This window comes from Anolis sagrei, chromosome 4 (genome assembly GCF_037176765.1).
Source record: "Anolis sagrei isolate rAnoSag1 chromosome 4, rAnoSag1.mat, whole genome shotgun sequence".
Lineage (NCBI taxonomy): Eukaryota > Metazoa > Chordata > Lepidosauria > Squamata > Dactyloidae > Anolis > Anolis sagrei.
Window position 1 is genome coordinate 194,420,373 of NC_090024.1, and position 121,896 is coordinate 194,542,268.

Sequence of the window (121,896 nt, forward strand, 5' to 3'; positions counted from 1 at the left end):
GATGACTAGGGAGAAAAAAAATCAACAGGAAAGAAATGAGTTGCTGGATGAGAGTTACTATGGATTGCTGAAAAATGAATAGGTTTTAGAGCAACCCAAATCTGAAAATCTCCCTTGAGGTGAAAAACTAAACATAACTGTTGTACTCTGGGCATGTTATGAAATGGCACAACTCATGGATAAAATGGAGTTCAGTAGGAAAAGAAGGAAACCACCCCACACTTGTATTGATTCAATCAATTCAGTAAAAACACCTGAGCAGGACAGTTGATGCCCAAGACTCTCAGAGATCTTTCATTCACTGTAAGCCAAATCATCTTGACAAGTAACAAACCCACTATGTTCTAATGCAGTGGTTCTCAACCTATGAGTCCCCAGATGTTTTGGTCTTCAACTCCCAGAAACCTTAACAGCTGGTAAACCAGTTGGGATTTCTGGGAGTTGTAGGCCAAAACACCTGGGAACTCACAGGTTAAGAACCATTGTTCTAATGTAACATGGTTTCTACCCAGAGTCCTTGCAATGTAAGGAAAGGAATAGCAAAAGAAAATACCTCCCATTTCCAAAAATACAATAGGTCTGATTGACAATCAGCAGTAGCAAAAGGAAATGAGAGACAATGGTACAAAGAATAATTTACTGTGCCTTTTCTCCAACAATGTTCAATTTTGGTATTTTTTCTTAACACGTCCTGGAATTCTATCAGGATCCTTTGGTTCTTACTTGCCTTGCATCCTCCTTGTTCAAGTTAATCTCAACCACCACTTTAAAAAGTGGCAATTTCTACAGTATATAATGATTGGCTTTGTGGCCAACTAGCAGTTCCCATAAAAAGTCACAGAAGTTAAATCTGAATTCATAAATGGTGTGTAAAATTATATTTGCCAATTATTCTGGAATCTGTCTCATTTTGCAACCAGGCTATTATAAAGCATGTGTCCATCTAGCACGATTTTCTATCTCTTGAATAAGTCAATAACAGATGCTTCATGACCAATGCAAAGGAACATGACAAATATAAAATGAATCACTCTAACTCTTTAAACCCTGGTGGCTCTGTGTTTGTGCTCATTGTTTAATCATGCAAGCATGCAGCAACACATGAGCACATGAATACGAGAGTATGTGCACTCATATACAGATTCATGCAGGTCCCGTCCCCCCCCCCCCCAAAAAAAAAAAAGCTAAATAATTTGACTTCCTAACCAACCTGGTTAGTAACAGAGACCAGTGGCCAGTCAAGAAACTCAAAAGTAATATGTGCATTCAAAATCAGTAATTTATATCTAAATATTTCCCTTGCGCTCCTACTCACATATTCTCTCTTCTAGCAATAACACCCTGTTCTTCCAAATCATAGATCAGGAAAAAGAACTTTGATTATTTGATACAGAAGCAAAATATTCCATATTGTTGGCGTAAAAGGAGGCACTCAAATATTTATTGTACGTCAACATAATTATCTCTTCTCATTAAAATTATCCTCACACAAATAATTAACATCTACCTTCCCCTGAGGCCTTATTCATCAGTTAAACCCGAACATTCTCAACCTTTCTGTTTTTTATACTTTGACCGTATTTATATTCTTAAACTTCATACGCTCCCCTCATATCTGCAATTAATATCAAATGAATTATTAAAATTTCCATGGCAGCTAAAATGGAATATAGCATTTTTAAATACTGTACACCTTCACATATCAGCAGTGGATAAAGATGCTTGGTGTCACTTCCATATTTTGTTGAATTGAACAAGGAAGACTGGGCTTCCTCCAGTCGTGGGAGCATACTATCCTTGTCAGGATGCTCCCAAGTCAGGATCTGAGAGTCTTTGTCGTGTTTTGTCTCTGTTGTTTCACCCTACCATTCTACACCAGCTTGACTACTTGAATCTTCAGTTTGTAGGATCTTTCTGCTTTATATTGTCCAGGTGTCTTAACATTATAACAGATCAACTTTCCCACTGGCATCATATTCATTTTTAAAAACAGAGCATTAAATGTTGTTGTAAAAAAGCTTGAGCACTCACATTAGGATATATACGCATACATACAGACACATTGTTTTCTTGTGTGCCTTCAAATCATTTCCAACTTACGGTTACACTTCCAGGTGGAAGATGCTCCCGGTTGGTATTGCCTCCATTCATGCTTCTTCAAACTCTGCAGCACTGCTGGTCACAGCTGACCTCCAGCTGGAGCACTCAAGGGCCAGGGCTTCCCAGTTCTCAGTGTCTATGCCACAGTTTTAAAGGTTGGCTTTGAGGCCATCTTTAAATCTCTTTTCCTGTCCTCCAACATTCCGTTTTCCGTTCTTGAGTTCGGAGTAGAGCAACTGCTTTGGGAGGTGGTGGTCGGGCATCCGGACAACATGGCCGGTCCAGCGGAGTTGACGGCGGAGAACCATCGCTTCAATGCTGGTGGTCTTTGTTTCTTCCAGCACGCTGTTGTTTGTCCGTCTGTCTTCCCAAGAGATTTGCAGGATGTTTCAGAGGCAACACTGATGGGGCTGTGTATGACATCTGTAGACAGTCCATGTTTCGCAGGGTTGGAAGGACAATGCCTTTATAAACAAGCACCTTGGTATCCCTACGGATGTTCTGGTCCTCAAACATTCTCTGTTTCATTTGGAAGAATGCTGTGCTCACAGAGCTCAAGCGGTGCTGTGTGAAAGGGCCCTAAGAAAATCCAACAAATGACTGAGGGGGGGAAAGGCCTGGGACTGTTAGGAATTAGTTGATGTCCAAAAAACCTGGAGGGCCAAAGTTTGCCCATGCCTTGTGTAGATGCACCCTAATTCACTCTCAGCCCTTCCACACAGCTCTATATCCCAAAATATCAAAGCAGAAAATCCCACAATATCTGCTTTGAACTGGGTTATATGAGTCCACACTCAGATGTGTAATTTTCTGAACTGGGTTATCTGAGTTCACACTCAAATAATGTGGGATTTCCTGCCTTTGTATTCTGGGATACAGGGCTGTGTGGAAGGGCCCTGAGTGAGGACTCTGATAATCCAGTTCAAAGAAGATGTGGGACTTTCTGCCTTGATATTCTCAGATATAGGGCTGTGTGGAAGGGCTCCCACTAAGAAAATCCAACAAGTGACTGAGGGGGCAAAGGAAAGGGCCTGAGGCTGTTAGGAATTGTGGAAGCTGAAGTCCAAAACACCTGGAGGGCCAAAGTTTGCCCATGCCTGGTGTAGATGCACCCTAAGTCACTCTCAACTCTCACTTAAGGGCCCTTTCCACAGTCCTATATCCTAGAATATTAAGGCAGAAAAACCCACAATATCTGCTTTGAACTGGGTTATCTGAGTCCACTCAGATAATGTGAGGTTTCCTGCCTTGATATTCTGGGATATAGGGTTGTATGGAAGGGCCCTGAGTGAGGACTCTTCTAACCCAGTTCAAAGCAGATATTGTGGGATTTTCCGTCTTGAAATTCTGGGATATAGGGCTGTGTGGAAGGGCCCAGAGTGAGGACTCTGCTAACCCAGTTCAAAGCAGATAATGTGGGATTTTCTGCCTTGATATTTTCAGATATAGGGATGTGTGGAAGGGCTCCCACTAAGAAAATCCAACAAGTGACTGAGGGGGCAAAGGAAAGGGCCTGAGGCTGTTAGGAATTGTGGGAGGTGAAGTCCAAAACACCTGGAGGTCCAAAGTTTGCCCATGCACCCTTAGTCACTCTCAACTCTCACTTAAGGGCCTTTCCACATAGCCCTATATCCCAGAATATCAAGGCAGAAAATCCCACAGTATCTGCTTTGAACTGTCAAAGAATGTGGGATTTCCTGCCTTGATATTCTGGGATATAGGGCTGTGTGGAAGGGCCCTGGGTGAGGACTCTGCTAACCCAGTTCAAAGCAGATATTGTGGGATTTTCCGTCTTGAAATTCTGGGATATAGGGCTGTGTGGAAGGGCCATGAGTGAGGACTCTGCTAACCCAGTTCAAAGCAGATAATGTGGGATTTTCTGCCTTGATATTTTCAGATATAGGGATGTGTGGAAGGGCTCCCACTAAGAAAATCCAACAAGTGACTGAGGGGGCAAAGGAAAGGGCCTGAGGCTGTTAGGAATTGTGGGAGGTGAAGTCCAAAACACCTGGAGGTCCAAAGTTTGCCCATGCCTTGATATGCACCCTAAGTCACTCTCAACTCTTACTAAGGGCCCTTCCACACAGCCCTATATCCCAGAATATCAAGGCAGAAAATACCACAATATATGTTTGAACTGGGTTATCTGAGGCCACTCAGATAATGTGAGGGTTCCTGCCTTGATATTCTGGGAAATAGGGCTGTATGGAAGGGCCCTGAGTGAGGACTCTGCTTGTTGTTGTTCATTCGTTCAGTCATCTCCGACTCTTCGTGAGCTCATGGACCAGCCCACGCCAGAGCTCCCTGTCGGCCGTCACCACCCCCAGCTCCTTCAAAGTCAGTCCAGTCACTTCAAGGATGCCATCCATCCATCTTGCCCTTGGTCGGCCCCTCTTCCTTTTACCTTCCACTTTCCCCAGCATAATTGTCTTCTCTAGCTTTGCTGTCTCCTCATGATGTGGCCAAAGTACTTCAACTTTGTCTCTAGTATCCTTCCCTCCAATGAGCAGTCGGGCTTTATTTCCTGGAGGATGGACTGGTTGGATCTTCTCGCAGTCCAAGGCACTCTCAGCACTTTCCTCCAACACCACTACAGTTCAAAAGCATCTATCTTCCTTCGCTCAGCCTTCCCTAAGGTCCAGCTCTCACATCCGTAGGTTACTACAGGGAATACTATGGCTTTGACTAGGCGGATCTTTGTTGCCTGCTAACCCAGTTCAAAGCAGATATTGTGAGATTTCCTGCCTTGATATTCTGGGAGATAGGGCTGTGTGGAAGGGCCCTAACCAACTCAGAACCTACTTAGAGGAAAACCCATCCTCGAGAAAGAGGCAACAGAGCCCGCCACGCGCCGCGGGAGGCCCTCCAGTAGTGAGCTGAGGCTGCTCTGCGTGGCCCCGCCCCCTCTTAGAGGCCCCGCCCCCTCGCCTGCCTGCCTGCCTGCCTGCCTGCTTTCATGTTGTTGCTGGAAACCAGACCCTTCCAACCCACTTTCCCCGTTTGCTTTCTGCTTTGCACCGGCTCCAGAGAGAGAGAGCGCGCGCGAGCTGGAAGCCACAACCGGGAGGCGTGGAAGCGGGGCTTCACTTCTCCTCCTCCTCCTCCTCCTTTGCATAAGGGAGAGGAAAGGAGCCGGTAGGAGCCGGAACGAGCGCGGCTCCCCTTCTCCAGCCGCCGGGTAAGCCAGCCCCAAAGGCTCCTTCCTTCCTCGCCTCCTTTCCACCGCGTTGCAATGTAAACAGAGCAAAGGTACTTGGGCTCCGGGGAGGAGGAGGAAGAGAAGGCTGAGAGCAACCAAGCGCCCTGTGTCTTGGAAGGCCACCACGGGTGCAGCTCTACACTGGAGGGTGAATGCAGTTCGCCACCGCTTCAACTACCCTGGCTCAGTGCTAGGCAGTCATGGGAGAGAGTTGTAGCTTGGCCTTCTCTGGTGCCTCGCCAAACTGCAATTCCCAGGACTCTATAGCATTGAGCCCATGCAGTTCGAGTGGGGTCAAACTGCAATAATTCTGCAGTGTAGATGTAAGTAACGCTTTGTAAGGCTTCCCTTTAAACCAGCCTATGCACTTCCCTTCTTTCTAGACCGGGGTTGGGTTTTGCTGCCTTTGACAAGTAGAGAAAGTTGGGCGAATGGGGTTTAGGAGGAAAGTAGCAGAAGCTCTTGGTTTTCCATGTCAACTCAGGCCCCTTCCACACAAAATCCCACATTATTTGCTTTGAGCTGGGATATATGGCAGTGTGGACTCAGGTAAACCAGTTCAAAGCAGATATTGTGGGATATTCTGGGTTGTATAGCTGTGTGGAAGGCCCTATGTGTGAGCAACCTCATCTGTGAGAAGGAAAGCCCTTGTTGCTGAGGGTCCCAACAGGCTGAGCATCTCTTATTCAAAGTATTTGAGACCAGGTGTGTTTTGGGGTGTCTTTACACCTTGGAATGCAGTTTGGCACCACTTTAGTTCATCCTGAGAGTTGGAATCATGATGGACCACTCCTGCAGAAGCAACAAAGGGTGCCTCTACAACAGGCTGAGGGGGAAAAGAAAAGGGCCTGAAGCTGTTAGGAATGCTGGGAGTTGAAGTCCAAAACATCCGGAGGACCCAAGTTGACCCATGTCTGCTCTACAATCGTTGTGGAATTGATGCACTTCGACACCATTTTCAATGTGTTGGGATTCTGGAAGCTGTAGCTTGTTTTTAAATTGGCTAGTGTTAGCTGAGAGTGACTTGGGGCTCATCTACACTGTAGGATTCATGCAGTTTGACACTACTTGAACTGCTAAGGCTCAGTGCTGTGGAATCATGGGTCTTACAATGACGGTAGCCTTCTCTGCCAAATAGTGCTGGCTTCTCAACAAACTGCAACTCCCACGATCGATCCCATAGCACTGAGCCATGGCAGTCAAAGTGATAGGAAACTGTACTGTTGAAGGCTTTCATGGGCAGAATCACTGGGTTGTTGTAGGTTTTTTGGGCTATATGGCCATGTTCTAGAAGCATTCTCTCCTGACGTTTTGCCTGCATCTATGGCATGCATCCTCAGACCTCACAACCTCTGAGGATGCTTGCCATAGATGCAGGCAAAACGTCAGGAGAGAATGCTTCTAGAACATGGCCATATAGCCCAAAAAACCTACAACAACCCAGTGATAGGAAACTGCATTCATGCTGTAGTTCAAATACACCCTTGGAGTTTTTGGTCTTCAGAATATCTGTATTTGTATGTAAAGATCTTGGAAATGAAATCCTAGTCTAAGCAGGAAAGTAATGTCTGTGTCATATATGTGTGTGTGTACCATAAACATATAGCCTGGAAGTGATTTTATAAAATATTTTCATTGTTTTGTCCATGGAACAAAGTTTGTGGACATGGAAGCACTGAAGATCAAAGGTGTCACTCTCTCAGCCACCCATGTGGACAATTCTGGAATTTCGGATAATAGATACTCAGCCTGTAAGGTGCAAGTTCTCTGAAAAAGAAAGAGGAAAATGGAAGTGTTACAGAACTTATCTAAGGGCCCTTCCACACGGCCCTATATCCCAGAATATCAAGGCAGGAAATCCCACATTATCTGAGTCCACACTGCAGATAACCCAGTTCAAAGCAGATATTGTGAGGTTTTCTGCTTTGATATTCTGGAGTATAGGACTGTATGGAAGGGCCCTTATTCTGTCTTAATATTATTGGTTATATGTCTGTGTGAAAGGACCCTCAGGGCCCATCCACGCAGCCATATAACCCAGAATAACAAGGCAGAATAACACACAATGGGCTGTTCCACACAGCCCTATATCCCAGAATATCAAGGGAGAGAATCCCACAATATCTGCTTTGAACTGGGTTATCTGAGTCCAAATTGCCATATATTCCAGTTCAAAGCAAATAATGTGGGATTTTCTGCCTTGATATTCTGGAATATAAGGCTGTGTGGAAGGGCCCTGAGTCTGCTTTGTACTGGGTTAACTGAGGCCCTTTCCACACAGCTAAATAAAATCCCACTTTATCTGCTTTGAACTGGGATATATGGCAGTGTGAACTGAGATAACCCAGTTCAAAGCAGATATTGTGGGATTTTCTGCCTTGATGTTCTGGGTTATATGGCTGTGTGGAAGGGCCCTAAGTCCTCACTGCCATATATCCCAGTACAAAGCAGATAATGTAAGTTTTATTCAGCTGTGTGGAAGGGGCCTCAGGGCCCTTCCACACAGCCATATAACCCAGAACATCAAAGCGGAATAATCCACAATATCTGCTTTGAAGTGGAATACTGCCATATATCCCAGTTCAAAGCAGATAATGTGGAATTTTATTCATCTGTGTGGAAGAGACCTCAGATAATGAATCTGAACATTATGTAACACAGGTAGTCTTGAATTCTCACCTGGCAACGCTTCCATCCTTTGGATTTTTAAAAATTATAATTAGGACAGTACTTTCTTATTTTTAGGAGAAAGAAAGAAGGTGAAAAATACAGAAAAGGGATCTATTTAGGAAGTTGCAGTTGCTTTTAAAAAGTAAAAATTATTTGACTTTTGAGAGGCTGAACTGATGTGCCATTCAACTGCGAGAGATTCCTCTTGTTTTCTCTGTTACCTAATATGCCCAAACAGAGATTAATCTGCCACATACTGGAGCATTTGGGATTCCTCTGGTATCTTCACAGCTTAAAAAAACAACAACAGAAGATAACGAGACATTGTATTTGAAATGTTTAAGGCTGTCATTCTCTACAATTAAATCCTCTCAAAAAGATGAGTCTATGAATATCACTGTAATTTCCTCCCTTGCCAGACTAGATTTGTGCCATGTGTATTTCAAGGGGCTCTTCTCTCTAGGAAAACAAAAGGGAGAGTGAGTGCTGTAGATGGGTGAGCACAATAGTGGGATTAATTGTGAAAGGGAAGAGCCTCCAACCTCAGGCTTCTGGCACTGATTTTTAATTTTGTAGTTTCTGCCGGCCAAGTGAGTGTGTTGGAGGCCAGTGGTGCGTCACTTTAGAAAGGTGATGAAATGATTACTGGAAGGACAATGAGCTCTAACAAAATTGATGAGGGACGTATGTAGGAAGCCAAATTTGGCATAAAGAGGCTAGTGGGGGCACAAGGCATTCTTAGTAGCAGTGGGATAAAGCAATGTCTTAAAAAGCATTCATTGGGATCGTTGTCAGAGGATCTACTTTGATACAATCCTGTGGTGAGCACTAATTTTATATCTTAGCAATTTCAAGTCTATCTACTTGCATTATATTGCATAACTTTAGACTCAGAGGGGGCATATTTTCCCTCTTCTTGCTATTACGAGTTGTCTGGAACTAAATCTTGAGTTCAGTAGGACTTGTCTACTTCAAAATATGTATACTATTGTACTGTAAGGAGTTACTCTTCTGAAGTCCTTCAAACATTATAGTAACATCAGAAGTGGACTATAATTTGAATGAGCAGAGGCATACAGTACATAATTTTCTCAAGTATTTTGCTCAGATCTAACTGTCCTGTTACCTTGCTTTTCTCACAAGAATGCTTCTTGCACACTGTTTCAAATATATTTCTTGTGTCTTTAAATGCTGATTACTGTGAGTGGAAAACTGGTCAGTGATTTATAATTTTCCATGACTAGGTGCAGCTGTTGCACTTTGTATCTGCAAGAAAAATATTTGCAGGAAAGTCCTTTGAGGCTAACCAGACAAAAAAAAAACCCACAAAAAACTCAGAGCCAATGATATGTTGGGACACAAGTGGAGTGTTTTTAGTCAAGTCTTGTTGGTGCAATCAGGTACAAATAGTTTTTAGTTGTCCATGTGCTGTTATATAGAGCTAATGCTCCGGTTCACACAAACAGGCATACAACCTGGCTTTCTACTGCAATTTATTCACAGGCTACTCTGTTTTTCCATGGCACATTGAACTTTACCTGTTAGCACTAGCTAGTTTGATTACTCGATCATTGATGTGGGGTGCCACAGTGACTAATCCACTGGCAGCTTATAGTCCAAACTGGGAGGTGAGGGAGGCTAAACCTATAGTGGTGGAAGTGATATTTCCATAGCTCAGACCATAGGCTAGTGAACTAATCTCATAGGTCAAATGGATGATCTGTAGCTTTGGAGATACTGGACTCTTAACGGTTAAGCAGAATGAGTCATTGCCTCAGGTTGCAGATGCTGGGGGATTGGAAACACCTCTAAGGGCCCTTCCACACAATCCTATATCCCAGAATATCAAGGCAGAAAAACCCACATTATCTGAACGTGGATTCAGATAACCTAGTTCAAAGCAGATATATTGTGGGATTTTCTGCCTTGGTATTCTGGGATATAGGGCTGTGTGGAAGAGCCCTTAGATGTTGGAAAATGGAATTATCTAGATAGAGTCATAGGACCCATTATCTGCCTGTAAGTTGGGTTGTTGCTCTGAGTTGTGGAGAATACTGATCCATTATGTATGTAAAAATAACATTAAACTGCAAGTCCAGGCTGGGTTTTGTATGTGGAATGGAGCAGGAGTGGGCAAAGTATTATTCTTCACCTTGGGCAACAAGATGTCTTTTTCTCGGCTTTCATATTTAGATAGTGTGGTTCGTGGTTATGGATGTTCAAAAAAATCTGGAGGACCACAGGGTTCTTACATCTGCCATCGGCTATTGTTACTAATGTTCTCATAGGTATGCCATTGAATGTGCATCTCTGCATGGTGGATAAGGCCCTTGCTTTTTTGATATGAAATTCTCTATTTTTGTTTTGAAATGTGTGTTTTGTTAATTGGGGAGAAAAATGAATGAAGAATTATCAATGTAGCTATTTTTGGATACACTGAGATCAGCCTACTGGCTAGAGATGCAAATGATGTAGGTTAAAAGCTGTGAGGCAGTTTCTTTTATTTTTTTACAAGCCTAGAATGGAATCTCAATGCATAATATGTCCGCAAGATGCCACATTTAACATCTTCTATTTAGACAACATTGAAGGTTTACTATAGAGGCTACTGTTCTGTTTATCCCCAACATAGATAAAAGTACTTGCTCTGTACTAAAGAGCCTTGTAGCTGTACATTTTTAATGATTGGTTTTTAATACAGCAATTATTTCTGCTCCTAGAACTCATTTTGGCATCTTTATTGCTTAACTCTTCTGACATTTTAGGCATCTCAAATTTGATTGGTTTTTGCATTGTTGTGACAGAGTAGCAGGGTCCTTAATAAATTCAGGTTCCCACTATAGTAAGTGGTAAGGCAGCTCATATGTTTTACATGTACCAATACATATTTTAAATTAAGATTAATATAGTATCTAGATGCACAAAATTTTATCAAAGGATCTCAGTGGAGTTTTAGGGGACAATATCCTGTACTCAGTTATCTTCTCACTTCCTTGTCTTTGGCTTAGGATCTTAGATTCTTTTCCTGAAACAACAGTAAACATTTTGTATCTGCCACAAGAGAACACTTTAGCTCTTCTAGAACTTACTGAATTTAATATCTTACCTACGTATAGAGTCTGACTTTTCAGTTTTCACTGGCATGGTGCTCTTTACTGTACTACGTCCAAGTTGTAGATGATGCTTCTTGGTGAACCAGGAGTTAAACCACAAAACCCCTGAGAAATACAGGAAGACCTTTTTTTCAGGAAAGCCCAGACACAAACAATCTAAATACTTGGATTACAATAAATTCAATGTCTAATCCATCTGGCACCCTCACTATATTGATCAATGTAAGCATGTGATAAATTAAATAGTTTTTCATTTGCCAATCCATGTAGACAACCTATTGAATCTTCTCCTACAAACTCCTCAAATTAAAGTGTTGATTCCAATGAGTACAGGTTCTTGAATGTCGAATTCCAAGCTAGACTCCTTTTAAGACCCTTGTCCTGTCTTGTGTGTTTTCCATGGACTGCAACCCCAAAGTCACAAAGTCTTTGGGATGGTTGTGGGGGGAGGGTAGGCCTGCTTATTCTATAAACTCATTGGGCACAATTTCTTTTATACACAAAGAGCTTTGAACACCATGGAAGTGCTCTGGGGGACCTAGAAAATGCCTAGAGTTTTCTCTAGGCCTTCAGATCAATTCTATGGTCAAGCTCTGAAAGATGTGGAGCATAGACTTGGACTGGTTACCTAGAGATAATGCCTTTAGGTCCTCCTGAGTGATTTTGTGATATGCTTCAGTCAGAAGCCCAAGCCATTGTTAATTTCAGGTAAGAGAAATAAGGTTCCAGATTATGTGAAAATCATATTATGTAAAGGGTTCTGGAATGGATCCTTTGTATAATATGCAGACCAAGTTTCACCACTCTTGATCTCTGCAAAAATAAATGCTTCAGACATTTATTAGTAATTATATTTGGCAGTACCTCATGGTCGCCTAAATACAGCACTATCTTGGATCAATTTCTTAAATCTCTGTTGCCAAGTCTAGAAGTTGTGTGCTTAATCATTACCTGTGGTGTCAAAAATGTTCCCTTTACGTTATTTGTTAACTTCAAATTGTGACTGTGAATCAGATTTTTGAGATTATCCAGCACCTTCCAAGTGCTCTAATGTAGATAGAAAGACAGGTAGACAGAAAAATATAGCTGTAGATATCATTGGTAAGAATTGTAGGAAGAATTTTAGTCAAAGGTAATCCACCAAGAAATAAAAATAAATAATCAGCATGATTAGGGAAACTATAAAGTTTGGGAAAGTATACCAATAATGTTTAGGTAGAAAAAAAACCTAAATGGAGTTTTACAAAGTCCTCCACAATCACTTCGATGAGAACCAAACGTGCTCATAGGCCGATAATTTTAAGTGTCAATATGTGAAGGAAGGAACGAATTATTGGGGGCTGCACTTGCTTCAGTGCTGCGCATCCTGGAAAAGGACATGACTGTTACCCTGAATTGTATGTGCATGTTGTTGCAGTTCTACTTGTGAATTATAGCATAGGTTTACTTTATTTATTTATTTATTTATTTACCACATTTATATCCTGCCCTTCTCAACTCCGAAGGGGACTCAGGGTGATCTTACTAAGGCAACAATTCAATGCCATATATTAATACATCGGTAAATTAACAAAAACATTCAAACCTAACCCATTAAAACATCGCATTAAAACATCAATTAAAATCACACGATTTGTGTCAGTATTCAGCCTTAAACCATTTTAGCAAAGGTGTATCTAAAATTATAACAAACATGAATACCTCTGAACATATGAAGCAAAATTCAACACAGTTTTGATCCTTACATATTTACAGATTGGTGTATGATATGGTTCCAGAAAGTACTAAAGCCCATTCATTCAAATGTTTTGTTTTTTAAAAAACAAAAACAAAAGAAACTATAATTATGCCAATTTTCCTGCAAGAACAAGATCAGGCAGTACATTAAAATGGCATTGAGTGCTCACAAACATAGTACTGGGGAGTTTCTCCCACTCCTTCAGACAGATAAACAATTCCTCTTTAGCTGTGTCCTTGAACCTATTTTCTAAATCTCTACAAGTGTGTGGGAGAAGCTGGCATCACCAACTATTTTATCTCCCTAGCTTCTGGAGAGGCCAGAGGGCAGAAAATGTGTTCTTTATAAAAGTCTGAGGAATTGAGGGTAATGAAGGTCTTTCAAACAAAGAGGCAGTTGATGTGTGTCTCTGACACTTCCCACCCTTGCAATTGTTAATATTATGCAGATGATTTATACAATAATAAATAGTGTTTGAAACTGGCCCAGTGGAGGGAGAAAGACAAGGAAGGCCAAAGTTGTGATAGTTCTTTTTCAGATTAATGATGAGGCAGGGAGAGAATGGCAACAAGGAAGTTAACGAAACACACAAAGGCAAAGGGCTGTATGTGGTTTCTCAAGCTTCAGGCTCTCTTGTCGATATACCTTGATGCACTAAATGTGTTCCAAAACGAAAGAGAAGTAAACCTAAATGTGCCACAATAAAGTCAAAGGAAAGGAAAGACTTTGATCTAATCTCTTTCAATAAAGCAAAAGAAAAGGTGCATGGTTCTGTAAGACAGCAGCACATGAAAAGGTATCCACTGAAGACGCACAATAGAGAAGTGCTCTCATAAAACAGATGAGAGGTTAGATAAAAGAAGAAACGGGGAGAATGCTGAAAGGATACACAGAAAGAACCAGACTGAATCAATCTAACGGTTCTGTTCAAATTGTCAGTTGCCAGAGTAATGCCTGGTATAATTGAAAGGAATCCAGATAAGGATAAAATGGGACTTGACAGGGCAAATATGTTTGTTGTTCATGTTTCTGCCCTGTTCTTTTGTAAAGTATGTGGGATCTAATTTTAACAGTCACAGTGACAGATGAATGACAGATGAATCTCTGCTACCCAGTTCTCTCTCTCTTTTGTATTGAATGATCTACACTGAGAAGAAAAATGCCTTTTGTGTTATAGAATGGAGGAAGTTCAACATCCCTTCAGTTGTGTGCCAATAAGTCTGCATCTGCCTGAGATGTTTGTGGGTGGTTATTTCTTTTATTTTCTTTCATTTGTGTATTATATTTGGTCCTAAAATGCTTTTTGCTAGAACCTGTGCAAGAGGACTTGTTGCTCAAATTTGTGTATCTAGTTGTTCCCAAAAAAGTAAGGAATTCCATGTCAAGTGTAGAGCTATATGCCATAGACATTGTCATTATTGTACCTCCCTACAAATTTTCACCTGCTCTGCACACACTTCAGTATCAAGGGTATAAAGAAGCTATCTTGATAACCATGTCCTACCCCTGCAGACATATGTGCTGGGGAATAATAAAGGGATTTCCAAATAGGGTGATAAAAATAAAAAGAGGGTTCAGTGCTAAAGCACATTATGGATATAGAGAACTCTTGTTCATGGCCTTATCGGGGTGAATTAGTGTGCAATGCAAAAAAGCTCTGACTAATACTAATGGGGGCCAGAGTTGGCAGCAACAGAGCCTGAAGGATATGGAGGAATAATTTTGGTCTCCCATAATACTTTAACTATCATGGCCAGGGGATTCTGGGAAATGCCACCTAAAAAGTACTTTTCCGAGCTCTCGAATAAAGCACCGCCCTCTACGGACCATGTAGGACCTTAAGGTTATCCGAGGAGGTCCTGCTCTCAGTCCCACCACCATTGCAGTCGTGTTTGTTGGGTATGAGAGACAGGGCTTTCTCCATGAGGGCCCCTCGGCTGTGGAACTCCCTCCACAATGAAGTGAGATCTGCCCCCTCCCTCCTGACTTTCCAGAAGAAACTTAAATTCTAGTTATGGGATCAAGCGTTCACATAATAGTTTGTTTTACTGGGGAAGACAAAATTTTATTGGACCGTACTTGGACTGATTTGGACCACTATTTTAATCTGGTGATTTTAATCTGGCAAACTGGCTCTAATGCATATTTATAACTTTTTTAATGTATATGAATATATTTATTATGTATTTTATATTTTGTTTGGCCTCGAATTGTTGCCTGTTGAAAGCTGTTCTGAGTCCCTCCTAGGAGGTCGAGAAGGACAAGGTATAAATGTTTAAAATAAATAAATAAATGATATGAGCTGGTTTTAGGCAGATTGCTATATGTTCTCATTTTATCTCTATAGTCTTCAGTGTAAGTTTATATACAGGTATTTTGTTTAATATATGTAACTGATCTTCAATAATTGTAACTTTGAGGCAAAATTTGGGCAGCTCTTTCTAATGCACTATTTGCATACTCTTGCCCATGTGGGTCCTTGGTGTACCTTCTCATCACATCAGGTTGTATATGGAGCACTGGTATCCTAATCCTAGCCATTTTTTAAACATCTTTTTCCTTCTATGGTCATCTTTACCCAGCTTGCTGTTGTTTTGCTTCATCTTCTTATACAGATAAACTGCACTGTGTATCTGGCTCCCCATGTAATGAGGACCTTAATAAAATTATGTTTCCCTACAGCTGTTTTTATACATTTTAAAAAAAGATGCAGATAAGGGTCAAATTGGACCTGCAGTGTCCAAAGCTTTTATTGTGCAACATTCACCCTATTTCAGATATGGAATATTACAGGAGACCATGAGGACATTATCTCCTGTTTGTTTCCTCCTCTATTTTATCTCTGTAACTTTGATCTTCCTTGCATACAGGCCTGTAGCGAGGGGGGGGGTTAGGGGTTCAACCCCCCCCCCCGAAATTTTTCAAGTTAAAAAAAATAAACCTGGTTTACTCATGAATTTTAACTGGTTAACCAAATCCCCATGCTAAGTCTATGAGACGCAAAAAATTAAGAGTCCCTCCAGAACTGCAAGCACTATTTCAAGCAAATATTAACAATTTATTCACACTGTCATTACTTGCAGCAATAGCCGATGTAGCGAAGCAACCAAGTTGGGGGGGGGGGGGGTTCAATGCTCTCATTAAGGAGGCCAGACTTGGTGGAGGTGGTTTACAGGGGTGGAGCTGCAGGCTATTGAAGGCTACTCTGGCCCCCTGCTGTGCTCTTTCTTCAGCGTGAGCTAGGAGGCAGGTTTCAACCCCTCCCCTGAAATTTTCAACCTCCCCCCAAAAAAATGTTCAACCCTCCCCGAAATTTTTTTCTGGCTACAGCTCTGCTTGCATAGTACAAAATCCATCTATAAGGAGAAGTATATGCAGGTCCTTTGGATCAGTGAAACATCTTTGTTGACAGCAAAACCATTTACCTAAGTATGGTTCTATTTCAGTTGCATATGAGAAGCATGCATAAGAGTGGGTGTATGTTTAGGTTCTGATTTCTACAATCTGTATGCTTAAAGAAAAACCTACAGCTCTCTTGCCCCTATCCATTTTCCTGAAGTTTGTCTCTCACTTCCCCTCAACTGTGTGTGTGTGTGTGTGTGTGTGTATCTGTTTGCTTATGGGCCTTAGATGATTGGAGGAAAAAGACACTTGGAGAAAAAGTCTAAAGAAAGGGTTAGGTTCTCGTATCCCGGTGTGTTTTTTGTTCTGAAAACCAGACCCATGATCGGAATGGATCAGACTTTAAACTAAAAGAACTAGCAAAGCCAACATAACCTGGTTTGGTTCTTGGTCATGAAGATTAGCAAGGACTCTTCGGTTTTATCTATTATGCAGCAAAGAGGTTGCCAGAGCTATTTGAAGTAATTATTTTTTTAAAGGAAAGGACCAAAAACAGTAGCAGTGGAACTCTTTGTTGCTTATTATGACAAATCATGGTGGAAAGAACTTCTATATTTCTCAACTAGATGTCACAGTTAGCATGGTATCTCAGGACATGCCCGATATCCCATCTAAGGACCTGGTCAGGTTTCTTGGGATCCATCTCAGTTGATGGAAATGAGTTGCCTGAATCATTCCATCTCACCACATGTAATCTTGACCATTGCTTATATTGGTCGATAAGTTCCAGAACAGATGTATTGATGTGTTGGGATTAGCAGGTGACAAAGGCATCATTATGTCAGGGAGAAATAATTGCCACTTCTCCTGGAAGAGGATGTCTTTGGACCCTGAAATATGTTAGAACTACCATCCAGTAGTTCTAACTGGATGGAGCATGTGGTAACTGTTTTTTGGAGGAAGTGGGTCAACTGGATCTATTTCAGTTTGGTTTCATGTCAGAATACAGTACTGAAACAGCCTTACTTGCCCAAAGTAATGACTGCTTTGGATGAAAAACAAACAGGATGCTGCTCTAATGTTCCAATTGGATCTCTCGGTAACTTTGGATCCCATCAACCATCGTATTCTACTGGCCTGTTCTGTTAGATGGGAGTATAAGACATTGTGTTACCGTAGTTCTGCTCTCATCTACAAAACTGGTTTCAGAGAGTGGTATGAGAGCATTTCTGTTAATTCCCATTAAATCCCTATCTGTTTTTGTCTTTGCTATCTGCACTGAGCTGCTGAGTGAGAACCTTAGGAAATTTAGATTGTGGTGTCATCAGTGTGCTGATGACATTCAGCTTTACTTGTCACCAGATTCAGCTAGGGCTGTAAGTGATGGATCAGTGTTTGGATGCTCTAACAGGCTAGATGAGTTGTCAAAAAACAGAAAGTATACCAAGTTGTCTCAGAAGCTACGAAATTTGAATCTCTTTATTTCCTAATCTACTACATTATACAAAACACCCTGACAATAGAAGAAGATAAATGAAGGAAGAACTTTGTGGATTCATAATGCTTAGAGATGGAGTTAGAGTTTATGTGAAAATCAAGAACAGAATTAGGGCTCAGTAGAAAAAAGAGTCTTCTGAAATGTTCATTGATTGAAAAAAGATTGGAAATCGCTGATCTGTATTAACAAAACAGTTCAAGCAGTTTTCATCTCTGCAAGGAGCTGATCTTTTGTACCACTAGTAGTCCTTAATCATCTACACAAGACCAATCTACCCCCAGTTATTTGCCCTATAAGAAGAATATCTCAAATCAATATATTGTTGCTGAGAAAATCCTTCCTTCCACAGGTACTCTGCGGATTGCAGTTATGGTAAGAAGAAATAGGAAAGCCTCCAGCAGGCCCGTAGCGAGGGGGGGGGGGTTAGGGGTTCAACCCCCCCCCCCCCCGAAATGTTTCAGATTTTTTTTAAAAGCCTGGTTTACTCATGAATTTTAACTGGTTAACCAAATCCCCATGCTAAGTCTATGAGATGCAAAAAATCAAGAATCCCTCCAGAACTGCAAGCACTATCTCAAGCAAATATTAGCAATTTATTCACAGTGTCATTACTTGCAGCAATAGCCGATGTAGTTGTTCTGGTACAGCTGTACCAGGAGCTCCAACTTTATTTGCTTTGTGTTAAATGTTTGCTTGCAGTCCTAGGTTTCAGAGACTCTGCAGATAGGTGGCTTCTTTGGTTGCAGTCATAGGGCAAGTCACCTGTCCATCATTGTTAAGTTTTGGTCCCGCCCCTTGCTCAGGGCAATTGGGAAGGGAAGGGAGCCATTTTTAGTTAGTCCCAGCAAGGTAAGCTTATTTATAGGACGTGTGCAAGCTTCCCCTGTACAAAAGCTTCAACCCTTAAGACCTTCCAGGGGAGAAAGGTCTTAAGAGTCTCCAAAGAATTTCCAGGAAAACAGGCCTAAAGACCAAAGAACTCCAGCTGGAGAACATCTATGCCTTGCTGGTAGGTCCACTCAGCGTTCAAGATGCAGTTCGACCCGGTAGCGGAGCCCACATCAGTAAGGGTTAGATTACAGTCAGCCTGGGAGAAGTTAAAACTGGGATTTTCCTTTAAAGAAGAAGTTATTGAAGACAGTTGCCTGTCCTTCGTGGACAAGATTGGGAATTCACCAGTTGCCTAAAAGCTTGGAATCATTTGCTTAACTTTACTGAAGACAAGAGAAGTTTCTGTTTGATTGTTCATTATTAAAATACCTTGTTGTATTTCTCAAGCCATCTAAAGACTGTTTGTGATGAAAACCTCTGAGAACTTCTCTTTAGGCCCCTTGGCTTCCCGCTGGGCAAAGGTTGCACATCCTGTTCTAAAGACAATTATTTACAGGCCCAGCGCTCGACAGAACAGTAGTGAAGCAACCAAGTTGGGGGGGGGGGATGTTGAATTCTCTCATTAAGGAGGCCAGACTTGGTGGAGGTGGTTGACAAGGGCGGAGCTGCAGGCTATTGAAGGCTGCTCTGCCCCCTGCTGTGCTCTTGGCTTCAGCGTGAGCTAGGAGGCAGGTTTCAACCCCCCCCCTCGCGAAATTTTCAACCTACCCCTCCGAAAATTTCAACCCCTCCCGAAATTTTTTTCTGGCTACGGCCATGGCCTCCAGGGTTGGGAGTTGACATTGTAATGGAAAGGACCCAGTGCTCACATCTTGACAGTGCTATAACACTGGAAAGAGAGTTGAGGAGAATTAGGGGCTGGATGGGTTGTGTTTGGAGGCGACTTCAACGCTTGTAGTACTTGCTTCCGTTCTTACCCATAACTATTGGTATGCTCAGTCAGGATATCTGTAACTTGCAGATAATTGTGTGGCAGCTTCCTACCCATGAACATCTACCACAAAGTCATAACATAAGTATCTTTCAAGAAAACAAACAATTACTTTTTTCCTGAACTTTGGTTGAAATAGTAGAATATATATATTTTTAGTATTTGTTATGCAAAATGTATTGTTTTGCTACTATTAAATTTTGTTGCAGCAGAATGTATTGATTTTTGCTTTATGATTATTACCCAGCACAGCTTTAAGGCTACTCATAGCTTTACACAATTATAATTGTTAAAGCAACTGTATTGAATGTTATGGGGTGTTTTTTTTTTCATTTCTTAAAGATGTCCAATTGAAATAATAAATTTAAAAGATTGGGACTATGAATTCTAATGTGGTCAAAGACCACCTTGTCAATAGTTTCTCTTATCATGAACATAAATAATTTCTGAAAAGATTCAACACTGAGCCTCTTTGATGGCATATTAACTTTACATCCATCACTGTACACTTTCCACACTTTTTTCTGGTCAAGATAAATAGCATCAGTCATGTGGCTTTGCTCCTGCTGGGAAGTCTGTCAAGAACAGTACTTACACATTCCAAAATTAATGTTGTCTTTGTTACGGCTAAGTTCATGTGTAGTACACATTGATGATATATACCCTTTATGAATTTATTTTTCTACTATGTATCTCTCATTGTGTAAAAATCATATCTGTTTTTTATTATTATTTTTGGTTGTGGGCCATGTAATTGCACTTTAGGGATTGGTGGTAAGCCCAGAATAAAAGCAGAATGTGTATAACTTTTGTGCATTAAAAGAAATGTGCTGCTCAAAGTTGTGGTTCATATTGGTTGCCAGTTTCCAATAAGTTTCCAAGAAGGAGACTGTTGTGGCTAATGGACATAAATATGTTAGTAGACTGTGATAAAAACATCTGCTAATTCCCCGCATCAATTATCTTAAGAAGGAATATTCTCCACCATAATTTCTATAAATTGGGGAAAAGATCTTTACATTTGATTGACAGTACTGTATAAGAAGAGAGGCTTCAGTTTATGTATCTTGTTTAGTAAATGATCAAAGATTGCTGTGTTGGACTGAAGAATTATCAAAGGCAAGTGTATAGCTGAACATGTCAGAAGTATCTCTCTCTTACCTTATGATGTGCCAGAAACTGCCTATATATCCTTTATACATCCTAGTTTATACCGTAAATTTCTCCTAGAGTTTACAGACAGTACTCTTAAGATTTATCAAACCACTTAGATGGAATAGTCCTACTTACTTTAGCAGAACTGTTTTATAGTGCTTCAAAGCCTTGAGTATAGCAATCATACAATTTTTGTAATGGTAGTTGTGCTATTTTGTGTGTTTGTCTTGTGTATGGGAAAATGTGGGTAAAGTTGGGGAATTCAGCTATTATTTTGTAATGGAACAATTGTGCATGTGTAAAACAGTTTTGGTTTTGTGGTCATTACATTGGAGGAGGGGTGGGATATTGAACTAACCACAAGGCAACATGAGCTCTTGCATTTCCCAACTTGGGTTTTAAAGATATATGTCAGAATTCAGCCAAAACATGACCAAATAGATTTCATCATTGTATTGACAGAAATGTCATTTACAAAATCTTGTTGTTTTTACTCTTTTACAGTCATATTCACACCTCAACTTAATTTTTAAAAAATATGACGATAGCAAAACATCAGAATTTAAAATAAATGTCATTAAAGAAATCATTAATGAAGCAGTAGTTATTGAGGATTTATGTCCAAAATAATAATAATAAAGCTTTCATGGCCCGAATCACTGGGTTGTTGTAGGTTTTTTTGGGCTGTGTGGCCATGTTCCAGAAGAATTTTCTCCTGACGTTTCACCTGCATCTGTGGCAAGCATCCTCAGAGGTTGTGAGGTCACAACCTCTGAGGATGCTTGCCACAGATGCAGGTGAAACATCAAGAGAAAATTCTTCTAGAACATGGCCACACAGCCTGAAAAAGCTACAACTCACATGTTTTTGTTCACATTGTTGTGCTTGGAGATATGTCTCCTCTTTCCCCACTGTGGATAGCATCTTATTCCAATTGTCTCCCTCAATCTGATGGAGTCTCGCTGGTGACTGAAAAGCTTTCTGTAAGTTTCCGCTTTTTAATTCCTCTTTGGTGGTTATTTTCTTGGAAAATAATGATCGTGGAGGAGATCTCACAGATGATATTCAGCTACTGTGAGAGTTGGGTTTTGTTTTTTGTTTGTTTTTTTTTTGTTTGTTTTTTTTTGTACAGTGGAAAAGAAGCTATCATTTATGTGTCATGTAATATATTGTCTATATTACATGGGTAATAGGGAAAGGCCTTGATAGAAAAGAAGGCCTTATTCCACTAGGAATAAAGTATAACGAGTCATTGGTTGAAACCAGTGAAGTATAACCAGTCATTGTTTGCTTGAGATAAAAAATATGATAGAGTAAAAGAGAATGTACATTTCCAGATTCTTATTCAGCTGTGAAGTTTGCTAACTGATGTTAGACTAGACACTCTCAGCATGCCCTACCTACAGGGTAGCGAGGGAGGGATGAACCATATGCAGTCCCTATGGTAGAATATAAAAACAGAATAAAGAGGGGGGAGCCAAAACCTCCCCGAGCCCTAAGGCACATAGATGACATTTCCTAATCTAATTGGGGTGGAAAAAGCTCACCAAGCTTGTCTGGATTGCTGTGCACAAGCAAAATCCAGACTGTTCTTTGTTGTGTGCTTTCAAGTTGTTTCCGATCTACTTCAACCCTAAGGCAAACCTATCATGGGGTTTTCTTTGCAAGGTTTATTAAGTTGGGGGTTGCTGTTGCCTTCCATTTTGGCTGGGTTTCCTGGTGAGCAGGGATTCAAACCCTAGGTTTCCAAAGTTGTAGTCTAACGCTCAGATCACTTCAACATGCTGACTACACCCAGGCTACTCTTTATGTAAATAAAACCAGTGTCCCAGTAACCTATGTTAATCCCTGTCTCTGGAGGCGATGACAGCAGGACAAAAACATGACAGGCTATCAATGAAAACTGCAGAGGTTGTCTTAATCTTGGGTTTTTCAGCCAAAGGGGAGGTGCAAAGTCTCAGCAAATGTAAGGCTGTCAGACTGGAAAGTTGAGTTTGGAGAGTTCCTTTGGAGGGCAAATACTTCCTTTTTGGTGAGTGAGGCCAAACTGTTTATTCTGCTGAGCACTAAGTCTCACCTGGATGAGAAGGGCCTCTTCATGTGCACTCTAAAAGCAACTGTGCATGTGTGCATGTATGTATAGAAAAGTAAGTGTAAGTAAGGTCACTTGTGGCATTTATGAAAAATAACTCTATTAGCAAGCTGCACTTTTTCCAACATGAAGATAAAGCCTGACTCATAAATCTCTACCTTAATTCCCTTCCTGATGCCATTCGGATCTCCCTCTCTCTCTGTATCAATACATCTCTTTGGGCCTCTGGGCAAAAACAATAGCAGAACTTTTCTCTGCTGGAGTGCAGATTCCTAGTTTTGCACCGCCTTTATTGTTACTGAGTTTCTGGAGAACTATGGTTACTTTGTGACTCTAAAGTGCTGACTGTTTAAGAAAGCACCGTCTCCACCCCAGTTGGATTGGGCAAGGCTTTATTGAAGGTGACTGGAAAAAAAGACAGAAAGGTATTACTACTAAGGTATTAAAATTTTTAAACTTGATGGACTTCCAGAAAGAAAGGAAATGCAATTTGGAAAACGACACTGAAAGCAGCATGAATTACGTTTTAAACTCTAAATCTGGCATAGTCTCCTATTAAGATTGGCTAATTTATACAATTAGTAGTGTTGTGATAATGAGCTAATAGCTTCTTTGTTGCCATTGCCATGTGACAGAAGCTAATTGTGCATTGCACTGTTCCCAAAGGTTTTCCTACAAGAGAAGAGTGACTTCTAGAGATTACAGAAGCAGGAATTATACTATGTTTTGTGGATTATTTGGCTATTGAGACAGTACACATACCCTCAATTGTGCACATTCAGAGCCCACCCCCCTAGTTTGATATAATTGTTACTGTCAATATTTTTCAGATTACCATTAGGATGGTTACTTGTAGAGCCACTATTTGTATGGTGGTTTGAGTGTTGGACACGTTTATGGGCGACCTGGGTTCGAATGCCTTCTCAGCCATGGAAGCCCACTCTCTCAGCCTCAGAAAGGTAAGGGCAACCCCCTCAGAAAAGAAATCTTGCTAAGAAAATGATCAAAATAGCAAAAGTGTTTTAGCCAATGATGAAGCTATAAACCTCCTGTGCCAGTTTCCTAGATCCTTCTGAATGAATATTCTGGGAAAGATGCCAAGAACCAATGTTTCCATTAGTCTTTTTTTTAAAAAAAATATTATTATTATTATTGTATTATTTTTTATTATTATTATTGTATAATACATAGAAACATACCATCTTTATGGTATGGTTTCCATTAGTCTTATGATCCTCAGCATACTACTTTGTCCTTTTCTGTAAGCACTATATTGTCTTGCTTAGCACAGTGGTTCTCAAGCTTTCTAATGCTGTGACCCCTTAATACAGTTCCTTATGTTGTGGTTACCCCCGATCATAAAGTTATTTTCCTTGCTACTTCACAGCTGTAATTTTGCTACAATTAGGAAGGCAGAAAATCCCACAATATCTGTTTTGAATTGGGATATCTGAGTCCACACAGCCATATATTCCAGTTCAAAGCAGATAGTGGAATTTTATACAGTTGTGTGGAAGGGCCTCAGACATACAACATAGGCCTTCTAGAACTTTGTCAAAAAGAACTCTCGTGTTATTTCAGCTCCAGGATGTTTTCTTGGTTTGGAATTGGAATGTTTTGGAGCACTTTGATCAAAATAAGTGCTATTAATTACTATGCTTTCTATTCAGTATCTATTATAGTATTTTATCTCCTGCCACAATAACTTCTCTACAATAATCTTATATTTAAGATTTGTTGTGTGCCTCCATATAATTTCTAACTTATGGCAATCTAAGGTGACCTCATCACAGGGTTTTCTTGTCAAGATTTCTTCAGATGGATTTTGCATTTGATTTGCTCAGAAGCTCAGAGAGAGTTATGTTTGTTCTTCCAGAATGCAATTACTTTTCACTTGAGAAAATGATATGTGAATAAGCTTTTATGATTCAATGGAACAGGTAGCCTTGGACCATATTTTTGATTAAAAAGAGCATAGCAGCCTATGTGAAGAAGAGCCAACCTTTAACAAAGTTTATAATACTGAAAACCTTAAAAAAACAATTTCAAAATGAGTTGTTTTGAGTTTTCCGGGCTGTATGGCCATGTTCCAGAAGCATTTTCTTCTGATGTTTTGCCTACATCTATGGCAGGGATCCTCAGAGGTTGTGAGGGCTTTACAACCTCTGAGGATGCCTGCCATAGATGTGGGCAAAACGTCAGGAGAGAATGCTTGTGGAACATAGCCATACAACCCAGAAAACCCACAGTAACCCAGTGTTTCCAGCCATGAAAGCCTTCAGCCACACAATTTCAAAATATTTCTTGGATTAATGACAGAAATGTTTCATATAGACAGTTATTTTCTGTACAGTATTCTACAAGGAACATACCAGAAAATATTTATAATGAAACACAGAAATTCATATTCATGTCCTTTTATGATTACTTTAGTGACTATATATAGTACATTATCGTTACATCTTCCCTCATTTTATGATTATTTACAATACTTTAAAAATGTTTTTAATATATACTGTTGGTAATATATATCCCTAAGAGAAAAAAACATATATAAACGTGTCAGCATAAATACAACTCCACACATAAAATCAAGTAGATTATAACAACTATATAACAAATACAAGACATCCCATAACATCTATATCTATACTTTCATCTACTAACAAGTGATCTTAATTAACATAAAACATTCACCCCCACAAAAATAAGTTGTTTTCGCACATTCCCATTGTTGGTGTAGTACAGAGTTATCCTACTACCTGTGATTAAGTTTCACTGAGGTTAGTCATGCTGGAGGACTCAGAGATTTCCAGAGGGAAAATCTCTCTGGGAATCTCTAGGTCATCCAGTGTGATCTGATTGTCAGCAGTCATATTGGAGGACCTAAAGATTCTAAGAGAGATGTTTTCTCACATAAAAAATGTGTGGGTTTTAAAATAAATACAGCTGTTCATTCTTCCAACAAATGTGGAAGACTGACTGTATTTGTAATATTTGTATATTAAGTAATAAACTGTTCTCTGAATAGCTTGCAACTATAAAAAACAAAACATGATAATATGAAATAAGAATCAACAGAACAAAAGAAGATCAACTCTCAATGTTTTATTATATTCTGAAAAGTATAATAATATGTCTATAAAACTCAGTCAGTGCAGTCTGGATCTGCTCTCCCTAATTCCCGGATGTCCTTCAGGTGCTCATCTGAAACAGGACAGTTTAGGAAATGCAGGTATAGAATATGAAACTTCAAATGATAAATTCTTCATTCAGAACTTTGTAACTCTGGATCCATTATTATTGAATGCTAATTCAACACACATTCACTGTCCTTGCCTAGTTTGGGGAATCATCTTAGACCAAATGAATAAATCACAGAAGAATTTCCATTCTTGACAAAGAGGGAAATAAAAAAATATATTTATTATTTATATACTATACTTGTATACCGCCTTTCTTAGCCTACGCCCCCTATTTAGAAAGTTTCATCAACACCCTTATTAAAAAAAATAGTATGGAGAATTGTTAGAGCTACACAGTGAGTGGAATTTTTTGCCTCCCTCTGATTAATTCATATCCTGCTCTTGTACTTTGTTTGCTTCCCACTCACACACACTTCTTCATCATTGAAACTTTTGAATCTCTCATTCTGAGACAGCAGTTCAGTCTCCCACACAGGCCATAGTCTTCTTTACATGCAACTTGCTGTGACTCTGATGCCCTTGACAAGTTAGCAATACAAGAGAAAGAGAGAGAAAGACAAAGAGAGAAAGGATGGTGTAAGTCTTGGGAAGCTTTGGAGAGGACAGAATACCGCACAAGATATAAAGTAAGATCCATCATTTTAGAGATCTCTCATTTCATAGAGAAAACCAAAGTTAGATGTACTAATCTTGTTGTTTCTCCTTGAATATTCAAACCCTATAAAAATAGGCTGAACCAGGGGATGTATTGATGCCAGGTGACTCAAACACTATTTGCCCTGGAGCAAACCATTCATTTGTTCTTCACTGTCCCATTAATGATTCGGTGCTATCTCTTGAGATTTCTTTGTGCATCTACAGTACTTTCTGCAGAGTTTGAAAAGATTATTTCTTTTAACTGCAACATCTAGAATTTCTCAGCCAACTCAAAAATTAACATTTTGAGGCTATGGAATGTAATCCAATAGAGCTGCCAAGGACAGCTATTTGTACAGCATTGCTTTGTGGCTGGGATGTCACTGACACTCAAACATTGGCTTTGAGTCCTAGATATTTGGGAGGGGGAGAGAAGCAGCATAGAAATGAAGATAGTTCTGATTGTGAGCATCATCATCATCACCACCATCTTCTATCGCGGATTGTTCAAAATAAGACTGAGGCCTAATACCGAGTTGAGCATTGTTTGAAAAATATGTGTGAGCTAGCTAGCTAGCTAGCTAGCTAGCTAGATAGGTATATGAAAGGGCAGAATTCACCAGGATTTTAAAATTCCATCATTTCATTTTTGTGTTGAGGTCCTTGGCTTTCTTTCGTGATCTAGTTCCTACAAAAACCTTCTGACTATTTTATTTTATTCTCCTAGCAGTTGTGTTTTGTATCTTTCAAAGATGAGAGAGCTGGGGTTCTGTTAGAAATATTATTGTTGGGCTTGTACTTGGGATATTTGGGGATCTAGAGTAGTTAAATTGGTATCTGCTTAATTCTGGCCAAGTGATTTACTGTCAGCCTGATATATTTCACAAGGTTGTTATGAAGATAAAAGTGGAAGGAGAAGAGCCATACATGTGACCTTCAGATAATTGGATTAAAAGTAATATATAATTAATACATAACCCAGATGATAATAATCTGATTGTACAATAAGACTTTGTGATGGCTGCTAGGACCAAAAATACCAAGTTATACCAGATGGCTCATTGTGGAGTCTTTTGGAAACAAAATGAGAATAAAAGATATTACCATCTGCCAAATTATTGCACTTTCCTCATCCATCCTCGCCTGTCCTAGAGCCATCACTTTTCTGTCCTTCTTTTCTCCCTTGTTTTGTTAATTTCTCGAGCTGTGGAGCTGCTTAGTTGAAATTTCTTTCTTGTGTGACAAGGAAATTGCCATCTCTCTGATGAGGGGCTATAAAGGAATGGAGAGTACACAAAATTAAATCAGCCCACTCAAGAAGAAGCTTCCCGTCTGGTTGGATCAAAGTTAGAGCATGAAAGTAGCAAGTGAATTAGTTGCAATTAATTCTGTTTTGCAGTAACTAAGACATAAATAATTTACATTGTGATGGTATCACAATAAGGAAAATCAGCCCTTTTGTGATGGAGTTTTTTAATTACTGTTTTGGTGTAGTCCGTGCCAAACAGAAATCAGTGGATTCTAACATTCTTTTTTACTTAGGGCTTTATAGGACTTTAGCCTATAAAGCCCTAAACAATTCCAGCCCATCTTACCTGTCCAAATGTATCTCCCTCTATGAACCATCTCAGATCATCTGGGGAGGTTCTGCTCTCAGTTCCACTTCCCTTGGAAGTGCAGTTGGTGGGGTCAAAAGACAGGGCCTTCTCAGTGGTGGTTCTTTGGCTATAGAACTCCCTCCCCAATGAAATTAGATCAGTGCCCTCCCTCCTGGCCTTCGGAAGAAAAGTAAAAGCTTGGCTAGGGGACCAAGCCTTTCAGCAGTAAGCAGTACAAGGAATGATCAGGGATTATGTGCAATAGATATGATATTTGGAATGGCCGGGACTACGATTGTCGGATTGTGTGATTTTAATGTTTATATTGATATGTTTTTAATTCCATGTTTTAATGTTAAATGTTGTTGTGTTTTATGATTTCATTGATCATTGCATGTTATTATCGTTATGTTAGGTTTCTGTATGCGAGGCATTATTTTTTTTCCCATAATTACGTTGGAAACTGCTTTGAGTCCCCTGCTGGGGTGAGAAAAGTGGTATACAAGTGAAGTAAATATATATAATATATATACTTATATTTTCATGATGAGAAAGTGACCTTTTAAAATTATTTGTAGTGGAGGTAACTTCTTTTGAAAGCCAGTGTGGTATAATGGTTTGAATACTGAATTAGGGCTCCAGGAGACCAAAAAATAACTCCATGGTAGTGTGTGTTATTACAAGTTGAAAATAACTTGAAGGTACAAAACAACTCCTACTTTTTGAGCCTTAAAACACTAAGGTCTGTCATCCAGCCCCTTCAGATGTTAGACTGCATTTCTCACAGTTGGTTGTGCTGGCTAGGGCTGCTGCAAGTTGTAATTCAACAACACCTTGAGAATTGCCTACCTCCCCCCCCCCCCCCCCCCCCCCGCTGTTCTAGTGCCTCCTCTTTCACATATTTGATCTGTTTCTTTCCCCTTTGTGATCTGCAGTTACATCTATGGTTACAAGGATGTGCAAATAATCTTGGCTGCAGCTTCAGTTTACAAAGATAATGCATACTTCACAAATGAGTTTAGCTTGCTTAATTTTAACATGAGAAATTGACTGACTTAGGAGTTCGAAATATTTTCCATTTCAAAAAATGGCATACTGAGAAGTGTGTGTGTGTTCTGTGTGAAGCCACTCAAAAGAGAAGAAGCAGTGGTCAGTCCCAGCTATTTCTAAATTCTCCATCCTAATATTTACTGACTATAGGTCAGGTTTTATATAAATGTTGTGTGGCTTGAAATTTGTGTACCAAATTCCAAGAACGTCTGTAACTATATAATCATGTTGCTGATTTTTGCAGCTCTGGGATGGGCAACTTGTAGCCCAACAACTTCTAGAGGACTACAAATGGCCCGTTACGGCTCTAGCACATTGCTACTCAGTCACGTGCCTTTTACTCTCACTCTTTTTCAGGCACAGCAGGCTCATTCAGCTCTTTATTGCTGCTTTTTGATCTAGTATATTCTGAAAGCTAGTGAAAATGCCACACGTGTTACTGTTCACTAGAAAGCTGAGGCTTGCGTTTGTGATTGACATGTGGGAATAACTTGTTTTAGTACAGGATGAATATCCCTTATCTGAGATGCTTGGGACCAATGTGTTTTGGATTTGAGATTTGGTTGTTCTTAAATTTTGGAATACCTGTATTTCCATACATGTGCATAATGAAATATCTTAGTATTGACTCAAGTCTAAATACAACTTACATACACAACTTAAATACATGAAAAAGGTTCATGTACATTGAACTATCAGCATGCAAAGGTGTTACTGTAGTGTTGTGTGCTTTCTGGGCTGTCACTATCTTAGTCTCCCATGTGGACAGTTTTGGATTTTGAAATATGTTGGATTATGGGATAAGGAATGGCCAATCTGTACAGCAAAATCCACAAATGACCAACATTTTTATTGACCAATCAAATTGCAGAAAATAGCTCATGCAAGCTTTCAAAGCTTAACTAGCATGATGTTAAAAGTTATATAGAAGAAAAAAGTCATAATGTTAAAAGTCACAAGTCTACATTTTGTCTCAGGTGTTACTTCTGTTGTCCAGTAAGAGGATCTATGATTGAACATTAGACACCACTGCTCTGCACAACCTGCGGCCCACCAGCTGTTTTAAACTCCAACTCCCAAAATTCCTGTCCATTGGATAAGCTGGCTCAGGCTTCTGGGAGTTGGAGGCTAAAACAGCTAGATGGCCCAGGTTGTACAGAGCAGTGATGTCCAATGTTCAATCTTCCAGGTATTTAGTACTTCCAACCCTCAGAAGCCCTGACCAGCAATGTTCAGGAATTTTGGGAGCTGAAGTCCAAAACACCTGGAGAACCAAAGGTTGGATACCATGTGTTTAGAGCAAGCTTAAACAACCTGTAGCCCTCCAGGTGTTTTGGACTTCAGCTCCCAGAATTCTTGGCCATTGGACAAACTGGCTAGGGCTTTGGGGAGTTAGAGAAGCAAATATCTGGAGGGTCAAAGTTTGTGCAGGTTTCATCTAGAGCAGTGGTTCTCAACCTGTAGGTTTTGGCCTACAACTCCCAGAAATCCCAGCCAGTTTACCATCTGTTAGGATTTTTGGGAGTTGAAAGCCAAAACATCTGGGGACCTAAAGGTTGAGAACTACTGGTTTAGAGGATATCAGTGCAGGTTGTGTTAGACTTTCAAGATCATGACCAGCACTTTGAATTCTGCCTGGAAATGAAGCAGGAGCCACTGAAGCTGTTTCAACAGGGGTTATATGTTCATTATAACCAGCGCTGATAATCTGTTTCCAGCTTCCAGAGGCATCCCAATATACAATCCATTACAGCAATCTAAATGGCTTGTAGTCAAGCCTTTTATCACCATGACCAGACCTGAATTTTCCAGGAATAGGGGAATGGCACCTTTAGCCACTACTGAAACTCAGCACCCAAACTGTGAACCTGAGTTTCTTCCACGTTGTTTGACTAAGACAAATCCACATTTGAGCCCAGCAAAGTTTATAACCCACTAGTCTCATATTGCCTTAATTTTATCACAACGAATTTATTTATTGTACTTGGAGATAAGTATGAATAGGGTTGTAATTCTATGCATACTATAAATAGACACCAGTATCTCAGAAACTACCTTTGGATTTAGCTTTCTATGGAAAGGTCTTATATCTTGTTTTGGATTGTGGGCGCTTTCTTAACATATCAGTTGATGGAAAGACTTCAGGTATGCATAAGGTGGCCTGCTAAGTCATCAGACTACAGAAACTCACAGAAAGGAATTTCTTGAAATGTAGACTTTAGCAGCATGCAATGTCTTGCCTCCAACACATGATCGGGTGGACGCTGCCAAGCTCCACCAAACCTGAGGAATGTCCACCAGTGGAGGGAAAATGAGAACATCCTAAAAGTTCACTTGAGGAAATGCTTCTTCTGTTTATTTTACTTCTTTTCAGGCAGCCTTCAAAATAAGAACCAAATCTGATTGCTAACAAGGCTCACCATTTCAGTCAGCAGTATGTGAGAGAGGTGTGGAACATGATGCCTGTCTTACTTGAGGTGGCTCTTATTTCCTTTGCTGCAGCCTTCAAGCTTGTCCTGGAATGTAACAAGGACAACTCTCCTCATTTCTGACAGCATCTTCTCACTGCCTCCTTTCAGTCCAGAGCAATTAAATTCAGCTGTCATAAATAAAGCAAACCTCCAACTCTGCATCCCTCTGTCAACAAAGATCATGAGGCACAGTATCCAATAATCAGGGTTGTGTTGTGCTGGAGCTACTGGCATAGACTGATGAGGTAGCTGTTTACCATTTTGGATTTTTTTAGCCTGTTTACTGCTTTAAAAATCAGAGGCTTTTCTGTCACTCTAACAAAATCTATTGTGAAATGTGAAAAAATATTTGAGTGGGATATACAAATGCCCAATAGCCAAATGGTAACACATACATTTCAAAAAGAATAAATAAAAAGCAGCTGCGGGATGTTCAACTTGAGTGGCTCAGATAATGGCACCTTTGCTTTTTGATGGTTCCGTGTACACAAAATTAGTTATGTGCATAAAATTACCATCAAGCTATGTGTATAAGGTTCACATTAATTTTGCATTTAGACCCAGGTCCCGTTTCTAAGCTATTTCATTGTTTACATATATGCAAATACAAGTATTCCATAATCCAGAGGGAAAATCCAAAATCTAAAATGCCTCAAGTCCCATCATTTTGGATCAGGGCTACTCAACCTATTTTATGATAATGAAAAAACAATTGCAATATTCATTACAGAAAAGAATGCATATATTGGAATAAAGTGGCATACAACATATAGAGCAGAGTAGACTTTTAATTATTATTATTATTTCTTCAAACATTTATACCCTGTCCTTTTCAACCCTCGAAGGGGACTCATGGCGGGTTACAATGATGACAATTTGAATGTGGCAACATACAAAACATTACAATACAGCAATGCATAGAAAATAAAACATTAAGTTAAAATCCATTTAAAATATTATTATTAACCATATAGCCTTTCCTCTCTTTATTCTGAGTGCAATTAGAGGTGTTAGTTGGTCATGTATTTTTCTGCTACAATGAAATGTATTGTATTTCTGTTTAAATTCTAGTAATTATTTTTAGATCTACCTCTATACAAAGAAATCAGTATGTGGAACTGTTAAGCAAATTTGTACCCTTTGTTTCTAGGGATGTCTTTCTTTCTTTCTTTCTTACAGTACATAATTGAATTTTCCCCTTAAGTTATCTAATTATATAAAAGACACATTCACAGCACAGGATGCATGCACAATTGTTTTTCATTGAGAAAGCATAGTTGAATTTTTGCCAAGGAGGCCCAACTGTTTGGTTTGTACCATGTGATTCAGTAGCAGCTTTAAATAACGTCCTACCACACTGGGCTTTCGCTGGCTCATACTAAGCAGCAACATTTCTACACCGATATCTGAGAAAAATCTAGTTATTTATTGTTCCAATTGCACAGCTGATTCATTAAGGCAGGAGAAGTAAACTGAGTAACTGTCATCCTTTATTACAGCTCTTGCTGCTAAAATCTCACTAAGCAGAAAGTCCAGATGAATGTTCAACCCTTGGCCTTTAACCGAAGATCAGGCTTAATGAATGAAGCTTTCCTTTGGCAAGATGGGAAGCTGCTGTTAATCTCAATGCATTTAGCAGGTGAGGTTGTCCTCCCACTTTTCCTGTGGGGCAAAGGCAGAGTGCCAAGCCACCTGCTAAAGAATATAAAGGCTGTTCCTGGTGGACGCCATTAGGTGCCAGAGCTTCTCTCTGAAAATGAAAGATTTGTCCAATGATTGGAAAATCTATGCAAAATTCCTCTCCACTCCCTCATAAGTTTGTTGTGTGACATCTGTCCATTTTACTTAGGCTGTGGTATCCAACGTTGTTGTTAACTGCTTTCAAGTTGACTTTGACTTATGGTGACTCTATTAATGAGAGGCTTCCAAGTCACTCTGTCATTAACTGCCATGCTCATATTTTGCAGATTCAGGACCATGGCTACTTTATATGTGTGCCTGTCTGTAATACAGTCACCTCTTTTCCTATTGTCATCTTCCTCCCAAAGTATTATTTCCTTTTCTACTGACTCATGACCTGTTCTGTTTTGTCTACACGTTTTGGTTTCTGTGTTGGCTTTCCCTTGATTTATACTTTTCATATCCATAATCCTGTAATATGTGTTGAGCAGCTTCAGACTTTTCTTCCACCTCTGAATGCATCAACAGCTGAACTTCCTTTCAGCTTAAATCCACTTGTGTCATTAGCCACAGCGGTATTTGTACTTGTCCTCTACTCTTCTCCAGTAGCCTTCCAGCCTACAAGTATCAATTTATGTTACTACTTTTTTAAAAAAAAATAATAAAAAGATAATAGTATTCACCTTAAAACATGATGATGATGATGATGATGATGATGATGATGATGATAGCAGAAACCCAGGGGGGCATCCCAGAGCCCATCAGTATACTTTGCAGAGCCCCAAGGTCTCTCTGGAGCACACTTTTAGAACCACTGTTCTACCATATAAAAGTGAATTGATTCAGGAGATTGCAGAGCCCTCTACTGGAATCCCACTCTCTTCCTTTGCCTGTATATTTTTTGAGCTACTATCCATAACAGGTGGCCCACTTCATACTAAAATGCAAGAGACAAAATGGATTGAGGTCCCACCCTTTTTTTCATTTCTTCCCTTTGCTTTCCATGGCAATTGAACATTCGGAAAAGCCAAATTCCAAATGCACTGTGAAATGCCTATCTTTCTTTTCTCCCTAATTAAAACTAACAAAGCTTGACCTACCTTGTAGGGGTTTGAATTCAGCACTCCAGAAGAAATATTGATTTACTTAAGACACAGAGGCGTTGTTGCAGTTATCTAGTTGAAAATGTTGTAAATGTTTTATCATAAAAATACACCATTTTGAAAATAGGGTTCCTACGTCTAAATTGTCATGGTAAGTCCCTAACTATTTTCTGGAGTGATTTCAATATCTAGTGTAGGTATGGGAAACAAAATAAAAATGTTATGATTTATATTTCTATGTGAAAACTAAACTGTAGTAGGGAGTATTTAAAAAGGAAACATCTTGTTGCTGCCTATAGAGGACACTTTTTTCTTAATCACAATTAAGTAGAGAGACTGATAAGATTTGCAACCCTAATTTGCCACCCTATATCTAGAATAAATAACCACCCTTCCAAAAAGAGCAAAAATAATTCTTGAATCGCTTTCTTGTTGTGTGCTCTTTATGCTAGCAAGGAATCCGTAATTTTTACAGGCTTTGAATGAGTGAGCTGCTCAAATTGTAACCTCTCAGCTTGTTGCACCTGACTAGAGGGAGAGATGTCAAAACTGAACTTTGCACATGATGAATCCCCTTGTTCTTCCCCTTGACTTTGTATTATGTAACCTCCGCATCCACTTGTATCCTTCAATTCACATGCAGAGCTGTGTGTAGTCCACATGTTTTCAGTTTCTTCATTCAAGTGTGAATTCAGAAAGCCTTGTGCAGAATTTGGCTCGTTTACAAGGCCTGCGTTGTAGTTGCAGTCTAAAAAATAAGAGCAAATTTCCAGCCTCTTTGAAAGAAGATTATTATTTGCGGATAGAGGACAGGAATACAGCAATAGAGCCCTGAAACACTTTTCCAACCGGTGGAGATAACAGCATTTCTAACCAAACCAGCCAGGTATAAAACATATGTAAAATGATTTGTCATTAGTATACAAACTTGGGTAAAATATGCAACACATAAAATATGACTCTTTTTTATTCTCAAAGCAAGTACAGCTCTGAGCATCCTCAATTTGTTTTGTTCTGTGGGCTTTCCACTAGCTAAGGAATGGAGCCTGAAGAGTCGCTTCCCCTAATTGGGAGTCTTTTTTTTCTTCTTCATATGCCAGGAATAGCAATCGGGTGTTTTGGATCCCTAGACTTTAATCACTTTCTCCCATACGACATGAAGAAGAAATAATTAAGGGCAGTGTGGCACAAATAATGATAGTAATAGTCTTAGCTGTTGGAAGTGTCAAAACTATGCTTCACTAAAGGGCAGCATTTGTCTCTCATCTCTTACCATTGTTTCCTTCTGCATTTGGATTGACAGAAAGCAGACATCGGAGATGTCTGAACCAGAACATTCACAGATTTTTTTATGACTTAGAAAATCCAGAGAGCTCTGTGTGGGCTGGAGCGTGTCAGCAATATAGAGATAATGAGAGCTCTAATTAAAAAAAGGAAAGAAAATGGCAATTTACACTACAGTTTTACCTAACATTGAGCTAAAGTGAGTTAGCTAGTGTGGAAGGAGGTATGTGGTTGTTATTGTGTGCCTTCATGTCATTTCCAATTCATAGTATACTCGAGTTAAACAGGTTGCATGATCTCCTTACAAATATTTATTCAAAGGGGGTTGCTATTGCCTTCCTCTGAAGCTGAAAGAGTTTGACTTGCCCGCAGTCATTCAGTGGATTTCTATGTTTGAGTGGAAATTTGAGCTCTGGTCTCCCAGAGTCTTTTCCCAAATTAGTCTTAAATATTTTTTCTGTATAATTCAAAACCTGCTCTAACAAGTTTGCAATAAATTAGCTACCCCAATTTCACAATCTTGAGACCTTGAAACCAGATTGAAGACCTTTGGACCCAGCAGATCATGGCAGCCTTTGTCCTGCCACGATTCCTAGGATGCCTTGTTTGTGGATCATCCTCTGCGTACTGTTAGTGGTGAAATTGTATCTACAGAACATTCATTGAGTATAATTGGGGTTTCCAGGGCCAGTTCTCCCCATTGTTGATACTTCTTCATCAACAAGGTGAGGGTAGCTCTATCTCAGGCATGGGGAACCTTCGGCTCTCCAGGTGTGGTGGACTTCAACTCCCACAATTCCTTGAGGCCAAGGTAAGCCTTTGGGGTGAATGCCGAGCCTCAAGGAATTGTGGGAGTTGAAGTCCACCACACCTGGAGAGCCGAAGGTTCCTGACCCCTGCTCTATCTCATCCTTTCTCCATCCCAGATGATTACGATCATTGTCCTAAATGAAGTCACCACTCTGCATCTCACTGCAGTGCCTGGGTAGATGTTTCAGTTGTTCTGTCCTTATTGTTGACTAAGGCCCATTCTACACTGCCATATAATCCAGATGAACAAAATACATAATCCACATTATCTGTTTTGAACTGGATTATCTGAATCTATACTACCATATAATCCAGTTCAAGGCAGATTATCTAGATTTGATATGGGAGTGTAGAAGGAGCCTAAAAAACATAGTAAAGTGATTTGATTTCGGTATATAGTTGGCCCTCCACATTTGCAGGTTTAACATTTATGGATTTAATTATTTGATTAACATGTTTTCTCTAGCAATCTCTATGTTTTCTAAAGGGAATTTTATGGTTAACTTCCTACAAATAACACTTCTCAACATTTCTTGGCCCTCCAGCATAATTCTGTGGTCTACATCTGGTGGAGAGTAACTGTGGAATCACCCTGGAGAATCGAGGTCCACAATGATCCCCCAAAAGACCTTTGAGTCATATTTCACCCTGGCCAAAAACAGAAATCAATCATTTGATCCCAAATGCATTGTTCAAACTTACTAGGAAAATGAACACTAAGAAGCAGTCAATTGACCTGAAGATCAAACTATTACACAAAACAAGCTGCAGCAGCCAAGGCACCAGCACATTACCAACCAGAGTGCAAGCATTCATTATCAGAGCTAAAATGCAAGAAATACACAAATCCCTACATTTGGATAAACAGTATGCCCATCACTTTTGTATTGGCTAGGGCAGAGACATTCACAAAAGTGGAAAAAACACATTTTTTATTTTTAAAAACCCACTAATTTGTTTACCTTTAGGAACGTCTAACTCCTAAAAATTGCTCCCTTGATCCCAGTGTTTGTTTTTGAGGATTAACTAATTAAACTAATGAGAGCACTTAGGGGCTTTGTTTACAAGCATTTGTAAATGAAGTGACAATTAGATTCTGTCTGCTTGCCCAGATTTGGGAGAAAAAAAGAAATATTTTAAATTTATGACCTCTGATTGTTCAATAACTGTCTGGGTTCAAGTTGATTTTCAGTCTAGGTCCATTCTTGTTCATTTTTCCCCATTTAGTATAACTTAGATGATAATCTGTTTTATCCTTCACCTGCATTTTCTTTACCACCAGGCATGACTTGTCATTCAGTAATGGGGCTGTAATTGTACTAGATTAGAGGTAGCATTTTCGGATCCTGAATAGTTTTTTCATAGGATAAATATTGTAGATAAGTGATTTGCAAAATACTCTCCAGAATTCATAACAAACAGATTGTTGTCTTTGTATTAGAAATTCTTAGGGGGAAAACAGATTTAAAGTGGTATATTTACAATGCGCTGTCCTGCCCATCAGGATTTTTTGTGTTTCTGACTTTCATTATCCACGAGTCTAGATATTAATAACAACATATTTTTTCGTAGAGTATCCCATGCTCTCTTGTAATGCTTAGCCTCTAGTTGTGTGTTGGATAATCAACACACAACTAGACTTTGGTTGACACCCTCAGCTTGTGTTTCCATTGCTAGATCCTCTTCTAGTATAAATGGCTGTAACTTTGCTATTGATACATTGATTGACACTGACTGAAGGCATAAGATCCTGTGAAAAGCTGGAGTACACCATGCAAAATGCTGACACGGCCAACTTCTTTACAGCCTGACAAGAACCTCTGTAGTGAAGCAGACAATATGGGTATTGAAAGAGCAATGGTCATTGGGGTGTGACTTGACAAGCTGGCATCTAACAGCCGATGATCTGACCAAGGGGTTGAAAGTGGAGCAAAATCAATATGACTTTAGGGCCTTCCATCCATTATGGTATTGTTTCCCTATTATAAAAGATGCATTTCAACCCTCTCTCGAAATCTGCCCCAGTACCTAGCCTGATGGCAAGTTCTGAACAACTGAAAATCTGATAAAAGTGGGTTCATAAACCACAAGGCTGTATTTCATCTTTCTTTTTTGCCTTTCATCTATATCAAGGTCCATATACCAAGAGGAAAACTGTCCTATCTGATTAATTGTTATGTGCTGTACTTCTTGTAATAGAACCAGGTCCTACAGGGTCAAAATACCAGGATATTTTTAATTAAGGTAGTCTGCCACTCACTTCAACAATCTCTGTTCTCTTTGATCTCAGCTGCAGTTCTCTTTCACAAGGAAAAATGCCAATAAATAATATGTATATTTATTTAATTATTTATTAATTATATCACCTTTATCCCAATATAGGACATATTGCCACACATTGACACTAAGCTAATATTAGTAGCATTAGTCTATTAACTGGATAGAAATTGATACAAATGATGGATTTGATATAAAAGAAAAATTAAAATCGGGAAATCTGATGCAGAAAAAGTGAGTGTCTCTCCACTTTACCTTCCAAAGTAAGACCTGCTTCATAGTTTCTATATTTGTTATGTGCAGAGCCTTAAAATGTGATTGTTTTTGGCCAAAAATATCAAGAGTTCTTTAGACAGCATGGCCGCTGACTAGGAAACACTCATGACTTTTGAAGTTCAGTTAAAAAATGTTTTAAAAAAATCATGTGATTCATTAAACTATTATGAATAGTGTGGTTTAACAGTGGTGGTATTGGTTTAAATGTTTTTAAATGTTTTGATGCATTTACAATTCTATTTTTAAATGTTCATTTTTATTGCACATTGTTTCTAATGGCATCAAATAGCTACCTGTGTGTAAAGCTGCCTAGAGTCCCCTCTGGAGTTGAGAAAGGCAGGGTAGAAATGTCGTAAATAAATAAATAACATAAGACCTGGGCTGAGGAAAAGTAGGTGTCAATTTATTTCTTAGTTTTTAAATAGCCACTAGATCCTCTGTTTTTGACATCAACCAGAGATGTCTATCTTTAAATGTAGTTTTCTCCTCTGCACACTCTCACTGTTTTTGCAGTTTGGAAACTTGCTTTACCTGCCTTCTCACTCATTATCTTCTGGCTGCTGCTGGTACATACCAGATTATAAAAGGGTTCACAGGGTTGAGTTCTGGGCTATGCAACCAATTTGATGTGTGTGCATAAGGTATATCTTTCATGTACCTCTCCTGGGATCCCTGTCAGTCTTTTGCAAACCACAGATGGCTAAAATACGGCTCTCCAGAACAGTGGTCTTCAAACTCCACTCCTCCAGATGTTTTGGACTTTGACTCCCACAATTTCTAACAGCTGATAAGATGGATAGGATTTCTGGGAGTTGAAGTCCAAAACACATGGAGGAGAAAAGTGTGAGAAACACTGCTCCATAAGGTCTTGGTCCGCGTCTTCCAGATTTCTTTAACACTGTCACTTCTGGGCTGGGCTGAGAGGAGTTGCAGATGGACTCCATATTTGCAGGCTACACCTTGTCTATCCCTGGTGTGGGCAGAAGAGGTAACATAGAATACTAGGGAGTTGTCAAACTAACAAAGAGGTAATCACAGCTCCCCAAAAGATGTGCCATTGTGGTTGATTGAATGGAAAGCTCATGCAGACTAGAAGGAGTGGATGGGCTTGTTGAGGACTGAAGGGTAGCTGCAGCCCTCTCAAGACAAAACCACCCTCATCTCAAGCTGTTTTGGCTGCCCTGTCCTTTATAAACCTGGCAAGGAGGAGAGGCATATTTAAGAATTATTGTGAAGAAGCAACAATTAAAATTCTCTCAAGCACATAGTGACCTCCAGCTTATGACTTCTGAGGAAGAAACTTTTTTTTTCAAACCAGCTCCGCCTGTCTTAGGTTTTAACAGCTTACACTAGGAAACTAGTTGATGAATAGGATATCAATTGATTCTCTGCCAGGAACATGACTACCTGGCAGGGAAGCTTTGTTTCCTTTTTGTAAGTGAAATGTCAAGCTCCCTGACCGAGCAGCAAAGTCCTGCAAGGAGAAATGAGGCAAAGAGAGGGATATGTCTTGTTCACTATCATTAGAAAATAAGTCATGGGTGCAGCAGCTGTCCCCAGTAAGGTTTCCCAAGGCAAACAAGTGATTTAACCCATGCCCTACAAGCACAGATATAATCATAGCAAGACCTGTGAAGCATTTCATAACGAAAAAATCCTTGTAAACAAAGCCCCAAAGCATTGCTGCTCAGGCGAAGGAACAAAATGGAAAACAACTTTTGAAAGGATGAGCTGCAAGGCTGATTTTGGTGACCCCTTTCTATTCCCCAAGGCTCTCAACGGGTAACTCGTAGCTCCTCCTTGCTTTCAGATTTTTTTTTTTTGCATTGTGCACATGGCAGCTTAAAAAAACAAAATAAATGACCTCCAAGCTACATTCAAGATCACAGTAGGAACAACAGCTAATGTGGCAGAACTTCTTTCTTCTCTTTCCAGTCCCCTCCATCCACCCACCCTGCAGCCTTCCTCACCTGGTTTTTCTGATGTGTGTGTGAATGACTAAGGGGTTGCAGGGTAAAACTTTCCTGTTCTGCTGATGTAAGAAATTCTGGCAGTAGAACCTGGATCCCCACCATTGTGCTTTATTATTGCTTCTAAGTGAAATATGTTGTAAACGGCTTTAGATGTTTTAACTCTAAATGTTTAAAGTAAACAAAATGTTGCTTGGTTCTTTCCATCGCATGCTTTGAAGAGTGGAAACAGCCATGCCAGAGGACCTACCTCAGCCATTGTGGAGCTGCCTGCACTTTCCAGAGCAAGTTGTGGTTAATCAATGGAAAAGCTTATTTTTCTTGATTGCTTTCTGAAGTGCTTCAACACTCTATATCCAGTTGGGCAGTGAATCTACTTCAGGTTTTGGATGAATTTAAGTAATGAAGCTATTTGGGTGGCTAGGGACCATCATTCTGAGTGCTTCTAAAGCCTGGATTAAAACCTAGTGTGAACTCACTCAGTCGCCAAAGAATGTATTTGTTGAGCACAGGTAGAAGTCAATAATGGCCTTTTCTTTCCTGGTTGTACTACAAGCCTTGAGTGGTTGAGAGAGACAAACAGACAGAGAGGAAGTACAGAAGAGGAAGTGGTGGGGGAAAGCAAATCCCAGATGTGAACAGAGAGTAAGGGTCAGAGCTTAGAACAGTTACTTCTTGTATATCAGCACCCAGTAACCTTCAGTGAGTGTTTACTGGGTGCTGATATACAATTCTGGAAACTGTGGCCACCCCACCACCACCACCACCTTTCAAATTCTAGTGATGTAGTGGCTTCTGTCTACCAAAGTCAAGAGAATGCAGTTGGTGCCCAAAACCTCCAAGAAGGAGGGAAGGCTTTCCAATTACTTTCACCTGCTGAATAAATTATGTGCAGATCACATGAATGCTACCATGTTTCATCAACACGCCTCTGATAGTTGCAGAACTCAAAGGTAACAAATTACTAGTAAACTGAGAGCCAGTATCTTGTAATGACTCTGGAGAATAGGTTTTGAATCGATTCACAGGCCTGGAAACCCACTAGATGACCTTGCCAAGTCACATTTTCTCAGCCTCAGAGGATGGCAAAGGCAAACCCCCTCTGAACAAACCTTGTCAAGAAAACTCCAAGATAGGTATGTCACGAGTTAGAAACAATTGTCTGGCACACAGCAACAAAGTTTCCTGCAACTAGTTCTTTGCAGGGTAATAACAGTAGAATGAAGTAAAATTTCAAAAGCAATGCGACAGATTCAAAATAAGTTACTTTAAATAACATGATACATCTGCTCCAAAAGTTCCTTTTAAAGTCAATTGTTAAGGATTTAAAAAATATTTTGACAGGAATTTTTCAAAGTGCAAGTTGTTTTTGATATAATGTTGTTATTCTATTTTCAGAGCAAGAACAGATGGTGTATTCAGAGCTATAATTTAAATAATCTTCTCACGCTATGAGTTGCTCATACCTTCCAGTCTTTTTGAACCACTGTTTTTATTCTCCCTTATTTTAAGCCATGTTGAAAGGAGTTATAGTCCAGAACATCAGGAGGGCTACTTGACTATCCCTCTCCTAGGATAAACCAGAAATGTTACAGGACTCACAATTGCAGGTATGCTTTTTCTGACAACAGTGGTAGCAACTTTCAAAAGCTTTAAGTTAAATGGAACAGTGGGACAAGAAGAGAGTGGTCAAGGGAAATAATTGCTTCGCCATTTTCCCCACAGTCTTTTTTTTTCTCTTCAAAACCTTTTCCAGGTTGCCTTAACTCCATTTGATAGGAAATACACAACAGACTCTAGCAGAAACCATTGATAGACCAATTACCAGTTTATGGTAGCACATGATTTATCAAAGAGGTGCCTAAGATTTCTTAATTCTGTCAGTAATAAAGGATAAAACTATCCCCCAACTGTGTCCCAACCTCTCTCCTTTAAGGGGGAATATTTTCTCTTGGTATAGTTTGAGTGCTACTACTGTAATATATACAGGCAGGGAGTCAGAAACAAACTGAGGCTCAGGCGTCGGCGGCGTCTGGGAGGGCTTTTCACAACTGAGACTTGTGCGCCAACTGCGGCCGTACCTCGCGAAGGCGGATCTGGCCGGAGTGGTCCATGCCTTGGTCACCTCCAGATTGGATTACTGCAATGCGCTCTACGTGGGGCTGCCCTTGAAGACGGCTCGGAAGGTCCAATTGGTCCAACGATCAGCAGCCAGGATGCTAACGGGGATCCCTTACAGAGAGAGGTCAACCCTCCTGTTTAAGGAACTCCACTGGCTGCCGTTTATATTCCGAGCCCAATTCAAGGTGCAGGTGCTTACCTACAAAGCCCTGAACGGTTTGGGACCAGCCTACCTGTGTGACCGCATTTCCATCTACGAACCCACGCGTTCTCTTCGGTCATCTGGGGAGGCCCTGCTCGTGATCCCACCAGCGTCCCAGGCGCGCTTGGTGGGGACGCGGGACAGGGCATTCTCCATAGTGGCCCCCCAACTCTGGAACACCCTCCCCAAAGACCTTAGACAGGCCCCTTCATTGGCTATCTTCAGAAAGAACTTAAAAACCTGGCTTTTCCAATGCGCCTTCCCAGATTAGGAAATCTCCACTACCGAGTCCCACAAGCACTTTACCAGAACCAATGATTGCTGCACATTGCACATTGCACTTGCCCTAGAAACCCTTTATACACCTCCTGTCAAATCAGCACTTTTAAGCCTTGTACCCACCTTTTGGCCCGGCCCAGTTTTACTGTGTTTTAATGTACTGTGCTTGTTGTTTATTTTTATTTTTGCTTTAATTTGTTTGATTTGCTTGATTTGCTTGATTGTATTGTTATGTTGTATTGTTGTGGCCTCGGCCTGTTGTAAGCCGCATCGAATCCTCTGGGAGATGCTAGCGGGGTACAAATAAAGATTAATAATAATAATAATAATAACTGTAGATGGTATAGTAGCTATTATCTGTCAAATATAAGGACCCACTCCAGATAATATTGTTGGTCAGTGTGTTTTTCTGCAATGAATTTGCAATTGTTCAGTAATTCAAAGAGATTTGGATTGCCAGTATTATTTCAGAATTTGGCTAGTGCAAGACTGGATGAAAATTAACTAATGTTACATCAGATCTCAGCATTACTCACTGGTGGTCATTATGAACACAGCTAGTGGGAACTGCAGTCTGAAACAGATTAAGGGCTTTATTTTACCCATCCCTGGTATTCTCTTCACACAGAACATACTACAGCAGTCTGATTTTCTCCTGATTTGAATATTTCTGATGCTCAGAAGGTTGGCTGTCATCTTTCAACACTCTCTAAAAAACACTCTCACACCTCACCCTCTGAGGATGCCTGCCATAGATGCAGGCGAAACGTCAGGAGAAATGCCTCTAGAACATGGCCATATAGCCCGAAAAAACCCACAAGAACTGACTCTCTAAAAAATTTTGCTTGGAGCACTTCTGCATTACAGCATAAGAGGGATGACTGTGTTCCCATAAATCTGAGCTGAGCCATTGTTTGAAAGCACAACAGCTTTTCTCAGGTTGCTTCCTCCAGAGGCCTTGTGCTTCCCCTTGCTGAATCACAGCACACAATCACACCACTGTCTCTGCTAATGGAAGAAGGAAGCAATGTGGCTGTTCTTTCTCCATCTCACTCACTCACCAAAACCAAAATCATGAAACAAGTCTACTTCCTCTGTTCCAATTTTACATACTGTAAACTATTTCTGTGAGTCTTTTGTCCAAAGCTTAGAAAAAATATTTTTTAGATGACAGCTCCCAGAATCCTAGAATTCTGGAAGTAGTCGTCCAAAAAGGCAACTTTCCCACCCTCTGTTGGCGCTTTCAGTGTTGGCACTTTCGGTGACTAGAGAGGTGAGTGTTCTTTCTCCTGACAGTAGAATTTGGCATGTTCCAAACTAAGATTATTAATATGATCTTCTCTCTGACAGTACAGTAGGCTGTGTATTACATGTTGGACACAATCCAAGAATTTTCACATAACTGTTTTGTGTAATCTGGACCCCTATTTTCTTACATCTTGGGCATCCAACTGAAGTATATACCGTAGAATCATTCTGAAGGGCCTAGAAAATGCTTTGGAAAATATTCTCATAAGACCTCCAGCATCATTCCATGGTCAATTTCTGGTAGAGCTTCCAACAGAATAGAAGTTGACCATAGAAACATACTGAAGGCCTAGAAAGAACAGTTCTCTGTGCATTTTCTAGGTCTTTCAGAGTAATTCTCTAGTATTAAAACCTATTCCTATATAAAGAAAACTGTTCTGGGAGCTTTTGTAATGCTCTAGAGCAGTGGTTCTCAACCTGTGGGTCCCCAGATGTTTTGGCCTACAACTCCCAGAAATCCCAGCCAGTTTACCAGCTGTTAGGATTTCTGGGAGTTGAGGGCCAAAGACATCTGGGGACCTTAGGTTGAGAACCACTGCTCTAGAAAAACCAACTACACCCATATCTTTGGAGGAAAAAATAGTCTTTTTGTGATTATTAATTTTCATTAACTATACAAAAGGTAAATTCAATCAGATATGTCAAATTAAAAGGTAGCCCATATCCTGAGAATTCATTTCTGATGCCAGTTGAGACAGAGCTATTTCCTTTTCTGATGTAACCAACTCAAGAAGAAGAAGAAAAATGTTGTTACACATTAATCGTTATTTAAATTACTTACATTTACCATAATATATTTTGTCACATTAGAAAGGGAAACACCATATTTAGGTAAAGGTAGTCCCCTGACATTAAGTCCAGTCATGTCTGACTCTGGGGTGTGGTGCTCATCTCCATGTCTAAGCCGAAGAGCCAGCGTTGTCTGTAGACACCTCCAAGGTCATGTGGCTGGCATGACTGCATGGAGCGCCGTTACCTTCCAGCCGGAGCGGTACCTATTGATCTCACATTTGCATGTTTTCGAACTGCTAGGTTGGCAGAAGCTAGGGCTGACAGCGGAAGCTCACGCCGCTCCCCGGAATCGAACCTGTGACCTTTCAATCAACAAGCTCAGCAGCTCAGTGCTTTAACCCACTGTGCCACCGGGGGCTCCAACACCATATTTACTTGAGTCTAATGTGCCATTGAATCTAATGCACACCTCAGTTCTCAAAACCCTGAAATCTCAAAAAAATATTTACCACATTATCCAAATCTAATGTGCACCCTAATTTTGGGAATGCAATCTAGTAAAAAAGATGAGCATTAGAATCAAGTAAATACGGTACCTCTGTAATGATGTAATGATGGTGTTTTTAGTGTACTGAGTTGTACTATTTTAATATGTAATGATTTGTATCTGTTGTTCTTTCATATGATTGTATTTGATACGTGCTGTAAACCGACCTGAGTCCCTCGTCGAGGTTGAGAAGGCCGGTATAGAAAACCTCTAAATAATAATAATAGATGTCAGAACTGTATTCTCAGAATCAGCCTTTTTACAATGAATATTTGCATTGCATTCACTGCTCTTCCTCTTTGTTTCTTTGTCCAGCATGGTGAACAAACTCATGCATTAATTCTACTGACATTATTGCTTTTTGTATCTGTGATTACAAAGTAGTGATCCATAAATGGATGCTTGCCAAACAAGCAAAAACTTTCATTAGACAAAATTGTCCAATGACAATCGTAGCTATTGATTAGTGGTATCTGATAGTTACCATGTTTGGACACCACTTATTTTAATAATGGAAGATTCAAAATCTCTTTTTCTCTCCCCTTCCACCCCACTTTGATACATTCCTGTATTTAGCACTGGCCTCTTGTACTGCATGCTAATGTATCTATTGCTGTGGAGAACAAAAAAGTGCTTTCTGGTAAATGATGATTGTGCTTTGTCTGCCATATTTTGGCTGCAATCTTTCAAGAACTAAAATGCCCTGGAATGAATCAGCTATATAGTGAGGGTTTTTTAAAGGCCTGTTGCAATTTTTAAAATAGAAGGTAGCGAACAGTACAAGAAAAAGTACATTGAACTGGAAGTGGTTAAAGCAACCCATGAGGTCCAAGAGAGTGTGGGAATGAAGTATCCAGACCAACGCGAACTGATAACACTGAATGTATAATGGAACAAGGAACATTTTCATCTAGGATTCAATTCATGGCATCAGGAAATCCGTGACTTGAAAAAATGTATTTTTTTTCATTTCCACGTTATTGTGTCTCTAAGGCAAACCTGTCATGGGATCTTGGCAAGGTTTATTCACAAGAGATTTGCCTTCACCTTCCTTGGAGGCTGAGGGTGTCATCCAGTGGGTTTCCATTGCCAAGTGCGGATTTAAACGTGTCTCCAGAGTCACAGCCCAATGTTTATTTACATTTGTTTACATCACTTCTGTCCCGCCCATTTCAGCCCGAAGGCAACTCAGGGTGGCGCATAGTTCAAGCCACTATACCATTCTGGCTCTCTGAAAAACACTGCACTGAAATGAATATTGTTGTATATACTCATGTATAAGGCTAGAAATATTAGTCAAAAATTGACTCAAAAATCTTGGGTCAACTTATCCATTGGTTAATGTAAGAATTGTACCTTAACTGTCATCAAAAGAAGGAATCACCCCGTCTCTTAACAAAGTGGGTGAATGGCGAGAGTGTAGCCTCTCTGCTTTTTTGAATGCCTGGGCAGGAAATTGATAGACAGGGGCAGATTGCTGTCTGGAATGGCACTGACACTCCCCTCTCAATGGAATGACCCTCGACTTATCCAGGAGTTATATCAAAATCCATCGTTTTGGCCCGCAAACCTATGCTCAATTTATACACAAGGTCAACCTATAAATGAGCATATATAGTACATTTTTCCCAGTAATGGCAAAGGCTACATTTTATTTGTTTAGAAATATCAGTATCACCCAAGCAATATAAAAGTTGGGGAAAGAGAGTAAAGTTGAATTAAAATGGCCCAGTTAGGAAGACGACAGAAAAAAGCTACTAGTATAGTCGGCATTGTTGATCACACACAAATCAAAATGATAACGCTGCAATTGTTAGCATTCTTAAATGGAAATAAGTTCATCTGAGCATTCTAGATCTTGTTTTGGATTAGATTATCTGGCACAAACAGAAAAAAACATGTCAATTTTATCAATGCCTTCTGAATTTACTGAAAAAATTGATACAGGACCAGAGTTCAAAAGTCTGCCTCCATAGGGTACACAGTCATTAATTGACATTAATTACCTAGTAGTGTACTAGATAGTCCAGATGCTCTTAGACTAGTGTTCTGTGTTTTTGTGACTATTTCGTTAACCTCCAAGAAACATACATTTTCCACTACTTACTTGAAGCTATAATTGACCCGACTCCCCCCCCCCTTCCCAAATAATAATCACAGATTGACATTTTTATCTCAGTCAGTTTTTAAAGGCTTCTTCATAAACCAGTTCCCCCCAGGTTTTTCACCACTTTCTGTTTCTGTCCTGGCAATGTGGACAGTCTCTTCTCTGAAATAGTCATAAAGGTGAGGGGGTCACCTCAATTCTGCTGTATTTGAAACTAGATTAAACTCTTCTTGATGGGGAGCCCTTTTTGCACTTTATGCAAATAGCTCTTTTTGTGACCTTGTGGCCTTGCAGATGAAGATCTGAAACAGGCAAATCTCTGGAAACTATTTTTTGAGTAGAAATTGGACTGACAGCACCAGGAAGAATTTTTAGCATCCAAGCAATGCTCCTAGCAAAGAACTGGAAGACATTTCAGATTTATTACAATTACTGGAAGTACAGACTGGAGCAGGGGCAAATACTTCTTACAGGAAGCAAATGGGAAGCAGAAATCCAATCTATCTTTCTCTGTGGACACTTTAATTGGAATTTCCCTGAAAGTGGCAGCCAAGTTCCAATCTAGTTAGCAGAACCAACTCAAGTTCTTGAGTTCAGAGAGTAATAAAGATAATAAATGCAGCATAACCTCACATAGAAAGGTAGCAGCAGCGCCCTACAATATCCTGTGATTTTTCAGCTGCTATTTATACCCCCATCTCACTTCCTCTCCGAGCATGGTTATATTTAGTAGTGTATAACAAACAAGGCATATGAAAAGAAATCTCTCACCACTTGCAATTTATAAACTATTAGAAACCATTGGCTCCAACTGTAACGCCTTTGAACTGACAGAGGTAGAACCATGGGTCTCATATTTTAATCCAAGCTAATTTTGTTTTAATCACATAACTGATCCCTATTCACCCTGGAGTGTGTACTGCAATTCTTTTAGTAATACAAAAGCAATAAGATACAATACACAAAGAGTTTTAGGTTTCAGACCACAAACTGATCCCTTGTTCAGGAAACCCAACCAAAATTTTTAACATGTATTTATTTTAAATTATCTTGAGTTTTCTCCATGAAGGTAATGGCAGGGTTCATGTCTTGTCCCCACTTTATTGTCACATTAACCCTGTTAGAAAATGAATGAGTCTAAAATACCCAGTGATTTCACTTAATGAGCTCAGTGGGAACTAGAATGTGGCTCTATAAAAGTTCTGTCACATGTTAGACAGGCAACACAGAAGGAAAGGAAAGAGTTAGATATGCCCCCAGTTAATGCTACGTCTGTTGTTATCTTCATGTGGAGAATGTCTAAATAGGAGGGGTTTCTTCCATGCATTGACACTTCCCACACAATTGGCGAGCCTATCTTTTCTGTTTCTGATTGTGTGGATAGCATTCATGCATAGGGGAAGCTCTGCTATTCATGTTTTTCACTTTCTGTGTGAGAAAAGTGACAGAACTAGAGCCGGAGGAGGGTGAGGCTCACACACTTCCTTCTTCATGTGTTTTTTCTACCTGCTTCCCTAATAAGGGACTAGAGCTAAAGACTCTGTCTCACAAACTAATCACTACAATGGCTCTCAAAGTGACCATTTTGTACTACTGTTTTGAGGAACCATTTTGAAGTTTTTTTCCTCCATCTAGGCACATGTTCTTTTACCTGTCTGGATTGAATGAGCCTATGATGAAGAAGTAGGTAATCACTGATTTGCCTGAGGTCAGACACATCTGTACTGTATATATATACTTGGATGGGGAGAAAATAAACTTCTAAATGCTAATTTTGTTAGTACTGGTTTCTGCCTGCAGCATTTTATCTCTTCTGAACAAGCTAAAAAGCTGAGCGATAAGAAATGTTATCTGTGCAAGGCTGCAAAAGTATTTTCTATGCTGAAAGACCAAACAACAGAGGTGGGAAATGTATCCTTCAGCAGGCCTGTAGCGAGGGGGGGGGGGGGGGAGTTAGGGGTTCAACCCCCCCCCCCCCCAAAAAAATTCAGGTTAAAAAAAAAACTGGTTTATTCATGAATTTTAACTGGTTAACCAAATCCCCATGCTAAGTCTATGAGATGCAAAAAATTAAGAGTCCCTCCAGAACTCTAAGCACTATCTCAAGCAAATACTGACAATTTATTCACACTGTCATTACTTGCAGCAATAGCCGATGTAGCGAAGCAACCGGGGGGGGGGGGCACTGAATGCTCTCATTAAGGAGGCCAGACTTGTTGGAGGTGGTTGACAGGGGCGGAGCTGCAGGCTATTGAAGGCTGCTCTGCCCGTGCTGTGCTCTTTGCTTCAGCATGAGCTAAGAGGCAGGTTTCACCCCCTCCCCCGAATTTTCAAACCCACCCCCACCCCCGAAATTTTCAACCCTCCGCGATTTTTTTTTCTGGCTACTGCCCTGTCCTTCAGTATTTCTGAACTTCATCTCCCAGCAGTTCTGGCCAGCATAGCTAGTAGTAAAGGATGGTGGAAGATGCAGTACAACTGTATCTGGAGAGCAACACATCCAAAATCATGTACAAGGAAAGATATAGCATGCTAAATCATGAGTGCCACGGTCATTACTTCCTTCTTCTTGGTTAGTAAGCCATCATTCAGGGCCTCAAACACACTACATGCATGCATGCATGCATGCATGCATGCATACATACCTTCTCTGCATTTCTATCATCTTCATCTGTTCTCCCACTTTCTCTTGAATTGCTACTGCTCGATCCATTCTATTGTTCTTCAGTCTTCATCTGTCATGCTAGCCATTTGAACACAGGAAACTACGGTATCACCCTTTCCCTTAAAACAATGCTACAGTTTGTGGCCATGACTTGAGGGCACATCACGTAGTAACTTTGAAACGCTAAGGAGGTATAGCCCACTAGTGGTGACTGACTAAGAACACTGTGTGCATTCTGGGATGGGAATGAGAGTGGTGTCCCAGATGTTGTTGGACTGCAGCACCTATTCTCTCTTAGGTTGCTGGATACTCCAATATCATCTGCAGAGTAACACATTCTTCATTCCTGTTAAAAATAAAAGGCAAAGAGCTTTCTGGATGTGGATTCAGATGTACAACTGAACTGTGAAGCCCCAAGGTACTGATCAACCATGTGAATTCAGTGATATGCTAGTGTGGATAGCAAGATCATAAATTATAATTTCCTGGAATCCCTTTGAGCTCTAGAGGTTCAAATGGTGATTGCGCCATTTTGTCATTGGTATATCAGTATTTATTTATTTATTTATTTATTTATTTGGGGTTCTTTTACCCCACCCTTCTCACCCCGAAGGGGACCCAGGGCGGCTTACAACAGTACATAAGTGATCATCACTTTGGTTTCCCCATATCATCTGTCGCTCTGAAGATACCCTGAGTTAGTCGGCGTTTTAAATTCATCATATGCTTAAAAAGTCTTTTCTGACCCATACCAACTACTCATTTTCCAAAGGATGGTGATTTTTAATGAAATAAAATGATTCTGAATTACATATTCCAGTTGCCATGGTCTTATACAGTACTCTGTGAGCTCTCTTGGCTGGGCCATGGTTATTCCCCTCACCCCCCACATTTTCAGGGTCACTTGTCAGGTGATGGACTATATTCATTTTAGAGGCTGTCCATGAGATGCTAATTCATAGGCCACTGCTTCTGAGAGGCATTCCTTCCCAGCGTGTCAGCTCAAGCTTGTTGCCTGTACTAGATCAAACAAGTTTGTGCTCTGCACAGCCATGCAGAACTTGACCTGAATGCTATCTTGGCTGAGCTCCAGTCTCCCACTGACTGAGTAGGATGGTGGAATGGGTAATGCTGGGCAGTGAAGCAGAACTGGTGTGAAGTAAGGACCTGGTCTTTGTTGTGGTGGTGAGAAGAACATTTCTTATGGGAAATGCCAGTAGGTCTCAGGACCAAAGTGAAAGCCCTGCCCACCTTCATTGTATTTTCATGTGTCATAGAAGATGGACTGGGGTTGGCATAGATAGTATAAACCTCAGCCAGTTCTTGCAGAATAGATTTCACACACCCTGGTAGGATAATAGTGAGGAATTTGGTACAGCTGTGTTTTCTTCTTGATACTCAGAGGAAGGCTTGTCTGCCAAGCCTCTTGGTATTTACAGAAGGTTAAATAGTGATTTCTGAACAGTATTTTCCAGGTGTTTTGTACTTGAACTCCCAGAAACCTCAGCTACCAACAACCCAATAATCCAGGAAACTGTGGTTTCAAACACCTGGAACATCAGAGTTTGGGAAACACTGGTTTAAAACAGGCCCATTACAATGTTGCTAATGATAGACTCTAATCATCCTTAATGTGTTGTGCACAATATAAAATGAATCCAACCATATGTTCACATTCAACCTGCTGGTATTGCAAGACAGTTGACATGTTGTGCTTTCTGGAATGTTGGGGCCAGTGTCTGGTTCAACACAGGGATACTACTGGTGTTGCCTACAGAGCAAGCAGAACTTGGGGAACCATTACTATTTTCAACTGAGATATTGTGGAATTGGAACCACATGGTTCAGACATTAAGAATTAGGGCAGGAAAACTGAATTTCTATCTTCAGAGGTATAGTTGTTCTGGGCATTGCATGAATTAGCAGGAAAAAAATGTACAGTTGCAATGGATGAAGGGGGCTTCAGTCCACAAAAGCATATATAGGCCCTCTGCAAATTACAGACATCCAACTTACAAATGACTCATAGTTAAAAATGGGGGGAGACAACAGGAAGTAAGAGAAATCTACCCCTAGGAAGGGAAATTTGATCCTGAGAAAGTTATCATGGGCGAAAGGTGTCTCCACTGAAGCTTCCTCACCAATCCTTGTTTCCACAACAAGCCATTTTTTTCAAACTCTAATGATCACAGAGACAGAAAGTCAAGTGAAATCTTCTGAACAGGGACATAGACAGAAAAACAAAAACTACAGATGTGTTTATTTATTTACTTTATTTATATACCGCTTTTCTCAGCCCTCAGGTGACTGTTAACCCTTCCCTGTGCTCCAAAGTGTGTGTGTGTGTGTGTGTAAGTGGCCGGAATTACACTTAAAAATGTACCTGTTCCAACCTACATACAAATCCAATGTATAGAGCCTATTTTGTACATAATTTGGGGGCTGCCTGTATTTTGATAAACATACCCCAACACTGAGGTGCTATATAAAAGTACTTTAAATACATTAGATTTAAGAGTTTCAACAAAAGTCCTTTCAACTCTATCAAATTGGCAGCAGAAATAATACTTGTGCCTCAGAAAGTGTAGAGTGGGTAAACATTCAAACTTCCAGTGCAACTTCATAGCTAGAAGTGAATTGGAACAATTAATGTTATTAACAGTTTTCTGCCAACATGTGAAGCTAATGGCGTCTTTTTTTTATGAGGAAGTACCCCAAATAAGCCATTAAAAAGGGTCATATGTGCCTGAAAATATAACAAAGGTTTTTTTTTCCATTTTCTGTTTTACAGCTTCTCTGTAGTGGAAAAAGCTTTACAGAGATGCTTTAAAGAACACATTAATGATCAGCTCTTATGATGAGAGGATGAGAAACACAGTGACATTTTCTTTCTTTATCTGAATGGAGTTCAGAGCCATATACAAAGTTCTTCCTCTTCCCATCCCCAGCTGCCAAAATGATAACCAGACCTAACACAGCATCACTGCTCTGATACACCCAAAATGTGATTTTTGGCCCACAGGAGGAGGCATGGGAGGGGAATTTGCTGATGTCCCCCAATATACGCATACATATAACAAATGGTGCTGAGGATCATTTTGGACTTCTTCTGTCTGTCATTGGCTTGGTTGCCTAGAGACCACTTCTAGTTATGCAGGAAAAGCAAATCTACACTTAATTGTCACTGTGGCTCAACACTTTTTGATGTTTCATCTAGATTGCCAAACAAAACCTTTTTTCCCCTTTACTCTGCTTGCTCAGTGGCTAATTCATTCTTGGCATGGGAGAGATACCTTTTGGAGATAATAGTTGCAAGACTGAGGTATTTTAGAATGTATAGAAAACCCCTCTAATTAAAGTGTCCCCCTCACCAACCTACAACTAGACGTTATTATCAGAGCTTTACTTTATTCATGTCTCATGATTTCTCATGACTTCCCATGTGTAAATCGAGACATACAGATGTTCATTCACAGGGTCTGTCCTTCTGCCTGACCAAATCTGTACATATGATGTAGTTCTGTGATGACCTGCAGGTGATTTTTTTCACCATCCACTGTTCAAGGAATATGTCAATCACAGACCAGCGTAGCAGCAAACAAGTGGATAGTGCACTAACCCATTATAGGCATTCTGTCAATGCTACAGGAAGAAAGAATTTTGCCTGGAACCTTTCCAATGTTTAAAATACTAGAATGGATTTTTAAACAGAGTATTATTGCTGCGTGCAAGCTGAGATTACCAGCAAACAAGGTAGTTGCTTGTTGTAGATTGTAATGCTTTCACCAGTCTCAAAAACAATTCAGATATTCATAATAGAAGAGGCAGAGAAAGAAGCATCTGTTGTCACCATGAAAAGAAGTGGCTTTCCAACACCACTTTGCATGCCTTTGTCTGCAAACTCCACTGGAGAATATCAGAAGGAGCTACACATTGTAATAAAAGAATTCTGAACAGATGTGCAAAACCAAATCTGTATAGACACACTATGGGAATCTTAATTAGGCATCACCCATCTGCTGTCTAAAACAGACAAACAATGAATTTCTGGGTATCTCAAAGTCTCGGGCATCAGTACTATCTCTTCTGGGGTTTCTGGCTGTATGCTGTTAATATTCGGAGTTATTCCTGAATAAATTCCTGAAGAAAGTACAGTCAGCCCTACACATTTGTAGATTTAACTTAGGGGGCTTGAATATTTTCTGATTAGATTAATATGTCATTTCTAGAAATCTGTAGATCTTCCAGGGTGGTTCTATAGTCAATGTCTAGATTCCCAGAGAGGTGTTTTATCAGATTAAAAACTGTTATTTTAATTTGCAACTTATCCACTTTTCCAGAGGCCATGCCTAACCCCTAATCCTAGAAAATGTTGATGATCTACTGTAGAAACCACTGCTAGTCTTCCAGAGAAGATAATCCTAGCTACCATGGATATTGAGGTTTTTTACCACAAAGACTACATGCCACCAAGAATATAACTACAATGTTTCTAGCTACAGTAGATTTTCGCTTATCCAACTGTGGCTCATTCAAAATTCTGCATTATCCAACACAATCTGTCTCCCTCCTGGATCCACAGCTATTTCAATACATTGCAATCTTTTGGTGCTAAATTCGTAAATACAGTAATTACTACATAACACTACCGTGTATTGAACTGCTTTTTCTGTCAATGTGTTGTAAAACATGATGTTTTGGTGCTTAATTTGTAAAATCATTATGTAATTTGAAGTTTAATAGGCTTTTCCTTAATCTCTCTCTCTCCCCCCCCCCACCCCCCCCCCCCCCAATTATCCAACATTTTTGCTTATCCAATGTTCTGCCGGCCCGTTTAAGTTGGATAAGCGAGACTCTACTTCAATTTGAGGTGGAAAGTTATTTTCAAGTCAGTGGTACTAGAAAGACTCTGCAATATACATATGTATTCATGACTGACTCAGAACAATTTAAGAACAGTTCTTTTGGTTGAGATATGTTTATAGAACCGAGATCATCCGGACTCATGGTCCAGAACCACATGAGAAATTCCACCAATATTTGAATTATATCTCCCCCACCATAAACCTGAATTGAGACAAGTCCACAAGGTCAAATCATTTTCTGGACACAACTGAACAACTACATAATTGACAATAAACATTCCTTATATCAGAAACATGCTGACCATGACACATACTTACATACTTTCAGCTTCTGCTCAGCAAAGTCCATTGTGTGACACCAAATCCTTTGATACAAAGATCTTCTGTTGGAAGTCAATAGACAGATTGAATGACAGGCCTCTGCTGGACAATCCAAGCACCTTAGCAACAACTTTGTAACAACATGGGAGGACAGTGTTAATCACAAAAAGGATATAAACATAAGCTCCATACTGTACAACTAACCCATGTCTAATTTAGCAATAGCATTTCTGCATCTAAACTGTGTCGCCCTAACATGACACAAGAAAAAGGTTATTTCATTTGCTTGTCTGTGACATCCTCTTCCAGCAATCTCTGTTGCATTCTACATATGACATCAGAAATGGCAATATTAAAAAATCAGTGGGAGAATATATCGGTTTTTCAGGACATACTTTTACTGATGTTAAAGAAACTACCATGTAGCAAAGAAATGTCAAAGAGAGATTAGAGTAAGAGATTGAAGTTACAATTCATTAGGAAGCTCCTAATGACCTTATTATACTACATCTGTTAATTGACTTACCTAAACCCAGGATGTTTGGATTATCAGCTGCAGTTTTGTGAATGACCAGTATTAATAGTGCACTTCTGAGTATCCATACTTTAATTTCCTTTTGACCTCACTGTCCACAACTCCACCTGAAATTATGGATATTGTTTATAGTGCACAAATTCTCATGCTGCAGTAAATCAATTAGACTAAGATGCACGGGGCTCTCAGCTGTTTCACAGAGTTTTTCAGACCAAATTTTGTTAAATAATTAGATGTTGACTGTGTAGTAGCCAACAGTGGTTTTGGTGTCTTACAATTAAGATGCCTTTTGTGTCTTCTCTCTTCTCCTTCCCTGGTCCTTTGTTCCTTCTCCATCCTCATTTTCCAACATTACTCTTCCAGCAGAGATAATTGGCCATGGACTATATTTAGGAGAAAGGAACTGGCAAAACCACCTCTGAGTATTCTGTGCCTAAGAACATCCAGTGAAACTGATGGGGTTGCCATTAGTCAACATGGAACTTGAAGGCACACACAAATACACACACAACAGCAAAAAGAAATGGAAAATGTAGTTGCTAGGCAACCCCAATATAAGATCCTCTCTCACACACGCACCATTCATCATGGCACTTACAAAGCATAGGATCAGCAAAGGCTGCTTGGAATCCTCAGAGGATGAGTGTTTCATTCTGACCTGATCAAGAAAAAGATACAAAAAGTAAACTATGAAGCCACTAGCAAATGCTTAGGTTTTAGGGGTCTGCAATACCCTACTCATTTCCCCTGGCAACAGCATTAAATTAAATTAGTTTGCAGAATGTTTGTGTCACTGACAGATAATCTTTTAAGCTTTTTGGATAGAGGCATTTAACCCAAGTATTCTGTTGCCATGGCAAGGCAATGTGTTAGCTCTGTATGCTGAATCTGACCACATCAATGTGGAATGTGCTCATCATTTGTGCACACATCCTGTCATGAGATTAGCTAGAGAACAGACTGCTCCTTGGCCTGGTAAGTCATTCTGTGTTGCATTCACAAGAGACCATGCATGTGCCACCCATAGCCCAGAGGTGATAGGCAGCGCATGGAGCCTCTCTCTATGATCTATCCAGTGGTTCTCAACTTGTGGGTACAGATTAAAAAGTGCTGAGTATGACAGATGAAATATAGGATTTTAGGGTAAGTGCAATGTGCAGACAATCTTAAATCTCTGATAAAGTACTTCTGGGACATATTGCTGGAGTTTCTTATTCTGGAAAGGCACACTGGAACAGTCAGGTCTTCAAACTCTTCCTAAAGACTGCCAGTGTAGGGGCTTGTCTGATGTCCTTGGGGAGGGTGTTCCAAAGTCGGGGGGCCACAACAGAAAAGGCCCTGTCCCTCGTCCCCACCAGAAGCGTCTGTGACGTAGGTGGAATTGCGAGCAGGGCCTCTCCAGATGAACGAAGAGAACGTGTGGGTTCATAAATGGAGATGCAGTCACGCGGGTAGGCAGGTCCCAAACCGTTTAGGGCTTTGTAGGTCAGCACCTGCACCTTGAATTGGGACCGGAAAATGAACGGCAGCCAATGGAGCTCCTTGAATAGGAGGGTTGACCTCTCTCTGTAAGGAGCACCAGTCAACATCCTGGCCACTGCCCGTTGGACTAACTGAAATTTCCAAGCCGTTTTCAAGGGCAGCCCCATGTAGAGCGCATTACAGTAGTCCAATCTAGAGGTGACCAAGGCATGGACCACCCATGGAGATGTAATGAAGCCATGCTCAGCACAGAGTGGCGAGATGGAGAAATAAAGAGTAAAATAAGCCTTCGGAGAATAGTGCAGTGCGGTAACAGATATGGAATATGTGCAATTACTATTGGAACAGCACTGGACTACAATTGTAGGTGGCATGGTTTTAATATTGAATGTAATGTTTTTAAATGTTTAATATGTATTATTTTTAATTGAATTTTAATTCCAATGTTTACTGGAATTGTATGTTGCTCTAAGGCACTGAATAATAGCCTATATGGAAGCCGCCTTGAGTCCCCTTTGGTGTTGAGAAAGGCAGGGTAGAAATAGGGTAAATAAATGAATAATTGAACTAGAAATATCAGCAGCATAAGGATAAAACTACAGCAAAGTGATCCCACAGGAATTAAGCTGGATATAATTTGTGTAAGGGAGAGAGTTTTTTTAATGTGGTATAGGAAAAGTCAAATGCAGAAAACTTGTTTCTAGCATCGTACATTTTTATCAACAACTCCCTAAGGGTAAGTTCAGTCTGGTTACATCTACATTGCTGAGCAGCTGCACAAACCAGCAGAGTGAAGGAAGGGAATCACAGTGGAAATAAACAGTAATGCGTGCACACTGCAGGTGTGTGTGTCTTAGCAGTTGGACAAATAGAACTAGTCCTTGAGGCTGGAAAGGTTTTAGTTTTCATGTGTTTTGGAAACAATCTGAGACTGTTAAATGAAGTGTATGCACCAAATCTATATGCATAAGCATTAGTAAATGTCTTCCAAAATTTTTGATATCACACAGAAGACCGACAGATGGATAGGCAAGCATATATCTCCCACTCCAAGTCTGTGCACTGCATATATAGCTGAACTTATGTATAGTATTCTCTGCATCTCATAAACTGGGCTATATTCCTCATAATTAATCTCCTGGCACTTTGGTTGCTTTTGCTGCAGGTGACTAATATAGTTACCCCTTTGGAGTTTGAATGTTCGTTTATATAGTGTATGAGTGAAAAGAGAGAAGTCACCCAAAAAAGGTAGTGAAGAACACCCCTTGGTTGCTTGAGGAGCATGGTGCTTTAGTATTTTGTATATCTAGGGAAACAATATTGGTTCAAAGCGTGTCCAATGGATCAAAAACGACTGGAAAGTCCACCAGCATATATTATCTCTGATCCTTTCCTGTTTATCAGTCATGACAAGTATTTTTAATAGATTTCTCCCCAGTAGATTTGTTGTATTCTCCTTTAAAGCCATCTAATCTAGTTGGCAGCAAATTTCATAAATTAGTAATACATTGTTTGAAGAAGGGCTCTCTTTTGTCTGCCCTGGATACACTGCTGAGCAGTTTCACTGGTAAGTTTCTTGGTTGTTTCCTGCTGATGTATTTATAGAAATGTTTTCTGTTTCGTCTATGCATTTTTAGTAATGTGTTGCTCATTTTGTATTCTTTTTCCTTCCATATTGTCAAAAATTCTTTCATCAGAACTTGTCCTCATTTGGGCAATGTATCCATTTTCAAAGAGATGGCTGTGTGTTTATTTTATTTTATATTCTTTGACTCAGCTCATTAACCATGATCAGACATGGAGTGCATCTACACTGTAGAACCAATTCAGATTGACATCACTTTAACTGCCATGGCTCAATGGTGTAGAATTCTGGGATTTGCAGTTTGATAAGGCACCAGCACTTTTTGGTAGAAAAGACTTGTAAAACTACAGTTGTCATCCTTCCATTCCATTGAGCCATGACAGTCAAAGGGTGTCAAAGTGCATTAATTCTACAGTGTAGATACATCAGTTGCATCTTTTCTAACCTGTGATATACATTCTATATATCTTGTATTATTTATTTTTAAATAACATTCATGTGTCCTGAAAACATTAGGATATCTTGACTTTCCTCTTTAATCCCCCAATTATTTGTTTTTAGACACTTAAAATTATCTGTTACGGGAGTTGGAAAACTTTAAACATATACTGCATTTTGTATCACTGTAAATGCTATCTGCATTAGTTTGACAACAAATCTCACACTGGGTTCTCGACACCATTGAGGTTATGACTAGGGTCAGTTTCTATGCGTTCAGTTCCCATGACAACTCTTCCAATGCGCCTTCATTTACTGTTCCTAGGAATGTCTTCTCTGTGATGCAGCCCTAATATAAATTCCCAATTAGTATGGTACTAGTTGAAAGCATCTTCGTTGCTTGTTTGATTTCCTTAGGACTCTGCTTCTCATCATATTATTCTGGGTAACTAACAAAAATAATAAGATCATTATAATTGTTTAGTAATATGCCCCAAAATTAGAAACATTATTCCAAGACTTGTGCTTAGGATATCTAAGTTCTCTCTTTATAGGGCTGTCAGGATCTGGTCTCGTCCTTTGTGGGTTGGGGAAAACAATAGGAAATAAGAATAGCAGCTTCAAAGTTACCTGAGAACAATGCCTGGACAGCAGATATAGTTCACTGGGTCACAGGATGCATCTACACCGTAGAATTAATGTGGTTTGTAGTCACTTTAACTGCCATGGCTTAATGCTCTATGGAATCCTGGGGGTTGTAATTTTCCAAGGTCTTTCACATTTATGCCAAACAGTGCTGGTGCCTCATCAAACTACAAACGCAGGATTACATAGCATTGAGCCATGGCAGTTAAAGTGGAGACAAACCACATTAATTCTACAGAGTTGACCCACAGTCTTCCCCACCCAATTGAAATGCATGATATTTCTATCATGTGACATAAATTAGTTTTTAATTTGCCTCAGCAAGGCATATGTAAATTTTGTGCAAATACATCTCCTTGTTTGTTAATTTTTTATTATGCTTTCCCCTTTTGTAAAAATGGTGGCGATTGAATGACAACCCTATTTCTAGTTCAGGTCCCAGCCTCTGGGGTTTTCTTTGTATAATTGCCTTTTATTATTGTTAGTTTACTGCCAAGTGGTACTGCCTTCATTATGATTATTACTGTAGCACATATATGGCATAAATGTGTCTGGATACAGATTCCAGTCAGTCTGGATGCCAATGCTAATTAGCTGCTGAAATGTTCTTGTGGAACCAAAGTTAATTAACAGAGGCACAAGATGTACAGTTTTTGATTGTCTTACTCTGACAGTCTATCTCCACAGAGAGGTTGCATTTCCATCCAGCATCCCATTTAACTCCATGGGACCTTAAATAAGAAGTTGGCCCTACTATTAGGTAATGTGAAGCAGTTTCCTCGGGCAGCTGCTTTCAAGAGTCAAGAAAATGCATCCTGCAAACAGTTATTTAATCTATCTACTATTGCTGTATTTTGGGTGCCAGGGAGAGGCACTTTCAAGATTGTTTTGCCTCGAGTATCAAATATCTTGGCAGGCATTGGCTATTATACACCTTAGCCCTAGGCTGCAAAATCTCTACACCTGTCCCTTAAAGGAAGCCGGAATCTGTCCAGGTGATTTTATTTTACGCCTCTCCAGTAAAAATCTGTAACTGTCAACCAAATTTCATACATTCTTGCTCAAATGTCAAAGTCTTCACCAAGTACAACTTGTCATCCTCCACAGCATTTAACCAAACACGAGACAACGTGGCATGGGGTTGGGAAAAGATTGTCCTAAACAGGTAACCCTCAGTCCTTTCGATTCTGGATCTGGCTCTACCTACCACAGGATTCAGCCTCATTCACCATTGACTCCTAAGGCAGTCATTCGCAAACTCTGCTCCTCCAGATGTTTTGGACTTCAGCTCCCATAATTTCCAACAGCTGGTAAGCTGGCTGGTGTTTCTGGGAGTTGAAGTCCAAAACACCTGGAGGAGCAGAGTTTGAGAAACACTGATCTAAGAGAATGTATCCTCTAGACATGGGGTCATTAAATGTTTCCACTCAAGACTCTTTTTAGCCGAGACATTTTTAAATGACCCTAGGTATATAGTTATATCAAATAGGTATAAAAACAAAACATTTATTTATAACAAATCAGCATTTCCAAGCCTTGCTAAACAGGCGGATTTTCCTTTTTGTGAAGTACAGCTGAAGCATCTTTTGCAGAATCCACTGTAAACACTGCACAACAGATATGTGTAAAATTCTAAGTAGCTACTAGGTGGTGCTTAGAAAATATGTACTGTTGTCAATATTTTTTGGACTGGGGGGGGGGGCAGCATTGAGCTAAGGGAAGCATATTTGGGTGGAGGATCCACAGTTTTAAAAAGCAATTCCCTAGACCAGTTTCTGATTCCCGTTTGAGCATTTTTTATAAAGCCAAGCCATATAGGTCATATTAAAATGTGAGCATTTTCAAAATGCCCCTCTTTTGGAGAAGGCTCCTGTTCCAAGGAGAATCCTTGCTCTGCCAGGTAGCTACCCCCAAACACCGTCAATAAGTTGCTGTTTATTTTAGGTTAAAATTTAGCCCAGAAAAGTAACACCAAGCAAGCTGTTGAAAGCTGCAGACAATAACCATCTGTTACTGTTTTTAGAATGAATCACTCCTCAGGTAAAGACCAACAAAAGTGGCCTGATTACAATGTGGGCAACCTGAAAGGAAAGATGAGCTCAGAAATTCTTAATGTTTAATTCTTAATTCTTCCATCATGGTATTCAAGAACCAGACTAAGTAAATCTGATCTGGGGCAGGGGAGCTCTTAGCCTTGCTCACCTCCTGTCATCACTCCTCACCTGGAATTTGGCTTTCTGGAGAAGAGAGCAGCCTATATCCATGGAGCTGCTTTGTGCAGCTCAGAACATTAGATTGTATGGATTCTCTCTGCATATAGAGGACTCTCTCCTATTTTGAAAACTGCCTGCCACATAAAGAGAGGGGTGGAAACGTGTAAGGAAGGGAAGCAAGGCTAGCACGCTTCTAATGTGTTTACTTCACTGTTTCCTCAACATTTAAATGGAACATTTGAAGCATGCAACTGCAGAAATCTGGTCCCAAATAACATGGTTGCTGCTTGGGACAGTTTTGTGATGTATAAAAGCAATGGCTCTTTTTTGAATAGAGAAAATAGGGTTGTAGGGTAGGGTGGTAGACCTTCTCAGTAACTGGTTCCAGACCTAGGATGCCCCCCCCCCCCCCGCCCCCCCAGGGAGACCAAAATGCACCAATCCTTACTTTCTGCCCACTGGCATGGGAGAGCTGATTTCAATGGATTTTCAGGAAGTGACTGAAATCGGCTTTAAGGCTGAGTTGCTATATTGTTTTTAATGCATTTTAATGGTTTAAATTCTATAGATAGTTTAGCTTTTTTTTAAAAAAAAAGCTTTATCTTTAGTGATTATTTTAATTCATTGTGCTTTAAATATTTATGTAAGGTATATTGAGTCCCAGTATTGGGGAAAAGGTGGGTAAAATGGATAAAACTGTCGTCATCATGAAAAACATTCTGTCTCTATGGTTGATGGCTAAACTCAGTTTACTTTAAATTTCCACACCTTATCTTTAGTTTATAAATCACATGGTACCATTGTCCAAATGGCACAATGAGGGATATTTCAATAAAACCATACTTTATTCTGCTATGTTTATGAAACCATTGAACATTTGGAGCTGAGCTCATATTGAATCTGTAAGAACTCAAGAGTGTTTACAGCCAGGTCCTTCAAATCAGGAAGCAATCATTTCAGAGAAGTATCATTTGTATAAACAAAATGGTTTCCTTGTTGTAGAAGTGGATGGGTGGTTTTTTTTCGTTCAAAAATGACCATTATGTAATTTTATTTGGGGTATTTTATCGGTTGTCATCTCTTTGAATTAAGTTTGGGATTCTTATGTAGATGATGTCTGTCAAACCACTGAATTTTATATTCCTTTTAATAAAGCCATTTTCTATTCTTTCTTCTTCAAAATAGGCACAACTACAGTTAAACCAATCTCTTGTGTTCTATTGAGTGTCAGAATAATCTGTTCAACTGTTTTCTGATAATAAACTATGAAATCTACTTGCTCCATGTTTTAGAATATGACTAATCCTACTCAATCTCAGCATCAGCTCATCGTGGCAATTCTGTAACAATCGGGTGTAATTGCTTGTTAAATTAATTCTCCAATGAACAACTTTAGCAATTTTCTGCTTCAAAAAAAGTATTTGAAAACTGCCCAATATTTTCTGTGCAAACATTAGTGTTTCTGGGCTTAAATACTCTTTTCTATACCCAAAATGTATTTTCTGTTCAAAACAGTTAATTTTTCACATCTCTGACCTACAATGATTCTGTTCATTTCAGGGTCTGCTTATCAGAGTTTCACAACAGTTGACAACATAGTTTTCAGCCATTCTTCAAATATTTTTGAATATTTTTCCATCTCAAATAATAATCAAGTCAGTTTTGTTTATAAAAGCATGGAATTGGTACCATCTCAGTTGAACTCACTCCAAGAAACAGTATATTCTTCTCACCAGATGTGTAGTAAGGCTATGCTCAAAACTACATGAATTCTTTATGAGTAAAATCATTTTCTTTTGCTTCTCTACCAGATTTACCTGACATCTTCCTGTACGGAATACAATGAACAAAATGAAAACTTTCAAGCGGCGTTTTTCCCTTTCGGTTCCTCGGACAGAGACAATTGAGGAATCACTGGCAGAGTTTACAGAGCAGTTCAACCAGCTCAACAACAGAAAGAATGAAGGTAAAAGGTGGGAAATTTGGGGAGCAATACTTGTATGGTAGCCCTTGTAGCTTATGGTTTATGAAATGTTTGGAATGTGGTAAGGAAGAGAACAGCGTGCTCTAGGTCAATGCTTCCAAAAGTTTGGTCCTCCAGATATATATATATATATGTATGTATGTATATGTATGTATGTGTATGTGTATACATACACATACATACATATACATACATACATACATACATATATATCGTATCAGAAGCATTACATAAATTACCCCCTCGATGGACTGTCACCTTGTCGTGGTGAGGGGGCTTGCGTGTTCCGATGAACCTGTAGGCACAACAACTGGAGTCGTGCACTCCCAGGAGTGGCTGCGGGGGAGGTTCCAGACCAAGCACAGTCTGAAGACCCAAAGACCTCAACGGCGGAGCAGGCGGAGGATAACATGGTACATGTTACAACGGCTGCGAAGGCGGAAGAAGGCTGCAACAGACTGAGAAGCCACGGTCATTGTGTTAAACTACATCACCAGTGGAACCTCACTCTGTGAAGTCTGTGTGTTGATCAGTTGTGCACTGACCTCCACACATTAAAAAAATCCACGCACAGGCGTCTTCCAAAGAAAATAAAAACCAACCAACCAAAGTCCCATGGCGATCAGCGAGTGGCGACGGGGGCAGGACTGTGAAATCTGGAAGCCCCTAGTCACAGACTGGCACATGGGCGGTGGGTACGGACTCAGTCGTTCTACCTCAAGGTCCGAGGCAGTTGAGTAGTTCGGCAGCTGTATCCGCGACTGAGCAGCCCTATTGAGGACCCACTCTGCTCACCCCACATGGGGAGGGGGCTAGAAAAGGTGCCCCAAACATAGTCTGCCTCACTCATCCCTGACTGGACTGCCTCGTCCAGTGGGGTCACCACCCTGCAGCCAAAAAAGAAAAACGAACTTCGGTACGTGGAACGTACGGACTCTGATGGACAACAGTGGCAGTGAACGCCCCGAACGCAGAACTGCCATCATTGCAAGGGAGCTGGGACGCTTCAACATCGACATAGCAGCCCTTCAGGAGACCCGGAGAGCAGGAGAGGGACAGCTGAAGGAAGAAAAAGGAGGCTACACCTTCTTCTGGAAGGGACTGCCCGAAAAAGACCAAAGAATGCATGGAGTTGGCTTCGCCATCAGAAATGATCTGATGAAACATCTGTCCGAAGCACCCACTGGCATCAACGAACGACTCTCAACCCTCCGAATCGATCTTGCCAAAAACCAACGGGCAACCATCATAAGTGCCTATGCACCAACACTAGATGCTGACGAAGACATCAAGGAGAAATTCTACTGTCAGCTGGACACCGTCCTATCGGGGATACCTAAGGAGGACAAAATCATCCTCCTGGGGGACTTCAATGCAAGAGTCGGGCGAGACTTCGACCTGTGGCCAGGGACCATAGGAAAAGACGGGGTTGGAAACAGCAACTCAAATGGCATCCTGCTTCTCACCAAATGTGCGGAGCACAACCTTGTCATCACCAACACGCTCTTCCGCCAGAAAAACAAGTTCAAGACATCATGGAAGCACCCCCGGTCAAAGCATTGGCACCTCTTAGACTATGTAATCACACGCGCCAGAGACCGCCGTGACGTGCTCCTCACAAGAGCCATGATAGGTGCTGACGACTGCTGGACTGACCACAGGCTAATTCGATCCTCGATGGCTATCAAGATCGCCCCCAAGCGCAGACTCCAAGGAAGGAAGACAAGGCGCAAAATGAACACCCAAGCTCTACAGGAGCCCTCCAGACGAGCCCATCTCCAAACAGCACTCAAGGACCATCTACCCACAGAACACCCCGAAAATGTTGAGGAACATTGGAACAAACTGAAGACCTCCATCATCCAAGCCTGCGAAGAAACTATTGGATACCAAGCCAAGAAACATCAAGACTGGTTTGATGAAAATGACATCGAGATCCAACAGCTAATTGACAAGAAAAGGAAAGCCTTCCAAGCATGGCAGAGAGACATCAACTGTGCTGCTAAGAAAAAGATCTATGCTAGTGCAAAAGCTGAGGTCCAAAGAAGGACAAGAGAACTCAAGAACATCTGGTGGACAAAGAAGGCCGAAGAAATCCAACACCTGGCAGATACCCATAATGCTCAGGGATTCTTCAAAGCCACAAAGGTAATCTATGGACCAAGAAACCATGGCATACAGCCTCTACGCTCATCAGATGGAACCAAACTCCTGAAGGACCAAAACTCAATTGCACTACGTTGGAAAGAACACTACCAAAGCCTCCTGAACCGCAGCTCCAATGTGGCCGAAGAGGTCCTCTCACAAATCCCACAACAACAAACCAGGGATGAGCTTGCAGCACTGCCTAGTTTGGAAGAAGTCAGCAATGCCATCAGCCAACAGAAGAATAACAAAGCCAGTGGACCAGATGGGATCCCTGCTGAAATCTTTAAAGAGGGAGGACCTGAGCTAACACACCAACTCCACCAGCTCATAGAAAAAGTGTGGGTGACCGAGAAAATCCCAGCAGATTTCAAGGACGCCACCATCATCACCCTCTTCAAAAAAGGGGAAAGAACAGACTGCGGAAACTATCGAGGTATCTCCCTTCTAACCTCCGCTGGGAAAATCCTCGCAAGAATCCTTGCAAACCGCCTTCTGCCCCTCTCAGAAGACACCCTCCCAGAATCCCAGAACGGCTTCCGCCCCTCCAGAGGAACCGTGGACATGATCTTCACTGCACGACAACTCCAAGAAAAATGCAGGGAACAAAACCAACCTCTGTACATGGCATTCATCAACCTTGCAAAGGCATTTGACACAGTGAATCGCAGCGCTCTCTGGACCATCCTCCACAAAATCGGGTGCCCTAACAAATTTTTGAATATCCTGCGGCTCCTCCATGATGACATGATGGCAACAGTTTTGGACAGCAGTGGCTCCCAAAGTGACCCATTTAAGGTGGAATCCGGTGTCAAACAGGGATGTGTTATCGCCCCAACTCTATTCTCCATCTTCATCGCTATGATACTTCACCTTGTTGATGGGAAGCTTCCCACCGGAGTGGAAATAATCTATCGGACAGATGGCAAGCTATTCAACCTCAGCAGACTGAAAGCCAAAACCAAGGTTACAACAACATCTGTTATAGAACTCCAGTATGCTGATGACAATGTCGTCTGTGCGCATTCAGAAGAAGATCTACAAGCCACTCTAAACACCTTCGCAGAAGCATACGAGAAGCTCGGCCTGTCACTGAACATTGAGAAAACCAAGGTGCTGTTCCAGCAGTCACAAGCCAATCCCTCTCCAATGCCAGTAATACAGCTTAATGGCGTAACATTAGAAAATGTGGACCATTTCTGCTACCTTGGCAGCCACCTTTCCACCAAAGTCAACATCGACGCCGAAATACAACACCGCCTGAGCTCTGCAAGTGCAGCATTTTCCAGAATGAAGCAGAGAGTGTTTGAGGACCGGGACATCCGTAGGGAGACCAAGGTGCTTGTCTATAAAGCCATTGTCCTCCCAACCCTGCTCTATGCCTGTGAGACGTGGACTGTCTACAGACGTCACATGCAACTCCTGGAACGATTCCATCAGCGCTGCCTCCGGAAAATCCTGCAAATCTCCTGGGAAGACAAACGGACAAACGTCAGTGTGCTGGAAGAAGCAAAGACCACCAACATTGAAGCGATGGTCCTCCAACATCAACTCCGCTGGGCCGGCCACGTTGTCCGGATGCCTGACCACCGTCTCCCAAAGCAGTTGCTCTACTCCGAACTTAAGAACGGAAAACGGAACGTTGGTGGACAGGAAAAGAGATTTAAAGATGGGCTGAAAGCCAACCTTAAAAACTCTGGCATAGACACTGAGAACTGGGAAGCCCTGGCCATTGAGCGCTCCAGCTGGAGGACAGCTGTGACCAGCAGTGCTGCAGAATTCGAGGAGGCACGAGTGGAGGGTGAAAAAGAGAAACGTGCCAAGAGGAAGGCGCGTCAAGCCAACCCCGACCGGGAACGCCTTCCACCTGGAAACCAATGCCCTCACTGCGGAAGAAGATGCAGAGCAAGAATAGGGCTCCACAGCCACATACGGACCCACAAGGAAATCCATAATGGAAGACCATCTTACTCGTCCAACGAGGGATCGCCTAAGTAAAAGTAATTACATAAATTAGTATAAAACTGATAAAAATAGAAGGTGTGCAGACGTCTAAATATCTTTTGACCAAAAATGGGCAACAGCAACGGCATTGTCTGTAACGTCTAACAGTTCCTCCTCTGTACATGAGGCAGGGCACAATGGGCAAGCATACAGATGCAGAGTTGTCTGTTCTGCTCCACAGTCACACAAGGTATGGGATTCATTTAGGTAGTGCCATTTTGCCAGGTTGTCTTTCGATCTGCCCACTCTGCTTCTGAGTCTATTCAGGGACTTCCAAGTTGCCCATTATTGGCTTGCCCTTGGAGGAAAACCCTTGTGGTTTAGCTGCCCAGAGTGATACTCTTGCTGTTGCTGGAGGGACGCCAAGAGGAGTGGTAGTTCTCATAAAGCTTTTCCTTGATTTGAGTCTACTGGGAGGAGGTTGGTAGCCATGTAGTGGATGGTTTTTACAGTGTTCAACCTTATTTCTCTCGGTCGTCCAGATGTGTTTGTCTTAAGCTCTCAGAATGTATGACTATAGACCAAATCAGCTAGAGCGTGGAGAGCTGAATGACACAAAAATGGGTTCAAATTACAGGAAAGGAGATTTTACCTGAACATTGGAAAGAACGTTCTGACTGTGAGAGCTGTTTAACAGTGGAGCTATCTTCCTCAGACTGTGGGGGAAACTCCCTCCCTGGAGGTTTTTAAATGGAGGCTGGATGGCCATCTGTTGGGGTTGCTTTGATTGTGCTTTTCCTACATGGCAGGGGGTTGGAGTAGATGGCCCATGTGGTCTCTTCCCATTCTATGATTCTGAAACACCTTGAAGATCAAAGTTTGGGAAATGTTGTTCTAGTATTGTTCCGAAAAAGTCTGGTCCCAAGTATTTCAGATAAGGTTACAAAGCACTCTCTTTCATCCACCTCAGCATCTCAATTCCCACATCAGATTATATCATTGCAGTTTCTTTCCATTTAATTTACATTATGAATTAATCCTGCCCCTTATTTCCAAAGTTTTGAAATTACTGTTGTTGCTTATGCAGCCCAAACATTAGTACCCATGCAATGGAGAGTGGATTTGAATTATCAGCAGGGAGAAACAGGATGGCCCAAGTTTTTCACGAGTGGAAAATATTTAAGTGAAGATATTTAGGCACAGAGGAGTGATAAACAAAACCAGCCCCCTGGAACTAGAGCATGTTCAGTATCCACAAAACATTGTGTTTCTGGACGGCAGGAGTAATAGAATGGAATATTGCAGAAGTATTTTCCATGCTGTAATATTTTTGCAGATTCCATTTGTCTGTATTATTTGTTGGTTGTACAAATGTCCAGATTAAAGCTAAAAGACCAACAAAAGGTATTAAATGAATATACTTGTAGTATACTTATGAGAGCCAGCATGATGCAGTGGTTTGAGCATTGGGGTATGACTCTGAGACCAGGGTTCTATATCTTGCTCAGCTGAGGAAATCCACTATATGAGTTGCATACACACAAGCTTCAGAGGAAAGCAAAAACAAACACTCTGAACAAATCTTTCAAAGAAAACTCTGTGATAAGTTTACCTTGAGGTTGCCATAAGTCGGAAATGTTTCCATTTGATGTTTGATGTTTTGTCCTATGTCTGTTATAACAGGCTGTGCTTTTTATTTAATTTTAGTTTGTTAAGTTATAATTTGTATTTATATGTTGGGTTGTATAAATTTTGTTAGTATGGATGTATTGTTGTTGTATTTGGGCATTGAATGTTTGTCTTTTTTGTTTGGAATCCGCCCTGAGTCCCTTTGGGGAGATAGAGCAGAATATAAATAAAGTTATTATTATTAGTAGTAGTAGTAGTAGTAGTAGTAGTATTATGTTACACAAAAACAAATATACATGCAATTATTTTCAGTGCGCTTAAACGTATATTTTTCTTAACATATCTTCCAGCAAGATATATGCATAATGATTCAAAATAGAAAGTAACCACAAGAAATTAGAATAATTATGTGAAACATTTCTAATTACCAATTGAGTTCCATTGAGTAAACACCATTCCAATTGTGCCATTATAATAACAAGCAAAATAATTGCCAAAGTTATTATTTTTCATTCTATCTTCTAGCAGATGTGAATAATAATAATAATAATAATAATAATAATAAATATTTATTTATATCCTGCTTTTCTCCCAAAAAAGAGATGCAAAGTGGCCTCCAAACTATGAAATATAGTGTAAAATCAACAGCAATTAAACACATATATAACACATGAACCATCAATAAAATAAAACATAAATATTTTAAAAGCCATATGCAGTATTATGATGTCTCATCTGGTCATATTGTAAAATCTTTGTTGTTTGTTTTGAGAGAAAGCAAGTTGGCTTTAATATTTCCTTATCCAGTGGACAGAAGAATTAGTAATGAAGACTATCTTCTGTCTCACTCCTAACATAAAATCATAGACTGTTCTTCCTCTCTGCCCCAGTTGCAAATTTTATTGACTTTTTAAAACGACAGTGCATTAAAACAACAATGTATTGAGCCTGGAACCATTAGCAACAGAGTTTGTAATCAAAGGCATAAAAGCAAAAAAAAAAAAATGTACTTACTATTCTTTTAGATGGAAAGCTTGTGGAGTAATTGCCCCTTTTCATTCATAAAAAACAAGGTGAGGGGAGCAGACTTGTAATCTTCATATGTTTTATTCCCAATTCCTCCATTTCTTTTTCTTTTTGCAAGATATCTGTTATGTAAAGCAAGAGGATCCCTATGCAATGTCTTTTGGCAATAGTAAACACTTGGGGGCCCTGGTGGTGCAGCAGGTTACTGAACTTGCTGACCGAAAGGTAGGTAGTTCAGATCCAGGGAGTGGGGTGAGCTCCCACTGTTAACCCTAGCTTCTGCTGACTTAGCAGTTCGAAAACATACAAATGTGAGTAGATCAATAGGTACCGCTCCTGCGGGAAGGTAACGGCAGTCATGCTGGCCACATGACCTTGGAGGTGTTTACAGACAATGCCGGCTCTTTGAATTGGAATGGAGAGGAGCACTACTACACATAGTTGGACACGACTAGACTTAATGACTTTACCTAGACACTTGGAGCCTACTATCTGTATATCTGGCGTCTATACCCAGATATCATTATCATTATTATTATTATTATTATTATTATTATTATTATTATTATCATTATTATTTGTTAATTTTTATCCTGCTTTTCTCTCATGGGTGGGATTCAAAGCAGTGTACAAAGGTTTAAAAAACAGAAATACATATAATACATATTCAACTAGAACATCAAAGCCAATTAAAACATATAACCCAATTTGTCTACACCATATACAACAAATGAATGACTTACAACACATATCATTAAATAATTGTTCATTTGTGAGTTCTTAAATTGGAGGGAAGGCGAACACTGTACTACTGATTCCTTCACAGTCCCAGTAGCACAGATTTTAAATTCTTGAGTTAGGCTCTAGTCATCACCTTAACTGACCCACTATAGCCAGCAAAATTCGTGGAATTACCATTTACTGAATCTGGAAGGATTACTAGTTGAAGGTAAACAAATGCAAAGTATAAGTAACTGGAAGCAACATGTAAATGAAAGGGGAAAAACAGGAGAACCTAGGTTTCTAAGTGAACAAGAAAACAGCTAGATGCTTGGGAATATAATTGGCAAGTTGAAAAGCAGACCTGTACAAAATAAAGTTATGAAAATTTTCAGCTAATATTAAGTCTCAGAAAAACTGGAATGTTGAATTGATGTTTTTAAAGATCTATTCTTCAATAAAGAGGGTTTTATTATTTCATATTACTGTCTTATTTCAGCTACTGGCCATTTCTGATGGAGTTTATTTGTTTATTTGTAAACTTGCCTAGGGAACAGTGGCTTGCGATCCGAGTTGGGTAGAGCTCACCTTTCTCACTGCAAGATGAGAAATCCACGCTGCACTCAACTCCATTGGTGTAGATTACAATATGGAAAAGATACAGTGTCTTAGGATGTAAAGAAAAAGATGATTTTATGCTTGATAAAGTCCCACTGCCTATTGGCCCAGAAATACTTTTAATGGCTTTCTTCAGGGCTGTTGTTAAAAGAAAAGCAATCAATGCTTAGATAACAGTAATTATAACAAAAGATAAATGACATGCCATTGTTGTGAGCTACCCTCGGGTGAAAAGGGCAGGATATTAAATATAATATAATTTACCAAATCAATTATATGTGCATGTATCTTACATCAAATTACATATAAATTGTCATAATCTTTAAATTCATACTGAGTAAAATAAAGTGTATGGGAACAAAATAATACCTGCATTACCACTTTAAAACCAACTTGCATGGATTCTAAAAAGAGTCTCTCCAAAGTTTATTCTTGATATCTGATAGTTTACAAACTAAGAGGCTGAGCATGATGCTATTCTAGTTTTTTTCAATATGCATCAAGGACATCCTTATCATAAAATTTCTACAACAGATCATAGGATTAGGAGAAAGCCATAAAAATATTTCCAGGCTCAAATGCCTGGGACTATTTTCAAGAATAAAATCATCTCTCCTTTTTTTCAATACCTTAAGACGTTTTCTCTTATCCAGATCACATCTACAGTTCTCCATCCAGATTATAGTTTTGACATTTATTGATTTTATTGAAATGTTCTCTCTAGGAATCTCTAGGTCTTCCAGTGTAATTCTGTGATCAACTTTCTCCGGTCATGCTGGAGAAAATAGAGATTTCTAGAAGAAACAACTTTCTAGAAATCTTAGTCCTCAGTAACAATTCTATGGTCGGCTTTCAGTGGAATTCAACCATAGACTCATGCTGGAAGACATTGAAATTCCCAGAAAGTTAAGAAAAATAGCAGGTAAAAAACTGGCAATTTCTTTATTCAAGTTTTTTCATTTTCACTGGGTCCTGTGTTTTACCGCCAGTGAATGTGGAGGATATTTGACTGTATTGAATGTTACTAGTCCTCTTTGCTCAGGGCAGTTTATAAACTCTGATTTCAGGGAGCACAGACAAGGCACCATTCTTCATTCTACCATTCACCACCAAACATAGGCTGCAACCATAGTTTAGCATAATTAAACCCCAACCAGAATTTGAAGATGAAGATTATATCAGATTTCACTATGCTCTGCTTTTGCTCTTGCTCTCTTTCTCTCTGCTAACCTCACTTGGAGCACAAGGAATGAGAAGGCATGCACTGAGAATCCCAGAAGTACAAGCGGAAAAACAAATAATTCCCTAAGTGAGAACAGCGACTTCCAGGCAATGTCACCTTTAGATCTGGTGCAGTCTGTCTTCAAATTCTGGAAAGGGCATTTACAAAGAGTCCTCGAGAGTTTCTGTAACAAGTACTTGAAGCTTTTCCATCCTTGTGGAAATTCTGTCTGCCTCAATGCCATATGGAAGAGCTAGAAATGTCATCTGCCTGCTTCTGATTTACAGCTGCCAGAAACCTCTGGGCTCTCCTAAAAATTAGAGCCAAATTCTAGTGTAACTAGCATTGAATTTATAAAATGTATTTCATCTTCATCTTCCTCTCTACAAAATGTCAGCAAGTGCACAGGCAAGTCCTTAATATTTTCATAACTTTGTTTTTCTTAGGCACTGATGATTGCTTTTTGTTTCTGTCTGTTTCTTTTTCCACAAAAAGAGCAGTAGAGGTAAATTGCATTTTTTTAATTCAAGCTGGCCTGCAAATATTAAACATAGTATTTGTAAGGGGTGGTGGTGCCCCATGAAACCCTCACTATTTACCCCTAGTTAAGCTCTTTTTAGTTAGAGGGATTAATATTTTATGTACAGTTTCTGGGGGATCAGTCTAGACAGCCTTTTGCATTTGAGGAATCCTCTCAGGTGCGGAATCTCAGGCAAGGCACGTCGGGGTCTTATAAGAGTCAGCCTTTTTGTCACTGGAAAGTGAAGAGAGACAAAGGCTGGAAGGTCTACAAAATAACACACCCACTCAGAGCTATATTCAAGTCCAGTCAGAGCTGTATTTAAGTCCAGTCAGAGTTAAATATTGAGAGCATCTTAGAGACAGTTGAACACCGTACATAAAAGAGACAATAAGAAGAAATAAAGATTCAAGAGCCTCAGTTTGGCTAGAACTGTGTATATCTCTCACAGACTTTACTTCTCCTCATAAAGACTTGATAGTGAGTGAGACTCGGGAAGAGGGAAAGTCTAAAATTCTTATGAGTTAGTAAACTCCTGTTTGATTCAACTATATAGTCTCCGATCTATTCCTTGCGCACACAGTTCACCTTCCAAGTAGTTAAGATAGCATGGGGGCAGAACAAGGCGTATTTTTTCATCGATCAGGATTCTTGGAGCCCAAGACATGATTGATGGAAAAAACAAGCCATAAAATAAACAGATCCTTCTAGAGCTGCGGATTTTAGAGTCGAGCAGATATGTTAACACTTAACAAAGTAATGAAAAAGTTGTGGCTTAAGCAAAGCAAAGCGAGTTTCTGGCCTGTTTCCCCAGGAGATCAAAGCTTGTTTTGGCAGATGCAATGTTTAAATATATTTATAAAAGGAGTGAGTCTTGTCAAAGGCAGCAGCAATGCCTGCAATTTCCCTTTTAATTTTGCTTTGATATTGTATGCAGCCTCATTATGCTGTGAGTCTGAGGACCTGATTGTAATTCACATGAAAAGTGGAGCAGAATCAAAATTCCTTCTATATGTGCCCAGATATTGCCTTTATCCCTATTAAATCTCCCAGCCAAGGCAGTTTGGGTATAAACACCTAGTAAGTAAGGTTACTGCTCTACAGCAGTTTGACTTGACGTTTTGCTTCTTCGGTGAGCTAGTGAATCTTTTCTAAGCAATAAACCCCTTTCTTGTTTGCACTTTCTACATTTTCAGATATCCATTCTGAGGTGGGGCAACAAGAATTCCAGAGTCCGTTAAATGGGGGCACACCATAGGTTTTATGGTATGCCTCTAATTTCTTTTCTTTCTTCTTGCCTAATCCCTAATAATGAATTTTCTTTTTTTAAAAAAAATGGAGTCTGTTACAAAATAGTGTGTGAAGCTGGGGTTCATTCCATACCAAACACTCAATGACTTAACAACTTGTTGTTCTGCTTTAGCGTGTCAGTTCTGGATTTACTGACTTTTTTTTCACATGAAAGTTTGTGTTGTGTTTTTTTAAAAAAAATACAAAGTACTTCTGCAATTCATTTAGATTAGGGATGAAATAAAAAAAACTTGAATCTACTTAGCTCCCCTCCCTGCCAACTTTTGATCCCTAAGATGTTTCACCCAGAGAGCCTGCTGTTTTGATCTGTGTAGTATGCACCAATTCATTACTTAGTGGGCAAATTGGATAACTGTCCAAATACATTGAAATCAACAGTGTTGAATCCATGTTTACCATGGGAGGTAGTTCTCAGCTGGTGGGATTGCCAGCAGTAAACCAGGCTTTCAGTGGGTGAGACTGAGAGAGACATGACTTGGACAGATAGGCATTGCATTTTAGTTTGCTCAAAAGTCCACCTGCTGATATTTGGCCTTTTTATACTCGCGTATTACATTTTTTGTGTGTGTTCAATGTAACAAACAGAGCAGATGCAGCCGTCAAAGGGGTTTGATAAAGAAAGAGTTCTAGTTTGTGGCTTTTGATTGAAGCTACCTTTCTACCCACCTGAATTCCCACCTGAATTCCCACCTGAATTCATTTAATTTGTCAATTTTGTTGTATTGTGACTATAAGAACAATAGAAATAGCTCCTGTTGTTTTAATATTATGTTGTTAATATTGTGAAGATAATATTGCTAAAATCCTCTGTCCTGTAGGATAAGAAGGTCAAGCACACTTTTCTAAGCTTACATCTTTCACTTTCACGAGTGAACTGTAAAATATAAAGAGCATTTTGCTTTAAAACAGCAAAAGTGTCATGTGCCACCTTTTGTTTTTGCTGCAGCAGGCTGATTCTCTGGAATTTTTTGTGATGAAAGTCTGGTTTCAAAATCTACAGCTCAAGGGGAAAGTAGCATTGTATCTCTGAATAGCATCAACAAAGATTCTGGTTGCTATCAAATGCAAAACCTAGTAGGCCGCCTTTTTCAGCATCTGGATCCAGAACTAGAAACCAGCTGGATACATGTCTTAGATACTTGACTGCTTTGTACCTCATCGGAGTTGAAGGTGTTGCATTTGATTTAAAAAGTGGGGGGGGGAGGGGTGTAAAATCAATAGACACAAGTGGGAAATAAAGGTGGAATCGGTAAGGATAAGAACACTATGAAAATAATTTTTGATATGTATTCAGAAATGGTGATGGATTGTGATATTATTCCACCTGTGTCGACAATAAAAACATATATTAAAAAAGTAATATGTTTTACATACAGGATAGCAATTAAGGGGAGGGAGCTGGGGGTGGTAACGGCCGACAGGGAGCTCTGGCGTAGGCTGGTCCATGAGGTCACGAAGAGTCGGAGACGACTGAACGAATGAACAACAACAAGCAATTAAAGAATGCAGTTGCAAACTACAGTGGGTCCTAGGTATCTGCTGGAGTTTGGTTCCATGTAGAGACAAATATCCATTGATACTCAAGTCCCATTGATACTCATGCAGTGGTGTAAATTGGTCAGACCACACCTGGAATACTGTGTCCAATTCTGGGCACCACAATTGAAGGGAGATGTTGACAAGCTGGTATGTGTTCCAGAGGAGAGTGACTAAAATGATTAAAGGTCTGGAGAACAAGACCTGTGAGGAGCGCCTTAAAGAACTGGGCATGTTTAGCCTGCAGAAGAGAAGGCTGAGAGGAGACATGATGAGGGCCATGTATAAATATGTGAGGGGAAGCAATAGGGAGGAGGGAGCAAGCTTCTTTTCTGCTGCCCTGGAGACTAAAATGCAGAAAAATGGCTTCAACCTACAGGAAAGGAGATGGCACCTGAACATTAGGAAGAACTTCCTAAATGTGAGAGCTGTTCAGCAGTGGAACTCTATGCCCTTGGGTGTGGTGGGAGCTCCTTCTTTGGAGGCTGTTAAACAGAAGCTGGATGGCTTTCTGTTGGGGTTCTTTGAATGTGATTTTCCTGCTTCTTGGCAGAAAGGGGTTGGACTGCATGGCCCAGGAGGTCTCTTCCAACTTTATGATTTTCTGATTCTAAGGTTTACTTTGTAGATTTCTGCCCCCCTCTTCTTAGGACTGTTTTCAAGACATCAATGGTTGAATGTGTGGATGCAGGATCCATGAATATGGAAGATTGACTGTACTGATTAGGTTATTTATTATGTTTAACTTCTGTCTTTTCCCGAGTGAACTTTAAGTTGTGTGTATGCCTCCTCTCTTCACTACTTCATCCTCACAACAACCTTATCAAGTAGTTAAGGCTGAGTGAGTATGTCTTCTACTTTTCTTTTAACCAGAAAGGCTCTTCAAGTTATTTTTAAAAATCAGTCCTTTCAGTGGAATGGGAACTCTTGGTCTTCATTATCCACCAGAGGACCTTTGGGGGCACTGCAAATCCACCTACTCCCCATTCTTTGTTCCTCATGTTTATAATGTACAAGAGTAGAGGAATGGGTTTAAGGAAGGAAGAAATTGTAATAATCGTGTTTATTCTTCCATCCTTTCAGGGCAAGAAAGTTTTTTAGCAAGACTTCCAATAGCAGTAATGGAGTAGAATGGCCACCAATGACAAGTGGGTAGTGGCAGCCAGACCCACACTTCAATCTTGTAGGTAGCTTCTAATATTAGTAAAATATTTTTTTCAAAACCCTAGGAACATTACTATTAGGATTGTTCTACCACATTAGCTTCTACTGTTATTTCACAGTTTACTTGGAAATTGCCTACATTTGTTTCTTGTCAGATTTTTTTCAGCAGGAACAACATCTCTCTCCCCCCCCCCCCCCTCTGAAACTAGCTTATGCAGTGAGTTCACACTGTCAAATTCTGTCTTGTTTGATTGGTATTTTATGCCTCTGCATCTATCTTTTGTGTTCTTTATAATAGCCTCCAGTATGTGCCCTATGGATCCAGGAATGGGCGTGGAGTTAGGGCTCAGTTATTATTAAGTGGCATGGGCTCTGTTTGGAAAGCTGATAATTAGCAAGCAGTTCATTTGTATGCAGGTTTCTCCAGGAAACAGTGTCTGCGTAAATTCTCAGAATTTTATTTCATGGGTATATGGATGACCTCCCCTGCACTTGCAGAGTGTTTTGCTGTATATCAAAACACTGTACATCTGTCTGGGGGCTTCCTGTTCCAAAGCCTCCTAGCAACCAGTCAGTAATTGCAGCCCTGTCAGGTTTAATGGCAGAACATAGAGTCATGGGGCAGAGATTGGTAGGTATGCACACAGGAGGGCTGTGAACTTGCTTTCCTCAGATTTTATTTTCCGTGTATTGCTCAACAACACTTCAGTACCGACATTTCACAAAAAAAAAATCACTTAAACTTCTTAGATAATCATTTCACTGAAGGGTGCAACCAGTGGAACAGGTTATTGGCAGAATGTATTGTTTGTAGACCCTGAAATGCTTGACTGTGGCCCTCAAGTAGCATCGGGGACCTTTGGTATGCATATCTCAATGACGTGATAACATCCTGTTGTTATAATCAGAAAATAACATAGGTACTATGTATATACTATTGTTTTAGTGTTGGCTTCTTTGGGTCTCTTTTTGGAGAGATGAGGGGGATAGAAATCAACAGCATCATCTGGGGTGGGCCACTCCCATCAGCAGAGTTAGCAGAGCCAATAGTGAAGAATTCTGAAAGTTGTAGTGCAACAATATCTAGAGGTCAGCAGAGTTCAGTTATGAGTTCAGAAATGGTCAGTTAAACTAGACCATTTCCCTAAGTATTGGCTATGGTTGCCTCCTATTCGCTGTGGTTGCACAATCATGATTGCTATCTAGACAGTATTTTTGTGCATTGCATGGGGATATGGGTTCCAAAGCAAGCCTACCCCCCCCCCCCCCAGTTGTAATGAAATATTAATGTACCTCAAAGTGATCCTTTCTAATGATCAAGTTCTCCAAACTATCCAGAAAACAAACTGAACGTATGTGGAAGTACATTGATCATTAGGAAAGTCTTGAAAATGGGCATTTCAACAACCATTACTAAAAATATTAGGCATGAGTCACCAATATTCCAGTGTGTCATAGTTATGATCTTGACACCAATGTAACATTCTAACCTGGGCTTAGTATGTTGAGGCCCACACAGTAGCACTGCAGCCAGAAAGAATCACCTAGATACCTTTTTAATTTATTAGTTTTTAATGTATTAGGAAATCATAGACCAGAAAGGGAGCATAAGAGCCCTGTAGTTCAATCCCCACTTCAAGATTTCCAATGAAGGAGGCTCCAACACTCTCTTTTTTCATGTAATTCGAATCCATTGGTTCATGTCCTAGTATCTGGTAGTAGCAGAAAACTAGCTTGCTCCATCCTCTATGATAGCTCTTCAAATGTTTAAAAATGACTATAATATTATTTCTTAGTGTTCTCCCTATGCAGGCCAAAGGTACCTTTATATAAAATGCTACACCTCTATTTGCTGTGCATTGCATATACTTATTTTTCTATGGCTCAGTACCATCAGTAAATGATATCATGTTTTAGACAACTGATGCTATCCTTTGTTTGTCCTTTATGAGCTGCAGTTAGGAACCAAGAAAAATGGCAGTAGGTAATTCAAATGGTACACACCTGTCCGTTGCAACATCACTATGCATGCTGGTGTGTAACAAATAAAAGCCACCTTCTCAGTTAAACTATATCCAGTTTTCCTCCAAGTTCCTAAATTATTTACAGTACTACACCAAACATATATTAATGGTCTAAAGTGTTCCGGATAGCATAGATTAATAATTAAATAAGTTATAGCCTGTCCCTGTGCATGTTTATTCAGAATCCTGCACTGACATTAGAGGGGTTTATTTTCACTCTGTGTCCAGTGAAATGCACTTCATTGGACTCCTCGGCAAGGGAGAGGAGATGCAGCTCAGAGGCCTAAAATGGCTTGCAAGGGTTTCTCCATCTGGCTCACAGAGCTGCTCTGTTCTCTGATAATGGGAGACCAAAGTCAAGAGGCTCGTTAAAATCCAAGAACATTTTGCATGGGTGTGAATTTTGGTTTACAGCCCTGGAAGGTTTTGTTTTGCAAGTTATGACTATAGAATATGGTTTGTAGATTATTGATTAAATAATGAAATTGCTTTTTGTTAATGTCTCTTACAACCTCTGCTTATCTGAAATGCTGCCAGTCTATACAGTCATCTGGACTTTTGCAATATGTTGTTCTTTTCTCATCAGATATAGCACAAGGACATCTGAACCTGGGTCATCTGAACAAGGATATCAAGACACAGCCTAGCTCTTTTTCACCTGTGGAAGGCCAGTCCCAAATGGAAGTGCATTACCGAAATGGCAACCAACGGCGGTTTTCTATGGAGGTAATGTGCAGCTATAAAGTGAAAGGGATTTGTGTTCAATGTTGGATGGTACAAGATGAATATCTGTTGTTTGAAATGCCTGACACCAGAAACATTTTGAATTTCAGATTGTGTGTGTGTGGGGGGGGGGGGGGAGATCTATATTTGCATATACAGGCAGTCTACAAGTTATGTTCTGTAGGTTTGTTCTTAGCTTTTATGGTATAGGGAAGGGTTAATACCCCTGTGGTGTTTGCTGTCTGTGCCATTTTTCAGAAGATTTCAGAATTATCTGTCCCTGTGATAATTGGATTTGAAAAAAGAATTGGTGAGAAAGCTTCAGTGGAGACACATTTTCCCCATGATAACTCTTCCAGGATTGTGTTTCCCTTCCTAGGGTAGACGTTTTTAATTCCTGTTGTCTCAGTTCCGTTCTTAACTATGACTCATTGTAAGTCAAATGTTTGTAACTCGAGGACTGCCTGTATTTACATAATGAGATGTTTTAGAAATGTGCCGCAAATCAGAATACAAAATTCATTTTGTTCTCTGCATACCTTATATACATACTGTACAATATTTCAAAATAATGTTTAAGTGCAACAAAGTTTGAGTGCATTGAACTATCAGAAAGATATGGTGTCGCTATCTCAGCTACCCATGTGAACAATTTTGGAATATTTAGGATTTCAGGATTCCAGATCAGGGATGCTAAGCTTGTATAATCAAGAATAGAGCCCAGCTGTGGCTCCCTATACTGCCCTTTTTCTTACCGCAAAAGGATGAATTACCTCTCTTGAAAGTCTCCAGAAACAGAAATTGATGTACTGTTGTAGGGTCCACTGTTAATATTAAAATGTTAACAGTGAAGGGTTCTGCTTTTGAGCCCTGTCCCGCGCAATACGCTAAAAAACCTCCATATGGGACAGGGGGAACTTCTGAAGCTTCCCTCTCCCTCTGTTGTTGACTGTTGGTGTGATATTTATAATTTTTTTTCACTGATTAAACAAACAACAGCTATAAAACTTGCCCCAGACATGCGGAAATAATAACGAAACGATTTCGAAACGAATACGAAACGAATACGAAGCAATTACGAAACGAATTGGAAAATTCGTTTCGTTTTTTAGATGCTCCTGAATGGTTCGTTATCGCTTCGTAACCAAAAAAAAATAACGAATTTTTAACGAATTACAAAATTACGAAACGAAACCGCCCAGCCCTAATAAACATACATAGGCAATTTACGAATGAAGATTGACTAAAACAATCTAACTTTAAGTATTAATGTTCAATTAAACTCAGGAAAGAAATAGCTAAAATGTGGCATCTTATTGTGGGTCTTCGTATGCCTCTTCCTTTTTTTTTTTTTTTTAATCCCTGAAAAGATCTATATTTTGGTGCTCTATCCTTGAACAGATTGATTTATTTAATTCTTCAAAATGTGAATGCTTCATTAAATAAAGAGTTTTTTCTTCTGATAAAAAGTGGTTTGGTATAATTGCATGAATGGCTGTTTCAAGGATATTTGTTATATGACCACAAGGAATTTGTAGTTACCCTAGTGACAGGTTGTGAAAGTAGAGGCGGGTGACCTTTTAAGATTGTGGACTTAGTTTTTGAACGCCATTTCCTTTTCTATTTTCAGACTTGTGGGCTAATTATAGACAACATAATGTCTTTAGAAATGTCATGTTCTCACATAGTGAGAGCTATTAACTGTTTTCTATACACTTTTGGACTAGGAGATAGAAAGACCAAAGGCATTGCCCCCAGACAAAGATGTACCCCAACACTACCCAAGAGGAAATTAAGTCATACCAAATGCTTGAATGCATTTGCCAGAACCAAAATTTGACTCTGTTTGGAATTGACCTGGATACTAATTTGCAAAATTATAAGAAAGAATTACAATCTTGCATTTGCCTTTGATTGTGTCTCTCCTTTGTTCAGAAAGATCTCACCATTCAGTGTAAAATTCTCCAACAGTCCAACAAAATTAAGAGGTTAAAAATGATGCGGAGATCATTTGGGCTGAGTGAAAGGGAAAGGGAAATATAAGGAACTGAACCAAAAATTCATCAGAATCAAACAAATAATATAAATCAATGAGTAGAGTCATAATTGTTCCAGAGGGAGGAAGAAAGGGAGGGGGGAAATTGATAGGTATAAGTAATTTTATATATTTATTTATTTGTATCCCACCCTTCTGACCCTGAAGGGAACTCAGGGTGGCTTACATGAGTGGCATTATTCCATGCCCAAACAACAATAACAATATAAAGCAATTAACAACAATTTAAAACAACATATGTAAACATTAGACAAGCATTGTGCATAGATCCAAAGCCAGATCATATTCATCAATCCAAAGCTAATTCCAGCTGTATTGCACAAATAATTATGCTGAGCCAAATGCTTGCTCCCAAAGCTAAGTTTTCACTTGTTTATGAAATGACAGGAGGGAAGAGGCGATCTAATTCCACTAGAGAGGGAGTTCCACAGCTGAGGGGCCACCACTGAGAAGGCCAGCTCTGACCCTCATCAGTAGTGCCTGCGATGGTGGTGGGACTGAGAGTAGGGCCTCCCCAGAAGATCTTAAGCTCCATGATGGTTCAAAGAGGGAGATGTGTTCGAACAGGTAATAGATTTATAGAACTGTAAAGGATAAAATGTAATCAATAGAATGTGTTATAAGAGGTAAATAATAATAATATATCATTGCGTATATGCAATTGTGACAATATTACAAATTACTGACATCTAACCAAATTTTAAAAAATGTTGTTTCGGTTGTAACTTCTGAATGCCTCTAGTTAACATTTTGGAAGTTTAAGAGTAGGCTGTCTAGATGCAAAAGAGGACAGAACTCGCACTCCTTTAATTAAATGGATAGGGGCAGAAAGGGGGGGGGGGATTCCAGATGGTGTATTTCGTGTTAAAATTATTCCTGTTTTGTGGAATTCTTTCAGGTACAGTAGACCTTTTGTCTTTTGCATCTGGTCATTGTGTTTAAAAAGTGACCCTCTGCTGCTCTTCTCCACAGGATGTCAGCAAGCGCCTCTCTCTGTCCATGGATATTCGCCTTCCCCCAGAGTTCCTCCAGAAGCTGGAGAGGGAAAGTCCAGAGATGTCTAAGCCTCTAACCAGAATGTCTCGGCGGGCATCACTTGTGAGTACTATTCTTTGACAAAAGCCAAGAAAATACAACTCCGTACAACTCATTGTATTATTGCATGAGAATTGCCATGTTCAAGTGACCTAAACCTGGAGAGAAAAACTACACAGATACACTTCTCTGGAAGTGTCACCTGTTCAGTAATTCGAATTTATTTGATAACTATAATGTTCAGAAAGTAGTGTTATTTTTTTTCTAACACGAACTGATGGAAAAAAGAAAGAAACATTATAGCTAAGGGTTTCCCATTTACCTGTGCTAGTTTTTCCTGTATCTTGAATAAAATATATGCAGTTGAACCAACTGTCCAATAAATATTAATAAGCTCATAAATTAAAAATGTATGTCCTCTTTAAACACAAAAATGTAGCGCCGTTATCTTTGTTCAGTCACATTGAGCCCCCTTTGCTTTTTCCCTCTCCCCTTGTTATGTTTCCACAAAAAGTCTAATACATATAATGGGTTTTTCACAATTACAGTTACTTTCTTGTACAACGTTCCCACTGTTCAGCTATGCTTTTTCCATTCCATTATCTTCTCCCCTATAGTTCAATTTGTTACATGTTTGTATAGTCTTTGCATGTTTGACCCTGTAGTTCCAGTGAAATATATGATACCCATAGGCTGCTAAACTGTAAGGTGTGTTTCAATTTAGCAGTCTCTATGAGCTGAGAGGCCAATAAACTTTGGCTGTGTCCTTGAAGGGGCTTGGGTACAACTCCTGTCTCAGCTGATGTCATAAAAAGAAAACAGTTGCTTTTTCTATGTTGAGATCATACAATATGTTGATGTATTGAACATGAAATTTCACTGCAGTCTTGAGTACATTCAGAAGTATGATAGGAGACCAAGTGAGCCTAGTAAACAATAACATCACAGGTGCATACTTTTGAAACAGCAAGACTTACCTGCAGGCAAAAGAGCATGAGAAATGTCAAATTACATGTTAAGAACACACTTCAAATAACGTGTATTCTATTGATCATAATGTTGCTTTGGCAAAAGCAGATTTAAAAGGGGTGGTCCTAGTTTTCCATCTCTCTGCAGCTCCTGTCTGTAGAAGTCATAAAGTGAACACTGTGGGTAGCAGTTTGCTTAGATCCTTCCCCCCACCATTATACTATGAGTTGTGATGAGGGAAAACATCTGAAATCTTGAGCCTAAATGTAATTTAATTAATGTTTCACTTCTCTGTTGCTGGAGATTATTTATTTATTTATTTATTTATTTATTTACTGTATTTATATACTGCCTTTCTCACCCCTGGGGGGACTCAAAGCGGTTTACAACATACTAATGGCAAAAATTCAATGCCAACATACATTGAAGTACACAAAGAAATCCTAATAACTAATTACTACATATAACTATACATATAAGGACCCCCCAGTGGCACAGTAGTTTAAGCTCTGAGCTGCTGAACTTGCTGACCAAAAGGTAGCAGGCTCGATTCCAGGGAGTGGCATGAGCTCCTGCAGTTAGTCCCAGCTTCTGCCAATCTAGTAGTTCAAAAACATGCAAATGTGAGTAGATCAATAGGTACTGCTCTGGCAGGAAGGTAACAGCGCTCCATGAAATCATGCTGGCCACATGACCTTTGAGGTGTCTATGGACAACGCTGGCTCTTCAGCTTAGAAATGGAAATGAGCACAAACCCCCAGAGTCAGTCATGACTGGACTTAATGTCAGCGGAAAACCTTTACCTTTACTACATATAACTTTGAACTTAAAATCAATTAAAATCATTAAACATAAGGCATACATAAAATTTTAACATTCAGGCAAGCTTAAAATCATCCTAGTATAGGTATGTAGTATAGAGATTAGGGATGTAGTTATTCACTAATTTCATTCTCTAAGAAAGCAATGAGCACTCTATGCAGTTTTCCCCACTGTGAGAAAGAATTTGAAAATTGAGCAGTTTTTGGAGGCTATTTGCACTTTAGGACATATTCTTTGCACAGTTTTTGTGCACATGTATGTGTGTGTATTTACATAGAAAATACCACTTTCTACAAAAGAGATAGGAATGCTCTTTCCTGTAGAGAAAGTATTGTTTTTGTGCAAGAAATTTTGTGCAGAATAAGTCCCAAACTGCAAAGGTTTTCATCATTCCTGGCGTCTCCTTGTCAGGATTTCCTGACACTAAAAAAGCTTAGTTTTTTTATCATTGTTAGAATATATTTTTCATATTCTTTCCACCTTTAATTTAGATGCAGTGCCTTTATTTTATTGCATTTGTAGCTTGCTTTCCTCCCATATTGAACAAAAAGTGGCTTACACTGTATGTTAAAAAGTAGCAAAACCACTCTGTAATGCAAATTTATTTTAGAACAATTGAAACCACATTATAACTGATTGTATATGAAGAGCCAGTATACTTGTTTTGATACTTTCTTTGCCAGTCTGTTTCCTTCTGCACAAGTGAAAAATCATGTCCCAATTTTCTTCTCCTTCAGAGACTGCCAGCCAGAATCATTCTCTGGTGGCCTGAAAGTGACATGAATCCTGTTGTTTTTCTCTCAAGACATTTGTCTCTTTATCACCACCTAGCGTTAAATAATTGATATGCTTATAACACAATATATGACCTAAGCAACCTTAATACTTGCTCCTTGAAAGCCTCTTATCTCCATAAACGGATTAATTCTGTGATCCATTCATGTTTGCAAGTGCTATATGTGTTTGATGCTCATAGAGTAAAATGCACTTTGGGGAGAACATTTAAAAATGAATGGTTAAGTGCTAAGATATTAAATGGGAATAGAGTTCTTGAAGGCTAGAGATACCTATTTGTTCCGAGGTGTAACTACGTAGTACTGGAGGAAGTGGAGGATTACCTTCGTTATTTTGATCTTTGGGTCATCTGGGTCACCTGTCAGCCAAGATCCAAGATGTTATGGAAGCGCAGGGGAGAGCTTCAGAAGATTAAACTCCTGTTTGAAGTAAACAGTATGACAAGCAGATGGAGGAATGTTAGAAGTAAAAACAATCAAAAGTATGCTTTGCTACAATACATTCTGAGTGAAGAAATCTGTTTCCGTTAATGACCTTATCTGAGCTCTATGGAAAGAAAAAAAATTCTACAGGTTCTTCAAGGACAAACATGCTTTGATTCCCTGATGAATGTGGCATTTTTCCTTTTCAGAGTATATTTAGCAGTGAATTCAAAGGTTCCCGTTGCTTTTGTTTTTCACTACATTCATTAGAAGCAAGAGCCTTTTTATATAATGTGATTATTTATTTATTTATTTATTTAGAGCATTTGGATCCCGTCCCTTTGGGGGACTCAGGGCGGCTTACAATTGGCAGTCATTAGATTTATTTATTACTTATTTACCACACTTTTATCCTGCCCCTTTCAGCCCGAAGGCGACTCAGGGTGGCAACAATTAATGCTGAACACACATAAATACATCGTTTAAAACAGGTTAAATCACATAATAAAATTCATAGAAAAACAATTTAAAACTATAAAAAATCAATGACTTCCGGGTTTAAATCCATGTCCATTTGCATCATTAAGCCATTCCATATTCGTTCACAATACTGATTTTATCTGGTTACAATGAGGTTCCGAAAGCTTTCTTGAAGAGCCAGGTTTTTACTCTTTTCCTAAAGGTCAGGGGGGAGGGGGCCAATCTAATATCCCCAGGAAAAGAGTTCCACAGCTGAGGGGCCACCACTGAGAAGGCCCTATCCCTTGTCCCCACCAAGCTCGCCTGTGAGACAGGCAGGATCCAGAGCAGGGCCTCCTCAGATGATCTTAAATTCCTGGAAGGTTCGTAAGGGGAGACATGTTCAGATAGGTAAGTTGGGCCGGAACCATTTAGGACTTTATAGGCTAAAGCCAGCACTTTGAATTGTGCCCGGAAGCAAACTGACAGCCAATGGAGCTGGTGTAACAGAGGAGTTTTATGCTCCCTGAGCACTGCTCTCGTTAGTAGCCTGGCTGCCACCTGCTGGACCATTTGAAGTTTCTGAACAGTTTTCAAAGGCAACCCCACGTACAACGCATTGCAGTAGTCTATATGGGATGTAACCAGAGCATGGACTGCCATGGCCAAGTTAGACAAAGAAACAGTCAGAGCACATCAGTTAACATAAACAGGTCAACAGCAATAAACAAAGACATTAAAAAGCAATTAAAATACATTAAAAATATTGGCCCTTAAAATATTAACACAACCAAGTCTGAGTCCACAAATCCAAATCATTGTCCAGAGTTCCAATCCAAGGTCTCTTAATTGACAATTCTCACAAGTCATTACAGTTGTTGCTCAACCAGCTAACCGAATACAATTTTATACACATCTTTCTAGAAGCAGAACCTAATGAATTCACTGGGACTTATTTTTAGATAGATATGCATTGGACTGCAAAGTTGATTTCTTAATGAAGACTGATTCCTCTTTGTTCTTCCTGACAGTCAGACATCGGGTTTGGGAAGATGGAGACCTATGTTAAGCTTGAGAAGCTGGGGGAGGTAAGAATAATGCAAACTCTATCATCTTACAAGCCTAATTTTTTAATTTAAATTTATTTATTTTTACTCTTTTTAATAAAATCTAATTGTCAGGGAGCCCTTTAGGGGATGTAGTGTTTGTTCCAAGACATTTATGGATTTTTAAAGCATTTATGACTTGGATTTAAGTAAGGTCTTTAGATTTATCCACATTTTCAATGGATCTTAATACTGTTCAGTGTCCTGGTGGTATGCATCTTTAATAAATGCATCTCTGTACTAAGGAGGAGTTTTAAAAAATGATTTTATATCATTTCAGGCAAAGTATTCCATAAAATCATTTAACACCAGTATGATAGATACTCCATTTCCCCACAGCGTCTGCCACACAAATATTATTGGGTTACAATATGAGGATGCCTGCTATAGATGTGGGCAAAACATCAGGAGAGAATGTTTCTGGAACATGGCCATACAGCTTGGAAAACTCACTGCAACCCAGTGATTCCAGCCATGAAAGCATTTGACAATACAGTAACCCAAATATTTTATCAAACCTAAAAAAGATGATTTCAAATATGTTTAAGTTCTGTGGATTTCATTTGAAATAGCGTAATTTTAAAATGATTGTGTAGGGGTTTAATTCACCAACAAATCCAGCAAAAATGGCATCTTTGAATGTACAGCCAGCCTGCCATAACCATGGATTCTGTATCCATGGATTCAACCATCCACAACTTGAAAATGTTTTTTAAAAAACCCAAAAGTAATCTCTAATTTTACCATGTTATTAGTTAGACACTATTTTACTAAGTCATGGTATATAATTGTACTTGAGCATCCATGGATTTTGGTATCCAAAGGCGATTCCAAGGACCCATTATATAATTAAAATTAATTAAAATCATGCATATAGATACCAAGGACCCATTATATGCATGATTTTAATTGCTGTTTTAATAAGTTATGTTTTATTGCATGATTTTAATTGCTGTTTTAATAAGTTATGTTTTATTGCTATTCTTAATTGTAATTGTTATTTTTGGGAATCTGTTGTTTGTGGGCATTAAATTGTTGCCAGTTGTTAATGGTTAGTTGTTGAATTGTTGCCAGCATAGGAGATATATATGTGCATATATATATACACACACACATATACTCCTAGTGGGTGGGATGTACTGTATTTGTGAGCTGCTTACTTGCCTTGCCTCCTTCACAGGGCACCTATGCCACTGTCTTTAAAGGGCGCAGTAAGCTCACCAAGAACCTGGTTGCTCTAAAAGAAATCCGGCTGGAACATGAAGAAGGAGCCCCTTGCACAGCTATCCGAGAAGGTAAGCAACAGGAATTTAGCATATTTCCTCATACACACCTCAAGTATGGATAGTCTGTGGAAGCATCTGGCTGTTCCCTGGCTATTCCTATAGGCCTTTTAAAAAATACTTTGCCTGAATCATGGTTTCTCATCTGAATTTTCCAGCTCATAGCACATATACCCTCAGAGTCAGGCAACTAATGCTTCTAATTTCATTGCCTTGACAGTTTCCTTACTGAAGAATCTGAAGCATGCAAATATTGTGACCCTCCATGACATCATCCACACAAAATGCGCCCTCACTCTTGTCTTTGAGTATCTGGTGAGTCTCCAGCCTTCCTTCTTACAGAGTAACTGATCGTCCCAGCAGTTCGGTGCTTCATATATCAGTTGAAGTTAGTTTGAATTGAGATTTAAAGGTTTTCATCATGACTGCTGTTTGACAATCTCTATACAGTAAATATTGTTAATTTAAAATATTGCAATAATTGTGTTGGCCCACAGTAGATGCTCGCCTAAGGTGACATGTACAATTTGGATCATGTTTACTAAGGAGTAAATTCCATTTCATTTGGTATGGTCTTCTGCCAGGTAATTTCACCTTAATAGCAACGAAAATGAGGTGTGTTTGGAAACCATCACGTTTTCCCAGCAGTAGTAAAATATGGTTTGATTGCTAGGGAGGTGTTACTTTTCTGCAATTGATCTCCTAGTTAAAAGACAGAAGTTTGATCCTGCAGCAGCTGTATCATCTTGTAGAAGAATCACCTCTTCCTCGGAACAACTTAATCATAACAGTGCATTCCTTAACATATTTGGAAAGAACTGATGAATGTGAATTCTATAGTAAATTGTATTGTAGAACTGAATAATGCATTTCATCATAAGTGGGGAAATATCATTTGACTTGCCTTTCCTTCTGGCAAGGTAACTTATGTCTCTCAGGACTTGCTTATGTTTGTAGGACAGTGACCTGAAGCAGTATCTGGATAGCTGTGGAAACCTGATGAGCATGCACAATGTGAAGGTGAGCAAATGGGTATGGATGAATGCAGAGATTGATTTCTTCCATTGGCCATATAAAATTGTTGTGCATGTTTGTGTTAGAAGGTCCCTTCTAGAGCATGAGGTGGAAATCATAGGGTCATCCAGAAGCTGTTAAATGCAGATCCCACAAACTATAGCCAGAGTGGCCAACAATCCTGGGCGAGCAACAACATATGGACAAAATTATTCCCATCCCTATTTTAGAAGTATCTATATTTTCTAAATTATTCTGACTTTAATCTTACTGCTGTCTCCCTCTCCTTCTTCCCCTGGTGGTCCAAGATCTTCATGTTCCAGCTGCTGCGTGGGTTGTCCTATTGCCACCAGCTTAAGATCCTACATAGGGATCTGAAGCCACAAAATCTGCTTATTAATGGAAAGGGAGAACTGAAGCTCGCTGACTTTGGTAAGTTAAGGAATAAGGCAGGCATAGCCCCAGCATGATTTTGGTTCAGAATATGAAGGGTGTACAGCAAGTTCCTTCCCTGTTCCAAAATAAAGGAATTGTTTCCCATCATTGTGCTGCCACTCCCCCCCCCCAAAAAAAAAAAAAAAAAGCTTGTCCACCAAGTGTCCCCATTTTCAGCTAATTTTCTGTTAATTGTCATCTGGTAATTTTCAGAACATAGATCTAACAAAACCAGTTTTAAAATCTTTAATACAAGTTGTTTGCCAAATTTCAACATTCCAGTGTTAGTTTCTTTTTTCCAGTCCTACAGGTGCTCTGCCCTATATGAGCATTGTTACAAAATACAATTGTTTGTGACAATTTGTGATAGCTAGATTTCTACTTTCCAGTTCTAAGAAAATATTTCTATCATTCCAGTAAATAATACTTTTATGCAGGCCTGAACAGCCTATGGCCTGTTCCTTGTGGCCTGCCAAAGGCAGGCAAAGGAAGGGGGGTGAGAAGGAGTGGCCGCATACGTTTTTTTAATATTGGCCTTTTAAACCTGCCAAGACATACAGGCTTGCTTTTATGTCTGATACAAACAAATGGTCACAGCGTTAATTTTTCTGAGCTTTGATTTTTAAAATATAGATTGCATTGTATTATTCTCCTGACAGTATTATTTTCCTGCTAGACCAGATGTATTATTCTCTTGATGGAGTAAAGTAGTGTTGGACATAACTGTGATAAAACTGGCAGATCTGGATCTCACTGGGATCACTTCTACCCATAGGTTTAGCCAGAGCCAAGTCTGTCCCTACAAAAACATATTCCAACGAAGTGGTCACATTGTGGTATCGGCCTCCTGATGTTCTTCTAGGATCTACAGAGTACTCCACTCCCATTGACATGTGGTGAGTTGAGCACCTATGCTTAGATGGGTACAATGATTCACCATACTGGTTTTTTTAGTCATATTTGCTGCTTCCAGAGTCCAATCTGTAGAATCACAGAATCATAAAGTTGGAAGAGACCATAAGGGACATGCAGTCCAACCCCCTGCCAGACAGGAAAAACACAGTCAAAGCACCCCAACAGATGGCCATCCAGCCTCTATTTAAAAGTCCCCAAGGAAGGTGCCTCCACTACTCTCTGGAGCAATTAATTCCATTGTTGACCAGCTCTTATACTCAGGAAGTTCTTCCTAATGTTTAGGTGGATTCTCCTTTCCTGCATTCTGTATTTAGTCCTGGTGTAAAATTGTGTAATTTATATAGCAGTAGATGCTGTAAATCAGAGTTGAGAAATATGTGCTATTAAAATTGTTGCTGGCCATGCTGGATGGACTGATGGAGACAATGTGTTCCCATCCTCTGCTATAACTGACAGAGAAGATTTAAAAAATTCTCATGGTTTGCTTCTCTATTTTCCTGGAGGCTCCCTCTTCTTCACTCTGCTGATATATTCTGTAGGGTAAAAGATGAGCACAGGAGGCCATTCTTATCTCTTGTGTGGTCTTCAGTTGTTGTGGGTCAGCAATGAAAAGCCAATGTAGCAATTTCACTTTCTCTGCAAAAGGTGAAACAACAGGAGAAAGGTTTAGTGAAATAAGGGGCCATCTAAGACCTGATTGCATCATGTGTTTTTGAATCCCATTGAGCTTCACAAATATTTATCTTTTTTAGGGGTGTGGGTTGCATACACTATGAAATGGTTACAGGGCGCCCCATGTTTCCAGGATCTACCGTGAAAGAGGAGCTACATTTAATATTCAGGATATTGGGTGAGTTTTCTCCATTCTCTGTTTCTTGATATGAGTTGAGAAAATAATAAATGAAAGATGCATAAAATTGCATTAATTATGCCAAATATGGAAACTAGTAGATTTCTTTGGCATGTAAGAAAACATTTTGTGTAGAGCCCTTCTCAAGAAACAACTCGGCATCAGGGCTGCTCAGACTGTGACTGCATTAAATGTGTGCACTTTTGCAATTAAATCTGTATCCAAGCTTTGAGGTCTTAAATAGATTAACTTTATTCTGCAAGGATTTTTGGTCTGTGAGAAGACATGGAAAGGAAGGATGTTGTGGATGTGGTGAGAATATGGAGAATCAAATATAAGTAAAGTATATTAAGAGCAAGGATGTAAAGTTTTATGGCAAAGGTGAGAGGAACCTCTGATCCTCCAAAGTTTGATGAATGGCTAATCCCATCATATAGCATCTTTGGCCAGTCTGATGGCAATAGGAGTTCTACAAAATTTAGATGGGCACAGGTTCCTTAAACCAGATATATAGAGGAGGGGCAAGTGGAAAGCTTCATTACCTGAGCATGGTGAAGCTGGTCTGCCACAACAACCCATAATTGGTCCATGGTATCTCTCACTTAAGTCCTCTGATTTAGTTGGATTGGAGAAGTCCACAAGCAACTGCTGTTCAGGCTAGACATCACTTTCCCAATGAACCAAATTATATTGTAAAGCATCTTTATGTGTTCTAATACCCAAGTGTTTGCTTCCTTCATCTTTTAAATAGCCCTTTAGCTAGTATGCTTTCAAATATCCCTCAACAGTAAATGTGGAGCTTAAATAGGTATTTTTCCTATCTTTGCTACAACAGGAACAGAAACTTAGTTCTGAATCCAATTTCTAACCCTAGCTAGGGTAGATCCTTTGAATCAGTACCTGAATTATAAATCAACAGCCCCATGAATTAAGTTAGCATACTCTAGTTGGACCTATTTGAATACGGTGATAGTGGTTCCTGATGGACAAGGAAATCCTATCTTTGCATGTTCCTAATTCTGATTTCCCCCAAAAAATGTCAGGATTGCCTATGCTTCCAGTAAACATCTTTTTGACTTGGCTGATATCTCCAACCCTTCCTTTTCCTCCTTCAGGCACCCCTACAGAAGAAACTTGGCCTGGCATCACATCTAATGAGGAATTCAAGACATATAATTTTACACATCACCGAGCCCAGCCATTGATAAATCATGTGCCAAGGTAATGTCCTACAAGGAAGAACAGATCTCCTTTATATTGGGTTTCTTCTGGAGAAGACTAGGAGGGAAAGTGATTCAATTCTAAAGTGCAAGAACAGGCAGATGGAATTAATGGCTGTGATCTTAGTATCTATGTTAATCAGCAGAATAGGAAATCAGCCATCAGCACATTTGTAGACTTCCAATCTGGACCATCCAACTATTTTACTTAGAGGCTGAAATAAAATAAAATTGACAATATTTCTGGGACTACCACTAGGTGGTGGTAGTGCTCTGAGTCTTCTTCTGCCAGGGCAAAAACTACATTTTATGCCTTGTTGTGTTGTCACTATTCCAAGATTAGAACCTCAATGGCCTACTGCAGATAAGTATTTTATAAATAATTAACATATATTTCTTCTGGTGGGGAGCTCAGTAGAGCTGAGATTATTATTATATTATGTTTATTTATACCCCACTTTTTCCCTCCACAAGGAGACTCAAATGTCCAAATGTGCTGTTCCTAGTAATATAGGCTCCCTGCAGGATCTCACAAATACCTAAAACCCATTTTTTCTTTTGCAGACTAGATACAGAAGGGATCGACCTATTGTCAAGTCTCCTCCTGGTATGTGTCACATAAGTATCCCTAGTTGCTTCCTATCCACTTAAGAGGATGGGCTTGGATGCCCAGCCATTCCAGGGCCAACTGGAAATATATTTGCAAAGAACTTGTATCCAAGGAGTTTCATCTAAGTGCTCCTTTAAGGATCACTTATATGGCTTTTCTGATTTTGATATTATTGTAGAACCCTCTCGGCGCCTGCTTCTTTTCTCAAGAACAGAAGAAGAACTGAGGCAATTCCAGGACCCTTTTATGACCCAGTTATAGTGCTATGATTCCACTTTAACTGCCATGGCAGCATCCATTATAAAGTCTAGAAAGGACTACGTAGATTTCATTTCTATAGAGCTCTCATTAAACTGCAAACCCAAGTATTTCATAGAATGTTGCCAAACTGAAATCACAGGACCATTATCTAGTGAGAAAGGACCCCAGCAAACTGATGACCTTGAGAGGCCCATAAGGAATGAACATGGATGTAACAGCCTTCCAAGCATCTGTTATTCAGAGACATGCTGCTGGTGGTATTGAAGAGAATATATAGTCATCAAGACTTATAGCCATTAATGTATTGCTCAGGGGTAAACGTCAAAGAGCCAGCCTGATGTAGCGGTTTGAGCACTGGACTACAGTCCCAGAGACTAGGAGTCAAATCCCTACTCAGACATGGAAACCACAGGGTGACCTTGAGCAAATCATATTGTCTCAGCACTGATGGTAATTTTTACCCCAACAACTTCTGTGCCAAAAGGAAATGATTTTGAAATTATTTTTATGAAAAGTGTGAAATCTCACAGTATGGCTCTGTGAAACTCCATTAGCCATTGACCTACTTTGATATCACTATACAGTATCCTACAAGCTAAAACATTAGGTACAGATTATCCAAGACTTTAAAAAGTTCAAAGAAAAAGAGACAAATTTATTATACATGTCACAAAGAAGATCAAAACTGGTTCCTATCTAAGATCTAATAGGGAATAAAACTCTGGAAATTTAATTGAAACCTGCAAGCTGCTGTTGCAAAGGGCCAGAGCTTAAAAACATTGACTTGTATTTATTTACAGTATTTATACCCCACCCTTCTGACCCCAAAGGGGACTCAGAGTGGCTTACAGAGCACACATATGGCAAACATTCAATGCTGATTATACAGTTAACAAGGACAACACAAACAGAGATAAAGGCATTTTTTCCCATCTTATTTCCGGCATCTTGGAGGCTGTGCTTGACTCCAGCCACGGAAGAGTGCTGTCGCTCCATCTTGCATGCTGAGAAGCTTTCCCCCATCAATGTCCTTAAGGGCAGCTTTATTAACACCCCACCAAAAGCAGTACCTATTTATCAACTCGCATTTCAGCTTTTGACCTGCTAGTTGGGCATGTGAACTAAGGCTAACAGCGGGTGCTCACCCTGACCCAGGCTCAAACTGCCATCCTTCAATCGGCAGGATTTTTCTGCAGTACAGAGGTTTAACCTGCTGTGTTAATTCCCAAAATCCCCTTCACCCATTTGGGTCTCTGAGTGCTGCAGTCCAAGCTCTGACAAAGGGAAATATTCTAGTCTATGTTATTAGTGTCTTGTAATAACAAAATAATGCCTATGGACTGAAGGGATTTGGAAAAGAGGATGCTGATGGGAGAAGGGCAAGACTCATAAACAGAAACTTGGAGACATAAAAAATGATCATCACTGCAGATCACATCAACTTTTTAAAAAATAGAAGACAGTGTATCTTGTTTTAACCTGCTTAAATTACTCCTGAAATATTCCGACTGACTTCACTATCAACCTACAGAGCTGCCTAACTTTGTTTGCTGAAAGCTACACATATATTGAAAGGCAACTCTGGTAACTTTAATAAGGGCTAGAGAGACACTTGCAGAACTATCTGCCAATCATCTCTTCTTAATAATACAGTTTGGTGGTCTTATGAGATGCCGCCAGTACATTTATTTATGCTTACATAGCCACAATTGTATCCCAGAGCAAATTGATACAAAAACCAATAATAAAGATAGATGTACTGGTCCATGGGGGGAGGAAAACACAAGATTCTGCAATTGAACAAAAACTTCATTAGGACCATCCAAAGTGTGTGGGGATTGTGAAGGCTTTTCGTTTCTCCCGAAATCATCATCAGAGTACTGACCGTATGAGCTGCTTCACATTGGGATATGTTGCCTCGGAGTGTGATGAAGCCTCCTCCTTCTGAGACCTGTAAACAGAGACAGTATTTAATACAGTTTTCAGATCAGACATGGGCAAACTTTGGCCCTCTGGGTTGAATTTGGCATCTTTCTCTATGGAATATTGTTTTGTTAGTTTTGACCCAGTTTTCAATTTCCTGTTCAACTTTACTGTGTGAACACATTGGCTTTTTCAGATGTTCCCCATTTTTCTTCTTCCATTTAATTGTTTGTAATTGGACTTTTAGCAGGTCTGTAATGAAATCCCGCCCTTTCTGGGTGCCTTTTTTTTTTTACAGTGGCTCCCATTCTTTCTCTCAGCTTCTCATGTAGAATTCCCATCCTTGTACTTAGAACTTGGTTTTGGACAGATGCATAACCTATCATATCCAGTCTCCCAAGTTTGAAGCCTTCTTGATCAGATATACCATGCTTTTTCAAGACATACTTCCTCATCTTTGTGAGGTATGGCTCATCTGAAGTCAATACTTTGTGGAAGAAGTGAAGAATATCATTCCAGAAGCAAAATCTCTCAATACCATCTACATAGCCAGTCAGTCACCTGCAATAGCTCCATGCCCCTGTGTGTTCCTCTGTCTTTCACTTGTAGGTTTGGTGAGCATACCTCCTGTGTCTCTAGACTCTTTACTTTCCTGCCCAGGAATTCATAATCCAAAGTGATCCATTCAAAGATTTCTTTGCAGTGTCATTTATGCCTACATAAATCAGAAGAAAGGCACAATGTTCTATGTTCTTAGTGAGCCTTAACAACTTTAACATTCTGTTTACACACACCAGAGAGATGGCATGCTTCACAATCCATCTTGTCCAGTTGGCACACAGTTCCCTCTGTACCAATGAGCAATGAATCTGCTACCATTGGCACTTTCTTTTCTTTTTGCTGCAGTTGGTCACTAGGTTGGCTCCTGGTGTCTTTTTGGCATCTCTTCAGCCCTATTATTCTCAATAAGATGTAAGAAATGATTGCTTAGTTGGACAAGATTCCAACTCCATTGTACGTGGTCTGTTCCTGATGGTGACTGTTCTTCAAGATGTTTCTATTTCTTCTTGTCGGTTCTGTAAAATCAAATTTCCTTTTGTTGTATCCAGAGAATCCTCATGTTTTCTGTTGTGGTGAAAGAGTCTCAAAACATAGCTGTAGTGTGTTGACCTGCAACAAACTACAGGTCTTTGATGCTTCATCCTGTAGCTATTTATTTCCCCCTTTCAGACTACTGTAATAACTCTTACTTATAGGGTTTGCTTTAGGCAACGAATACTCAGAGATGGTTTGCCAGTTTCTTCTTCTGAAATATAATCTACAGCACCTGATATTCCTTGGTGGTCTTCCATCCAAGTGTTAACCAAAGCTAACTCTAGTGCCCCCTCCAGCCACTAGATCATACTCAAGATTGAAGTCCAGTGCATATATACATACATTGAGGATGAGGTAGTAGGCATGGCAAATACACAAAGTCCACAGCGCAGTTTACTACCAGCACCGAGCTATTTCTGCTGCTAGGAGAGAGATTGCCTGCTTGTGACATCTGGGGGGGGGGGGGGGGGGTAGCCCAGGAGTATTGCCAATTGGCATGCCAGGCCAGCCTCCCTGCAAACGTATGGTTAATTCTATTGACACATCGTATGGACATTGGAGGCAGAACCTGCATAATTAAGGCATTGTCATTCTCAAGGAGTGCATGTAGCCTAGATGCCTTTGTCAGCACTGCCACCATCACCATCAAGGGCTAGTCAACTGTCAGCCTGCATGTCCACAAATTAAACAGTGAAGCACCAAACTTAGCTTTTCTAAGGCTACTCAAAACTTCCACCTCAGCTTTAATCAGGAGCTTATTAACCCGTGGGAAAACCCATGAAGTGTAAGATAAAATTTCAGTAGTGTAGGAATATCCAAAGTGGAAACTAATACATAAACTAGTTTGTAGAAGGAAGCATAGAATGTTTTGCCATATCATTGGAAACTAACACAATGGCTCCTCTATTTTCAAAGTGATCTTTGATCTTAAGGCGTCTCCTCAATCAAAATCAATTGAACTCAAGAGAATTGTTGACGTTTGTGGTGGTTGGCTGGCCTCTGCTGCCAAGATTCTTTTCCTCCTGTTCTGGCTATCCTAGGAGACATTATTTTGCTCCCACTTACTTCACCCATTCAAGCCAAGCCAAATTGAAAAGTGCATAATATAGAGTTTCTCAAGAACACTTTTATTTCCCCTAGTAAGTAAGATGATAGGTGGAAGAAAACATTTTTGCTTAGGTTTCTCTTTGGAAAGCTAGGAACACTTCTAGTCCCACGTCTGTTACTGGCTTCATAATCCGTTAACTACAAGTGTCAATAACATATGTACATATGATGACAGTTCATACTACACAATGATGAGGTTTATTCATCCCCTTCAAGGAGCTTAAGGTTGCATTCTAATTCATATTCACCTGTTAGACTTGCTTCTGAATAAATATGCATAACATTACATTGTAAAGTTTATAGACATATTTTCACCTAAAGAGCAAGAAGGCATAGCTTTTGTTAACCATGATTTGTGGCTTAAGCAGGGGTCTCTCAGATTTGAGTCATAGACTGGTACTATATATGTGTTTATTGGCTACAATTATTTCTTTCTGAAGTATTCACTGCAGACCAGCAGACCAATGATTGATGCTGGTCCACCACTAGTGTCAGCCACAATTTGCAAACCAAGCAACTAATAGGTCTTGCCTTGTCCTTTCTATTTGTACATTCGAGTTTCCATGAACATTTCCACAATTTCCATAGTTTGTGATTGGCTTATTCTAGCTTGCAAAGACCATGACTTGAGGTAACATCCAGGTCTTTGCAAGCTAGAATAAGGCAATCACAAACTATGGAACTTCCTTCTTTACACAGAGAAGAGTATATAACTATTATTAAATGTAGCATTCAGCAGACCATAACCTAACAGTGGTATTTTAATAGAAAATAACTGTTTGCAGAAACATAGAAAATAACTGCATGCAGGCAGTCTAGGCCAGGGCTTCTTCAACTTTTTTATACTCACAATAACCCCATACCTATGTTATATACCTATATACTCATGCAATGTTGGGTATATAAAATAGGTATAGAAATCAAACATTTGCTGAAAATAAATCAGCATTTACAAGGCTTACTAAACAGGCTGAAGTACAGCTGAAGCTATTTCTGCAGAATCCACTTAAACACACACTTCATTACTCACAGATTTTTGTAAGTGTCTTGATCACATTCATAAGCCTTTTACTGTTGCCAGATTTTTGTCACCCCAAAACATTGTGCTACTTTTTGTGACCTCAACAGTTTAAGTAGCGGGGGTTTAGGTCACTAGTATAGAGCTCACATGCCAAAACTGCATGATAGGATTTGAAAAGGCATGGGTTTGTTGAATCAATGCAAGTAACCTCACAAGCCACACAGCACCCACTCTCAACTGCACAGGAAGTTAGAATTGCAGCATCACAGCCGATGTCAATAAGTAGGGAAGGGATACATGAAACCCACACAAAACCCCTGTGTATTGGGATACTACTTCTTGCACCCCTAATTATATATTACACGAGAAGTTTGGGATCCTTCTATGCAGATGCATATTAATCCTGAAACCAAAATCTAAGAACAAAATGTAAATTCAAAAAATTCCCACACACTCATGTTATAGTTGAATGAGCATCCCACCCTCTTTTTTTTTAGTATGAAGCCAAACAACGCATTTCGGCTGAGGCAGCCTTGAGGCACCCGTACTTCATGGCCCTGGGCGAACACGTGCACCTTCTTCCTGAGAGTAAGTGACTAATTGTAACATGACCACACAGGCCAGCCTCACTCTTCTGCCTTCTCTGAGGAATCTTGCTCCAGGACAAAGAAAGAATTTTCCCTTTCTTGCACTAAGAATATGAGAAAAGCATGCAAATGTTCCTTGTTGTTAGAAATACGTGTATATTTTCTGGATTAGGAGTGTGCAACTGCACCAATATCCACCTCTGGCCAGTCCCCCAGGGATGGGGGTTAAACAAGGATATCATAGCACTCCATACCAACACATCACCATTTAGGGCAAAAAAGTTGTGAATTAGTGGAGAGTCAAAATGCCACATCTTCATGTAGTTTGGGGCAGCTTTCATGAAAATTTCCTGAAAATTTTGCCAGAAAGTGAAAAAGATCATAGCCTCCAGGGAAACAGAGGGTGCAGAAGTGGGGTTCAAGGGCCAGTTGCAGTCCTGTGGTTTACTCACCTGATTGCTCCCTGGAGAAAGAAAGATTCTCTGCATTTCAGGAAGATGCCTGTGAATTTGGCTTTCTGATTATGGATCCATCGCTCTTTCCAGACAAGAAATACTCCAAAAACTTTGTAGAGTTTTTCCATCTTTCCCTCTTAGATATATTTGATGATGATCAAAAAGTTCAAAGAAATAGGAGAGTTATAAATGAATCCTCTTGAAGCCTACTATTAAATCCTCATTGAAGCAAGACAATTGCTCAATAAAAACCTTCTCCAGGACATCCTGTGTCATGCAGAAGGTAGCAATGGGAGAGAGAGGACAAGATTTCATTACAAAGAAGTATGACCAGTCCAACAGTGTTTGTATTTATTGATCACAGTGTCCCCACAAACCATTTACTTTTTTGCAAGCACTTGCCACAAATGCCAAGCAGGAGCAGTTCTTCTGAATGAAGGGGGTAAAGTCTCTGCATTTCAGTGTATTTTTGGACATTTCTTTCTCCTTTTGGGAGAAATACAATTTAAATGATAGGAGGCAGAGCTCATAGCTTTGAAAGAGAAAACTATAATGTTGGGGGAAAGCAAAATCCAGATTGCAGGGGATGTTTCTCTTTTTAAAATAGCACAAAAAAGAGAAAGGAAAAGTTCTTGTTCACTTGAGCACCATCTAACATAAATACCATGCTAATGCTACTGAACATATTTGGGAGTAGTAACATACATAGTATATGGGAGAAATGCAGCCATGAAATTATACTTTACTTACAGGTTCCTCCTTTATATTGTTTTCATTCTTGGTCCTGTTTTCCTTCTCTCCATCTCCTCACCTCCTTTCCATCAGCTGCCTCCATCTTTTCTCTGAAGGAAATACAGCTTCAAAAGGATCCAGGTTACAGAGGTTCAAACTTCCAGCACTCAGGTAGGTACCAGTTTCCTTATAGGCCAATGCAATTGAAGAAAATGGATTGCTTTCTGTGGTTTTTGTAATATTATATTATAAGTCCACAAAGACCATAACAGGCATGTCATGAAATGAAGTTGTGGATTACTGACATTCAGGTATGGTGTTATATGCAGAGCCAGTGTGGTGTAGTAGTTAGAGTGCTTGATCCAGGTTCAAATTGACATTGACCCATGAAACACATGGAGACTGGAGCCAGTCTCTTTTAATCAGGCTGACTGGTCACCCAAGCTTGTTGTGAGGGTAAATTAGGAGGAAGATGGCCACATATATCACATTGAATTCATTGGAGGCAAGACAGAATATAAATGGATATATATATAAACCAATATATACAAGATTAAATATTTAGTATGACATGAAGCAATCTCACAGTTGCCTAGCGAATTAACTCATACATCGGTGGACTGGCAGAAACAGAATCAAAGTAATTCTGAGAATCCAACAGGGCTAATCCTCCTTCTGAGTCCCTTTGGGAGATAGGGCCGTATATAAATATGTTGTTGCTGTTGTTACCTATACCCTTAACTACTTCTGTTTGCTTCTTAAAAATAACCATGCTTCTTTATCCATGTCAGGCCCATGTACAACTCTTGTGTTGTTGCTGTCTGTATCATCACCAATTAGCAACACTTTTCTGCAGGGTCCACAATTCTAAATTGCACAACAAGCCTTTCTCATCTGAATGTAACCTAAATTTTGAGTGACAGTATTGATCTACAAGCTTAACTCAGGCTCCTGAGCGATATTGACTAGTCATCTTGTTTAAAATTATGTTTGAATTACTGGGGGGATGTTTTTAATGGAAGAATTCTCTTGTATTGGACTTTAGTGCATGGAGCAGTACAACTTTGTTGACTTTAGGTCACAAACTTTAGTATAGTCAGCATGTCCAGAGTTCGTCTCTGATTACTCTGTTTTAAATCAGTACAAATGGTTTAGAGGTTGGAAAAAAAGGTCAACCATCTTCTTCCCTGAATTACTCAAGCGTATATCCTCATTGAGCATCCTGCCATCAGTTTAAAGCCTGCTCTTGAGCTTCTGCAAAAACAAAGTAATTCCACAATTTAGCCAGAGAAAGCCAGGTCTCAAATTTTACAAACACATTATGAAAATATGTTTATCCTATGATTTGATTCTCCTTTTTTACAGAGGCAGTTGGCTTTCTTGTGTCAAAAAGGGGTCTGTTAGTGAGCAATACAATAGAATTTTCTTGTATCAAAAAGGGAAATGTTAGTGAGTGATACAAAAGCCACAAGAGAGCGTTAACATCAAGTGTCAGTGCAAAGAAGAATCCATCTATTCAATCATTGAAGTATTTAAGGTCCTGGTGTGTGTCGCACTGTACAGTATTTACTCAGTAGACATCACTGCCATCATCCCCAGGATTTTCATGATTCATCAAAACTTTTGTAGCCCTCTTAACAATAGTAAAAAAGGTGAGATTTGACCTCTGTCTTAATTGACTAAAAACTGGCTAGCTGGATAGTTTTAGCTATCCTATCTTATATTGAAAAGGCTATTGTTCCCAAAGTCGGCTACTGCCCCTAATACCTAAATCCAGAGTTGGCCAGTTTTCAGTCATCACACAAAGGCCAACTCAGAAAACTGTGGCCTAAATTCACAATGATTTCAATGGGCAATTAGTCTGAAGCATCTGTTTTGCCTTGTAGTCTGAGCCATGTAGTCTGAGATAAAAGAAGAAATGATGTTGTGGGTTAACCTTTAACAGTGCCCAGTACCTTGATCACTTCCTCTCCCCTTAATGTGGAAAACTGTGATTAAGAAGGCCATCTGTGGGAACCTCAATTTCACACCCCTGTAATTATTTGTCATCTGTGATTCTGAGCAAGGATGTTTTTAGATGCCACTGTGCAAAAAATAGCTAATTATGCTGGACTAGACGTCCCGGTGCAGAGACTCAGTAGACATGTTCCTGTAAAGCCAACTTTTTTGCTGTAATTGCTGGTAATGGCAAAGATCCGGCAAATTACAGTTCAGTCACCCATCATTTGAGCTGCATTATGATGTGATGTGTATGAGGCTATGGTGGGATATAACCCATTGAGTGGACTACAGACATATCAGAGAAATTGGTTCAATGATTTAGAGATATGAGGTTACCTTATTTCCTTATTCCTTGGATAACTATATTGTAAGTTGTTGGAAATGTCTTCTTTGAAACAGATTTTGGTACATAATTTCCAGGCTTTTCAAAACAACTTTTCCTAACATTTCTCCTTTTTTTCATCCCCAGCTCGAGGAAAGAACAGGAGGCAAAGCATATTTTAAACCCATTTACTCATTCAGTGCATTGTTGGGGACATCAAAAGCACTGAGAGGGAGAGGACCTTATAGATCCCATCAAGCTCATCCTCAGAATGGTGATGGCTGGTACGCACAGTACAGGATCTGCTTTGCAGTCCCACTATCTTTCATGAGCCCAAATAAAAAATGACCTGCTGCTTGGTTTGGGCTCCCATTCTTCATACAGTAATTGCTGGGCAACGATCTTCATCAAGCAATCATCTACCAGGCGTGTGGTCCTATAACATGGACATGTGCGATCCACTGCTTTTGAGGGAAGCAAAATGGCGGCAACAAGCAAGGATTTCACTGCAGAATCAACACCTTCTTTGCTTCTTAGATGTCATGCCATGACAGATGTGTTTGTTTTCCCCATCATGTGATGACTCCTAGGACAACATGCAGACAAGATGGGTAGGATACTAACAGCAGGAAACCTCTTTGAGCCACTCATATGCTGGGTTTTCTACTTTTAAACTGTTCTTCGAAAATGAATTTTATTTCTGAAGGTAATAAACATTTAGGGTAGTGAATAGAGTGGGGAGGCCATTTGCTGAATTTTCTTGGCATTCTCATTCCAGTGTTTGTTTTCTGAACTCAAGCTGCTATAAAGGAAATCCAGAATTTGTCTTTCTCGCAGGTGGGTTTCAGATTGTAGGCCATGAGCAGCATCATGTATTTATCAGATTCATACTCAGAATGTCTGTTTAATTCAATCCAAGAGTTATTCAACAAAAACTAAATAAATTGATGCACTTTCTCTGAAAAAGCTGACATCCAAGTAACTCAAGAACTCCAGAAACTGTCTGACTCTTTATTGAAACCCTACCACAAAAATGTGAATGAAAACAAGCCTTTCTTTCACCTGAAATTCCAGAGTCTTGCATTGAATTCTGCCTTTGTGTTGGGCGGTGCAAAGATGTACCTGTCCATTCATTTTTTCCAATAGCATTAGAGAAATAATATTCAGAAACCTCTGGATGTGCATGCACTCACTCATTATCCTCATTCATTCTCTCTCTCCCTTCCCCCCATCTTTCACACAGAGTAATCCTATTCATGTTTATTCAGAAGTAAGCACTATTATGTCAATAGGACTTGCCCTCAAGTAAATGTGCCTAGGACTTTAAACCAATGAAATCTATAAAACTTAAGTGAGATCTTAGGCTTACAGAAAAACAGTGTTCAAACATTGGGTTGGAAAGTTGGTCGATAACAAACCTAATGTGTATACTTTTATAAAAAATTGTTAATTGGACTCAGTAAAACAAGTTCTTAATAATCAGAGGAAGCTAGTTCTCAAACTCATGTTTGGATATATGTATATGTATGTGTGTTGCAAAGAACATTTTACCTCACTTTCTGTCCCTATGAGATTTGGATTTTGAAAAATTTGGCTTGTTGCGGAAACAAGGATTGGTGATAAAGCTTCAGTGGAGACCTTTTTCCCCAAGATAACTTTCAATAGTGAATTTCCCTTCATGGGGGTAGATTTCCCTCACTTCCTGTTGTCTTACTCCTGTTTGTAACTGAGTCATTTGTAAATCAGATGTTTGTAACTTGGGACTTCCTGTATGTGTGTGTGTGTGTGTGCATGTATGAGATAATATGAATATGACTGGACTGGAATTTCTGCCACTTTTCTTTCAGTTCTATTGGTTTGTTTTTATTCTAATAGTCAACTAACCACAAGACAAAAGTGTTGAGTGTTTCAACCAGAACAGTCGTATCAAGAAATTGTGCAGTCATTCCATTTTTTTTCCTTCTTAATATATTTTGTGCAGTGTGAAAAAGATGGCAGAGGCAGTTGGAAAACATGGGGAAATTACACTTGGGAGGCAATAATATTAGGATTCTGCATAAAACATTATGAATGAAGCAAGACTCCCCATGGAAGCACAGTACAGAATAAGTAACACTTTCTTGGATGAGATCAGTTTGTATGCCCTGATTAAGTCACTCATTCTGTACAGCCTCCAGAAAAAACATGGCCTGTCAGTACCTCAGTTTTGACAGGTGTGGAGACTTAAATGGGGAGACTTAAATGAGTGGGATTTCTTCTACTGGCACAATAATCATACAATCATCCAAGCAGTATGCCAAGTGCATGGGACTTTAGCTAGCAGATTCCAAAACTAGTACTAAATTATTTCTCTATTCATGAACTTTAGGCCAAATAAGCTTTGAAGGCTGGGAAATGGGGGCACACTGACATTTAAATTAAAAATTGCATTGCCTGGATGAACAGAACCCCACTCTTTGATTAAACAGGAAGCTCACAACTGAGAAAGTTTAAGCCTACATAGTGCATAAATTTCTTCACTAAGGCACCAGTTCTGTGCATCGACAGATGGACCACATCAATCATGTATGAGCAAGCCTTTAAAATAGTCTTAAAACGTGCTCTCAATGAGTTGGTTAGGTAATTCAAGACAACTTATGAAATTCATCTCCTTTCATGCTCCATTTTGGCCTTTCTTGCCCCTTAACCTTTCTAAATTTCAGTGCTTTGAGGGCAGGAGCAACTACAATTACTAAGGGAGAGATTGCCTTTTCAATGCAGATAGAATAGAGCAATCACATCTGGGATTAGACTAGTGGTTCTGAACCTTTTTTGTGGCTCATATTGAGAATCCTTAGAGATCCCATTAACGATCTGAAGCAAGCTATGGACCCCTTCCCAATAGACGGACTTAAAACCCTCATTTTCTAAGTAATAAGAAGGAAATTGAAGGGACAAAATTATTCAGGTTTTTCCCCCTGGTTCATACACTCTTGATTCTCATCTATGGATCACATAGGAACTAAAAAAAAAAAAAAGAAACCCTACCTAGCATTCTTGTGTTATCCTTTGGACCCACAACCTGAAATCCTTTAAAATCCCATTCGCTGTCCATGTCTTTGCTGTCCACATTGCACAATCCCTCCTATTATTTTATGTGGGAAGTTTTACCCTAGATTTTTTTTCTTGGTTCCTTCTGTCTTCAACACCATGTCAATACCCATTGTTTACAATCTATTTGCTTTCCAGTCCACTATCTTAGTCCCATGTCTTTTTTCCATTCTGTCTTTGACCAAGATGCCAGCACGCCACACAATAGAGCAAAGAGCCATTCCAGTAGTGAGCACTTTGAAATTTCTTCACTCACCTGAAACACATTGTTTTCCTCTCTTTTCATGAAGCTTTCATTTTCTCCTTCCTTTGTACTCTTCTCTCACACTCAATTGATGACTTTCCCTTACCAACTTTGCCTCTGAATCCTTTGTCACTCATCAGATTGGGCTTGACTTTGCCCCACAAAACTGTTCCTAAACAAAACCATAATTTCAACTGATACCAAATTTGTGTCATCCAGGGCCTGCCATTTTGAAAGAAATCGGTTCACTCCAAAATGAATATTTGACCTTTTAATACTCATGGGATACTATTATTCAGGCATACAAAAATATGTTGATAATCTTCTTGGATGACAGTTATGAGAAATACATGTCATAAGGGTAGGAGGAAAAATCCTACATCTTCTGTACAATGAAGTTTCAGGAGGAAAAACTGGAGAAGAAATGAAAGCACATTCCCCCTTCCTTGCCATTTTCCACAGACATCACGTGCAGAACTACATAAAAATAGGTCACTCCAATTTACAAGTTGCTTCTGGCCCCAAATCTGTACTCTGTAGCACAGATGTGAGCCCCCAACCTTTCCCTGAGGCTATGACAGCCCTTTCCCATTACAGTTTTGCTGATAGAGATCAACTGGACTATGAGTAAAAAGCAGCTGTTTTAGAGTGAATAACATGCCAAGACAACAGCAATGTTGCTTTGGATCAGTGAGGCAGAACAAAGGCTTCCCCAGCAAGCCCAGCAGTTTCTGGATCTGTGATAGGCAAGAAATAAAAAGAGCACAACACAATATTAAAATCCTTTCCAAAAAGATAATAGGGGTTTTTTAAATGTCCACTTCCCCTGTGGAAGGACAACTGCCTAGGAGCTGTACTTTCTGAATAAAACTGGAAATAAATAAACTTAGTGTAGGTTTACCACCTTTTCTAATTTAAGCAGGGCTGTGTGGTTTTTCTGAGGCTATTATAATTATTCAGCATTTTTTTTCATGTCAGGAGCGACTTGAGAAACCACAAGTGTGTGAAGGAATTGGCTGTCTGCAAGGACATTGCCCAGGGAATGCCTGGATGTTTTGATGTTTTACCATCCTTGTGGGAGGCTTCTCTCATGTCCTCACATTGGGAGCTGGAGCTGACAGAAGGGAGCTCATCCGCACTTTTCCCTGATTCGAACCTCTGACCTATCAGTCTTCAGTCCTGCTGGCACAAGGGATTAACCCATTGTGCCTCCAGGGGCTCAATTTTTCAGCATAAACACAATTACAACACATTAAAACTGAACTATATATTGAAAGTCAACACAAGTGGTTCTCAACCTGTAGGTCCACAGGTGTTTTGGCCAACAACTCCCAGAAATCCCAGCCAGTTTGCCAGCTGTTAGGATTTCTGGGAGTTGAAGGCCAAAACATCTGGGGACCCACAGGCTGAGAACTACCGGAACACCAATGAACTTGCTGATAAGTAGTTCTGGATATTAGAGGAGGAAAAGAGTTTTTGCTGTATTTTTAATACTGAATGTAACTGGCTATAGTGATTCCATTGACAGTGCTATTCAAGAGTTAACAGTTCATGTGTTTATTTGATCCTTAGGACGAACGACCCTCACATGATTTCAACAAGGCATTTAAACCTGTGCTAATGCACAGCGACTAGGTTGTTTTATGGAAATCAATACATCCTAAGAGTTAATGTTGTAGCCTAAGTACTTTGGTGGTTTGGTATAATCGAATTTCATTGGAGGATTAAATGCAGCAGTAATTCTTTCTTTATTTCTTCCAAACATTTTGCCTTACTGAGAAGCTATGAAAGCATTGTAAGGATAGTGCTTATTCTCGGACTTCTAATTTTAAAGGTCTAACAGAAGAGGAAAGGGGAGTGGAGAACAGGGAGGGAGAAAGCAAGTGCAGGTATCAGTTTCTACATTACAGCTAGGTTGGAAACAAGGTGAATAATACAGGGTATTACACAATTATAGTATTCCAATTGCACATGAAATGGCATAGCTTCATCCAATGAAATCCTGTGGTTTGTAGGTTGGAAAAGCGCAAGAGGAGCTGTCTGACTGATCCTTTCTAAACTGCAACTTCCAGAATTCAATAAGATGGAGCCATGGCAGTTAGAAGTAGAATCATAGCCCTATAATAGTGATTGTGAAAGGGTCTCTTGTCTCTCTGTTAATAAATAATAATAATAATAATAAACTTTATTTATACCTCGCCACCATCTCCCTGAAGGGACTCAAGCGGCCAGGCATGTAGCCGGGGGGGGGGGGGGGGGGGCATGAGGCCAAGCCCAAGAATTACAATAAGGCAAAATAAAATACATACAGTAAACAATAACATCAAATAAAATACTAAATAATAACAAAGTAATACAATAAAATAATAACAATAACATAATAACAAAGCTATAAAATGATAAAGGGATTAAACAAAGCGAGCTGGGCCAAATGCAAAGGATAAACTTATAAAACCCCTGGGTGAGATAGAGAAATAAAATGGTGTGTCTAGTGGAAGACTCGGGTGGGATAAACAATAGAGTTAATCTTCACTGAGGGATGAGATAAAGTGCATCAGTAGGACAATTTTTACTGGGACAGGCATGGTATGGGGATTTGTTATTCATTCCTCACAAGAACACCGGAAAAGCCAAGTTTTTAAACTTTTTCCTGAAGGCTGCTAGGGTGGGAGCTTGACTAATCCCCCTGGGGAGCGAGTTCCAGAGCCAAGGGGCCACCACTTTTTTAAAAAAGGATGGTCACTACCATCCTTTTGTCCTTTTTTTGCAGTCAAGTGGAAAGGCTGCTGATGGCACTCTTTCATGAAGACCACACCTTTCTCATTTCCTGTTCAAGAGGGGGGCAATTGGAAAATATACATGCAGCCTCTTAGTGCCAGTTATGATGGCATCTAGTGTCATCACATGAAGAAGTAGAAGATAGGGCTTCTGTAGATTTCAGACTTACCTGGAAGAGGGAATTTCAACAGGTACAATTTTTATATAAGTGACTTTTGCTGAAATGCCCTTGTTCAGGTAACTATTGGAGCTACAGGCATCCAGGCTATCTAATAGGTTCCCAACAGCCCCATTTGGTGCAGTAGTGTAAGACCAAGAGAACAATTGTCCCTATAAGTTGGACTCACAAGGCAAATGGGATAATTTGTCCTGGCCCTGCCATATAGAACAGTATTCCTGGCAGCTCAGGTTTTGCCAATTCAGGACAATGGCTTCCTGAATTGAATCCCTATAGTTTCCCTCTTTTCCTGCTGTCATTCACAATACCAAGAATTATTTTATTTCCCAGAGAGTCACATCATCTTATGATATCTCTGAAGTACAGCAGCCTTAGTTTAGTCCTCTTCATTTCTGTTAGGCACCATATCTAATATTGCTAATAGTTAAAAGCAAATATTTTCAAGTTGATTTTTTCACAGCACAATAAGATTCAGAGATGAATTTCTAACACATTCCAATGGAATTGGGAGAGGCAGACCTCCACTGGCTATCCAGCACTCTGTGTGCTCTCAAAGGTGACTTTGAAGGACTGGGAAATACTCCAGAGACAATTTTGGAAGCACAGAGCAGTGCAAGGGGGCAAAGGAAACAGAGATAAGTTTTGTTACAACCACTTATTTAGCTCATAGAAACTTTATGCTTGAGTAAAGATCTTAAGGCCCCCTAGTGGTGCAGTGGGTTAAACCGCTGAGCTGCTGAACTTGCTGACTGAAAGGTTGGCAGTTCAGAAATCCGGGGAGTAGGGTGAGCACCTGCTGATAGGCCCAGCTTCTGCCAACCTAGCAGCTTGAAACATTCAAATGTGAGTAAATCAATAGGTACTGCTTCTGTGGAAAGGTAACAGTACTCCATGTAGTCATGCTGGCCAGATGACCTTTGAGGCACCTACGGACAATGCCAGTACTTCAACTTAGAAATGGAGATTAACCACACACCCCAGAGTCGGACACAACTAGACTTAATGTCAGGGGGGGAAAACCTTTACTTTTAAAGATTTGTGAAACAAGTCATTGAAAGGAAAAGAAACAGCAGTTGCACTTGTGTAGTGCGTAAAATTACCATTAGCTTCACCAAGTATCAGGTGGTTTAGAGACTACTGCAGCATGTTGAGGACCAGTGCCTTCTCAGCCTAAAATCCCAGTGAGTATTCCTATTAGCACAAATCCTGCATTTGCCAACTGGTACCAATAACACAGAATGAATCTAGGCTCTGAAATAGAAGGAAGTGTCTGAAGTGGAAGTCCACTGTTCAACAATATTGACTTTTGGCATTATAGGAGGCATTACCAAGGAACTGTCTTTGAAGTGAAACATAGTCTGTAATGTGTTTTCCTGCTTCCTAGGATGCAGTAATTCTGCCTTACATCTCTTTCCTGGACAATTTCTTATTGTTATTGGGTTTTTTAGGTCCCTGTATGTAAATATCCCTGTGAGTTTTAAGATAGTTGCTTTTTCCCCCATTGCTTTTCAATTGTTGTTTATTCTCTTAGGTCAAGTGATACTATATGCAAATATTTGGATCTGCGCTGTACAAGGCTTGATCTATAAACCCTCTGTGCTTCCTTGTTCATGTGGCATGGAAGGCTGCATCCCATGTGATGGCTTGCTGCGTATGCAGACGTAAGCACATTCCTTGGGTAGCTTTTCCTTTTCTCCCGCTTTTGAGTCTGACCTTGCAAGATCATAAACCTTATGGAGGAATGTTGACATAGCAGGAGTGTGTGTGTGTGTAACTTTCAGTAAAGGCATGATGACATCAGATGGGCATTTTATGAAGTGCCCAAGTCTCAAGCTCCCTGTTATTTCTATATACTTTTGCAGTACTACAGCAGGCCCCCTCGATGGACTGTCACCTTGTTGTGGTGAGGGGGCTTGCGTGTTCCGATGAACCTGTAGGCACAACAACTGGAGTCGTGCACTCCCAGGAGTGGCTGCGGGGGAGGTTCCAGACCAAGCACAGTCTGAAGACCCAAAGACCTCAACGGCGGAGCAGGCGGAGGATAACATGGTACATGTTACAACGGCTGCGAAGGCGGAAGAAGGCTGCAACAGACTGAGAAGCCACGGTCATTGTGTTAAACTACATCACCAGTGGAACCTCACTCTGTGAAGTCTGTGTGTTGATCAGCTGTGCACTGACCTCCACACATTAAAAAAATCCACGCACAGGCGTCTTCCAAAGAAAATAAAAACCAAGCAACCAAAGTCCCATGGCGATCAGCGAGTGGCGACGGGGGCAGGACTGTGAAATCTGGAAGCCCTTAGTCACAGACTGGCACATGGGCGGTGGGTACGGACTCAGTCGTTCTACCTCAAGGTCCGAGGCAGTTGAGTAGTTCGGCAGCTGTATCCGCGACTGAGCAGCCCTATTGAGGACCCACTCTGCTCACCCCACACGGGGAGGGGGCTAGAAAAGGTGCCCCAAACATAGTCTGCCTCACTCATCCCTGACTGGACTGCCGCATCCAGTGGGGTCACCACCCTGCGGCCAAAAAAGAAAAATGAACTTCGGTACGTGGAACGTACGGACTCTGATGGACAACAGTGGCAGTGAACGCCCCGAACGCAGAACTGCCATCATTGCAAGGGAGCTGGGACGCTTCAACATCGACATAGCAGCCCTTCAGGAGACCCGGAGAGCAGGAGAGGGACAGCTGAAGGAAGAAAAAGGAGGCTACACCTTCTTCTGGAAGGGACTGCCCGAAAAAGACCAAAGAATGCACGGAGTTGGCTTCGCCATCAGAAATGATCTGATGAAACATCTGTCCGAAGCACCCACTGGCATCAACGAACGACTCTCAACCCTCCGAATCGATCTTGCCAAAAACCAACGGGCAACCATCATAAGTGCCTATGCACCAACACTAGATGCTGACGAAGACATCAAGGAGAAATTCTACTGTCAGCTGGACACCGTCCTATCGGGGATACCTAAGGAGGACAAAATCATCCTCCTGGGGGACTTCAATGCAAGAGTCGGGCGAGACTTCGACCTGTGGCCAGGGACCATTGGAAAAGACGGGGTTGGAAACAGCAACTCAAATGGCATCCTGCTTCTCACCAAATGTGCAGAACACAACCTTGTCATCACCAACACGCTCTTCCGCCAGAAAAACAAGTTCAAGACATCATGGAAGCACCCCCGGTCAAAGCATTGGCACCTCTTAGACTATGTAATCACACGCGCCAGAGACCGCCGTGACGTGCTCCTCACAAGAGCCATGATAGGTGCTGACGACTGCTGGACTGACCACAGGCTAATTCGATCCTCGATGGCTATCAAGATCGCCCCCAAGCGCAGACTCCAAGGAAGGAAGACAAGGTGCAAAATGAACACCCAAGCCCTTCAGGAGCCCTCCAGACGAGCCCATCTCCAAACAGCACTCAAGGACCATCTACCCACAGAACACCCCGAAAATGTTGAGGAACATTGGAACAAACTGAAGACCTCCATCATCCAAGCCTGCGAAGAAACTATTGGATACCAAGCCAAGAAACATCAAGACTGGTTTGATGAAAATGACATCGAGATCCAACAGCTAATTGACAAGAAAAGGAAAGCCTTCCAAGCATGGCAGAGAGACATCAACTGTGCTGCTAAGAAAAAGATCTACGCCAGTGCAAAAGCTGAGGTCCAAAGAAGGACAAGAGAACTCAAGAACATCTGGTGGACAAAGAAGGCCGAAGAAATCCAACACCTGGCAGATACCCATAATGCTCAGGGATTCTTCAAAGCCACAAAGGTAATCTATGGACCAAGAAACCATGGCATACAGCCTCTACGCTCATCAGATGGAACCAAACTCCTGAAGGACCAAAACTCAATTGCACTACGTTGGAAAGAACACTACCAAAGCCTCCTGAACCGCAGCTCCAATGTGGCCGAAGAGGTCCTCTCACAAATCCCACAACAACAAACCAGGGATGAGCTTGCAGCACTGCCTAGTTTGGAAGAAGTCAGCAATGCCATCAGCCAACAGAAGAATAACAAAGCCAGTGGACCAGATGGGATCCCTGCTGAAATCTTTAAAGAGGGAGGACCTGAGCTAACACACCAACTCCACCAGCTCATAGAAAAAGTGTGGGTGACCGAGAAAATCCCAGCAGATTTCAAGGACGCCACCATCATCACCCTCTTCAAAAAAGGGGAAAGAACAGACTGCGGAAACTATCGAGGTATCTCCCTTCTAACCTCCGCTGGGAAAATCCTCGCAAGAATCCTTGCAAACCGCCTTCTGCCCCTCTCAGAAGACACCCTCCCAGAATCCCAGAACGGCTTCCGCCCCTCCAGAGGAACCGTGGACATGATCTTCACTGCACGACAACTCCAAGAAAAATGCAGGGAACAAAACCAACCCCTGTACATGGCATTCATCGACCTTGCAAAGGCATTTGACACAGTGAATCGCAGCGCTCTCTGGACCATCCTCCACAAAATCGGGTGCCCTAACAAATTTGTGAACATCCTGCGGCTCCTCCACGATGACATGATGGCAACAGTTTTGGACAGCAGTGGCTCCCAAAGTGACCCATTTAAGGTGGAATCCGGTGTCAAACAGGGATGTGTTATCGCCCCAACTCTATTCTCCATCTTCATCGCTATGATACTTCACCTTGTTGATGGGAAGCTTCCCACCGGAGTGGAAATAATCTATCGGACAGATGGCAAGCTATTCAACCTCAGCAGACTGAAAGCCAAAACCAAGGTTACAACAACATCTGTTATAGAACTCCAGTATGCTGATGACAATGTCATCTGTGCGCATTCAGAAGAAGATCTACAAGCCACTCTAAACACCTTCGCAGAAGCATACGAGAAGCTCGGCCTGTCACTGAACACTGAGAAAACCAAGGTGCTGTTCCAGCAGTCACAAGCCAATTCCTCTCCAATGCCAGTAATACAGCTTAATGGTGTAACATTAGAAAATGTCGACCATTTCCGCTACCTTGGCAGCCACCTCTCCACCAAAGTCAACATCGACGCCGAAATACAACACCGCCTGAGCTCTGCAAGTGCAGCATTTTCCAGAATGAAGCAGAGAGTGTTTGAGGACCGGGACATCCGTAGGGAGACCAAGGTGCTTGTCTATAAAGCCATTGTCCTCCCAACCCTGCTCTATGCCTGTGAGACGTGGACAGTCTACAGACGTCATATGCAACTCCTGGAACGATTCCATCAGCGCTGCCTCCGGAAAATCCTGCAAATCTCCTGGGAAGACAAGCGGACGAACGTCAGTGTGCTGGAAGAAGCAAAGACCACCAGCATTGAAGCGATGGTCCTCCAACATCAACTCCGCTGGGCCGGCCACGTTGTCCGGATGCCTGACCACCGTCTCCCAAAGCAGTTGCTTTACTCCGAACTTAAGAACGGAAAACGGAACGTTGGAGGACAGGAAAAGAGATTTAAAGATGGGCTGAAAGCCAACCTTAAAAACTCTGGCATAGACACTGAGAACTGGGAAGCCCTGGCCCTTGAGCGCTCCAGCTGGAGGACAGCTGTGACCAGCAGTGCTGCAGAATTCGAGGAGGCACGAGTGGAGGGTGAAAGAGAGAAACGTGCCAGGAGGAAGGCGCGTCAAGCCAACCCCGACCGGGAACGCCTTCCACCTGGAAACCAATGCCCTCACTGCGGAAGAAGATGCAGAGCAAGAATAGGGCTCCACAGCCACATACGGACCCACAGGGAAATCCATAATGGAAGACCATCTTACTCGTCCAACGAGGGATCGCCTAAGTAAGTAAGTACTACAGCAGGGATGTGTGCATAGTGTCAGATGCAGCCCCACCTCACCCCGTGATGTTTTTTATGACCCTTGACATCTTCAGAATCCTCAAACTGACTTTGAACCCAAAGAGGAGGAGATTTTTGTTCCTCTACACCCAAAAATTTGACACTGTTTTTTTCTATTTTTCAGTAGTTTTTCCATACTGTTTACTTTCCCTGCAAAAAAAAACCCCAGAAATTGACTTCTGATTTGTATCTAGATGGTAGAATTTATGCAGTTCAGCATAATCTTAACTAGCATACTCAATGCTATTGAATCATGTGAGTTGTAGTTATATAAAATCACTCTTTGGCAGAGATGGTGCTTCAATAGACTACACATTCCAGGATTTCACAGCATTTAGCCAAATCAGTTAAAGTAGTGTCAATGGATCAGTAAAGACACACATTTTGCTACAGTTGATTGTTGGAGAATATTTGGAAGTGATGTCAGGGTTGTTGTTTTTCTTTTTTACAAAACAGTCCCAGAGACTGGAAAATAAAGATTTTCACCATCTGTATTGATCCCACACATGTGTGTACCAAATGAATCCAACTTAATAACAAAAGCAACAAAAGCAACAGGACATTGATCAATTGGATGTGCTTTCATCTTGCAATCACATCGCACCATTCATAGAATTTTACATGGAGACCAGATGTCATTGACTTGAATCCTCTTGGTGACATAAGCACGTGTTAATTTGTGGATATTCATCCATACCTCTTCTTTGGGTTATTCACTACCTCTTGTTCATTGTTTAAAATGTTCTGCAGGTGCCAGGAAAGTCTTGGGAGGCTACCGTGTCCATTTACTAGTCTCAGGTGCAATAGCAGCAAAGTGAAAAGGAAACAAGATCACTCCTAGTGAACTCATTTCTCTTCCCTTCAAAGCCAAGGCAGACAGCATCTAGCCAAGGCAGACACACTAGAGAATGAATCCATTAAATCCTGCAGAATTCTGGGGTTTGTAGTTTAGGGAGGAACCTCAGAATTCTGCAGGAAGCAGAAACCAGATTTAAAGTGGATTGATTCTCTAGTGTGATGAAGTAGTTGGTCACTTCACCTTCCGTGCCAGTGAAAGGCAATGGTAATATCCTTCTTCTTGCACTTGAGAGCTGCTATGTGGGGAATAGTAGTGTGGGAGTGCTATATACAAAGTAGTATATTTAATACATGCAATATATACTCTTGTATTCCATACTCCCATATTCCTTCAGTCTGATTATCTTACCAACGAATGCACATTTTCAGACAGTTAGCACTACTAATCAAAGTACATAGAAATTCAATCACCACCACCACCACCACCACCACCCCCACCACCCCCACCACCCCCGGCAACAAATTTTCTCTGAAAGAAGAGTATGGCTACAGTCCTGACAGTAAACTCATACTAAGCACAGCTGGATTTCCTCCTGAATAAACATGTAAAAGACTATGTTCTGAAGAGTGCATTTTAGTGTGTGTTGGTCTTATTATTTAATATATGTTCTAAACCAACATACCCCATAACAGTGTATTTTACTAAAAACAAAAAACAGTTTTTGCTTACTTCCTCATCTTTGCCTTATCATTTCCCTCATCAAAATTAGCTTTCTAGAATGCTTCTTAAATCTTAAATGTGCAAAGCCACTTTAAACACAAGTGTTTTTTCTGTCTAGAGGGTGGTAGTTCCCTGTTCAGTAAAGTAAGGCCAAGTCAACTGTCTCTTTCAGATGTGATTGATTGGGTTGTTTTCATCTTAAGTTTTCATTTCAACAACTCTTTAATTGAACCAAATTATAAATATTTTTTTAAGCATCACATCTTGCCACTGCTTTCTGGAAGTGTGTTTCAACAACAACACAAAGTTCAAGGTGGGGTCAACTTGAGTGTTTTGTGCCTAGCTTCTTGCACCTAGCAAATTGGGGACAAAATGTCTAGAGCTTAAAAGGTTAAGCAGTTTGGAGAAGTAACCTTTTTAGACTATAATTCCAGAAATGCCCCTGCCATCACTGTCTGTGCTGACTGGGGGGATTTGGGGAGTTATATTCTGAATGGTAATTTTTCAAATACTGGAAGGCTGCAGAATACAAGTGTATAGTCCAGTCCCATCTGACCTGCTAGTCCATTTATGGCCCACCAAATGCCGCTTGAATTAAGATTTCCATCATGCTTTCCAGTATAGCTCTAGGAAAAAGATAAGAGAAACTATCACATGCAACTCAGCAAGTACTTGTTGTTCCCTCTAGCAGCAGCCAAAAGAGCCTGTGCATTTTAACGTCAACTCCCAGAATCCCCAGCCACTGTTAATAATGTGATGTTCGATACCACACGTTAATTCTAAAACATTATGCCTTAACTGAGGATCACTCCTACTGAGACTCCAGTCTTTATAACCCATTACACATACTCTCTTGGCCAAAGCCAGAAAAACATGGCTTTGATTCTGTGCAGGATGAGGTATTGCAATGTCCTTGATATAGCAAGATCTATATTGTTAGACACAGAATTTAGAAGTTGAGACTATCTTCTTAAAGCCACTTATCTACAAGGAAGACCCATTAAACCTCTGAGTAATCAGACAACAGACTGCTCCTATTAATTATGAATCTATATAACTGTCTCCAATGATTTTTGCATACACAAATACAGCAATGGTATCAGATTTCAGTAAACTTTAGGTAGCATAGGTTGAGCATCCACTATCCAAAATGCTTGGAACCACAAATGTTTTTTGATTTTTCGAATGCCTATATTTGCATATCCATATATAATGAAATATGTTGGGGATGGGCCCAAGTCTGAATACAACATTCATATATGTTTTATATATGCCTTGCACACATAGCCCAAAAATATTTGTAAAAACCTTTTCTGCATGAAACAAGTACGTGTACCTTGAACCATCAGAAAGCAAATGAGTCAATATTCCAGACACTTTAGAATTATGGATAAGAGGTGCTTAACCTGTATTTTTCATTCATGATTAGAGCTCGTAAGTATTTTGCAGTGCATAGGACTGTTGTCTAATGGAAGAAAAAAGGCTGCAGTGCAATCCTATCATTGTATCCTCAGAAGCATGGCCTCTTGGATATCAGGCATACATTTGACATGAAAGTAAAGTGAGGAGAAGGACTGATATGTATGTTTTCTGGAACTAATTGAAGTCAGGATATAAGGCTGTGTTTTGTGCTGTATATTTTTGCTAAACCTGGCCATCATGGTGCCCAATTTATAGCAATATGTTGTGTTACAAGTCAAACAATGTTCATTCTGCTCAGTAAACTGGAATACCTACAGTTAGATGCACCTGACTCAGAACTATTAAGGAACGCATGCATTGTGACTCTGCAGGATAGCTCTTCCATCCTTGACTGAAAATCTGGCAATTTTGGAGGCTGCCCAGTCTGTATTTAAGAATATTGGCAAATAATTTGTGTCTTAACTTTCATATGAAAATGTCTAAGATATTTCAGGTTTAATTTCCAATAGAACCTAAGTATTGTTGCATCCTTTTCAATCTTCTTATACTTGTTTTCTTCTTGGAAAAAATATCTGCACTAATTCAACAAAAGCTATTGTCTGAGACAACCTTTAAGATTTTTATATTGATTTACAGTGTCTACTATCTCTAATATTTACTGCTAATCAGCATTAGAATAATAGATTTGGAAGAGACCTCGTGGGCCATCCAGTCCAACCCCCTGCCAAGAAGCAGTAAAATCATATTCAAAGTACCCCCTACAAATGGCCATCCAGCCTCTGTTTAAAAGCCTCCAAAGAAGGAGCCTCCACCACAATCCGGGGCAGAGAGTTCCATTGCTGAATTGCTCTCACACAAGCATCTTACATTATTTACCTTGTTTTCCAATGGTGTCATCATGATGGAATTTAGGAGGATGATGGGAGACAGCCAGGGTCCCACTCAAGAGAATGTGGGGCCTGAAATGCAGCACAGCTGGCTGGCTCAGTACATTTTTACATCAGTCAACCCACATTGCCACCTGTGGTTTCAAAGAACCTCTTCCATCAGATCATAAAATCTGAATCTTAAAATTACTTGGCCACAAGCGACCAGATCCAATGTTATCTTGGAAGGTAAGCAGGGTCAACCTTGGTTAATACTTGGTTACCACCAGCAATAGAAGGTAGTGTTGGCTATATTTTGGAGCAAGAAACAGGCAAAAATACATCTGTGTATTCCTTGCCTGAGAAAATGCTATGAAATTCAAGGGGTTACTATAAGTCAGTAGGTGACTTAAAGGTACACATACACACGTTGTTTAGTGTATGCTTCCTCTGTATTTTGAGAAGATTTTAATGGGAGGAGATGAATAACTCATGCTACACAGGATTAGAGGTTCTCTCTCCCTTTTTCTGACTTGTTTTGGGAAAAAATTGCACATTCTCTGTGTCCCCCATTGCCTCCGTCTTCTTGATGGCATGATCTGTCCTCCGTTCAGAGAAAAAAAAAGATGTAGGAGAGAAATCAAAGCAGCCTATGTGAGAACATGACCTTGAAGTGTGCTTTTTTTTTAACTTGGTCACTTATTTAATAAAACCATGCCAGAAGGTAAAAACACCAAGCGCTTTCAGCAGGTAAATTTTGATCAGGTGATG

The 121,896-nt window shown here is 40.1% G+C and overlaps 1 protein-coding gene across 6 annotated transcripts; it reads left to right on the forward strand.

Annotated features, from left to right (window-relative positions):
- The first annotated feature begins 5,036 nt into the window (after nt 1-5,036).
- On the forward strand, nt 5,037-106,195 carry CDK18 (cyclin dependent kinase 18). Of its 6 annotated transcripts, none has more exons than XM_060772906.2 (16): nt 5,037-5,278; nt 64,947-65,101; nt 81,565-81,704; nt 84,730-84,855; nt 89,291-89,347; nt 90,546-90,660; nt 90,869-90,963; nt 91,606-91,668; nt 91,971-92,094; nt 92,873-92,993; nt 93,765-93,862; nt 94,978-95,083; nt 95,647-95,689; nt 101,597-101,687; nt 102,967-103,044; nt 105,344-106,195. In XM_060772906.2, exons 2-16 carry the CDS (start codon nt 64,978-64,980, stop codon nt 105,376-105,378), a joined length of 1,416 nt encoding a protein of 471 aa, XP_060628889.2. In that variant the 5' UTR covers nt 5,037-5,278; nt 64,947-64,977; the 3' UTR covers nt 105,379-106,195. The 6 variants fall into 6 exon arrangements, with proteins under 6 accessions (XP_060628889.2, XP_060628890.2, XP_067324153.1 ...); XM_060772907.2 differs by having other exon boundaries at nt 5,274-5,349; XM_067468052.1 differs by lacking the exon at nt 5,037-5,278 and adding an exon at nt 23,598-23,688.
- The last annotated feature ends 15,701 nt before the right edge of the window (nt 106,196-121,896 follow it).

Coding starts and splice junctions, on each gene's coding strand:
- CDK18 (XM_060772906.2), top strand. CDS start 64,978: ATGAACAAAATGAAAACTTTCAAGCGGCGTTTTTCCCTTTCGGTTCCT. Junction 84,856..89,290: donor TGTCTCGGCGGGCATCACTT/GTGAGTACTATT, acceptor TCTTCCTGACAG/TCAGACATCGGGTTTGGGAA. Junction 95,690..101,596: donor TATTGTCAAGTCTCCTCCTG/GTATGTGTCACA, acceptor CTTTTTTTTTAG/TATGAAGCCAAACAACGCAT.